Source organism: Diplodia corticola (genome assembly GCF_001883845.1).
Source record: "Diplodia corticola strain CBS 112549 chromosome Unknown scaffold64, whole genome shotgun sequence".
NCBI lineage: Eukaryota > Fungi > Ascomycota > Dothideomycetes > Botryosphaeriales > Botryosphaeriaceae > Diplodia > Diplodia corticola.
The window spans coordinates 52813-188369 of record NW_017971543.1 but is presented as its reverse complement, the minus strand read 5'-3'; the positions used below and the strand labels follow the sequence as shown (position 1 = coordinate 188369).

The window sequence follows — 135557 nt, the reverse complement described above, 5'->3', positions numbered from 1 at the left end:
CCCTTGTCCTCGGCATCGCCAAACCACAGCTCGAAGTCGCCAGTGCGGCATGTCCATTCGTCTCCCGTCTCATCAATAACATCAGACCCATCAGAGAAGTCACCTGGATCTGCATGGCGCACGAATACGCGATCAGCAAACTTCGGCATGGGGCAGGGAAGCGCGTCGAGGCCTTCAACTTTGCTATAAGTGAACTGGAGGAAGAAGGTCTCAAGGCGCATAGTGGCCATCATCATCATCGGGTCGATGAATTCCCTAATGGGTACGGGGCTTTCGTCGGTGTCGGTGCAGAACTGTAGGGCGAGGTGACGGAGAGTGCGGGCGAAGTGGCAGACCAGCGACGAGATGTTGGGGTCGATCCAAAGGTCATACATGCACACTGAGAGCTGGAGGCGCGTAAGGGTATGGATGAACGGATTGATGCCGGGCTGTTGCCGCATTGCGTGCTCCAAGACGACGTGGGGCTGGGCATCGCTATCAGCGTAGATCGTGTCGATGCAGAGGTTGTCGACATTGGGGAAGATGGCGAAGACGGAGTGGATGGCCTTGCTGCTGTTGTGGAATATGTCCTTGCCCTCTTGGGCGGAGAGACTGATTTCCAAGGTTCTGACGCTGGGAAGATGGCCGTCAAGGTGGCAGAAGCTATCAAGGTTGTTGGCGGTAAGCGGCAGGTCCGCCAGATCGACGCGCTGCACCTTGCTCTCTGCGGACAAGAGAGCTCGGAGGCCAGTGCAGGTGGCGTCAACGTCCAGAATTCCCTTGACATCCAGTGGGTGAGCCTCTAAGCTCTTGATCTCGGCTTGCCACATGTCGGATCCGAAGATGTGCGCTGGCTGGTTCAAATCCTGATGATATAAAGTCACCCGCTTGAGCCTGTGCAAGCGGCTGAAGATGACGGCAAGCCTATTAGTGGCCTCGGGGTAATAGCCCCACTGCATATCGGCGGCATGGCGGTATTTGCGGACGTCCTCTACGAGGTCCAGCCCAAACGAGTTATCGTTGTCAAAGAGGCCGCGAATAGGAGCTTCTATGTTAATTGCGAGGCTGTAGAAGCGACTGCAGATGGCTTGGTTGCGCGTCATGAGTTCCAGCATGTTGAGGTCAGTTTGCGCCAGCATCATCTCCCTCAACTCTAGAACCCCCGGAATGAATCCGCTCGAGCAGCGCGCAAACGTGCGATTCACGGCGCGTAAATTCAAGACCGTCTCCACACTGTCGGGAGTGAGCATCGGGGGCAAGTCCAAGTATAGATTTGTCTCATATTCCAGCGAGCTCTCAATGATCATGACGATCAGCTCCTCCGGGATGCGGTCCATGGTGCAAAGGTTTGCAGCTGAGGTGGTGTTGGGCGAGGAGTCGTTCGCAGCTGAGGTGGTGTTGGGTGAGGAGTCGGTCGCAGGATGTCGCACGGTCTATGCAGTAGATTAGAGCTGGTTGACGAGACTAATATACAGGGCATGGCTAGTTGTATGTATATAGACAATTATCAACAAGAGTGTTGTCCATGGAGCCAGACACTTGTCCTCGTACAATGTATGATGATACTCAATCCACGTCGCTGAACAACACGCCATCAACCGGTGTGGAGGGACTTGAGTCACAAAGACTTCATTCAGTACCAAGCTCATTCACTCCAGAGCCACGAGAAACTCGAGCCACGACGAACAAAGAATGACATGATTGCATTGTCCCCAATTCTTCAATACCCAAAGTCATAGGTTCTGGAAACCCGTCACAGCCTCTCTCGTATATCTCCATCTCCATCCTTCGTGCAGGTCCAGCGGGTTTAGTTTACGTCCCCATCCTCAATAGCACTGGCCCAACAAAAGCCAAAGCAAAACACCCGATGACCTCTGTCATCATCTAAGAAGCTAAGGCCAAAGCCCTCACTGCTTCTTCCAGTACTCTTACTCAAGCGGGATCAGAATTGTTTCAAGTGTAGATTTAGATGTTTTGTCCATGGGAGCCGACTGCCGAGCCGAAGCCAGACAGCGCAGCATCCTTGACATGTTCTTGCCAATTCATCATTTCCCGCGATGAGTAATAAGAGAGATAGAGGGGGGGAAACTTACCTAGTGTCGCCATCTTAAAATCATCTCTTGCCTGCCTTCGTTTGTTTAGCTGCTCGGAGGGAGGACCGACCCGGGTTGCTAGTTGGCGTACGCCACCGAGAGCCTATGCCGGTTAGTAGAACTCTAAAATCTCTTGATTTTGTTCGCTCGCGCTTTGTTTTTTTTTCTTTGTGCTTCATTCTCCTCTCAGCCATTGTTTTTTCTTCTGTCATGCGCGGCCTTTGTTTTTCTTTTGCAACACACAGAGGCTCCGGCGAGTGCCATCACCGCCTCAACTTCTCCTCTTGGGATCAGATTTCTTCAACGATCATCATCAGAAGCGACGACGAGCGCAGCGAAATGCCACAAACGCCTGGTCTGCCAAACCCAAACGAATCCTCAGACCGTTCTTAGTATAAATCATCACGCCCCTCTTGATGTCTTGTCCACTTGTTTTCTCCTCTTCAAGAGGAACACGATGGGCTTCAGCCCCTTGCGGCCATGGCTGTCTCGAGTCTGCCCGCAGGCCTTAACCGACAGTCTATTTCACTGGAGGGATCAGAACTTAAGTGTAGCTTGGAGGATCGCATCGAGTTACTAAAGCCGAAGCTTCTTCGCTCTAGGAATGTTCTTTCCATAAGTCATCATTTCCCCCCAAAATTAGTAAAAACCCCTCCATTCGGAGGGTCGAGTAAACCTTAGGGGGGGAGGACTTACATCGAGGACCCGCCCACCCACCCGCTGTGTAGGTGTGTGTATGTGTTTGCATGTTGTGTGTGTGTGTGTGTGTGTGTGTGTGTGTGTGTGTGTGTGTAGGAGAGCGCCGTCATGTTTCCTGGCATAGTATTAGCTAGTGCGCTTGATGCGATTGGGAAAGTAGTCATGAAGCTTACATGCCATCAGCCTGCCCATCATCCATGGTCATTCTGCTTGGGAGTTGCGTTTGTGCCTGATATGTTTTTTCGTCAGCGGCTGCTGTAGTGCAAATTGTGTTTTGAGAAGAAGATGTAGCGCCATGCTCAGAGTTAGCTCGGTTGTCTAATCACTCGAACCGCTCAAGACCCTCGTAAGCAGTCACTTGCGTAACGCCGACGTGAGCCTCGATGGTTCTATTAGATGTAGCCTACTGTTAGTCATCCTGATCGCGTGTGTTCGTAGAGGTAATAGAAATCGAACTTACGTAAAGAGGGTTACTGGATCAGTGGCGGGTGCGCGCTTCGAGACATTCCTGACGTAAGAAAGGAGTTAGCTTGTGTGGAAGAAACAAGTCGGAGTCAAATGTTGAACAACATGGCTTCTTCAGACTAGCTCTAATCATCAGCTGCCCCCGGTCCTGGGAACTCTGAACCCCGTCGGTTGCAATTCCAGCTGTAGTACCTCTCATCATATGGAAGTGACGCGACAAACAACAGGCCATATACTCACCAGGGACCATCACCATCGGCGGTGAGTGGTACCGTACAGACTGGAGACAGCTCAACGCTGAAGGTGCTGGTGTCTGAAACTGGTTGGTCTCTGACGAGCTTGCAGATGTTCCTGGCAAAACGCGAGTTAGCTTCGGTTCAAGGCATGGATGCAACCCGGACGGGAAAAAGAGCAGATCTCCTCAGAAGCTCTCTTGGTGTATTTTCATCGCTAGCCCCCAGCCTTGAAGGCGGTTGCGTGCAGATGTAGTAACAAGCGTCATCATTGGAGAAGAATTCTACCGCCCGCAAGGGGCCCACTCACCGGAAGAATATGGCCACGAGGGGCGGGAGGCATCAAGATTCGCAAGTTGTGCCGGCTGTGTAGTGGAAGATCCCAGGCAGTAGTCGGATAGTCAGACTTCGGATGAAGAGTCCGGAGACCCTCCACATCGGCGGAGATCGATGCAAGATCGCGGCTCACTTGCGAGCGATCTAGAGCCCGATTAGCGGGTGTTGTGGCAGGGCGAGGGACGTACTTGTGACGGAAGACTGCTTGCCAAACGCGGCAATGGTTCGATAGTGAGTCTGCGATGATGATTAGCTTAAGGTCTTTACGACACGAAACACAAGCGAGAAGCAATAAGGTAAATTGATGGTTCAGAAGCTCTCTTTTTTCGGTCACAGGCCTCGGCAAACGGCTACCAAGGTAACCAGAAGGCGTCATCGACCTGCCGATGTAGTAATTGTTACTTTGGTTAATCATGGACAAGCGGAGGGTCGCGGATCGCAAAGAAAGAGAAGGCAGTCGTACTTACAAAAGAAACGGTCTGCCAGTAAAGCATATCACGCAGCCGATGAAGCAGTCTAGGATGATGATTAGCCAAAGGTCTGTAAGACACGAAACGCAAGCAAGTGAATGATGAAATGTCTCAGACTTAGCTCTGCAAAGCTCATCACCGGTCCCGCCACACAGCAGACACAAGGCCAACTAGTGTATGTTACCATTAAATGTAGCAACTTGTCATCATCGACAAGGGAATGGTGATGTGAATCACAAAGGAAGAAGAGGAGAACTTACTTGCAGTAAAAGGCAGCCTGTGACCAAACGTGTGCGATCGGGTCGTGGAAGACGCAGCGGACTGCGCGCAATGTTATGGCGACGCGTTCTCACGCGCGCCCGAGGAAGATCTGATCAGTGTCAGTGGGGTGTTCCGCTATTTTGGAGTGAGAGCGTGATAGGGCGGGCGAAGTTAAGGCGGAGAATCTCGATCGCGCAGCTGGTACCATGCAAGGCCGGCGACCATTGCAAGGATCAGATGCGCGACGAGAATCATGCGGTGCGGTGGAGTGTGAAGCGGAGGAGTGGTGAAGCGGAGGAGTGGAGGTAGTTTGCAAAGCGGACGCAGCCCGTCGCGCGTCAGATCTTATGGGACCTGACGAGCGACGCGACCATGGAGCGCTTGCAAAGGCTGCGGAAGGGGCTTGAAAGGAAGAAGAGCTGATAAATGGAGAGTTACTCACTGAGCGAAGACGTCAAGCGCGTTGCGCAAGCCCTTGAAGGAGCTGTGTTGTATGGAGGATACGGAGGTGTTGAGGTCGTGGAGGCGGGCGCCGGTTTTATGCACCGTTCGCGCGTCTGAAAAAACGTGTCAGCTGCCGGCCGCAGCTTAGGCAGCAGTTAAGGTTGTGTAGGTGAAAATAGTGAGGGTGGGCACAGCTGCTGTCGCTGCGGAGAGGTGCCTCCAGCCTCTCTGGGGCTACCAGTCATTACTATGGAACCGCTGCACCCGGTGCAGGTTTATCATCACCTATGCCTATCTTCTTCAAGATCAAGTGAAGCGTGTGCGGGCGCTGATGGGCTGCTGGAGGCTTTGGCAGGGTGAGTGGGTGGAAGTGTCCTCCGTTGCCCCCCACAACACACGGGCCTCCTGGAGGGACAGCGCGGCGCGACTGGACGCCATAACGCACTGCCAGCCGCGAGTTGGCGCGCGAAAGCTCTCAGACGATGGCTATGGAAGCAATATATCTATCAAGTGAAGACGTATGAAAGTCCTACAGCCTTCAATCACCATATCTGGCGGTGAGTGCAGTCGCGCATGGCGTCAAATGTGATGAGCCTCCCCGGCAACAGATTCAGCTTTCTCTCACCTCTGCGCCATAGTAGGCTATCCTTACTACACTGTGAGGCTTGCAAACTCTCACTTTTGGATACAATGGATTTTTACACAACGGGTGAACGAAAAATCTTTCATGGGGAGTCTTTGAAAGCGCACAGCCGCAAGACGAAAGACACGAGTGGGCTGTAGAATGATTTCACATCTGGCAGTGCTTCAGTTCCATACGAGGGGCAGCTGCAAGCATTTATGAGCGTTCTTTCGTAGTCACAATTGGCAGCGTGCAGGAGCGCCGCCCCTCAACCACAGAGAAGATGACCGGATATTTCTACCACAATGCTACCTACAGCACAGCAGTCACGAATCTTTTCTTCCAAAGCTAACTTGGCAACTCGGGTCCAACAACAACGGTCACTAGCTGGGTTTCATGATCACGCCAGTTGCTTGGAGGCCTACTCCACCTTCACGCATAAGCGGGCTTGGCCCAAACTTCGCGGCTCCATCTTGCAATCATAGTGCTCTGCATAGAGAATAGAACACGGCTCTCGAGGGCGTGCTGGATGTCAAAGACGAGTGTCTCTTGTATCTCTGTTTGCCCAGAATATCTATCTACCAAGGCCTTTCCTGCACCTGACGGCAATGGTCTTTCCATTCTCCATCAGAGCATGATAGGCAAGTAGGCCGCTGTTGCAGTCCACACGAGGGAAAAGGCGTAGATGCACAAGGCGGAGGGGCGGTGCCAGCTGTCAGGGCCGGTCGGCGGCCATGACGGTTGTGCTTTCGATTCAAAACATGGTCTGCGGGCCGGACGTAGGGGGGTCGGGGTGAGCGATCAGGCCTGGAGCGGGCGGCGTGCAAGCTTCGGGTGACTTCTGAGCGCATCGACAGTCGCTGCAGCAGCAGTGGTGGGCTTTGGAGCTGGATAACCTGTTAGCGATGTGACGGCAAGCAAGAGCGACTTCTTGCGATCGACGGGCGTCGTACCTACACGCGCTGAGATGCGTCCCAAGCCGCGGCACCGCGTCACTGGTTTTCTCCATCGCCACTCGCTCACCCTTGGCTTTTCCTCCCCCGCGCGGGTCTCGAGCATCGGTTTATCCACAAAGTTTCCCATTGCACGAGTACTCCGGGCATTTCGTTCTGCTCATCCAGCTTCTTCCGGCCCTGCAGCCCTGCAGCCCTTTCAATATCGACCGTCTCGGGAGACCAAAGCCACTGTCGCCGTCAACATCCCACTCGGGTCACCAACTGACCTTCCACAACAGACTCAGCGCCGAGTTGATCTCCCCATACCCCGGCAACTCCCAAAGACCTCGACGATCTTGACAGGACAGTGGGCGCATCGCCATGCACAGTCATGGACTCCCCAGCAAAGCGGAAGAGGAACAGCACGGTGTCGAACGGACCCTGGGCGCGAGATCGGCTTGCGCCGGATGGCGTCTTGTGTCCGGTAGGATGGCAAGAGCACACCAAGGGCAATTGGCCGAAGTCCAGAAGGAAGCTCGATCAATTCAAGAGTAAGCAGCTGATATAGGCGGGCGCCGATGCTGCTGACGTTCCCTCCTCTACAGGTCCCAGTGATGGCCGTCACAGCGTACGACCGAGTGGCATCCACCAGATAGACTACAAAATGACGGCAAGACGCGGAATCGACGTGTGCCATACCCCATGAGGTGCTCCCAGGCCTTTTCCTGGTGAAGATTAGGGCGTTCCCTCTCTGGTTCCCTCCTCTGCTGCCTCCCACAACTGACTCGTCCCTCATCTTCACAATCCAGCATCGACGATCATCCAGTGAGGAGGAATGCGTGGATTTCAATCACAGCATTCTAACACGAACAAGACACAAAGGCGCATCGTACAGATCACGTTGTTTTCGGACAAGTTGGAAAGCAGACAGCAAGAGACGATGCACGCGTACCACGTGTGAACGACCAACGCAATTACACGGGCGATCATCAGAAGATACAAGCCACACCGGGACGCTGAGAGTGCTGAGAGCATCGGTCGTCAGACTGTTGGAGGAATGGCGAGACATCGAGCTTACCAGTAGGGAGCCTTGAGCGCATGGGGCATTCAGCAATCGTGAAGATGGAAGCGGCTGCAATACCGTCGGCTCTCACAAAGGATTTGGATACTGTGAAAACTACGGCATAGAATGGCTGGTTAACGTGGAGTCCCTACCAATGCCGGGCGGGCGAGCTGCAGAGAAAGCCGCTCCTCCGCGTCAACGGTCCAGCGACCTCCAAACACTTGAATCTGGGCGATCATAGTTCACAGCCCATCTTTTCATGGTGGTTTGTATTAAAGCCGTGGGCGAGGCCACGGTGCTTGCTGGAACTACCGCACATCACTGACGCAATTCCGCTGGAGAATGGAGTGTCGTGGGGTAACGCGGATGCTGGTCGCGGCTGGCGCCGGCAAAGTGAGACAGCGCGATGTTTGGACATGGTCTGCGTTGCTAATTTGCCTGGTAAGGAGTTATGTGGCGGTTCACTTCTGCCAAACACCCAGCAGCATACGGTGAAGAGCGAACCTGGCTTGAGAGTCTGAGGCTTTGAGACAAACTTGAGCCCGCCGAATGATCTTGGAAACGTCATCCTTCCTGACCAAACTATATGCATCCACAGCAGGATGTTGTGACGGACCTGTGGACTGTACCAACTGTGACAGAAAGGCCGATGTCGAATGCAGCATACCCGTGGTAGTAGGCTGTTGCATCTTGGGAAAGGGAAGGCCGTGCTCTCTGAATCTCGTTGTTGCCGAACAGTGTCCAGGGTATTTTCTGCAGCATGGCAAGTTGTCACTTGCTGCCAGTATTTCTGCTGCTACTGCCACCGCGTTTACCGATGCCACTGAGGAGCTGGTGCTGCGTGCCCAATTGTTCTTTGAGTAGGATAACGTCAGCAATACTACCTTCTGCGGGAGCCATTTGAGGTTCCAGAATACCTACGCAATGCCCCAGAGCCACCAGTACTCCTTGAACGAGTACCGCCCTTGCCGGTGCCCGCGATGCAGTAGGGAGATTCGAGACCGCGGAGCATTTGTCCTATATGCAAAAGCTTGACTGCGAGTTCGTTAGAAGCTCAATGTTCTCAACCTTTCCGGAGTCTTCATCCAGCGAGTGTGGGTGGGCAGTGAGGAAGCTCGCGGCGGCAACGGAGACTTGCCACAGCAGACGTACCGGAGCCTAGTTGCCCTGCGGTCGATCGTCCAGTGTGACATTGCTCCTTCCCCGATCTGGTGTTTGCATTGCAGAAGCTCGTCACAAACACTCCCAGCCGCTCACATTGTCTCCCAGGTGTTCTCCCATATATGTGTCCTGCACGCCGGAACAGCAGCGCTGTCTCCATGAAGTATGAATTGTAGGGCGGGTACGGTGGTCGAGCGCTAGACCTTGATCTCCACAGCGATGGAGGGGTGAAACGGCAAAAGTGTCGCATGCGTGGGCGGGAGACAAGGTAAGGCGCGCCGCAGTGAAGGCCTGAGAGGTAGCCATCGTAGGCGGCGGTGGCGGCGGCGGCGAGGAGCCAGGGTGCTTGTTGCTGCTATCATTTGTGGTCAGATAACGTCGAAGTGTGAGCGCATGCGCGGGCGCGCCAACAGGGAGAGAGCGGCAACGATGGTAGACAGCGTACCTGGCAGTGACGCACCGTGTCGCGCCATTTCTGCATAGGTGAAGCCGGTCTGATTGAAGATCGACGGACGTCTAGCATCGAGCGAGTTGGTAACTTGGTGTGGCGCGCTGCCGATGCTGAGAGGCTCTGGGCGCAAGCGTAAAGTGACCGCCATGGACTACGGTGCGGAGCCAGGGTAGGACAGCAAGAGGTGCTGCAAGCAAAGGCAGCAGCAGAGAGAAGTGACCGTTGGCGGTTGCGAAGGGCTGTGCAGGTGCGGCAAGCTGGCAACACTGCGGTTTTGGAGGCGCAAGCGGATCGCAACGGACGGCACCCATAGCCAGGTCGTGATGACAAGACAAACGCAGCGCGACGCAGGCAGAGGGAGCGGTACAACCATGCGTGATTCCACAGTTGCGCAATGCTAAACAGTCGGGACTCGGGACTACCAGGAAGCTATGGGCGCAAGCGGAAGGCGGAGGGCGATGAACAGCGCGCAGCACCAAGGCAGACGTAGCGCGGCGCAAACAACAGCAGCTTTGGGCGCAAGCTCTTACACCAGCCAAAGCCACCGCGATCAGATCTCACACAAGTCTCTTCCTCGCACCCCGGCGCAAGGCCGGAGCTACAACGAAAAGATAAAAAGTTCGCATCAGCCTCAGACAGTGCAATAGAGGCGACACTGTGACCAGTGGCAACGGGCGGTGCCCAAGAGGCCACCGGCCGGGATCCAAAAAGTAGATTAATCGAAAAAGCCCCCGTAGGGGCGTTCTAGAGATTAAACTAAAAAGAACTGCTACTGCACTTGATCCAAGCCAAAAGGCAAACAAGGAGCTGAAGAAGAAAAGAAGAGAGGATGGGGTGAAGAACGGGGGGTTTATATGTTGCTTCGGATCGGAGTAACACGCCGCTCCGGCGCCTGCTCAGGTGGCGGATCGGGGCCCGTCGTCGGCGGAGCAACGCCACATGATCCCGAGTCTGGCGCATCATCATCTGTCGCACACAAGGAACGAGACATCCGAATGAAGACGGCATAAGGTTGCGGTAATCGCACGGCTTCACTTTATCCGTCACACGAAAGCCACACGGGTGGTTTCGAGGCCGCGCGGCTCTTGGGCTGCTTTTCCAGTGGGTGGAATTAAGGTTGCGTGAGGCGTGCGGGGGGCGGCGCCGATCGAATTGCCCATGAAGGAAAAGACTCGCGCACTTCGTGGAGCCTGGCACGCCATCCCTGCTCGGTGCCACAGAACAAAAACAAAGACATGCACAAAACCATGATTGTATATACACTCTGCACAGCTACCGCACTCCTGCGCCTCCCACTTCCAGCAATCAATACCTATATACCACCGGAGCGGATCCTCCGCCGCCACAATCCTCGTCCACGGGACGCTCGCACAGCTCCTCAAGCCCCCAACTTTTCAACCGGTCGTTATGGCCAAACTTCTTTGCCCGCCGATCCACCAGGCTCGCCTTCCCACCATCCAGCACGCTCTTGTCAAACCGGACGATCTCGTGCAGCCACACCATCGACAGCGCGTCCTCGTCCTCGCCCCACGACCGCCCGGCCTCGCCCACGATGAAGTCCTCTGGCAGCACGTACGCGTCTGCTCGATCCGGGAGGTCGAGGTATACGCCCGTGGCTATCCGCAGCAGATGCAGCTGGTCGAACAGCCGGAAGACTTCGACCTTCGTGCTGGATGGCAAGTGACAAGCCTCTCGTGACACGAGGATCTCGATCGCCTTGAAGTCCTTGTCCGGCTCCCGCAGCGCCGCCGCCAGATCGGCGCTCACACCCTGCCGATGCTCTGGCCAGTCCTCGCGGCTGTCGTGCAGGGAGGCCGATAGAGTGTCGACGAGGACGCACAGGTCGGCTTGCCAGTCCATCCACGCCCGGTAGAGGCCGAAGAACCAGCAGTGGCGCGTCAGGCATCTGGCAATGTCGACCCGGGTGATGAGTGTTTCCTCGAAGGTGAGGTACAGGAAGCGGAAGAGAAGTTCCGTAATGAGTCGGACTTCTTCGGATGCCAGGTACGTGCCCTCGCTGTCCTCGAGGTGCTTTGCTATCAGGTCGAGGACTGCCTCCAGCGGCTCATTTGCTGCGGCGACAGACAGCTCGCTGATGATTTCCAGATCCTCGTGCTGTTCGGCGGCGTCGACGATCTTGCGGAGCGCAGGGCCGAGGTCGGCGCGACCGCAGTAGTGGTGGTAGTCGATTGGCATCTGGTACATTAGGATCTCGAGATCAACCGCCTCCTTGGCTCTGCCGACTAAGATGCGCTCGATGGTAGGCATGTAGAGCCGACGAAAATATTCGAGGTGTTGGTGCTCGAGCACCCTGATCCGCTTAGACACGGCCTCCATCTGGAGCTGCTGCGCCAAGAGCATATCGGCGCTGTCGACTATGGGCTTTGCAAGGTTCGCAGCTTTGGCGATGTCACGAGCCCGCTCCAGGTTCGCGCCGTATCCGCACTCGGGAATGCCCTCGAGGATCAGTGCCTTGGCACGAGCATTTTGGCAGCCCTCCACGAGCCCCCTGAACTGCCTGACGGCGTCGTGGTGGTAAAGGCTAAACCGCGAAAGGTTCTTCACAAGCCAGTTGCGCCTCCTCGCTCTAACCGATATCAAGTACGTCAGGCTCGACGGCCTTTCTAGCTCTGTCGGTTCGCTGTTGAGCATCCTCAGGGGATTCAGAATGACGGTAGTAGCCCCGCTCAGCATTTCGGTGCTTTCCCAAGCTTTCCACAGCATGGAAAGCGTGAAAATTCTGTTTCTGACCGTCGTGGGCCACGTGAGGATGTCGTCGCGCATCACACGGCAGAGTTCGTCGAAATTCCCAGCGCCATGGCTCACCGTGTCCATCTCGTCAAGCTCGTGCAGGAACCGCTCCCTCCTTGCACTGGCGGGGCTTGGTCCCAGGTCCTTAATATCCAGCAAAAGCACTTCCCTACTCTTCTTTACCGAAATACCCAGGCTCTTGGCCATCCTGAGGAGTGGCTTGATTGCTTTATGAGCGGCAAGCGCCGGCGACTTGATATGCCACTGTTCCCAGTTGGCAACATCCCACAGGACGTCCCAACTTGGTCGATCCCACGTCCCCAAGACACACTTGAAGAACGTACCGAGAAGCATGGCCGGTAAGTCGCGCGTCCCTACATCGTTCCAAGCAGGTGATCCCAAGCGGCGATTGATTACTTGTCGAGCCGCCTCTTCGGCTGAGTAACCAGGCTCGATCTGTCGCAGCTCTTTCATCACTGGATTATCGTCATCAAGGCTCGACGACGTCAGTATCTCGTCCACCAACTGGTCAACGATGTCTCTGTGTTTCTTCAGAGCCCTCCACATCCTCCTGCTGGCCTCGAACAGCTTCTTCTCGCCGGCCAGCAGGTGGTTCGGAGTGCAAATGTTCGCCGGCGGGTCCTCGACAGGCTCGGGGTCAGGCAGTGTCTGGCTCCTGTCGTAGCGGTGCAGACCGCGCAAGTCCTCGCTGTTACGGTTGGACGAGTGGGCACTGACTGCGATGGCGTGGAGGGAGCGGTCGATGAAGGGGTTGTTCAGGGCGACAGCCGCACTGGTCGCGGCGTAGACGTTCTTCAGGCCCCGAGGATCGGCGGACACCAGGCGCAGCACACGGCGACCTGTCTCTTGTTGCTCTGCGGGAAGGGCCTGGACCAGGATGTTCAACCGAAGCCAGTGGTTGAATAGGTTCTCGTCGACGCGCTCGAGCATTAGGCGGGCCGCCGCGGCGCGTGCCTCTCGAGCCTGGATCGGCTGCTCGTGCAGACGAAGGCGGTGCTCAGCGGCAACCTCGTCGATGGCCTGCATGATCGGGACGCCTTCCGCTTGATGAAGCACGACGACCCGGACTTGTGCCTCGCCGGGAAGCTGCTGGAACGTGCGAAGGCGATCTGCGCCGTCTGTCGTCTCCATCTCCCGCTCGGGATCTGGTGGCCGCCAGCCCGTCTCCGAGTTGTCGCTGCTGGGTTCCCATACGCGCCAGCTGGCAGCGTCATCCATGTCTTGCTCTTCATTTTCTTCGTCTGTGTCTTCATCGCTGGACTCCAGCTCGTCATCCGACACGAAGGGGTCGTCATATGCAGGCCCCGTGGTGTCCTCTCTCTCGTCAAGTTCTGAGTAGCTGAAGGTGGAGTCGCTCGCAGCGAACGATGAGCGGTTACGTGGCATGGTCGGAGTTAGACTGCGCACAATCAGCAACGTCTTTGCGGTGGTGTAGTGGCTTCGCTCGAGACTTACAGTGAATACGTGCGAGGTTTATATGTGTTGGTGGACGCCGAGTGTGCAAGCTGTCGCATTCGCGGGTGGAGTTGGTTTGTCGGGCGTCGAAGATTCTGCGGGTTGTTGCGCATATATAAAGTAGGTAGTCGGGAGTACCATGGATCGGCACTTGGTACTTGGTAGACGGTGACGCTAACAATGCAATTCTTCACCAACCTCCGGCTTTTGCACTGTTAACACGGTGTCCACAGGCAAAATCATTGAACGCGAGAAGACCGTAGGCACTCTGACTCTTACCTCGATTCTCTAATTACCTCTTTGTTTGCCATTCTCACCAGCCGTCGTTCATCTCATCCCAATGAGGACCAAATGTCTCGCCACTGAATAAGATGGCATACCGTCTGGCGTTGCTATAGCTGCCCTTCCACATTACAGTAATCCTCTGCTTCGTGGCCGCTGCTCTCTCTACCTTCAGATCCTTGGAGCATACCTCAAGACCCCTGTTCTGTCATCACCATGGAGATAGAATATACTTAAGGCAGGGGTTGGGAACGCTACTCATTGGGCCCGCCATGCCCCAGCAAGTGGATGTGCTTCCAAACTCAAAGCGCTTGTCATAAGGGACTATGACAACGTACCGCTTGTATTAAGAGATCGCGGTACCTTCTTCTTGTATTTAAGCAGTTGGCACCACGGCGAGGAAGAAAATGCGGAGGCTAGATACAAAGAGAGTGCCATATAATCTTACAGCCTGAAACCGTATACACATAGAAATATGCCCAGTGTTGAAAAGCGATCTATTTACGTCATATATATATGTGTACCAACAATCATTTGCCACGTGTACTCATTTGTCAATCCAAAATATATGTTGGACACCACACTCGATTGTTGATCATCCCGATTTGCAAAAGCATGACTTCGTCAGAGAGAAAGACAAACGGAGTTGATATCCAGAGTTGGACGTCTTTATTGGATTTTGTCACATGCAGATCCCATACCAACAACGGTCCCACATTCGGCTATCAAGTCCGAGCAGCCCATAACAGAACCCAACCCTACAATCAAACAATGTCGGGTCAAGCCCTAAGGCCTTCATCGCGGACCACAAGCTTGCCCCCATCCAACACACATCCTTAATACACCACCAGCGTATGGGACTCCTCATACCAATCGAACGCCAACGCTTCCACACTGCGATCCCCAACCTCAATCCCACAAAGACCCTCGGCCAACAACATTCCATCTCCTTCATCCCCACCAAGCAACCAGCGGCACGAAACACTCCTCAGCCTATCCAACTCCCCAAGATGGCTCAGCACCTCCCTCCTCTTCTCAACGCCGCCCTCCAACACGCCCCAGCGCAGCCGTCAAGCCATTCACAATTTCAGCCCTCCCTCTCCTCCACATTACCATCCCCCAAGCACTCCACAACATCCACACTCCCGCTTCCATCCTCCCCTTCTCTCTCAAGTCTCAACCACTTAATCGCCTCCTCCCCAGCAGTATCCGCATCCCATCGTACCTCTCCACCTAACATTCATCGGCGCATGCAACCCATGTCCCGGCATACACGCCACCAGCCGCCGCCGCGGCCACGCTACATCAGGCCATGGGACCGCGCGCGAGAGAGAGCAGTGTGGGCGCGCGACGCGAGCTGCAGGCGGCGGTCGTCATCGTCGAGGGCTTTGTAGGTAGATGATCTACGTAAGGGTTGAGTCGGCGGCCGGCGAGGCGGGGCGGGCGCGTGGAGGGAGGAATCCCGGGCGGCGATGCGGGAGGCGCAGACGGCGGCGGCGGCGGCGGCGTCGTGCTTGTGGAGCAGGGAGACGGCGGCGAGATCGAAGCTGCGGCGAGGGCGCGGATGCGGCGGGCTTGGAGGACGGTGGGGGAGGAGGTGGCGAGGATGGAGAGCATGTCTCGGCGGGCGCGCGGGTGCGGCGGGCAGTGGCAGTGGGGACGAGGGCCGCGAGGGTCTGAGCCGGTTAGGGTCTGGAGGGCGGTTAGCGTGGCGGTGACTGCGGTGAGGATGCGCGTGTCCATGTTGGTGTGGGGCGGTCGGGGCGCGGTGGCCCGGTGGGTGGGGAGGGGAGAATTTTGTGCTGGGCGCGGAAGGCGGCGCTGAGGGCAGAGAAGTCGCTACGGATGCGCTCCAGGGGCTTGCCTGCCTCGAGATCCTGCGCTTAGCAGTCCATTATGGCTTGCGTGGTTACTGGAAGCCCTACACCGCTATACTGCGACATGATTTAATTTTTATATCGCTCCCGGCGCCTCAGATGGTCTGTCCCGCAAACGGGGATGTTACCAGTTCCTCAGCAAGCGTTCTCAGTTCGTGCAAACATACACTTCACTGCTTCGCTAGATCACAACATAGATCGTACTGCACTGAAATGAAAATTTGCGGTTGGGTGCGGAGTCAAGGCGACTCCGCGGTTTTTTTTTTTTTTTTTGAGTTTATCCTATCCTGCTCATACGCTGCTCACATCCTCTCACATCCTACTGAAATTTCTAAACTAGACGCACCAGACCTCCGGTTTCGCACTGGAGATGACCATCTTCCCACCTTGCAATACACCACGGTCCTCAGGTAAAGTAACCCACCTCCGCATCTCTGCATATGCCCAACGGACACTGGCATCTTCCTCGAATCCCGTGCGGTCTTGAAATGCGGGCTCATGTAGAGCCCCATCCAGAGACGGAGGCAAGCCAGCAAGGGTTTCGGAGAGGTGTCCCAGGTTGTTCAGCCTGTTGTCCAGGTTCCTGAGCCGAGTGACTTCGGGCCAAATCTCTCCCGTGGTGACCAGCTGCGCGGCCTGGAAAGCTGGGTCGTCGACGAGACCGCTTTCATCGTACTCCTTGTACGTGTCCTTCCTGTCCTGGAAGTTCGTGAACCAAGCGTCGATGAGCCCGGTCATCCAGGAAAGCGCAGTCGTGATCTCGCCGACAGAATGGTCGTGAATCCAATCGCTGCGGACGTAGTGGGAGCCCCAGCAGAAGAGGCGCGCGAGCATGATGCTCTCGTGTCGTGTCATGTGGAGGATTCTGTAATTGACAGTCCGGTCGAAGTGCTGCTCCAGGGTGGTGGCCTTTGAGGAGAGGTAGTAGATGGCAAAGAGATGGTACACCCTGCCGCGCATAACCGGGCCGTCGAGACTCAAATCGTCGCCCTCCCAGTGGTCTCTCAGGATCGTCAGCACGCCGTCGAGATCATGGTTCTCGGCCTTCCTGCGAATCAGCCTGCGCTGCGTCGCCGGCAGGATCTGGAACAGCTCATCGACCTTGGGCAACTGTGCCCTAACAGCCGCCATGCTGCTGAAGAAGTTGCTGGTAAGATCCATACCATGCAAGTCCTCGCCGATGTCGCGCAGCTTGTGGGTGATTTGCACCGCCATGGAGTTGTCCTGATCGGCCTTGATGGAGTTGAAATGCCCACACAGCGCATTCAGAAACGGCGACATCAGCTCGCCCCAGCCATGCGCGATGGCGGCCTGCATCGCGTTCCTCAGCCTCGACAGCGTATTCGTCCTCTCCCCACCGCACAGTTCCGGGTGCAGCGCGTCCGCAATCGCCTTCCGCGCAGCCTCGTCCTCGATCTCCGGCAGAATCAGGTCGACGACCCTCCTCTCCGCCACCCGCCACTTCTCCCGCTCCCTCCACTGCCGGAACGCCCTCATGACCCTGATCCGCATCCTCATCACCATCATCCCGCCCGGATGCTCCACATTCATCCAGTCGTGCTCGAAATACACATCCCCCGCAACACACACCTCGGGCCGCACCGCCATCGGCAACTCCCTCACACACCACGTCAGCCCCTCCAACAGCTCCAACGCCTCCCTCCCCCTGCGCAGCATCTCTTTTCCCCACTCATCCTGCTGTTGCTGCTGCGCCGCCGCCGCCCCCCGCGCCGCCACCCCGTCGAAGAACCGCCTCGTCCGATCGGCGACGTGCAGCAGCTCCTCGCCCAGCTGCGCCGCCAGCAGCATGCTGCCGTAGTCCATGAAGCGGACGTCGCGCCCCACGCGGTCGAGGTTCTGCTTGACGCTGCACGCGTCGCCGTCGCGCTGGCGCTCGAGGTTGAAGGCCGCGAGGTGCGCGAGCGCCGTGTGGGCTCGCGTCGCGGCGAGGCGGGTGGGGCCGTCCGCGTGCGTGCGGTCGGGCGCGATGGTCAGGGCGAGGGAGGTGGCGATGGCGCTGGGGGAGGGGGACGGGTGGGTGAGGGTCGGTGGGGCGTTTGAGGAGGAGGAGGAGGAGGAGGTGGAGGAGGAGGTGGAGGAGGAGAAGGAGGAGGTGGCGGAGGCGGAGGCGGAGGCGGAGGGGTCGTGGGGCGGGGCGGGGGTGTTGGCGTCTTGATCGGCTTGGTGGGTGGCTTGGTTGGTGCGGTTGGCGGGGATGAGTTGCGGTGCGGGGCGGCGCTGGGCGAGTTGTTGGGCCGGGAAGGAGTCGGCACCATGGGTGGTGGCGATGGAGGCTTGGATGTCGTCGTACCAGGACAAGAGGTAGTCGTACAGCTGGTCGCGGAGGGAGATGACTTCGTTGACGGCATCAACTATGTTGTCCTTGTGGCGAGCCAGGTCGGTTTCGTCAAGCGTGGTTTGCGACATCTTGCTTGGGGTGGGAGTCAAGGTGGGTCTTGCTCCCGTGTTGGGCTGGTTCTGTGGTTGTCGACGCTATCCAACGGTCAGGTTTCGTGTGCTTTGGTTTTGTTTCCGAGAGCTTACCAACTTCTTGGTAAGAGTAGAACTTGGAGGGTGGAGGGTGGAGGGTGGAGGAGCTGGTGGGCGGGCAGAAATAAGAAGCATGGCTTCGGCAGTGATGGCGAACAGTGAGCTTAACACCGGCATGGAGGTGAATAGCAGATGGGCAGTGGATGTCAGCCGCGACCCAGGCTCCACTCGCTGATTGGTTCTCGGGAGGACGTTGTTTAGTAGAGATTGTATTGTGCACTGACTACGGGAGAGTCACCTGGACTCCAGCACATGCGCCAGGATGTGAAGGACTACCTGTCAATACAGAACCCGCACCTGTTACCAGTCTCCGATACCGCCGTGCTCTTCGCAGCTCGCATACTCCCTCACGTCGACAAGGTACCTCATCCTGTCGTACAGGTTTCGAATATCTTCCTCCTCCTTCCCATCACCGTCCAGTTCCATGCCCAAGAATGTCGGGTCTGCTGAGTGAGGTAAGCTGCGCAGGATATCCGCCGCAAGGCCAGCCTCTCTCAGTTGCTCATGAAGATCGCGCAAGCAGATTATGAACTCGGGAGAAACATCGAGCGTTTCGCTCGTCTCCAACAAGTCCTTGAAAAAGTCCGTGCTGCTGTCTGCCCTCTCTTCCAGGGCTTCAGTCTCGGTATAATCTTTGAAATCCTGAATAGCTCCCATCCTGTTATCGTATACTTCATCGCCAGGCTCGTAGGAGTGATCATCTTTCAAGGTTCGCAAGCCCTCTCGGAACTTGCGACAGGCATGGTCAAGCTTCCAGAGGATGCCCGTCGTCCAGCCGTACAGTGTGCGATCCTTAAGGTGGTTTTCGGGGTCGAACGTGCGGCTATGGTATAGAAAGCGCAGGATGACGGTGTACATAAGCCAAGCGTAATCGAGGAACATATGCGGGATGGTGGCTTGCCGAGGCGATGTTCGATCTCTATAATGCCTTATGAGTTGATGGATGTGTGAGTATGCGAATCGGAGAGCATGATAGCGACGCAAATGGTAGTCGAACTGGTCCTCCGGGATCGGAAACGCATTCGTGATGGCGACAAGAAAGAGCTGATAGTTTCCTTTCATGACTGCAACGTCTATGCTGATACGCGATGCAAGGGGAAGGCTGGAGACTGCAGTGTCGAGGGCGAGGTCCTGCTCGGACCAGGATGTCTTCTCTCGGACACAGTTTTCCAAAAGTTCGAGGACCTGCTCCGGAGGGGTTGAATCCCTGAACCTTTTGATCCTCTCTCGGAAATGAAGGAGGGAGACGCTAAAAGTGTCGGGGTCGCCTCCAATTCCATACATGATCAACTGCCTGATTTCGTCAGGGAACGCCGAAGGATTTTTGTACCAGAAGTTTTTGATGGCGCAATAATTCCACCGACTCCACGGGAGCGCAAGGCGCCGTATGACCTCGGCGGCACCCTTTCCGGTCTCTGCGATGCTCGCGTAGCGCTCGGCTAGACCCGAGGTATGTTCCTCATACTTCGATGCGGCTGTATTCCAGTCTTTATACAGCGGAAGCTGAATCACCTCTCCATGGATGACTGTTTCGTATCCAGGATGCGCGCTGTCTGGATCAGGATCAAGAACCATTGCGGCGGCTGTGTGGTTGAGGTGGCGGCGGGTGGAGGGCAGCTATGGTGGGCGGGCGAAGATGCGAGGGTGTAGAGGAGAGGGAGGACGGAGCGCGCGTAGAAGGCGACAACACGGACGCCATGCGCTCACCATGGCGCACTGGCCACCTATCATGTGCTCCGGATACGCCTCTTCCGTGCGGAGCTCTTCCCTCAGCGCGTCAATCTGCTTCCATTTCTCCAGACCCGCAAGGCTCGGGGTCGGTGATGAGATCCAGCCGCCCAAGAATATGGTGATATATAGTACTGCTTTGTTTCAGCACTTAGGAACACTGCTAGGTTTTATACAATTTTAATCTTGCATGGCAAGAGCAACCAGCGCAAATAATTATTACTTGCTACGGACCGCAAAGCTTATAACTGCTGCAAACGAGTGCTATCCACCAAGAAAGGGCAGTGGCTCACTGAGGAGCGCAGTCGCTTAGCTAGAAACATCCTGCAGGCGTGACGGCATCCAGATTGAGTAATGAGCAATCGGGCAATGTGAAAGCGCTGCCACGCGTCTTACAAATAGAGTCAGCTGGGAGCAATAGCGACAGCGCATCCCGAAGCGGACTAGCGCCTGAAAATGGTCACATAAAATCTCAACCCCATCCAGCCTTCGACTCCACACCACCGCGAAAATGGCCTCGCCCGACGGCTCCCACTCCTGCCCCCCCGCCGCCACCCGCGCCCGCGCCCCCATCCGCCGTTGGTTCGCCACGGCGATGGAGAGGCTGCGCTTTGGCCGCCGCCGCCGCACTTCGCCGTAAGTTGATCCAGCTCACTCACCTCCCACGAAAATGCTATCTGATGGTCAAGCCCACAGTGCTTCGCCCGCTCCTCCTCCTCCACCAGCACCACCTCCTCCTCCTCACTCGGCTTCCGCGCCGCCGCCGCCGCCGCCAACCCGCCGCGCCCCGCCCCCGCCGCCCGACCCCATCCGGCGCCCGCGCCCGCGCACCGTGCCGCTCTCCGAGATCGCGGCCAGCCGAGCGCTGGTGTCATGGCTGCCGCCGAGCCAGCGGCAATGCACGCTCTGCCGCAAGCCGTACGACGGCGCCGTAAGTCCCATCTCCAGTACATCCTCACCATTTTCAACAACACGCTACACTTACCCTTTACCTTCTCTGCAACAGAACTCCGACCTCGAGCGCCGCACGCCGTGGGAGGAGAGGGAGCTGGCCGTCCGGGTGCCCGGCTGCGCGAAGAAGCCCGAGAGCCGGGCGCACGTCGTGGGACGGCGCTGTCTGGAGCGCTGGGTCGCCGTGTCGGGCAGCCCGCATGCGTGTCCGCTGTGCGCCTTCAGCGGACGCTGAGCAGCCGCGGCTCCTGGATTGGCTACGCTCGCCGTCTCCTCCCCGGCCGGCATGCCTTCAAGGAGAACACAGGCACAAGCGGGAGCTTTGGGAATACATCAAGTCGCAATATGCAGCCCGTGGCGATCTCGTCTTTACAGGTTCGAACGCGCTGGTTGCATCACCCCACAGGATTCCGCCGCCTACAGTGGAGTACCGAAGGAGCTGCAGTACGTTGACCGCAGGACCCTCAAGTGGGTTGCTTGCTTTGGATGATGAACCGATCACGGGTTTTCGTTATTTCTTCATTTTCTTTTTTTGGCGGGCTTTTTCTTCTTCTACTAGCCCTCATCATCGCGTACGGAATGAATCTCACCACCACTCGCGACAGTCTTGCCTTTGACCACTACTGGTACTGATCGGTGCTTACATACATATTCACATTACCACTTTCCCGCATTTACAGCGTCGTCGCGACTTCTCGGTAAGTGAACAAAGAAAGTAAAAATCCGGAAAGCCGTTCGCGAATCGTTCTTTTACAACATCGACATGAGAGCAAGACAAAGAATTACGGTGGTATTAGCACGTTTCGCATTTTAACCAGACGTTCGAGGTTGGACTTTCTCTTTAGCTGATTTCTCTATGAGGTCCAATGGCCGTTTCATCGGGCTTACAAGTAATGACTAACGCTTGGCTGTTGTTTCAATCTTCCTGGAGGTTTGACTTGACGAATAGGCTAGTGCATATATGGGTAAGTGTTCCACTCTTTCCGTTCAATGAAAAGGTTGACTGGAACCCTGCACTAGCACAGCTGTTCAAAGTGAAGTATCGTGGCACGGTTTCTACCTCGGTTTCTCTAAAAACTCGCCCACAGGCTCGGCTTCTTGTGCAGGAGGCAAGTCTAAATAATGCAGATTCGACATTGACGCCCGTCATCAGGCTTAGATAATCATACTATCAGGATCCACCATTCCAAAACCCTACACTCCCCCTTTTCTATCGCTAAGAAGATACCAACAACCATTTACTCTTTGCAGCAAAAGACCTTGCGGTCATCACCCTCACACCTCTCATTCGGGTTATCACCGTACTTACTCTCGGTGATCTTCTTGGTTCCATCCGGGCACTTTGCGTGTTCGCACTTGGGAGCCTCGCCATGCCATGCGCACTGCTTGCCCTTATAATCCCTCAGATCCACCGGCATGATCTGAATCGGCTCTTCAAGATCGAAGTACCAGCTTCCTGTCCCAGGCGGGACCTTATCGGCATCCTTCCAGTAAAACCACGCCGTGCCGCGCGCCAGCTTAGTGTACTGCTTAACCCATAGGGTTCGCGCCGCGATTTCGTCGAACCAGGGAGTAGTGTCGTCTGCGAGTTGCCTGTCCGTGTCCCAAAGGGTGATGGTAGGGATGTCGAGTCGTTCGTTAGCCCAGTCTTGCGCTGCGTCCTTATAGTCTCCGATGTAGAAGACGAATTCGTTTTCGTCGTTATCCTATTTCTCCATCCTCTTTTCTATTTCCTCTTCCGTAGGTGTGATTATGTCGCCGCCGCTGGCTGGGACCGGCCCTGCGAGAATAAAGCTTGCGCCCCGGAGAGCAAGAAGCGCGACTGGTAGGATAGATGGGAGCATCGTTTCGGGCTTTTTTGTTCGGACCGGGTGTTGAATCTAGTGCAAAATCAAGCTTGTTTAAGCCGAGTCGTAAAGGAGGGAGATGTGAGGTAACGTAGATAATATGAGCTGGAGTAGACGATTAGCTGTGAAGGCTGGGGTTGCTGATATCCCCTCTGACCTTACTTCCTGGACCTTTTTATCATCGAGAGAGGCCGTAAGCTTGGGCACAGTCTACGCCGCAGTCGCGTTCCGTCCGAGACCATACGATGCTGTTGGTGTTGCTGTTAGTTCGGAGTTTTCATGTCTCTCCTCCTGTTACCGGTCGGATGGGACGGTTTCATTAATAGATCAACGCGGTGCAATTGGGCCATTGCGAAGGACATGAGTAAGGGCCATGTAGTTAGGTAGCCGATCACACGGTGCTCCGTCGGCCGATCGGGGTCCGTGGTGTGTGGGCGGCACAGCACCTCCAGGCATCAACGTCGGGCGGCTACACGGCAAAAATAGAAGGCGACTACGCCGCACATGTTGGAGGTTGAAAGACGCCGCATTTCGCTTTCTTCTCTCACGGCATCAACCTGTCCGCATCACTTCTCTGACCTCGATCCTCCAACCCGCGTCCACTCCGTGCACTGCCCCCCTCCATCAAGCATCCATGGCGACTCACGACGAGGTTTTCAAGGCTTGCATTGATCAGCCTCTCGACACCATCCTCTCGCTTGCTTCAACATGCTCCAATGGCGATGAGGAGTTCGAAAAAGAGATGTGCAGGAGAGCCGTGAAACATAACCGACCCGATCTACTCGACCACCTTCTGCGCAACGCCACCGCGTCGTCCGTAGAGCGCCGCAGTCTGCTCCTATTAGACAGCGCCACCTACCGGTCGCCGCTCTGCGTCGACATCATGCTAACTTACGGCTTCGACATCAACATGTACGACGACATGATCGGCGGGGTCCTCAACCGCGCGCTAACCCACCGCGGCTGCCCCGAAAGCTTCCTCGCCTGGCTGATCGACGAGCGCGGCGCCCTCGTCAACCACCCCAAAGACTGGACCTCAAAGCCGCCCTGCCTCGTCCACGCCGTCTCGCACGGTACCATCCCCCAAATGAAGCTCCTCGTCGCCCGCGGCGCGGACGTCGACTTCTCCAACGCGCTGCACTGCGCCGTCGGGTGTGGCTACGTCGATAAGGCGCAGTACCTTGTCGAAGAAGCCGGCACCAGCGTGAATAAGCCAACCGGGGTGGCCAGGCCCAGCTTCTGGTACGGCGACGCGGGCAGCACGCCCTTGCATGTTGCGGCTGCGGGGAACGAGGTCGCGACTGCCGAGTACCTTTTGCAGAGGGGAGCGCATCTCGAGGCTAAGAACGCGAACGGGAGGACGCCGCTTCAGGAGGTCGAATACATTGAGGAGGTCGCGGCAGCTAAACCCAACCCCAGAAGCTTGCCGCATAGGCTGCGGTGGCTGGTTGGCGACCAGTATAGAAGCTATGAGGGGATGTCGACTTTGTTGAGGGAGTGGGAAACTCGGAAGGAGTAGCTGTCTTCCTGATTCGGTCGCGTGAGTTCGCTGGCTCGAGTGCGGTTTCTCTCTCTGTTTCTCTCCCTGTCTCTCTCTCTCTCTGTCTCTCTCTCTCTCTAACAGGAGTCACCGATGATCGGCGGATTGGTGATAACACAAATAGGAACTACAAGGTAGCTTAAAAAATGGGAATTACTGCTACAGCGCACTTAATTCTCAATTGATTAACAAAACGAGATTCTTGGTAACCAAGTGCAGTAGGTCTACGTGCTCACGGGCTCAGTCGAGAGGTGGAGGTTGCGACTAGACATTTCCCAGGCTAATAAAACAGATTGAAAATCATGCAAAGGTAATGACAAGGCAACTCGTTCCGCACTAAATCGAAGGGATGTCGGCCACCAATTTCGCCTAGACGAGAAAGACACAAGTACTTTTCAACACCACACAAAACAATCCGCTACCCGATCATTTTCATGCATTTAAAACAGCTAGCAATAAGTTCAGCATGGAGCGTATTATAGTGTGCACACCGTATCACAAATTATTTCCCATTCCTCAAGGTCCTCTTAGCCATGTAGTAAGAATCGGAATGACAGCAGGGCAAAGTTAGAAGACCACATCAACGACGCGCCAAAACTGCTGACCCGCATTCGTAAACCAGGCAGGCGCCAGATGCCGAGCCTTGTGCTACCACCGGTCAAAAACACTGGAATTCCATTCCAAGACAGAGTAACCAATCGAATGATTGTGAATCTCGCATGTCATCTGCACCGGGGGAGATCTCTGGATATTTTGACGAGGCTTTCGCAGAGCGACGCCTTGTCTCGGAGCTTCGGGACTTTGCAGGCTACGCTTGTCCGGAAGTGCAGGGCAATTTTGCTGCAGCACCAGTGTGCTCCAATCAAAATCGTGGCCTGGAATGCAAATCTGGTACAAACAAATCCGAACCGCAGTAACTCAAACGAAATCCTCAGCGTTGGCAATCTTGAATTTTATGCAGTTGTGTGCATTGATTGCTACAAACCTACACGGAGAACACACAATTCTGGACTCTAGGTTCATTTGACGCAAAGGGCAGGTCATGCGTACATTGAGCAGCCTGGTTTTCCAAGACATCATCACAGTTCATGGGTTCAACAATACGACAGCAATTCACCAAATGCAAAGAACGCGATGCCGGCGCGTGACTTACCTGTGGAGAGCTCTCTGTGGAGGCAACAACACAGGGGACTTGGGCAATGCTCAAAGGTTTGTTCGGTAAGATCGTGTTCAAATTTTTCGATCTTTACCCAGCCACCACGCTGAGAAAGAGGTCTGTTCGGTAAAGACTAATTTCTAATCTCTACCCAGCCACCACGCTGAAAAGGTCTGTTCGGTATGAGAAGACACACGAGGGTGCTCTCAACCCAGCCACCACGCTGAAGTCCCGCAGCCCTCCGCGATTGTGCGTTTATGCGACGAGTTGGATGACACCGCCGGCCTCCTTGATCTTGCGCTCGGCCTCGGCGCTGACGTAGCGGGCCTTGACGACGATGGGGACCTCGGGGAGACGGCCCTTGCCGAGGAGCTTGGCGTAGCCGAAGTCGAGGAGGTTGATGACGGGGGCCTTGTCCGTGGACTTGGCCTGGATGTACTCGTCGCGCTTCTCGGCGGGAACAAGGGTCCAGAGCTTGTCGAGGTTGATGACGGGCTTGAAGCTGTGGAGGGACAAGAGTCAGCGCGCGATTTTGAACGAAGTCGGGGAGCGGGAGTGCTTACAAGTGACCCTGGACCTTGTGGAAGTAGCGCATACCGACCTTACCGAAGTAACCGGGATGGTACTTGTCCATGTTGGTGCGGTGGTGGTGCTGGAAGCCATTGTCAGCGGGAGAAACGGGTGAAGCTGGCGCGGATTGAGCGTACCTGACCACCGGCAAGACCACGACCACCGGGATGCTTCCTGTGCTTGCCGACACGTCCCTTACCGGCCGAGACGTGGCCGCGGTGCTTGCGGGTGCTGGAGAGGCGGGTAGGCATTGTTGCGGTTGCGGGGTGGTTGTCGCCGTTGTCGAAGGAAGCGCAAGCCAGAGTGCGGAATCGAAAATTTACATGTTTGTGGGCGCGCCGCTTAGTCAGGTGAGCAAGCGCGGTTTAGCCGAGCTTCGTCCGCCTCGCCGCCTCGCCGCCTTTGAAGCGCGCGCCGCTGCCTCCAAAGTCCGTGCGCCCGCCCGACAGCTCTCGTTTCTGACTCGCGTGTCGCTCACCTCAAACACAAGATTTTCTCCGCCTCCGATACAGATGGTCGGGTCTCTTCTCACTCACTGCCAATTTACTCGACCCTTTCAGCTTGAACGTCATCGTCTTTTCACACCGGGCGACAGCCAAGGGTAGCAGCAACACGTGCAAGTTATTTTGGGCATTGTCGCCCTCTGCGCAGCTCTGTGGATTGCACTCGCGCCACCGGTGCGCATCTTGTCCCTCAACCTGGGGACCGTTGCGCCGAAGACAATTCCTACAAATCATGCCGACGTAGCTGTGGGATCAACGGAAAGCCTGTCTACCGACCCAATTCACTATCCACACTATCCTTATCCACGAAGAAAACATAGCCCATGCACATTTCACATTTCGACTCTTGTGAGCTTTCGCCCTTGCAATAATGCCAACTGCATAAAAAAAAACCTACAGTCCGCCACGCCATACCCAAACACCAACCCACCCACCACACGATATCTACCTCGCCACACCGTGCTGGCACGCCCATCCGACCCTCGACAGCGCCAAACGATGCTCCAGCGACCGCGTCCAACCTGATCAAAAATATACAGCCCCTTCCCAACACCACCTCCTCCTCCGCCCCACCCCACGACCGCAAAAGCACCAAAGGAAAAGACCTTGCCAACAGGTGGCCACGTCTTTCAAATAGGTGGCCGCGCCGTCCACCCGCAAACCCGTCACATGATGCCCTCTTCAAGGGCAAAAAAAATAATTCTCTCCGACGGGGAATCTGTTGATTATTAGTAATTGTTTAGGGATCAGAATCGAACATGGAATCTCACCGAACCCCGGTCTCCCGCGCTTGCTAGAACATACTGTTTTGACAAGCGGAAATCATCACCACTAGACCATCGAAGATGACTAACCCCTTGGAGGAGCTGATGGAGGTGTTGTTGGGAAAAGGGTGGCGAACAGGCGTTATGGCATCCAGACCCAAGCCGGGGCGGTAGAGGGGAACGAGAAGGCAGGGTGGAAGAGGGCTTTGGTGTGGTATCTTGGGATAAGAGGGTGATTGGTTAGTGGCGCGACGCGGTCGTGTTGCAGCGTCGAGCGCCTATGCGAGCCGCCGGAAGCTCTTACAGTTGCATATTGCTCGTCCACAGCACATGCACCATGCACTCCGGCTACCCAATTACTCTCCAATTTCTTTCCCGCCCCTCTTCAACAAAGAATAATAAAAAAAAGGTGAACGTCCAGCCCTTGGGCGCATCGACTCGTGTTCTGGGCCACTGGCGAGATTTCGGTTCAGAGCTGGTGGCGTTGCGCCCGACCCACACACAAAATCAATCCTCAACATCAACCCCCACTGGCAAAAATGAACAACCTCCCAGGGCATGTACACCACGAGCAAAAGAGATGTGCCGGCCGGGAACTGAACCACCAACGCTGTATTGCATCTACAAATCTGCCGTGGCAAATACATCTTATATCAAATCATCCGAAGCGGGGAACGGTGCATGCGAAGAGGAGCAGGGGATCGGATATAGATAGTAAGATGACTCTTTAGAGAAAACGCCGAAACTCCGTGGGGAAGTATCACGATCAACGAGGTCAAGGCTTAGGTGCTTATCGGTCATGGTCAGCCACGGGGGGCTAGCTAAGTGCTTCGGACGCTCAGGGCGAATCAAAAAGTCCAAGACTGCCCGGAAAGGTGCCGTATAATGGACAATGGGATGAAGCAAATGGAAGGACTACACGAGGTGCTTGTTGCAAAGATTCAAAGGAAAAGAGCTAATGCAGCTGAGCTTCCCTTAGTACTTAAATACTGGTACCTTGTCTATTCCGTCTCTCCGCTCCGGGCATGTTCCGCTCCTCAGCGTCGGCAGTTTGAGCCATTACCAACACCTTTTCAAGGAGCTACAAAAAGTCGGGTTTGATGGAAACAATGGTTGGACTCGATGCAATCTACTGTCTTATTATGCGCGGTGTTGCATTCATCGAAGAGGCCAAGGTACTGAGTTTCCCGGCCGCCAAGAAATGATGGACTGATGGGAATTTACTCAGGGAACACCATAAATCTTGTCGAATGGCCCGCGGATAGCTTAAAAACACTTTATTTGGGACAGTTGAGCTATTGATGCCCCACAAGTAAGACAACGGGCGGCGAATCCGAAAATTTTGCGGTGGACGCTTTTTGTCGTGAGTGTTGTTGAAAAACTGTAACAAAAGTGACACCAAAAAATATAGCAGCACCATCTCGCTGCCAATTCTTCTATAGCTTCCTCGATTTTATTATTTACTCCTTTGAAGCCAGCTTTCATGCTTAAAAAAGCAAATCCTTATGTTTCGCGTTCACTGAAGCGCCACAATGGCCAAGTTTTTTTTTTTTTTTGAAACTGTTCGAGCACGCGGATGGGTATCCGGACGGGAGCTTCGCCTCCTTCTACGTGGCAGCCTATGAGAATGACCCTTGCAGTATTGCAGGTTTCGTGAGAAAGAATCAGGGGTCGCACACCACCATGAACTGATGCATCGCCCAGGCGCCAGGCTCTGGGAATCTTGGTTGTTCTCCAAATAAGAGGTAGCACGATATCGTAACTATGAAGAAACGAGATCATACCATTCTGAGATTACGTAGTATCAATTGAAAGAGGTGCACATAAAGGACCGTTGCGACGAAAGGAAGCGAAATCTGTGCTGGTTTTCCAAGCATTGACCGAAGCAGTACCTGGTGACATCTTACTACCGGACACCGCAGCATCAAGTCGCCCCCCCGCCCGGCCGCCATGCGCCGCGTCGAACCTGCTCCACGAATTGCAGATACACTTTGTCACTCACTGTATGCACCATGGCTAGCACGACTATTGCATCAAACCTGCCCGTCACTTTGATATCGGTCCCGCACGCCCGCTCCGTAGCCCCGCCCCGCTACCACTCTTTCGCAGTCGCTGAGGGGCTCTTGTCTCTGCTGTTGATATTCTGACTTTCTCGAGACCGGGTCATTGGTACAGGCGCCGCTGTAGTGTTGCTCTCTGGAGGTGCGGGTGTCAGTTCGAGGAGGCAAGGTGTCGGGCGCTGGTGTAGAAAACAATGGGTCTCCTACTTGATGTAGTCTCAGATATGATGGTCACGTATTGCAGTCACTAGCGTTCACTCTACATGTCCTCAAGATTGAAAGTGAATGCCAACGCTGCTACGAACTGGCGGTTGCTGGCCGATCTGAGTCCATAGTGAACACCTGCGCAATGCCCAGAGGTCGCCCCTTCCACATCGGTCCGCTGCCCTGTTGCCTGGCACCCGGTTGCCCCACCAGCCCAGGCGGACTCCACGTGCCACCGGATCAACCGCACCCGTCGAAAAAATTATATAAACCCCCGCACCCCCCTCAAGCTCCTCTTCTTTTCTTCTTCGCTCTCTTTGCCATTTGGCTTAGATCCGAGACAGTGGAGTCTCTGTTCTGGGTAACACCGGAGCAACCGCCTACGGGCGGAATCTTGTGTTATCTTATTTTTGGAAATGGGGGAGTGGCCGGCTGGGGCGTCGCAGCACCCATGTCACTTCCCACTGTGTCGCCTGTATTGCACTGTCTCGGGCTGATGCGAACTCTTTTCGTCTTTTGTACTGGCCTTGAGCCGGTCTTTGAGGAAGAGGATTCAATTAAGAGGATGCGGACGAGCTCCGCCAGTTCCTTCTGCGCCGGTGACGCTGCTATCTGCGACTCACATGCCGCTCGTATGCCAGCTCGCCTTGCGCCGGCGCCTTGCTTGCCTTGCTTCTGGTTGGCTGAGAAATGAAACGTGCCTGTTACGGCCGTCGCGCGCTTCGCTTTGTGTTGATGGCGCGCTGCCTGTCTTCCGTGGTTTCGGTCTGCTCTCGCTCCATCATGCGGGTGGCGGCGGCGCACTGGGATGGATGGATGCCATGCGACTACCAGCAGCCAGGGACCTCATGCTGGTCCAATTTCTTAAGGGTGAGCTCTGAGTGCGGAAGCTGCATTTCCATCACCGGATGGGCTGAGGCGCAAATTGATGCCAGACGGCGCGACCGTGTCAGCCCACGACGCTTGAACGGCAATACTGGCTGTCTACATGTAGATGTCATCGGCTTGTTCTTTACCGGCTAAGAGGGGGATTTGAGGAGACGCAAGCCATGTGGGCGGGCTTATATCCTTATCTCTATGGTGGGATGCACGCCAGTATGAACTGCACAAAGCCCATCCGAAGCTATGTAGGTAGCTTTACTTCACGATATGTCACGTATGCGCACAGCAAAACAGCAGCAAGACAGGCAATGGAACTGCGCGTGGAGTGGAGGGAATTTCAGGCTTTCAGCGCGGTCTGCGCTTGAGTGAGGGTGCCGCCCTCCAGCACCAGCCCGCGCAAGCGTATCCTGTAGCTCGCTGCCACCTTCCTGAAGCAGCCGCCCCGCCGTTCCTCTACCCTGCCGGCTCAACCACCTACCTACGGCTCATTCAGCTGCGGAGAGACTCTATGCGCGCAAGCATCTCAAATCCCGCTGCCATCACTGTCACATCACACAACCGCTCCCGTCACCGTTTCAGCTCCTCGTCGAAGCTGGTCACCGCCGCGCCAACCTGAGTGATGCCACCACCAAACAGAGCCTCGGACTCGACAGCCAGGACGCCACGCTCTGGGAAACATCCCACTTCCCAAGTCCCAGAGCCTCTCGTCACGCTCAAGACAGATCCGTTGTGCGTCCAACCTCCAGGCTGCCAGCGCTTCACACATCATGCGAGCAAGTTCAGCCCGTTCGTCTCGCCCAACGCTCCGAGTGGCAACTGATGAGTGCGCCGCGCTACATCCAGTCCAAGCACTGATGAAACAGGCCCTAGGGATTTGTGTCCGCATACGGCTCCTCCCTTCACAGCTGTCACTTGCACACAGACAGCTCCATCAGCCAGTCTATCCCGCCGCCGACCTCATCGCTCCAGCACTCTCCACATAGCTACCATTCCGAACACGCTCTTCAGTGAAATGCCAGCAACAGACTATCCGAAATGCAACTCTCTCGGACACAAAAAAGATATGAGAAGCGCGCGCCGTGTCCTGGTCCGCTGAGGAACAAGGGCGCCTGGCTCATCGTCAGCCAGGACGGACCCAACGCATGGGATGACCGCACCTGGAGAACCGGACAGCTCGGAATGCGCTGTGAGTCTGGCAAGCGTAGTTGCCCCACCCAGTGGCGCTACAGCATGCCCCTTCCACAGCGGGCGCGATATTCATGCTGTGAATTCAGGACGGATAACCAGGCCTCCGCTAGTGCCGCTGAGAGAGCTATATGTTTCAAGAGGACTGGTTCAAACGAATAGTCCCTGGTCGTTGAGGCAGATGATTCTTTGCTTCAAGCTCGACCCGCGGCAGCTCGGCGGAGGAAAGAGAGACAAGACTGCCTGTTTGTGAGTAGGTCGAAGCGGACGGAGTAGGCGTGATGATTGACAGCGGTTGGTCATGGATGGTAGAGGGAAGCGGCGGCCATTAACTCGTCATTATGGTGCCCAAATTTCTCGCTGAAAGAGCAGTTTTACGATACCAGCTACGCAGCGGCGGCCTGTACAAATCATCACTGAGATTCGTACCCCACCTGCGCCAAACCCTCGCCGCACTCAGAGTCCTTACATACATACACGCACAAGGGTGGTAGGGTTCTATCACTTCGCAATACATGATGCCCACACAATTCTGTCCTTCGGCCGTCCATTTGTCCGCGCAGACACGCGTCGCTGCAGCCTGACACGAGAAAAGCGGCGTCAAAGGCGCTATAAGGAACGTCCGATACCCTCCCATCATCGATTCGGGCTTGATCCGCAGCTACCCACGGAAGATGTCTCGCTAGCGCCTAGAAGCTGTCTGTTCTCGATCTAAGCCCAAAGGTTGATGTTCTGACAAAGGAGGATCGAGATGGCCGGTATAAAAGCATATGAGTCGATAGAAGGTTCCTCTCTGAAGTGTGCTGCGGTGATGTGCTGAAACTGCGATGGGGTTCAGAGTGTGATTGGAACAGACACGAAGGTGTCTCCATTCATGCGTATAGTGCTGTCTGGCACTTACATAGGGAGCGAATGCTTGGTCCGCAACCGTTCCAGCCATCTAGAATATGCGATGATCCATGCGATAGCGGTAGCTTGTCAGCGGAAACGTTGCGACAGTGCGGTACTTAGGATGGCGCATATACGCTGAGGAGCGGAAAAGCCGCTATCCCCAGCATACTTCGAGACTGTTTCAACATCTCGATAACATGCGAAGATGGGCACCATCAGGTAGGGAGTGTACGGGGTAGCTTTCGTTTCTACACGACGCCGGTATCAGCCTTCCTGGGAAAAGTATGATAGAAAACGAGTCCTGTAAGGCGGTTCGACTATCATATACAGCACCTTCATCTCATAGCTCGAACGTCAGCAGAGGGATACGAACACCAGGTATGCTTCGCATCTCAGGAACAGACCGGTCGTTAAAACATCCACCGCTCTTAAGCGCGGCAACACAAGCCTACATTCCAAGTATATACAGACCAAAAAAACGCAGCTTCTCCCCAACCCCAAAACAAAAACCAGGCCCCAAAACACCGCAGACACGGAACCCGAACAAACAACCTCGACAAGAATGCGCCCCTCACTGCTGCGAAGGCACACACTTGAACGAGCTCCCCTGATCATTCAGCCCCGAACCCCTCCCCAGATCCAAGATGCCCGGCGCGCGGAACTGCGCATACCGCCCGTTGCAATTCTTGTCGGCGTGCAGCCAGCACAGCCAGCCGGGGTTGACGTAGATGCTGCTGACGCGGTCGTTCCAGTAGGACTCGAAGTTGTAGCACGACCACTGCTGGATGTCTTGGTTCTTGCACGCGCCGCCGCCGTTGGCGTGCTGGCAGTAGCGGATCTTCGGCGGGAGCGGGGCCCAGCCGCGGGCGGAGATGTCGGCGGCGGCGGCGGCGGCCGAGGGCGCGACGGGCGAGTCCGTGCCGAGGTCGGGGACCGGGTAGGCGGGGCCGAACTCGGATGGGGTGTCCGGGGAGGTGGGGGTGTCGCCGAGGGACTGGGGAGCCGCGAGGGTGAGGGCGGCGGCGTTGAGGGTGAGGAAGATGGCGGTGGTGAGCTTCATGGTTGGGTGTGGTGCGTAAGGAATGTATGTAGGTGAGTTGGGTTTTGACTACTGATTTGGTGAGTACCGATGAAACGAGCGGGGAGAGAGTGGTCCATATACGCGTCTCAGACAAAGAAAGGCAATGCCGCCCCTTCGAAGATGGCTCATGAAGGGGACGGTCTCGGCAATCGGTGTTGATATTGTTCTTGGCTTACTATTGTTCGCCACTGATATTGTTCTTTCCCCCTCAAGACGTTGCTTTTAAATTGCATGATTGGAAGCAGGGGTAGAGCGGCCTAGCCTTTCGAGGTTTGATTCGATCGTTGAAGCTGCCAAACTCCTATCGTCCATTGATTGGTGGAACCTACATGGTGAAATTTGCTGTTGTACATACGTTCATTAGCCGCATAAGTTTTGGGTTCAGTTTACAATCACAGAAGAGGAGATCGTCTCCCTTTGGATCCCTGTAGTTTCACAAAGAGCTGCGAGAAGTTCCTCCGATGTTCCTTTGAACAGAGCAGTGATGAATCACCCTGGTGGCGTCCGAAACCCCACCACGCGTGCATGGAGACGACCTCAATGAACGCGAAGTTGGACGCGTTGACCGCGAGATTCTCGTGGAAGGAGGACATGTGGAAGGTAGGGAGGGCGCAAGCTACTAGCGGTCCAGCGCTATGCATTTTGTAATGAAAACAATGTCGGCTTCGGTGAGACTTGCAGATTGAGTGCCTTAAGCCGTAGTAGACTCAATAGTCAGTTGTGAGGAGACAATGTGGTGCTGAGAGATGAACGTCCAGTAAGGGTTCGTGAGTCAGCCTTGGGCAAGGCATCTTCCTGGACTGTGAACCTTGTGTCAGTGGCGGCAATCATCTAAGTTTGACAGGGGCAGAAACACATAGATCATGAGGGCCACCTGATGCCATCTTTCTTAGCGGTCTTGAACATCTTCCAGTATTGCGGGACGCAATGTGCAGCGTGCTCAAAGGCAGTGCAAAGACTGGCTGAAAGATGGGTCCTCATGACCGAAGGAGGATGAGAATCTTGGTGCTGATGTGCAATGGTGCGCCGATGATGATGAAGGCTGCAAAGACGACACTGGCGTGGCTCAAGAAGTAGCAGTAGGGTCCGAAGAGCATGATGACGCGAAGCAGGGGCTTGAGCTAAATCAATACCTTACGCGGAGCCGGTAAGCCTGATTCTCCACTTACCATACATCCTCCAAACCAGATTATTCCACATGCGACTTCCAGTGTCCATCTATGCAAGGCATTGAGCCCTCCAGAGCACTGAGTACCGTGAGGCATGACATCCAACAGAGACGCGAACTGCCAGGTCTCACGTACCTCGTCGAGCTCCAACGTGGCTCATTTTTATCTTCCCCCCGCCTAAATCCGGCTCTGCACATTCTCATCCACCGCCATCCGCCGGTGCTGACAAGCGCCTTTGTGGTGTATAGCCGCGACGCTGACTTTTCTGGTCTTGAGGGAACTTGATGGGAGCCTCGTCCCACATGGAGAGAGCGATTCGGTCATAGAACTGAACGAAACTGGTCGGGCCTTCAGACAGTGGTATTGTTATATTGTATGATAGCGGCGGAGGTGTTGTAACTGCGAGTACTTCGAGAGGGCTAATGACGGGACGTTGGAGGCTTCGTTTGCGAGAGAAATACAGTAGATACACTAAAGGCTTCGTGGTCAGTGACATCTGCGCTGGAAGAAAGGGACGAGCCTATTGCGCAACTTGGAATCTTTTCGACTAGGTGAACACCCTGTCTTGGCCGGTATTGAGGCTGTTCAAGTTGCTGGCGATGCGAACGAGGGCGGTAAAGCTGCTACCGAGTCTTCTCAAGCTTTGAAGATGATGTAGAACTTAATTTATGAGCTCGTTGAAGGCCGGTCGGCCTAGGCATCGTGATAATCATACTGCTATCCAGAGTTAACAGAGTCAAGAAAGAAGCGCATGGTTCGACTGTAACAACTACCTCGTACGGCGAGAAATCTTTGCACACGGTACCAGATGTCGAGGTGCCTCTAGAGGCGTCTTGATACCTCCACTGGTCGTCAGCTGGTCCGCCTACTGAGATAGAGCTGCCTTGAGATGGCTGACACAGCTGAAGGTACCGCGAATAAAGTTATATGCCGGGTGTGGTGCGCACGACACAGTCCCAGTCGCTGACGGTGGTGCCTATAGTGTTTGTCTGACCGCGAGGTATGCTAAAATTAGTAGTGCCCAGGCGTTGAAGGCCAGCGGCGGGAGGGTCGTCAAGACCGGGTGGTGGAGAGGAAGGTTGAATGGCCAGCACGGCGCGTGGCGTGTCTCGGTCTCAGAGTTCTTGGGCGTGCGGCTGGAACTTCTAGCGATCATCCTCGCGGGCAACTGGCGGTCATTGTTCAAGCTGAGAGGAGGGGTTCCACGTCGCTGTGCCACTGGTAGTACCGTAGCGGACCACCACTCGTCGCTATATTGACCAGATCCGCTGCTGCCAAGCTGATCTCGTCCATTCGGCAGTTTGCGCGCACATTTTGGGAGGCGACAGCGGCTCTGCACAGCAGCAGTTCCACCTCGTGCCACTTGATTGGATTCTGCCGTCGGAAGACGCCCTCGTCTGCTCCCTCCTCTACTTGCTCTCCTTATTCCTTGCCTCGCCCTTCTTTCTCATCGCATCCAGTCTATCCTCAATCTATCCTCCTCCATCCACCGTCGCGGTGTGGGTGAGGAGCTCAGAGAGGGCCAGTGAACGGGCTTGCGTGCGGGTGAGGTGTTGCGCTGGGGTAGCTGGGGAGGAGGCACCGCACTTTACTGGAGTTTCTTTGCAATTGTCAGCCCTCGTCTATGCCTGCAGTAGCGGGTGGAGATGTTGCGTATCAAGACCGGGTCCTGCTCAGAAGAGGCAACAGCGCGCGCGGTTGTCGCTGAAAGGGTTCCTGCCTCGCCATCCAAGGCCTCGCCTCCAGCACCAGACCAATTTCCCGTCACCGGGCGCGTCCCCGTGACTAATACCGCTCCGAAAACGCGCCTGCCATCTTTAGCTGCCTGCGGTGCTTCCCTCCCAGCCTGATCTATTTCAACCAGCTCCTTGCCTCCTCACTTCTTCTCATCCAGACCTACACAACACCCCGAGCTCTTACTTCCGCCGCCTCAACAACATCTGCTGCTCACTGCATAGTTTCACAAAGCCACTTCCGGTATGTGTCTTCCCCTTTCATACTCTCTGTTTGCGTGACAGCGCTGCGCAGAGTCACGGCGTGGAGATGATTAGGCTGACGCATCTGACAGCAGTGACGGCGGCAGCAAGCCCTGCACAACCACACACTCTGGCGCGCCCACAAAGCTTGCGTGCCGGATCCTTGAATCACCTCACTTCGACACAGCTGGTAAGCAGCTTGAACAGCAGACAACCTTCGTGAACATCGCTGACTTTTGGTAGACGCTTCTGCGAGCGGTCGCACACTCGGCTTATACCAGCGCAAACCGTCCCTTGCCGGGCCGGCCGGCGAGTCCGCTTCAGCCTCCATTTCGAAATCCACCTCCATCATGAGCCAATCCCTCGTTTACACCTGTCAGAGAGGAGAAGCTCGACGCGGTTGGCGAAGAAGCGCAAACACGAGTGGTCCGCTGGAGCCTCGGCCTTGGACAAGAACAAGAAGAAAAAGAAGGAGAAGAATTTGCTTCGAGTCCATCTTGATCATTGTCATTGTCGTTAAGCCTCGACTTCTTCAGTCGAGTGCGAGAATGGCGCGGTCCGCCTTCAAGGAAACCACATGGATGACCGTGGCTTTCTGGAGTCGTCTCACGAACCTCCACATTGACCTCCACAACCCTCTACCGTACTACAACAAGTCGAACCAAAAGGACTTCATCAAGGCGCTTCATGATCGCCTCGGAAGCTTCTTTGCAGCAATGCCAGAGCGAGCGTCGCAAGGCTCGTACCAACTGGGCCTCCCCGACTCGCTACGATACAAGGAATGGCGCCCTGCAGATGGTGCTACTATTATGGAGAGGCAGGATCGTCCTCCCGAGCCTACTGTTGAGCTCACTGCCGAGTACAGTGCCAAGATGGGCCCTCGGGAGTTTCTCTCCAGCCACAATCGTCGTTCATGGTGGATGAGGGCAGTTCCGTCCCTTCGGACTGCCCTTGGGAGAAATCTCTCCAGCCATGGACGTCGATTGTGGTGGATGAGGGCCCGTCTTGCACTTTCGCTGGCGTGATGCCGCGTTCTGCGTTCTTCGGACTTTTGGGGGAAACCTCAAGGCCGCCGTTCCTGTTCTCTCGGATCATACTCGCCTGTACTGCCGCTGCGACCCGGCCCAGGCCCAGGCCCGCACCGTGGCTTGCGCGGTCCTCCGCAATGGAGGACGACAACAGGTCTTTCTTTCCTCGCTTGCTACATGCCACTGCGGTGGCGTACCCAGCTGGATGAGACGGTGGGAGAGAACCGGACCACCGGGAGGATGGAACCCGGTGGTGAGGCCGTCAAATCCCGAATTCTACTGCTCCAATCCCGGGCATCATGGCCGTTCCGCCAGACCGGTGCTGGTGCCCAGTGGGCCAAGTTGACGACAAGCATCATCATCATGAATAGATGCGGAGGGCTCTCCCTGCCCAGCAATCCCGCGGGCAACAACGGAAAGGGCCGGGAACCCCGAAGGCCTACACTTCCCAAGGGGGAGGTTAGGGCCTCCCGGCACAGCCGCGCGCCTTCGTCGCCGTCGACCTCAATCGGGTGGCAACGAAGAAGAGGTTAGGTCTTGCGCCCAAGGAGAAGGAGACGGGTCCCAGCGCCATCCAGCCCCCCGCCTCACGTCAGGGGCGGGACACAGGTCGGGGGCCGCAGCATCATCAGCTTGCCCCCCGGTGTCCTGCCTCGTGCAGTGGGCTCTTGAGATGGAAGAGTCCATGGCTGGCCGGATTACCATCTCTTTCCAAACACCTGGGGTTGCTCCCTCCCGCCTCTAGCTGGGTCCCACCTACCGGCTTGTTGTGCCGGAAAAAAGAGCGCTCTGGGGGAACTGGGGCTACTCTATGCGGCATGGCCAGCCTGAGAAAGGGAGTTCTGGAGACGGACTCCCGCCTCGGGTTGGTCGTGCCGACGCATCTGTTGTGGCATAGAACGGACGAGAAAGGAGACATGGCTGGAGGTTCAACACAATCGGAATCGGGAGTGGGGGCTTGGTGGGGTTTTTCGTGTGGGAAAGAAGACGCCTTGTTTGCTTGATGGAATAAATCAGAGAGATGGGTACTGTCGGACGGTGATCACCGGCGGGGACAGGTAGAAACTGGTCGACTGGATGTCTCATTACACGCTGCTACTACGTGGGGTTTATATAGATGGACGAATGAAGGGGCAGCGCTTGCAAGGCTTAACAAGGGTGTTGATCAAGATGAAGCGTTGCTGAAGATGATCCTGTTGGGTTGATGATGATGAGCCTCAACGTTATTGAATATACGTGATGTCCAACAGGTATATTAATCGAAGACAGACTTGATTAATTGATGAGGTTGCGGGAAATACTCGTGCAAGGACCAAACGTGAGTGATGACTATTGTAGCTCAGCGTACTTCCGCGTTCTTGATCTGCCAACTGTGCCATCGCAAAACACGCCGGGAAGCTCTGATTAGGGAAGTCGACAAGCATGGACGGACCTCTCAATGGGCAAGTCCGCCGAAGAGAGTAAAATGGAAACCTCATGAACGGCCTAGGAGGTGTGTGTGAGTATTCATTTTCTTTCAACTCCCGTGCGATACTGCCCAGAGTCTCAAACATAGGTAACCGGCCGGTATTCCACAACACACGCAGGCGCGCTTCAACCGATGACCCTTACGGCCCCTCTACTTTAATGGAAATCCAAATGTTTCCCTTCCCTCATATCGTCCTTCCAAGAGCTATCCGGGAACAAGCAGTGCTGTTTGGCGTGCGGCGCGAAAGAGGGAGCACGAGACGGGAGCCGACGTGTTGAGCAAAAGTGTGGACAGCGGAAGGGGCCAGCGTGGGGCGAGACAAGAACTGAACTTTGCAACGCGCGTTGGCATCAGCAAGACGCCCCGGCCAACAGCTGGTAGTGGAGCGTGCAGTCGCGGCGAGGCGCTCCAAACGGCTTTGCGGCCATGCTTCTGGCTCGGGCAGAGCGGGCCCAAGGGGTCACGATACGGACGTGGTGATCTCCGCGGCGGCCAGGCGCTCGGGATTTCGAAATGATCGAGAGTATGCTGGCGCTGGGGGGTTCTTGACAAGGAAGAACCGGCCGGGTGAAAAGTCCGAAGGGCATCATGGATGCCCGCTGGCGAAGTTCGTGTTGATCGAGTCTTCGTTCCTGTCCAAGAAACGCGTGGATTGTCAAGGATTGTGGAGGTGTTCCCAAGAAGGGGGGGCCTTATTGATCAATTCACTTGGTCTGCTACTCTCGAAGGCCGTCGAACAGTGCAGTCCTTCTCGGTCGTATCAGAGCACAAACATTCAGCGAGCTGTGGTGGTATACAGATCAGTGTGAGGGGTGGTGATGCGGAGTGAGGGACGGCTTACCGCATGCTGTTCCAGATGTCGAAGGGGTCGGTGGTGTCGTTGCGACGGAGGTAGTTGTAGGGACGGGTGTATTCGTCGCAGGCGAGACTGAACTTCTACCAGTTTTGGCTTCGGTGAAGCCGGCACACCCTGTTGACGTTAATGGTGCGTAGGTCTTCGACAACGTCCACGCTGGCTATCAGGGGAAGGTCCATGACAGCAAGAAGACTGCCATACCTGATGTTAAAGCAGGTAGAAGCTCTGGGAAATGTCAAAGCCGCAAGTTAGCGCAGATCTTCCCGTCGACGCGGTTCTGCTGGCAAGTCCCCGGCGGCAAGCCAGATGGCAGGATATAGCTCAGAAGTGACACTTCACAGCCTATCCGCCAGACCATCGCAATTGGCCTTCAAGCAAGTGTAGTATCTCCGCAAAGCGCTCGAGCTTCTTTGAGCGAGCAGTTCGAGTAGGGATCGCATGGCGAAGCAGGGTCTCGAAATCGAGGCAAAGCCGCGGAAGGGGTTGCGGCGGCGGAAAGCCAGCACAATGGGCAGACTCGCTTTCGGTCTGGTACTTTGAGAGGTGTGCCAGCTAAACATCCAAGCAGCACAGTCAATGTTGACGCCGAGTAGGATGGATAGAGCAGGCAACTTACGCGTGTGGTGCCACACCCGCTTGGACACGGCTCGCGGGCTAGACCACTAAGCGCCATAGATGTGCCCCACTTCCACTCCGCTTCTGTTGTTCCCACTATCCACACTTCTCCTGAAGTACTGCTCGATAGGCAGACCCAATACCCCCCTGAAATTCCGCCCTTGAACGATTATCACCCGGATTATGTAGTGGAGCCTCGGGCGATGTGCAAATGGTTGAGCGGCATGCGAGAGGTTTGGGGGGCGATGACGAGAGCACGAGCGGCTGGAGGGTATTGGCTGTCAAGGTAGGATCGTCCGGGTCTGAAGGACCGAGCTATGGCGGTTGTCAGCGGCAGCAAAGCCAGAAAGGTGTGAGCAGGTGGAACTTGCCCTTCCACGAGGAAAAGGCGCCCAGGTACTACGACGTTATAGACCGGAGCCATTTTAGCCTGCGATAAGGGGCGGTCTTCGGGGTCCTGTCTGCTGTGGACTTCTTGGAGGGCGAGATTGACGGTGGCGGTGGCGGAGACACGCAATGGCTATGGTGGTAGCGGCGGCAGTGATGATGGCGGCGTCGTTACGGTGGTGGTGAAAGGCTAGACGAGCGGGAGGTAGAGGAAAATGGAAGGACGAATGGCGAAGATGTGTCAGTGGCTGGTGGAGAAGCATGCGCTCGGACTCGCCGTGGTAGTGACGCCCCAGGTCTGGGTCGGCAACTGGCGAGCGTGTTTCAGAAGGATCCTTACAGAAGCTGACAACGATGGGTGCGGAAATAGCTCACCGAAGAGCATGCGCTCGGCTAGGCGGTCTTGATCAGCCTGTGGGAGTGTTGTCAAGTTAGGGCATTGAGGGTGGCATTGCCGCTACGAACTTACCGCTGGGGTGAGGCTGTCGCAGGACTGTCTGACCACTTGATCCGGGTGGCGGCCTGACAAATTCGAAGCTACGGAAGACTTCATGGGCCGCGGTGATGTGCCGAAGCTCGTGAGCGCAAACAAAGACGAGAAGCGTAGTAGCCAGCGGGTACAGCCTGTCCGCCGCGAGAGTCGCCACCACGCGTCACCGTAGCTAAGGCGCGCGTTGCGAGTGCCCAAAACACCACGTCTGCGGGCGCGCAAGTGGCAAATAGCATGGTAAAGGCCACGAGCGGCGACAGGCGGGCTCCAACGTAGCTCAACACCAAAGACGCAAGCAGCCAGCACGTCACGATCACAAGGCAATGCAGAGAAGGCTCTTCTTCCTCAGCGACCCGAGCAAGTCGAGTCGACCAACGAAAAAGAAAACTGGAATTCGCATCAGCCCCAGACAGTGCAATAGAGGCGACACTGTGACCAGTGACAAGATAGGCGGCGCCCAGAGGCCACCGGCCAGTTTCCAAAAACTAGATTAATCAAGAAAAATGCCCCCGTAGGGGCGTTTTAGAGATTAAACTAAAAAGAACTGCTACTGCAATTTATCTTAGCCAAAATGGCAAGAGAGCTTAAGAAGAAAAGAAGAGACGGAGCTGGGCGGAAGGGAGGGGTTTATAAAGGTCTGGCCGCGGCATGCGCACGGGGCCATCACACCGGGCAACGCCTAGCTAAGCGAGTGATGGGGTGCATGCTACCCTCTATTTCGGCAGGTACGCCACTGGGCCATGGTTGCCTAGGGCGCTCACTCTTGTGGCGGTCCAATGGAATGCCCTGGAAGCTGCCATGACGTAGGAAGTGGCACTCCAGCGAGAGCAACAATCATTTTTACCGTGAGTGCGAGCGCAGAAGCTACAGCCCATGTCCGGCAAAAGCTGCTGTAGAGATCCTCATGCTCTTTACTTGGAGACTCAAGGACTTGCTGTCCAGCTCGTTGACGCCCGTAGCCACCAACGTCCATCTCTTGCGCCCTCGAACCGCATGCCCGGTCTCAAGCAACATTCATTGCGTCTTCGACCGTGAGAGCTCCCTTTGCTGGAGCATCGAAGAGTTTGCACCAGGCGCTGAAAGTTCTGCCGCCAACATCGCTGCAACCGACCACTAATATCTCGCTCCACGGAGCTCTCTGTTCGGTCTACATCACTGCACAGTCTCCTCGCGTCCATGGTGAGCCAATAACTCCTCTCCTCCGCCCACCAGCCAATGCGCCACACCGAAGTCCTGCATCGAACAACTCGCTCTCGCTCCTTAGCACCGCGATCGCCGTCTCACGACCTATGCCCCAACCCAATCCCACCCAACCGCGCAACCGCATGCCGACACTCCGATAAACGTCCTCACGAGCACGGCATCCGCAGTGCTACTTCATATAACAGGGGGACCGGAAGCACCGACTTCGCCCGAGAGTGTGCCCGGCTGCCACGACCAGGGTGAGCTGAGCAGAATGGAGACTGGCGATGGTGGCGCCAGCCGGTCAGCTGAAGATACCGCATGCGCACCGAAGCGCATGGCGCAGGCATAGAAACAACGCGCCTTGTACGGCTTGTCGCTCACGTCTACGATCAGCCCAAAGCCCCGAATAAAGCAACGAAACTCCGTTGGTTCTGTGGACTACGCGGCGGACTTCATATGGTAGATGGAATCACGGACGCCGGAAGAGTTCGCTAACCATTCCAGGATGCCATCCGTCGTCGAGAGTGTCATGCCTCTGCGAGGTCTTGAGCACTGGGGGTGGTGGTCTCCGGAAGAAGGCGGGTGAGTGGTGCGTAAGCAACCCGCTGCAACGGGCTTTGTCCAGACACTTACAAGAGAGCACACAGTCTATAGGTCTCCCACGAGCCGTTGGAAATGAGCGGACAGAAGCTCCCACTTACGAAAGTGATCCTGCAAAAGAGCGCGACCTACCAGATCTATCACTACGCACTCAACGCCCATACGCCTTCCCATCCATCAGCCTCGCCAGTCCTGGAAAGTCAACTACACAGGAATGGAAACATGGCAGAGAATCTGGAGTCGCACGGATGGCACAGCGAGTCATCAAAGCGGAGAATATACAGGCTGTTTGTACTAAGAACAGGGACCCCCTATTGAGGAAAGCTATGGGGCGGGCCAGATGGCGAACGGGACTCAAGACAGGTTAGCGATGATGAACAGCTTGGACGCTGGTTCAGCAAAGACGACAGTGCAAAAGGACTGACCATTTCGAGGCCGCTAAAGCCGGAAGATCCCTGCCGATCGCCTATCCAGCGGCACCGAGGACGGAAGACAGAACGCGGGCGGTCGACGGACAGCCTTCAGCCGGGCGAAATTCCATCTCTCCTTTATTCCTTTGTCTTCTTCTCACTCTGTACGTTGTTCTGTCTCTCCTCTAAGTCTCTCCATTGCCTTTATCCCTCGAGTGTGCTATCCGAACTCTCCATTAATGGCGATATGCAGTACGACGTTCCTCTACATCGAAAACGGGCACCGCTTCCTCGGGCATGCCGAGCATGTTCAATTCAATGGCAGAATTGTAATTATTTGGTTCCCGCCGCGGTATAAGTGCGAAGATACTAGTAAACGGCTGCGTGAGATGATTCGGGCCCGGACGTCAGACTACATACATCAGCATAGGGTTCGCGACACGGTGGAGAATCAGCCGTGGAAAGATACGAGGCTTAGATCAAGGCTATTGCTTGTACAACGGAGAGAAGAAGATGATTTACAGGTCGAGCGGTGAGACGGTAATGGTGGAACAACGCCGCTCTTTGTAGGCCCGCGCGGTGGTGGAATAGAGGTGGTAAGGTAGAGCGAGCATCTAGAGTGCTCGTTGTCGGAAGAGCGGTCATTATTGTCAACATACATTTTGGCAGCTACGCAGGGTGGAGGAGGTAATAAAGCAGTCCCTCCGTGTGTATCTTTTAGACCCCGTCAGTGGACCAACTACCCCGAAGTAAGTCATCTAACAGAAAGAAGGTTAAGGTATTACGTTCGTTCATCCCTTCGGTAGCCCCTCTATCTCCAGAAATACCGAAACTCTTGCCCTCTCTCCTGCATTCAAAGTTCAAACCACCCCCTCCATCCTTTCACAGCGGCGGAAGACCTCCTTCAACGTCAAGGCTGGTCTCACTATCACAGTTAGTTGCAGGGCATCTCTCCTCTATATGCTTCGCGGGACAGGTCACGTCCTATTTCCAAGATCATTCATACCAATATCCAGTCGTCGTCTCATGCTTTAAAACCTTCTTCTAAGACATCAAGCCGTGAGATTTAACCACCCGCGCTAGTAGTGTCCCATGTCTCTTCGGAAGAAATGGTAGAGTACCCCGCCTTCCTAACTACATTTCCATACTAACAACACAACAGTTATCTATCATCGACTCGAACGCTGCTACTCACACCCCTTTCGCCCTTTAACTTGTCGCAGGCACCGGCTGGCAACACCGCATCTTCAACGGTACTCACTTCGTCACAGATAACATACGGAGCGATGTGCGTAATATTTAGGGAGATTCGTGGAAGCGGGCGTGTTGAAAGAACAGCCGTGCTCTGAATTGGGATTGACAGCCTTCGTCGTCAAGTTTCGAGTCAGAGAATCACCTCAAAGAAGCGGAGCTTGCAAGATGGAACGAAAGTATGCTAACGCTCTTAGTAGGCAATGCTTACGATGTGCGCCAAGGTACGTACAACAAAATCGGGATTAAAACCGGAAAAAGACAGCAAGGAAATCTTCGACATAATTTGAATCAAATTAAAAGCCTTCCAGCTGCGGGGAGGGCCAGTGGCGTTCAGTATACCATAATTGCCCCGCAGCGGCTGCCTCCAACCACATAAATCAACAAGACACATTGCCAGCCGCGATCAAGAGGGAACTAAAGAGGTACCAGGAGGAATGCCTTCAGTACAACTCTTCGGCGCCATCTCCCACACAGCCGGATCAACAATGTAATCTAGGCGTAGCCTGGAATTAGAGAAAATGCGAGAAAGAACCATGTAAAGTATGCCCTAAAGACCATGAACACGTTGACGCCAGTGACCAGGAATACCATCTCAAACCCGCTTGATGGGAGAAGGCGCTTTCAAATCAAAGACTTGAGAAGTGGAACAGTGGTATATTTCCAAATAGGCCATCGATATCTATTAGCGAATAAGAGGTTGTGGCAATGCCGGTTACAATCATGTCGACCCTATACTTAGTTTGATGAACAATCAAATGATTCTCCAGGCTGTAAAAATGATCTTCAAGAGGATATCATATGCTTAACATGGCCCAGGCCCGCAGCAAGCGCAAGACGCTTCGTAAAATCATAGCCAAGCCCCTTACAAGCCAAGATTTCGAGCTCACTTACCCAAATTAAGGCAAACAGGCGCATTACTAAATAGACACATCCTTTACCCGCTCATTCACAGCCGCTTGTTAAACCGAGTTGAGCATCCGTAGCTTGCTCTTCATGACATACGTGTTCTCCTATCGAAGACAGAACTTTTCGAATCGCCTACCCTAAACAAATTTGTTGGCTTCTTCCATTTAACAACTTTCTAAGATATGTTGAAGTCCTTTCTCGCAGTTCACGTATATTTTCAATAGGATAATGAAAAAGGATGAGCTTCTATCTCTCGTATGTACTGTATCTCCAAAGTTTGCAACAAAGGTTCGACGATATCTTTGCACCTCCGTTGTCTTCAAAGTCCAGTAACACCAAAGAACACACTGAAGCCACACCCAGGTACATCATGGAACCCATAGTACCTGTTTGTCCCAAAGTCTTCCACTGAAGGGTTCCCAAATCTCGTCATAGTCTGGCCAACCCTCTTCTATCCTCGCGTTAGAAAGTCGCCTCGTCAAACGCCCGAAAGCGGACGCAACAAGGCTGGGTGCCCTTCCTGCCCTTCGCCGTAACATCATGGAGCCAGTTGACGACACAGCCCTTACACATAACATGGCCACACTCCTTAATGCCCATGGGGTCCTTCGCAAAAGCTCCAGGGCTGATCCTGCCGCCATCGCCAGCCGCCTACCAGTCGTTAGCCACACCTCGACACCGATTGATCGGGAAAAACAACGGCGACTTGCCACAATGTAGAACAGCCGCGCGCAGTTACCACACCACTGCTGGTTCATCCCCAAGTTCCCCGTCTCCAAGCCGACCGCCACACGCGCCATCTCGTGGCTCTCAATCCACGCCATGGTGGCGAGGAGGTTGTCGGGGGTGAGGTAGTTGATGACGGCCTTGAGCCGCAGCAGCTGCGCCGGAGCGATCCTGCGCACAAGTGGTCAGCAACATCCCTTCTCTCGCTCCCTGTCTCTCCCATGCAGGGCATAACACAAGCGGCGCACTCACAGAATCTCGCCGCCCAACCTCCCCACAACGATATCCCCGACTCCATCCACAAACGTCCTCGCCTTCTCCTTCATGCCGCGATCAATGCCATCCTCGTCGTTGTCGTCATCGCCCCTCAGAAGCCCCATGTGGAACTCGATCGCGCGCCGCACCAGCGCCAGCGCCCGCCAGTGGAAGGTGCCCTTCATGGCGGACAGCTCGAGCGCCGGGCGGGCCGCGATGTCGACGATGTAGCCCGTGTGCGTGGTGTACTTCGTCTCGTGGATTGTGATGGCGAGGGGGCTGGCACGGCCGTGGGTGGGCAGGTTGGTGCTGAGCTGGCTGTTGGAGCTCATGTCGCTGTTGGTGTTGGTGGTGTCGACGTTGTTGACGCTGTCGGTGCCGCTGTTGGTGGTGGCGGCTTCGGGGCCGAGCGGCGTCGCGGATGAGGTTGAGGAGTCGGAGGGGGTGGAGACGCACGATTGCGGCGGGGTGGTAGTGGAGAGGGATAGGTATGATTGTCTCGGGTCCATGGTGAGCTCGACTGCGCGGTTGCGAGTGAGAGTGCAGAAGTTCGTGGTGTAGGATAGCGAGAGCGGTGGCGGCATGGTTGCCGGTGGAGGCGTGTTGGGTCTGATTGGATGTTTGGAGGCGATGCTGGGAGGGTTTTGAGCACCAGGTCGGGCGGGTGACGGGGTCCGCGAAGTTGTGTTGGGTTGGATCCGAGGCACGCTGGAGAGGCAGAAGAGGGTTGCGGGCGACAGTTACTGTAGGCCGGCGGCGGCGGAGACCCCGACCGGGTGAACAGGATGGAGGGTGGTGAAGTGTTACCACACAGTGGCTGTCACCATCGTGAGACTTCATGGCGGGCTGTTTGCTTTGAGCGAGACACGGTCACGCAGGAGGGAAGCTCGTCGAGGATTCATGAATTTTCCGATTGTACTCGAGCTTGTGGGCCTGAACAGGCCGGAGCAATCACTGCCATGGCCATGGGCAACGGCGCCATGAGATTCCCCATCTGGTGTGAGTACAGAGAAGTGGGCTGGTATCACCAGTCCTCCCCGCTAGGACTGGCAATTTGAAAAAGGTAGGCGTAGTAGCGTCTGAGCGGGATCTGACGTTGTTGCAACGCAGGCGTGGACGCCGCCCAAGCCATCACGTGCCATGAGGGCCCTCCCGGCTGCCGTACTGGGCCATGCTGGATCAACTGCGCCCTCCATACTGGGTTTAGCGTCTCGCTTGTGTGATGCGGCCATGTGATGCGCCCAGCCGGCGTCCCTTAAAACCGTGCCTACCTTCTCTCTCACTCCTTTCCTTTTCTCTCCTCCACTTTAGCTCATGAGTCAATGTGCAGTGGCATGGACTTGAAACTGAAGCGCTTGGCTGTTTTCATCGCCTTTCGCTGCCATCAAGCATCCAAAAACAATTGTATTACCAGCGTTCCCTTATGGCGAACCGGGCAACTCCTACCTAAAAGGGCCGCGAGTTTGAAGACATCGACTCAGCGGACTGCTCAGTACGGAGACATTAGTCGACTTGAAATCAATCTTTCCATGAATGAGATCTTCTTGATGTTGTGACTCACTCTGTCTTTGCCTGGCCCACTGGCCCCCAGTCTTCCTGACTTCTGCGCTTCTTGACTGCTCATCCTGCTTGGCCTGCTGTCCACTCCACCTCGAGCCTTGTGTTGTGTCGCAAATCGCGGCGTGGTTGACTCGGTTGCAAAGTTCGCGGTCAGCCTGCTCGAGCTTAAACCTCCGCGTCTTACTTGGACTATGTCCGCCCTGCGTCTACGGCACCGCGTCTTTGTCTTCGACCTGTCTTGGTTTCACCGTGAGACTGGAGGCAAGCTGCGGTCATGGACCCTACATCCATCAGCGGCTGGAGTACGCTCACCACTGACGCCAATATAACCTCACTTAAGAAGATCTCGTCCAGTTCGGGTGCCGTGCTTCACATGTTGATTCCAAAGGAACTGAGACGACATGCATCTATTTGGAAGTGACATCCTGTCCCAGCCATATAGGCCGCCGATACAACATTCAGACACAGATATACCAATCCAAACCTCACCTGTATATTCAAACGTCTACCTCACCCTCCTTACGCGTCCGATCTCAGAAACATCTAGCAAAATATGTCCTCGTGCCCTCCCACATCCATACCCTTCATCTCCATTTAAATACCTTCCCCTCCCCAGAACCCCTCCGTCCCGCTCCACCATCACCACGAACCACCACCGCCACCACAACACCAACACCAACACCAACAACAAAAACAACACCAACAACAAAAACAACACCAACAACGTCTCCCCTCTTCCTCCTCCCACCACCAACCATGTCTCCTCCTCCTCCTCCTCCCACCTTCTCCTCCTCCTCCAACAACAACAACAACAACAACAGCGGCAGCGGCAACGGCAGCGGCAGCGGCAACGGCAACGGCAGCAACAACAACAACAGCAACAACAACAGCAGCAGCGGCCCCCCGCCCGCCCGCATCTTCGTCTGCCGCCTCGGCTGCGGCTGGCGCGGCACCAGCGGCTACAAGCACCAGGGGCACGAGCGCAAGTGCCGGCTGGGCCGGGGCGGTCCCCACCCGCTGCGGCGGGAGATCGACCGCAAGCTGGCGGAGAGGAGCGAGGCGGAGAACTTGGAGGAGTGGCGGGGGCTGTTGGGTTTGCAGCAGGGGCAGGGGCAGGGGGGTGGTGCTGGTGGGAGCGGCGGCGGAAGTGGCGGCGGAGGCGGCGAGGGGGTGGAGATGGCGGCGGAGGGGGAGGGAGAGGTGGTGATGGAGATGGCGGAGGAGATGGAGGTGGAGGAGGAGATGGGGCAGCAGCAGCAGCAGCAGACGGAAGGGGAGGAGATGGATGTGGATGAGAAGGAGACGGTGGAGGAGGGGGAGAAGGAGGAGGAGAAGATGGAGGAGGAGAAGAGGGACGAGGAGGAGGAGGAGAGGGAGCAGCAGGACCCCCACGCTGCGCAGCTGGCGCAGGTGGTGATTGAGGGTGGCCCGGCGGATGCTGCGCAGACCGTCTTCATCAAGGTCTGGGATCCGAATAGTGGATCAGTGGTGGAATTCACGTTGGACGACGCCTGGCTCATCATGGAATGAGCGAATGAATCCCGGGAACTTGCGGTGGGCAGGCGTTGTGGGTGTTTTACAGGTCTTAGCACCTTCGTCGACCAGCGATACCCTTTCTTTTGCACTTGGGTATGCCATTTGCCATGCGAGTTTCGCATGAAAAGTACTTCTTTCACGCCTCAGTATCCCTACAGCCGGTGATGACATAGTGAGTCGTAGATGCAGGTCAGGCCCATGTGACCTCTGCCATTAATGGTTGTGCGCGCGCAGTGCCAGATATCGACACAAGCCTTGCGCTGTGACCTTTACTACCTCTGACACCATGGACCACAACAACATCTGCCCTTTCCTCTACATCCCGCTCCCGACCTCACCGTTTTCCAGCCAGCCCTCCACCGCCAGTACCGAAGCACTGTCAAAGACGGACACACGTTGGCAAAATCTCCAGGCCATGTCTTCCTCGAACACAGGAAGCGCTGCTTCTTCTTCTTCCGTCGACGCATCCCGGCCAAGGGGTATAGCAACACTCGTTCCGCCCTCAATGGCGAACAGGGTGCCTCGACAGCCGCCCTTCCCCTATCCGAGTGACGACTCACAGCCGCGCCGTTACTTCACAGCCGGTGTAGGCGTTGGACCTTTTGACAACCCGGCAGGTGGCTTTCGCAGCACGGCCTCCGCCTACGGTACGTGACAGCGCGCGCCCGCCATGGTCAGAGCCCGCCGACAACCAACCCTCCTCTTTGTCCTTTGCCATGCTTCCGCGAAGCCCCCCGACCGTATCCACGTCCACGCCCGCGCCATTGTCAGACGCGCGCTCCGCTAACACGCCCATAGAACACGCCGCTCTGCTCTTCCCGGACGTCCGCAACCATCATATCCGCATCACCGCGCTCCAGCTGGTCAACCGCACCGTGTACCGCGCCGCGCTGTACCTGATGGAGCAGCCGACAAACCTGCATCTCGATATGCACACGCTTGTCTCCGCCCCCACCGCCACACCCGCCGAAGGCAACAATGACGAGGGCGTCAAGACTGAGGGAGACACGGCCGAGATGGATAAGGCCAAGATAGACATGGCTGAGGAGCACAAGACCGAGGAGGACAAGGTTGAGGAGGACAAGATCGAGGAGGGTATGACTCAGAATGGCAAAGACGATAGCAAGGACAAGGCTGATGCCAATGTCGTGAACAAGGACAAGGACAAGAACGATAACATCAGGACTGGTAGCATCAGCAAACACCCCGGCGACGACGCCAAATACAGAGCCGGCGTGCCTGAATTCGTGCAGCGGCTAGTGGTGGTGGCTCCGCCGTATGATTCGGTGGATGGGGCGGTCGAGTGGCTGAACACAGTTTTGGCGGACAAGGTGAAGGTGATGATGATGGAGAAGATGGCGATTGAGAAGGGCGTGGGATCGCGTGCCGATGGCGGAGTGATGTGAAGGGATGATAATGACAAGAAAACCGGTGCGAGAGAGACGTGAACCACGGCTCCACAGCCTGGATCACCCTTGGCGGATTTGGAATCAAGTTTTCGTGCGGCGAGGTGGTTTAACCGGGCAATAGTGAGGCGTCCGGCTTGGCACAATATAGCTTATAGGGTATGAAGGGCCTGGTCACTCCATCTTTTGCGGCCTTGGCAGAATGAAAGGAGAGAAATTCATGAAGATGATGCTAATCCCAGCCCCAACTCGGTCGCACATGCAGACGTGCGGACAATAGCGTACAACCAGCACACGCAGAATAGCTCAGTAAGCCATGCGCAGAAGACACATGACGAATCAGAAAAGCCAGGAACAACGGGAGTCGGAGCTGTTGTGTCTGCACGAAGACCAAGGAGGAGAGACAGTGGAGACAAGATGAGGTGGAAATAGACACGACGCTAGCGAAGAGGATGCATGCAAGTGTGACGATTGGGCGGGAATAAGTGCGGCGCGGGGGGCACAGGGCGGCATCGGCAACGAGCCGAGAAACAGCATCGGGGCCTGCGGCGTGGCAAAGAGGCAGTGGCAGGCCGTTGCAATACTCGGCTTGCGTGGGATCGCCGAGGCCCAGAACGGGCGATGGCGACGTTTCCAGCGGCGGGTGCTTCAGTTGCATGAACGCGGATCGGCGGCAGGGGTGCAAGGCTATGTGGTTGGTTTCCTCTGGGCTGGCTCGGTGGGCTCCTGCTTCTGCCTCGCGGCAGCCTCATCACTGTTACACAAGACGGTAAGCGAATCCAATTTCTCCAGCCATGCCGACCGGCCACGAAGCCATGTTCCTGCCGCCTGCCGCCTGCCGCCTGCTGCCTGCCTGCCGCGCCCAGCAGTACTTCAGCCGCGCCATCCCCATCCCCATCCCCCGCCGCCGCCGCCGATACTGACTTCCCTCAGCCCGTCTGCCGTGCCAGCAGCATGTGAAGCACCCAGAATCCCACCCGCGCTGCACGAGCGCCCCGATGCGGACTTCTCAGCCACGGTAGCCCCGGCCTGCCTGATGATCTTCACTTCTTCCAGCCGGGCTGCTGACTCCTCTGCCCGCGCAAGAGCTGAGCCGCAGGGCCTCGCAACGCCGCACCGCCAAGAGAACGCCGCGGGCTGCCTCAGCAGCGTCCTCGGCGGCGCCGTCGTGGGTTGGTCGGCCAGACGGCCGGGCTGATTGCTGCGGGACGGGCCCGGCGACCGGCAGGCAGCGGCGCATGCCGTCGGAAAGCGTCGCAAGCGATAAGGTGTCTCTGCCCTCTGGTTGCTTCTCGCAAGGCAGCTGCACTAACAATAGCCACAGCGGGCGCGAGATCGTCGACGGCGGCCATTTCCTCCAGTGAGGGCTGGTGACTTCGACACCGCAAGTCCACGGCTGACCGCAACTGCCGCGCCTGGCCGCGGCCGGCCTCTCTCACGAGCTGCTGGGTGCGGCAGGTAGCGTCGACGGGCTTTCACCGCAACATGAGAACGTGTCGTGGTGGGGTCCTAATGGGTGTTGCAAAGAGCCGTCTCCGCAGCAATCTCGCGGCCGCCGGCGCTTAACGGGGGCGGGCTCCGCGTGACCGCTGTGGCAGCTTCCGGACGGGCCGCACTCGACTTCATAAAGAGCCTGGGGCCCGGCCTTGGGCGGTCGGGGCTTTGGCGAGCACGGCGGCATGTTTCCTGTTGACGAGGGGCTGCCGGCCACAGGCGAGCGGGCACGCACAACACCGACGGCAATCTCACGTAACAAATTCGCCGCCCCAGGCCCGCGGCCACGGCCTCTCCGCGACGGACCAGACCTCCCCCCAACCCGGCCTTCGGGCACGCCAGACGGTCATGGGGATCGCCTGCTTTTGCGGCCCGACCCTTGGCCGCCACACCCCGCGACGTTCTCGAACTTCCATCGCCCTGCTGTCGCCGCCAGAGTTAGTCCTGATGCGAACAGTGGGAACCTGACTCGTCGCCACCACGAGGACAGAGGACCGCAGACTTAAAGGCAAGTGTTCCGCCAGCGCCCACACCCCCCTCCTTCCGACCCGCCTCTCGCCCGCCGCCGCCGACCGACCGCCCCGCCCGACCAGACTGCCGTCGCTTGCTTCCGGAGATGGCAGCGCCGAGCCTACCGCCCGGCTGTGGCTTGGGATTGCCCGGATTGCCTGTGGAGCGGGCCCGAACCACACCTCGGACGGCCTGAGATGACGCAGGCCGGAGAGCCGCAGCACGTGGACACGCGCGGCTGCCGACGCTGCCGACGCAGGCGCACTGCAGGCGCCCGCCGACGCGAACGCGCTGCCGGCGGCGGCATCGACGATGGGCGCGCTGGCCTGCTCCAGCATGCCGTGTCGCCGTGGTCGGCAGCGGCTGACGTTGGAGGCTCAAGTCGGCGGGCGGCGCCACATCACAGTGCAGCAGCGGGACGCCAGGGCGCGGGCGCAGGGGCACGGCAGGGGCCCTCGCCTTGCGGGTTCAAAAGGGCATTACGTCGTCGGCAATCGCGCGTAGGCTCAACTCCAACTCCATGGGCAGTCCGTGTCACGTCGTCTGACCGGGTGCATCCGCGATCCGTAAGTGCCCGGACGGTCGCCTTGGCAGGTGGGCTGCTACGTTGCTGACACGGGCCTACAGACGGCTGCCACTGCTAGCCCGAGGATGTGCGACGCGCGACGCCCGCTCCCATGGTGGGCGATGGGAGCAGTCGCCTTTGGCCTCGCAGCGGCACCGCAGGCAGGAGAGTCTGTCCGCCGCTCGCTGCAACCGTGGGCCGGCGGCCGCCCGGCAAGCGCGCGTGCCGCACCGCCCCGTAGGCCAGCGGCTCGGGCCGCCTGTGTTCGAGCTGAAGCTGGGCGGCGCAGCTCAGGTGGCCAACGCATCAAGCTGCCACGGTGCCACGGAAGCGAGCACCTGCCAGCACACGCCCTCGGCGCGCGAGTCCCAGGGCTGCCAACTTGGCTAAGCTAGCACTTGCAGAGGGCAGGGATCAGGGGGGCTGGTTGCAGAAGAGGCCGGCGGAGGTGTCAAACGGATGGCCCGCGCTTGCTTGGTGCTCCCCGCAACACCACAGCCTGCGACGGCTGCCCCCAAGGCCGCCGGTCAGACACCCCCCGTCGGTGTGTCGCAGCAGCCGCGGCGCGTGTCGACGCTGGCTCCTAGCCTTGCCGCCCGGCGCGCTGCTCTCCCGTCGTGCGTCCCTAGAGCGCGTGCCGCCCCGACCATGACTCGGCGGCCTATGGGGATCATGCGTCTATTGGATCTGCGCCGAACAACGCTCAGACGCGGCGGTACGGTGAAAATTATCAACAGCGGGCTCCACCATCGCCATACCGCTTTTTCCCGTGGCCCGTGGCCCTGCGCATCAGTCGGCCTTCTTTATTGTGGCCAATTCGCCTCCCACACCAAGCCAGACATCGACATTCGCCTCCGCCCTACACGACTACCGCTTTTGCTTTCCTACGGTCCTTTCTGCTGTTCTGCCGTTCCTTCGCCGCCCCCTTTGATATCTCCCAAATCGTATGTCGACCGCCGCCCGCCCCCACCCCCGCCCCGCCGTCGCCCGAGCCGCGGTGCTGACTGAAGACAGAAGATGAACTCCAGCCGCTCAAGAAATCCCTCCATCCCGACCATGGTCGACATGGGCCGCGGTGGCTACGACACCACGGGCACCCCGAAGCCTCCTCGCAACAACCACCCCAGATAGCAGGGTCCCCGCCCGTCCGGACCCTCGCGACTTCATTATTCCATCCGTCTCGAATCAGCCAAGACGCGCCGCAAGGAAAGCCGCCCACTCAGCAGACCAGCGTTCCTTCGGGCGCTTGCTACTGCACCACTCCCGAGAAGGCGCCGACTTTTGCCACCGAGTCCACCATCCGCCAACTCATTCTCCACGAGCAACGCACGCGACACACGACTCCTCACGACTGTCGATGGCCAGACCGGCCGCGCATCTCGCAATCTCCACCACTCACACACCTCTCCTCCTACCGAACTCGCTCCTCCGACCTCGGCTCCCCCGGGCCTTTTCCTTATCTGCTGCTCTGATTTTTTACGTAAGCCTTGTACTGTGGAGGAACGACATGTAATGAGCGCACGAGTTACGGCGATATGCGTTTGTGTTTCAACGAACTGGACGGAAAAGGGATTTTTTGGGAGGGCTTTCTCTCGCTTCAAAGAAAGGTCAGCCGGTGTTATTGCGTCTTTGATCATTGGGTTGGCATCGCATTGTTTTGCTGGGTTTTTTCTTTTTCTGTTTTGCATCTGCATCAGCTCAGCGTCTGGGTTCATCATCTCTGTCTTGTTTTTCTGTCTCCGTATTCCCCGCCGCATAGCCTGGATTGTGTTTCCACTTTTTTTTTGTCTTTTTGCATCGAGCGTTTTGTTTATTTTTTTTATCCCGCATGCAAGAGAAGGAGTCACCGGCGCAGAATATGACAACTTGCTTGGTTTCTTCTGCTTTCTGTGCTAGAGAAAGGAGTTGGGAAGGGGGAGAGACCGTCCGTTTCAAACCGGATGGGGGAGGATTGATACCCAATAGCGCATCAACGACATCAACGTCAAACTTTTTGTTCCTCATGGCAAAACATCCATCATCGCGTCGTGGTCACGAGTTTCTGTGTGTGCGTGTGCGTGTGTGTGCGTTGTACAATATAGACGAGTTTGCATGTCCAGCCTATCGATCCGCCTTCCCCTCTCTCGCTTTCTCGGACTTTGCGGTTTCCCGGCTACGGCTAACCGATCATCATCATCACACCACAGCCGTCCCACCACGCACTCTCAACCATGAGCGGGCATGAGAAATGACAACAGCAGTAACTACTAGCCCCATGCGACAGGTCCGCTTCGTTATGCGGCCTTTACAACCAACCCTGCAGGAGTTCGGCTACTCATACGCCGGCGTAGTAGCTGCTGGTACCCAAGGGCTACATGATACCACGGAACCCTATTCGCAGCAACTCAGCACTCCCCAAAAATCGACATCCGGAACAGAACTTTGATGCGTAACAACACCTAGGCGTGTGGGTTCCTTTCGCTTTTTTTTTTGGTGGTTGGTGCGTGGCCCCCCGCCGGCCCCCATATCTCCATTCCTCCTTTGGGTACCCAACAAGGTCGTTGGGTCAGCGGGAAAAAACTCAAGCAGCCCCACCGGCCGGTGTCACGAGAAGCCAGGCCAAGGCAGGGCGAGGCAAGGCAAGGCGTGGCACGGCGTTATGATCCGGCAATCTGGATGCGCTTTCTCGCGAGGTTGGTGTGTGCAGAGGCAATTGCTGCTGCTGCTGCTGCTGCTGCTGCTGCTGCTGAGCGTTGATATGTACATTGCGATACAACAGATGTCATTCGCATATTGATATATCTCTCTTTTGCGTTCATCATCTGTTTGCTTACCACTGTTGACGCCTTACTATAACGGGGGAAGGGTTTTCTTTCTTCCCCCGCTTACCTACTGCGACATACCTACACGTGGGTGAAGTGCATGCATGCATGCATGCACGCATGCACGCATGCATGGACAACCACTCATTCACTCATCACCCTCTCTCACTCACTCTCCTTTCGCGAATTAAAAATGGGGGGCAGCGCGTGGTGGAGAGCGCGACGACGATTATGACGACACACGGCATCGCTATAAGAGGCTCAGATATGGACACGTGCGGGGTGGAGGGGGGACGCCGAAGAGTGGAGGACGACGAAAGGTGTGTCGACAGAAGGTGGTCCGTGTGCGTGTGTGCATCGATGTGTGTGTGTGGCGGCGGAAGCATTGGCCGGGGCTTGTTTTGTTTTTCGTTTTGTTTTGGTTTTTCCCCACGAGACGTGTGAGACGAGAACAACGCAGCGGAGGGCAGAGCGGCTACGGCTGGTCCGAGGGCTGGGATTGGAGGGGATAAGGGCTTCTGGGTAAGGGAAATGAAGGAAATGTGATAGCTAGTATCGGGGAATTTTGGAGCCGATGGGGGGAATGAAGCAACGGCGTCTGCGGAGGGACGGACATTAGGAAGGAGGAGGCGACGACGACGGGGTCTGTTTGTTTGCTGCAGGAGCGAGTGCGTGCGTGCTTGCTTAGCGCCGGATGGCGTGCAGCAGGCAGAAGGACGACGATGTGAGAAAAAGAGGAGCTTAGGATCCGAGAGGCTTGAGTGCTGACAAGAATGGGCTTGGGTGGGTGCTGGGCATCCAGATGTGGGCTGGGGGGCTGATACTCGGCAGTCCAACGGTACTGCTGTAACATGGTGGTGCGCGACTCGTAGTCATCATGGCGCGCTGTCTGATTGATGAATGCGAATCCTTCTTGCGACGAAGGTGGAGAGGCCGGCGGAACGGTATCGGCAAGTTCCCAGCCCCAGCAACGCGGAGCGGAGACAGCGGCGGCGCCAGGCAGGCAGGCAGGCAGATGATCCTCCCTGTTCCCTTCCTTCGTGCTGCTGGTCTTCTCCCATCCTCGGCTTGCGTGTGGCTTGAACGCGCCATCAATGACCCGAGAGGTTCGTTGACGGTTATCGGCCTTATCTGCCCGCTATACGGACTTTCACGGCGATTCCTCCCCCCGCAATACTGTCTAAGGCCTCCCTCTCGGTTGGCCGCAGCCGGAGCTACACAGCCCTACCCTGAGCTCCCACCCAGGCGGCGCAGCTCCACGCGCACAACCCTCCTATCTCATCCTCTCGCCCTCTCGCTCTGCTCACGGCCAACGCGATGGCCAACGCGATGGCCAACGCGATTGCCAGCCAACCCCGCTCCACCAATCGGCCCTTTCTGCAACGAGACCCCTGCCGCCGTTCTTCTTCAAGCACGGGGCGGCGTGCATTGGGGCTAGCCGGCAACGGTAAGTTCGGGGGCCGGGGTGTTTAGCGAATGACGACGGCGGGACAGGGGGGTGCTGCGGGCGAGCGCGTGCGTGGATGGTTTGCTGTTGGCCAGGCTGGTTCGCAGGGTCCGCGCGCGCCCGCATGCACTACTTTAGTTTACGGACGTTTTTTTAGAGTGACCCCACCCTGCGTTGTCGGATACAGCTGTATCCGCTTTTGACGGACAGACACTGGCGGATTGACGGCGCCGTGTGCTGCTGCGCGAGTCCGCGAGCGTCTTCGACTGTCTGTGGGCGGCGGCTGATGTGACGGGCGATTGCTGGCGACACGGCCGGCGATGCTGATGATGATGACGACGACGACGATGATTTGATGGTGGTGGAGATGCTGGACCCCACGCACCATCACGCACCACTGGAAACACACGGATGCAAAGCGGCGCGCGGCTCCGGTTCGACTCGAAAGGAGTAGGGACCCCACGTGCGCCATACTGGATCCGGGAAGAAGGCAGGCTGGTTTACCCCATATGCGTGTTTCCGATCCGATCGCTCGGCAGCCGCATCGGAGAAACTCGTAGGCAGGTATACGTACGGCGACTGGCGTGTTTCCATTATCGCGGGAATCGCGGCCAGGGCGCGGCGGGCGGCGGCGCGTCGTCTCGTGTCGATTCGGCAGCGGGCGTGTGTAGCGCATGCGGTGGGTGCTTGCGGTTGGTTGGGTGGGGTTGGTAGCTCTGGGTACCGTGTACTCCTCCGTAAGCGCCTGCGCCATCACGGTACAAGTAAGTGCCCAGCGACTAGCCGCAAGGCCAGCGCTGCTTCCTTCGGTTTTCTAGAAGTGAACCACGTGTTCCGCCGGTGCCGGCTTGGGCCGAGGCGACCTGTGCGCTTCCGTTTCGAGGCCGGAGGGACCAAAAGAGGGGAAGGGAGCAAGCCTGACGCATGCTGCCGTGCGTGCATTAGCGCAGGCTGACCGGTCAAGCAGCATCTGTCACCTCCAGCAGAGGCAGGGCCACGAGGCTGAGTGCAACACCAGCGATCTGCCATGTGTGCCCAGTGCCCACGCCCAAGGCCTGCAGGATCTGGTGTTGCACGGCATGAAGGAAATCCTCTGCAGCCCCGTACTTTGCGGTGTGATGGCGGATGCATGTGAGATCTGAGGAGAATTTTTGCTGACCCTTCGCGCCGCAGACGGGAGATCCTCTGGCCCGCCGCATGACGTAGCCGCCCACCGCACGCGTGCAGGTGACTCACGATGATTTGCGTCATGGTGTTTCGGGTCACGGAGCTCGTCGTCCAGTCCATGTTGCGAGTTTCAGTCGTCGCTCCGCGCGTTTCAGAACGTCGCAACCTGCTTGACGTGGCAGCGGAGCATCTCGGAACAAACACCATCATGATTGTCGCTCTGTGACCAATTCCCCGGGACGATGCCCATGATGTCAGCGGGGAGCGTCTTGAAGAGTTTTCAGCCTTCGTCGTCTCCTCCGACCCAAGCTCCGCCGCTGCCCATTCTCCTCCCGCAAGCCCGTCTCATCATCATCCATCTTCCACCAGCTACACGGCACAATCTCGTCCCTCAATGCTACTAACTACGACGTCAAAACAAAGGTCCTTGGCCAAACAAGCATCTCCCTGCTCGGCATTCTCCATCCATCACCGCCTTCGCAACTCCACACCCAAACTCAGGGTCCTTCCATTCCTCCGCTCCCCTTTTTTCCAGAACACTACCAGAAAAAAACAATAAAGCACCGACTACCGCGCAACGCCCTCCCTGACTCAAGCCTGCCCACGCGCCTACCACCACCATCACCACCACCAGAAGAAGACAAGCCGCCAACGTGGCTACCTACCACTAACAATCGCGTCCCGCTCCCTCTCTCTCCCCCCTGCCCGCACGCCAATGCAACCGAAGCCCTCCAGAAGCACACTACCAGCGCCCGCACCACCAAACAAACCCAATCACTCGCCCTATCTCCCTCCCTCCGCGCGCGTCCTGCACCTCGTCCGCCCGCGCCCACCCCACCAATCGTCCGCCGGTGCGTCCGGCGGACGCATGCAACGCAACGCACGCAAGGCAGCGCGGCGTAGGTAGTCAGCGCCGCATGATTCGCCAGCTTCCCGCCGGCGGCCGGCATACATATGCACGTCTTCGCTCACCGCTACATACACCCACCACCCCGGCACCGACGGACATGGTACGTCGTACCCACCCCAGCCACTGCACCACCCTGCACCAGCACTGCACACACCCCTTCCCAGCATCATCCACCACCACCAACAAAATCCATCCCCAACGTAGGTAAGTACGCGGACCCGCCCCCCCGCCCGCATCCGGCATAGCCTCCGACGTACGGAACATTCGTTCGAAGCCGTCTGTGCGCCATGGAAGCCGCGTCGAACATTCGTTGCGGTCCCGAGCGCGCGTATATTGGGCGGGGACGGAGGGGAGGGGGGGCGCCTTTGCTCGGTTTAGCGGCTACCGCGGCTGGCATGCAGGCAGGCGGACAAGGGCTAGCTACCTAGCTACTCAGCTGGCTGCAGCCGGGTCTCGTGTAATAGGTAGGTAGGATGACTGTTATGCGTGCCGTGCGGGCTTGCATATGTATTGCAAGGCGGGCAAATAGACAGTCTGGCTGGCTGGCAAATAGCCAGGTAGGCGGGTAGGCAGGCAGGTAGGCAGCTGCTGCTGCGCCGCGCGCACTGACCGGTCGACGTCCCCCTACCTGCGTGCCTGGCTGGCTGCCTACCTGCCTGGCTGCGTCTTCTTTCCCGACAGCGGCGGCGGCGGCGGCGGGGACGGCGGCGCGGCGCGGCGCGGTTAGCGCGTGTGTGGGTGTGGGTGTGGGTTGTGTCATGTGGGTATTCTTTGCGGCGCAGGCCGTGGTGGTGAGGCTGTCGGACGAGAGACGGGTACGGGTCTTTCGATGGTGAGGCGTGGGTTGTGGGGCGAGGACGGTCGGTCGGTCCGTCGGTCGGCTGGCTGGCTGGTGATGTGTGCATTTGAGGCTGTCGCGGGTCCGTGTATATGGTGTTGAGAGCCGTATGGAGTAGTACCTATGTAGGTCGTGTCCTGTGGGTCGGGCGCGCGCGGTTGGCGGAGCGGGGCGGGGCGGGGCGGGTAGGGAGGTGAGTAGGTAAGGGGTTGCACATCGTGAGTCTTTCGCTCTCTCTCTCTCATACACATCCTCGAGGGCTACTGGTTGGTGTTGTTACGCTACGCTCGATATATGTGTGAATGACCGGCGGATTGGGAGGCTGGCGATGATGCAAATATAATTTTTCCCCCTTTCCAGTCCTCCCCTTTTTGGAGTTTTCGCTGCAAAAATTACAGTGATATACCTCTTCTTCGCCTCTCCACTATCATCGAATTCTTAATGCAAGCAAATGCAATCTCACGAATGTCGAAAGACAGTTACGGTACATTTCTTCTGTCACGATTATGGACCTTGGGCAGAATGAGTACAAGAAAGGTCCGGTGTAAAGTCATTCCAATCAAAACTCTGTTCAAGTCAACTCAATTTCTATTTCATTAGAAGTAGAGTATCTGAAACAACAAATCGACCTCTTTGGATGTAATTTACATCTCGTTCGCCAGCAAGGTGATATGATCCGTTTCCATGCCTCCACTATTTTTTGTCATCACCAGCCTTTGTGCCAGCCCTCAAATCCGTAAAGCCCTGTTTCCATCGCTCGAGTCTGCAGTAAATCTCTCGTCTTTTTTCTTGTTTTCCATCGTCTTGTAGATGCCCCGCCTTTTTTTTTGTCTTCCATCGTCCTGTAGATCCCTCGCCTTTTCTTTCTTGTTTTCCATCATCCCGTAAATCCCCCAGCAAATCCGTCCTCAGTGAAATCCCGCTCCCTAACCGCTGCTCCCCTCGCTCGAGGAGTCCTCATACTCCTCATCATCCCCAGCATCCCCCATCACAACATCCCCACCCTCGCTCCCATCCACACGTCCGCCCCGACCGCCCACCTCGAGCCCAACCTCCTCCTCGACCTCCCGAAACACATCGATCCTCACCTCCCCCTTCCCGTCCTCCGTCTGCCTCCTCAGCACCAGCTCCTCCCCCATCCGCCCAAACCCCACGTCGACGCCCTCCCTCCTGTCCTTCGCCCGCACCTCGACCCACCCCCCCGCCAGCGCCTCCTTGACCAACTTCTCGCGGTCCAGCGCGCCGTTGACGCCCGCGCGCTTGCGCCGCACCATCTCGACCTCGGCCTCCAGCACGCCGAATGTCGTCAGCTGCGGCGAGATGTCAACCGCGAGCGCATCCGCCGCGAGGACTTCGTCGTCGCGCTCGTCGTCCCAGCGCCCGTAGAGGGTGAGGGTGTGGAGGGCGGTAGTGGTGGGGAAGTGCACGACGAGGGTGGCGTAGCGGCGGAGGAGGGCCGTGAGCGGGATCTTGTTGCAGCGGAGGGAGTTCATGGCACTGGAGTGCGTGTTAGTAAGGAAGAGGGGAGTATGTGGGGAGGAAGGGAGGGGGAGTACGTACCGTCGGTCCTCTTTCGTGGGCGGCCCGCCGCTGTAGCTCACGGGGTGGCGCGTCACCTTGGGCTTCGTCTGCTCCGGGGGTGAGGTGGTGGCCGGCGCCGTGGAGTCGTCGGTGCTCATGTCCGATGATCCTGTCTTCTTGTTCCTGTGCTGAGGGCGCGGCGGCGGGTCGCGCTGCTTGTGCTGGGGACTGGAGGCTGTGGACGAGTCGGTGTCGCTCGAGGAGGTCTGGCTGGGAGAAGACTTGGATGCGGAGGAGACGGCGCCAGGCTCAGATGTCAAGAGGGCCGCGCTCTGCTTGGCTGAAGTCGGGTGCAGGAAAGGGTGATGAGATTGCTCGGGCGCTGGAGCGTTCGAAGAAGGAAGGCTCTGAGTCGCCAACTGTGAAGTGAGCTGAGGCGATGCGGCTGCAGGCTTTGACGAAGCCCGACTGGACGTGGAGAAGCGATGCAGGGAATTCTCACGAAGCCATGCGTAGTACCTATCTTGCTCCTCCGGGGTGCGCTGAGCGGCCGAAGTCGATGATGCGGACATGGTATCATTGACAGGCTTAGCTGCGATCAGAGTTGGTGAAGGTATGGCGACGACAATGTTCGAGAGCGTACTGGATGACCTGCGGCGACGGGAACCTGACAGGGACGAGGGTTCCGGGCTGACGTGACGAGCCTCAACAAGGTCGACAGGAGATCTTGGGTCAGGATTGGGTGCGGCAGTGGTGGGCGTCGGAGCACGTGTGACGTCAGGCTCTTGTGTGGCGCCTTCCCAGGTCGGCAGGTAAGTGTCTAGCTTGTCGAGCTCCAGCTCGGTCGATTGGCCGGCGAGAAGGCCCAGAGTCCTTGCTGCCTCTTCTGTGAAGAAAGGGTTGTCCGGATACGCCATGTCCACGTCCTCCACGCTGGAGGATCTCCAAGACGCCATAACAATAGGTAAGTGGCTTCAGTTTTCGAGATTGAAAAATGTGGATGGGTCGCTGAGGATTAGATTTGGGTTGGGTTGGGAGGATTTTGAAAGTGTCTGGGGGGTTTTAGCCTCTCTGTCCATCGTGACTGCTCTTCTGATTTCGCTACCGCAGCCAACCACCCGCGTCGCCACACGCACCGCATCAATTGTGTTAGTGAGTTCGAACAACTCTTTTGTTTATCTGAAACAATGAGCAGTGTTTGGTTGGGTCCGCCGGCCTACATGTGATGACAGTATTAGCAGACAATGCATGGTAAACAGGCGCGTAGAGCTCAGCTCAGAAAGCCATGTGTTAGCAATGGAGAATGCAGCTTTCAAGCGGTAGACCATAGATCTAGACAAGCTTGTGCTATTATCTCGTGCCTGTCCAGCGGGAAGGAGACCGAACGGAAGTCATTGTTGGGGCTGGCACCTTCGTATGTTTTGTACGCCAAAGACTGGCAAATTTCGTTGCATGGATTCACAGGCTGGCAATCATGTGGCGATTCCGAGACAAGAAACCGAAATCTTTCTACTATGGATCTTACAGGGTGCAGTCCGAACATGATTCCTGCTCCACGCCCCCTGGGCACGACGCGTCTGTGACGGCAATCCGCTTCTCAGTGTTCATGTCCTTGAGTTCAGGGCCAATCCTTGAAGGCGTATCAGGCTCACGACGCGGATGTCTTCTTCGACCCACAGCGAGGACAGAAGGATCTGAGAACCCATACGTGCGGGGAGTATAAGCATGGCGTCTCTCTGATATCAAAGCAGACTTGTTGCAGGACAACCAAGCTCTTGTTCTTCGTGAGCCTATGATACCCCGCGTAAGGGGACCAGAGCTTCCCTACGCTTCGGTATGCGTCTTACATTCGAGTGATGTCGCGGAGAAGTTGCCTTGCCAATCACAAATGAATGAGGCCGCGACCGTAGAAATGAACGTACCATGGAGGCTGACACTTTTAGAGGACATGAGCGGCTCTCGGACAGCGCAGAGCGCTTCTCCTGCCTTCGCCGCCTTTTGAATGGCACCACAAGATGTCCACCTTAAGTTATGCCAATCAAGCACTTTATTGACGCTAACAAGCTGAAGTGGGTGTGTCCACGGCTTAACCAGAGATAGAATCTGCACTCACTGGGCAAAGGTAGCTACAGCCTACGCCGCATCGCAGTTGTAGTGGCATGGAAACTGTCACACTGTCCATGCAGTACCTTTGCTCTTGGAGCTCAGGAATACTGGGTTTGTTGGCTGTGGTGACACTCAGTCCCTACTTAGCGCATCTTGCGAGGTTGATCGAGGGGCAGTGTGGATGCCGTGTTGGAAGTCTACCTACGGAGCTTGATGAAGTGAGAGCAGACCGCTTTAGCTAGTCCACATCAGCCAGCGCGGTTCCAGCCAGCGCGCGCTGAGCTGAGCGAAGTGTACGCACACTCCTCGTGCATCTTGCTGGAGAGTGGCCTGAGCGTCAGTGAGCTGCCGTATTTATACATCGCCCTTGGCTTCCAGACCATCCATCTTCACCTGCGCACCAACTTCCACTTGCGTCATCCGACAGAGACAACGGCAGACTCTTCAAGTTTCTTCCAAAACTCTCATCTTCAACCTCACTCCTCCTACCACAACACTCGAGCGCATCCGCATCCGCATCCGCTTTCGCAACCACAAGCTCCTTGTAGCGCGCAGAAGATGGCTCCGCCAACCACTCCGCCTGCCAGTAGCAAGGCCAAACTCACCTCATCCGCGCTTCATCAACAATCTGACCTTCTGTCGCCTAGCATGGGCATGACCAAGGCTAGCGACCAAGACGTCCATATGTTCGACGACTCGCCGGCGCACAAGCGCAAGTCTAGCTCGTCTCACCCCGACGAACACCTCCACCATCGCAAGCGTCCTTCTCGAGGTCACACCACGTACAACCAGAACAAGCCGGTCATCACTGAGAAAGACCCGAGTCCCAAGAACGTCGGCCCGCAGTACAGCAAGCTTGGTTTGCCCAACATCACGCCGCAAACCTCACAGGACATGACCTCCGCAAGCTCGCAACAAGACACATTCGACGGCTCGTTTGACAGCAAGCTCACCAGTAAGAAGAGGTCGAGCAAAGGGGCTCAGAAGAAGCAGAGGCAGAAGCTCAACAAGAAGGCAAAAGCCGCGCAGCAGCCTCCTCCTACTACTCCTCCTCCCGCACCGCCGGGTCCCGCAGACTCGGAGGTCCTATCGCTGCAAGAGTTCCTCGACTCTTTCCCAGCACCGCGCGCCGCCAACAAGAACCCGCCGCCGCCGCCCACAAAGCCCAAGAAGACCGTCACCTTCGCCCCCACCACCACCACCAAGCCCGCCAAGCCCGTGTTCGGCCCACCCCTGCTGCCGTCGTCCACGCCCGCCGACGACGATGCCCTCTCTGACGCCGACACCGCCGCCGAAACCCCACACACCCTCCCTTCAGCCCTCGCTCTCCTCTCCCTCCCCCACGGCACGCCCTCCTTCACCTGCGCCAAATGCCGCATCCAGCGGCCGACGCGTCTTCTCTCCCTCTCGCGCGAGCATCTCACAGCGCAGCTGGTCTCCGAGGGGTGCGCGCCGCTGTGCACGTACTGCGCGGAGCAGGCGGGGATGGGGACGAACGACGCCGGGGAGCAGGTGCGGTGGTGTGAGAAGGGGGGGCATGAGGGACTGAGGGAGTGGCATTGGGGCTGGGTTGGGGGCGAGGATGGAGGGGGGGAGTGGGTGGAGGGGGTGGATTGTTTGAGGGGAGGCGGGGAGGCGGGGATGGGCCATGCGGCGGAGGGAGGGCAGGAGGTGCAGGGGCCGCTGGGGGGGTGGGGGACGGGCGTGTGGGAGGGGTGGAGGGCGTGGAGGTGGAGTTCGGGGGTGTGGGTTGTGGAGGGGGATGGGGGGAGGGGCGTGAGGAGGGAGAGGGAGGAGAGGAGGGGAGGATAGAGGAAGAGAGGTGTGAGGGCGAGGGTATGGGGGACTGGAGAGTTGTTTTGGGGTGGAGATGACGACGCTGGGGAGGAGCGGTTACTTGGTGATAGACGGTGTAAAGGTGTAGGAAATAATGGAGTGTCTATGGGAAAGGCCGGCTGAATGAACCCGAGATATCTCGTCCCAATCGTTAAAAAACTGTCCATCATCTTGCTTAAAGTACTGCTGGTCAAACCATCTAAGGTCCGCTCATAAAACCTCTAGAGAATTCTTTGAAGGATCTACACGTCCAACCACCTGAATGACGCATATCTAAAGTCCAATCCATACCTAAAACAAACTTGGGAAGTCTCTTCAACGAACCAAGTTTGTCCAATGACTCATGATCCTAACTAAGAATACCGAAGTCCCAGAACCCAGCTCTGCAGAGCGAGACGAGTCAAGCAGATCTTACTGTTCATCCCCCCAAAATCGTAACGCAAAAGAAAGTGGCTTACGAAAAGCCAGCCCAAAGAAGAAAAGTGACCCACAGAACAGTGGCCCAAGAGAAAATGGCCCAAGAGAAAGTAGCCCCAAAGAAAGAAACCAACGAGCAATCCTCCTTTCCCTACCCCATGTTGTACTCAGCCAGCACACTCGAGCCAAAGCAGCGCACCAAGAAGCAGCGTCTCCCCTTGTTCAAGCAGCAGCCTCGCCCTCCCCATCACCCTCCTCTTGCTCCTCCAACGTATACAAGAAGCTCTTACCAACACCAATACACAACCCCTCCAGCCGGGCCTTAATCTCCACCGGATTCTCCTCTTCGACTCCCTCCCCCGCCCACGACCTGCCCTGCACCTGCACCTGCACTCCCTCACGGGCCTCAACCCCACCCTCACCACCCTTACCCTCCTCCTCACCACCACCGACATCCAACACAACCGCCTTCGCCTTTCCCTCCGCCTCTGCCTTCCTCTCCGCAACCGCAAACGGCGCAAACTCCTCCACCGCATCCCGCAAGATCGCCGCCGCGTCTTCCGGCAGCGCCAGACCCCCGCTACGCGCCGTGAAGGTATCCAGCACCTTCTGTCCGACGACGAGGAGGCGCGTGTTGACGGAGATGGTGGGGGCGCGGCGGTTCGTGTTGGTGCTGGTGCTTGTGATGGTGTTGGTGCCGGTGTCGGTGCCGGTGTCGGTGATGGTGTTGGCGGTGCTGCTGATGCCGGTACCCGTGCCCGTGCTGTTGCCTACGCTGCTGTTGTTGCTGTTGCTGGATCGTGGGGTTGGTGTCGCGCTGCTGAGGTGGCGGCGGCGTGGCGGGCCGGCGCGCTTGGTGGTGCTGCTGCGTGGGGAGCGGGGAGTGACGGTGGTGGATGGGGAGCGGTGCTGGCGTTGGGGTTGGGGCCGGCGCTGGGGCTGGCGCTGGGTGGGCGGGTTGGCGGCGTCGTTCGGCGTCTCGTTTGTGGTGGTGCTGGGGGCGGAGCTGGGGGCAGGCCGGCGGGCGAAGCTGTTACCATTAGGGGACCTGAGGTTGGAGCTGTTGCAGCCGCTGATGAAGGACGAGGGGAGGCGGAGTTGTGGGATCGGCGTGGTGACGGTGACGGGGATGGCGGTCGAGCGCCTGGGCTTCTTTGCGGCGGGGAATGTGTGCGGTGTCGCAGCACGAAGCTCGGTAGTGCTGTTGGCCGTAATGGGGGTGGAGGGACGGAAGGTGTCGTTGTTGTCGTCGTCCAGACTGTCGGAGACGCGCTTGCGCTTTTCACCGACGATGAGCGGCTCCTGCTCAGCATGCTGGCTTTTCTGCTTCTGAGACGACCTGGAATCCCGTTGCTGAGAGTGCTGGCCTTTTTCCTGCTCGGCCGTCTGGTGCTCATCCTGTTTGGACTGGGCGTATTTGGCCTTCAGGTCCTTCAGGGACTCGGGCATCTCGTTCCAGTACAAGTTGCGATTGAAGTCATCGGCGATATGGTTCTCCCAGCGCTGGCGGATGGCACTTGGCAGGCGAAGGACTTTGTAGTGCGTGGCCAGATGCTGCGAGATCTTGTCCCAGCGGTCGTTGAAGTCCAAATGTTCAAGGGCTATCTGGCCCCACAAGACAGCCTGAATGACGGCGGCCTTCTCACGCTCATCCCACACTCGGTACCGGGCGGAGCTCCTGATCTGCTGCTCAGTAGGCGCGGGGTACGGACCAGGGCTGTGGCCAGGGCCGATAGGGCTGCTGAGGTTGTCGAAATTGCGGTCTTTGGGTCCGTCGTTGGTCCTCTCGGGATCCCAATCAAGAGAGTCCGCCTTGTCAAACTGGTTGTGGCATCCGTCGTTTGTCATGTCGGAGCCCCAGTCGAGGGACTCGGTCTTGTCGGACTTGGCGTCCTCGTCGACGACTCTCTCGGCTTCGTTGGACTGAAGGCCATGAACGAGGCCGTGGGAGACACTGGAAGCACCGTAGACATCAACGTTGCTCGTATCGAATGAAGCGTTCAAGTGACGGCTCAAAGGCAAGTCGGAGGGCCTAGAGGAGATGCCCTGCTTGAGACGCGAGGAAGGGCTGGACTGAAAGCCATGCCTGAGGTTCTGGGAGAGAGCTGAAGCGTTGCCGACATTAAAGACACTGGTATCGAAAGAAGCGTTCAAGTCTCGGCTCAAAGTCCCGTTGGGGCCGGCGAAAGCGGCCTTGCTACGGAAAGAAGGTTGTCCCATGGCATAGTTCTGGATGAGTGCGTCTTGTGCGTCAGCGTCACTCATGTCATGGCTCTGTACATCTGCAACAGCATCCGGACTGCTCGCCGAGTAGCCGTGACCGACAAAGTGCGACTGGGGAGGGAACATGTTTCTGGGAGTGGACTCCCGGCCAAACACACTGGCCGGAGCGTGCTGATATGCGCCACTGGACAAAGTAGCGAAGGGGTTGTTGTTCAGGCTCGAGGCCTCCTCGATGTCAGAACTCGCGTTGTTCCATCCAGAATACTGCGTGGCGGCCTGGCTTTGGTACGTGTGCTGGTAGCCTTCCGGGGCGTGGGAGTATTGGAGCGGATAGTTGTGAACGAACGGGTTCGGGTTCGTTGCAAAGCCACTCGAGTGAACCGTGGAAGGCTGGGGAGTCGGAAACATGCCAATGCTGCCCAAATGGCTGGTGTTGGTGGCAAAGCCCGGCACCATCTGGTCTTGGGCTGGTGAGGTGAAAGTGGTGACTTCCCTCTGATGCGCCGGCTGACTCTGTGTAGTATTAGCATCGAGCACGTCCTGCAAGAACAGTCTTCACTGACCAGGTTCCAATCAATTATCGCCTGGGCCCTTCCTTGGTTGGTCATGACCTCCTGCCCTCCCAAGACGTGAGTAGCGTATGGCAACTCGGCCTCTGTGTGGTTGTACGGAGCCATTGTGTGGAAAAGAGAGTGTTTGAAGTGAGTGTGTGGATCCGGTGAAGCGAAAAGCTGCGTAACAACGCGCGAAGAATGAGTGGATGAGGTGGTGATGGTTGGAAGAAGAATCGAGGAGCGTTTAAAAGCATCGCCGACGAGAGTGGCCGCTGACAGCGCGTCGCGTCTGCAGGGTCCAAAACCACCTGGCGCTAAGCCAAACTGGTCGAGCGCAGAACAAGATGGAATCACCTGCATGTGTTAACCCAGAGGCGCTAGACTCACTCTGTTGGAGCACTCAGCAGGAGTTGCGCCAGTAGACCGGTCCATGATGGGATCAGATCCCAGTGGCTCCTACAAGTGAGAGGCGCATGCGGATGGGAATGTCTCCACTCTCGCGCGCTGAAGCTGCCCAAACTCCCCTCCACCTTCCTTCACCTTTCTCCACCTTCCTCCACCTCATCCTCCCCCCGAGCATCCAAGCTTCGCAACACGTCTCAGCAACCACCACAATTGCGCGCAGATGCGCATCACTGAACGACATGCTCAAAAGCATACTCAAGGAAAATGTCGAGGCCGTGGCCAGCATTGGCATCGCAAATCGAGGCTTTCTCCCATATCTAAAACAAAAAAAAATTTGATGCCTACAGATCAGCGTACTCGGCCGCCACCATCGTCTTGCTCCGGTAGACTGGTGGATGCCCCCGTGGCCTGTTACGTGCTATGCATGGCTAGAGCAAAGCGGATCGTGACTTCTGGCAACCAGACAAGATTTTCTGTGCTGCCGATTACGCGGTCCAACATAGTAATAGGATCAAATTATGTTTCTTAAGATGTTCCGGGCTTTGCTGCCGTTGTGCCTCTCATTAAACGTGCTTGAGTTCCGCAGCCGATACCCATATTGACCAGCGCACGCTTGCTTGGGGTGAACTCCGCCCGGATGACAGCGATGTGAAAATAATTCAAGTCTGCCTCGCTTACGAGCACACACGCGCCTGTTTTCAACTGCAAAATGCCTGAGGTGGTGGTGAGGTTTGACCTTCAGCGGCAACTTGCCGCACCGTGGAAATATATGCACCGGAACAAGCAGACAATGAAATACCCAAAGATTGCCATGGCCTCAACCTATTGAAAATGGAGCCCGGTTGGTAAGCGCGAGTACATAATACGCATCCCGGAGAGCGCGTACAGCGATGGCGGCGCTACGGTAGACGCTTCCACGCTCTGCATGATGTGGGCACCGAGAACCTCTCATCCCTATCCTAAGAGATTCTACTGTGGCCAAGGGCGCATGCTACCCTACGTTAGTAGAGATGTCGGCCGGTGCGCCTAGCTGGCGCTGCTCAATGTCCGCACTTGCGCAGGGCGACAGTGACGACAACGCGCTGCAGGCTGTCCCAACTCCCAACCACCGGAACCGGTGCGCTATATCTCTCAAGATCTTGGAAAGTGATTTCAGGTAGCGTATACTGATTTCAGGCTGCTGACGCACCTCTACAGACGCGTGCGCGACCGCCGCGCGACCGTAGCGCGCCCCGTAGGCCGGCTTGCAGCTACGGGCGACTCCCATCACATCAGCTGCACCAGCTTGCGCCTGGATCTTCCACGTGATTCCACCCGCGCGCTCATCAACACAGCAGCGCGCGTGATCAATCGCCTGCGCCGCGCCTCATAAAAGCAGATCTTCTGTGCGCCCCGAACCTCTCCCCCAACACCACCTTTCCTCCTCCCCACCCCACTGTCCTTGTTTCTACTCTCATGAGCTTCGGTAAGCCCACTCCATCGATTCTTCCGTTGTTTATGCATCGTCTCCTCTAACATACTCGCACTTCCGATGGGCGCTTCTGCCCTTCACTTGACCAGCTCGTGCCGCGCCAGCCAAGCTGGCACTGCACCATGCGACACGGCATTTGATTCAAGAGCATGTAAGTTCGTCAGCACAATCCCATCCCACGGCCGCGCAACAACCTTTTCCTTGTCTTCGCTTCCTTACCCATCACCCTGCTCTTGACTTAAGCAACTCAACAGATCTTTAGCTGACTCTTCCTTAGCCCCACCCCACTGCCCACATCCGACTTGCCTGGATTCCGCAAGCAACACCCACTTCAGCGTCACTTTCCTCACCCACGCCATCCCACTAGGCTTCATGCGTTAGTTTTCCATCTTGCATGAGGCCAAGAACAGGTGGCAAGAACAACTGCGCCCTTTTGACATGATCATGCTACACTTGATCTTTCACAAATGCATCCGGCAGCTTGATGCAGTGGCTGTACGGTGTTACCAAAGGGCATCTCGAAAATACAGAAGGAGAGAGCAACATCAGTCAGTCGTAAGAGCTTCATTATCATTGTAAGTACCTTTTGCCATCGTCCTTCTGCGCTACCCATCCTCCACGCCCCTCCTCACCGCGTTCTGGCAGTGCTGTCTCTTCGGAGCAGCATCGCCATGCCTGCACGCATGGTGAAAGTATCCATCGGGATCAGGGCCAAAGCGAGACTACTTTGGTGAAGCCGGTTTTAAACTCGGTCCGCTTTCAGACACAAGCGTGTTTCCGCAAAGATTCCAGCTGACAAAGACTTACAGATGGATATTATATCACTGCCTCAAGCACCACCGTCCTCAGATCACTCACAGCCGTGCCATCCGATCACCGTACCTCCAGGCCATCCTCCGACACTCTATCGACTTGCCTCCTTCCACATTCCCTTCAGTCACAATCACTCTTGACCGCCCGCCATTGGCAAACCACCAGCTTGCTAGCTTGGGAAGGGATGCTAGTAAGGGCAATATCCACATGCTGTGCTTGTCTTAAGCCAGCGTGAGTGCGTTCTTTACGGGTCTCGCTTCTACCCAAAGCGTTGGTCCCCCTTGAGGCGCATATATCAGACCCCGTCTCTCTTCTCCTTCTCATTTCTCTCTCTCCTTCGCCTTTTTCACTTTCCAACCCATGCTTTCCTTCACCCACAAGCCTCCCCCTCTTTCGCTACACACCCCGCCAGCTTGATGGTAGCTGCGTGGGCTCTAGAAGAGGGGAAAAATCATCATCTTTGCTCGACCAAAAGCTAGATGTGTGCACTATATGTAGCGGATCCCGCATCAAGACATGCGCGGTGGTCTCGCTCATAGCGCAGTAGTATCGCTCATAGCGCATATATTAGTCTGTGTCTCTCTTTTAACATCCTCCTCGACATTGTTCCTGTCTTCTCTTTCCCCCATTCTACTTCCTTTCCTTGCGCCCTTTTTCATGAACTCCCCTTGCCTGAGAATGTGGCTTGAGCGAGAGAACAGTATGGGCAAGATCCAGATCGCCGGCAACAGAGAGCTTAGCCTCAGCGCTTACGCGGAATGAGCACGAAGGCTTGAATTGTTCTGGCGGACATAGAATTTCTTTGTCTCTCACTCGCACGGCGCATTGTTCTCGTACATGTTCAGACGCCGATCGAGATCCATTCATCCCCTCTTTCAACTTTTCAACCGACGCCCATATTAGAACTGGCTTGTCTCTCGTGGCCTGCGCAGTATCAGAGTGGGCAAGATCGAAACACCACCGCCGGCTGGTACTGTGATGAGAAACCCAAGAAGATTTTTAGTACGGCCGGCGAACAAATAGAGGAAAAAGTGTTGTTACTATAATATGCATCTGCCTACCCAAGATTTGAGACCGTTCACGCATTCCAGTAACTGTGAATTTGATGAGGATCATAAATCCAAGCCAAATGTATTTTCCACCGTCCCCCCTCTCCAAGGTCTACATGCCATGCGCGAACAGCTACAAGCGGGTCTCGAGCATCACGCATCCAGAGCTACACATGTGTAGGTCTCTTTCATTCCTAAAAACCAGCTCAAGCGGTGAAGTGATGCCGCAGCGAAAGCAGAAACTACGGTGCACGCCTCACCTCGCCCTGCCAGCCAGCGGGGAAACAGCAATGTAGTCCAAAGACCTCCAACTACTAGGCGCTGCTGACATGTAAGAGCTTGTCATTCTCATGTCGCGCCTCCTCCAACATGGCCAGCTAGCTATGTCGCACTGAGGACATGCTATACCCGTGTAAGGAGTAACAGTGGCCGTTTCGCCCGGCCGGTGTCAGGATGAAGGAAGCCGGGCTGTGACGAGAGTGCGCGACGAGATGATTCCATTGAAAGAAGGTAGTCTGCTGCGGTGCCTGCTACTCAAGAAATCCGTATGCGGGAGGCCGTTCCCGTAACGGATGGGCCCAACTACGCAAATGCGGGCATGTAGTAGCGGCAGGCGGGCGACCTCACTCACTCGCTCGAGGTCAGCCTCACCCACAGACAGCACGGAAGACTGAGGTATTCGTAAGTACTGTCACCTTAGGTTCGCCATGGCGTCGGTGTCGAGCAGCGTGCGGTCTCACTGGGCCACTGATGCTGCCGCCGCTCTTGTCAGCGCGACAAGCCGACATTCAGCGATTGTGATTGGGCTTTTCTGCCCGTCACTCCGCCATGCGCGTCCCTCCATCCTCTATCTTGGATTGTATGCAGATTGTGTCAGAAGGGGTTGTATGTCTGGGCTGGGCAAGCGGCGGGTGTCGGCGTGGTCGGTCACTGGTTGATGAGCGGCGCATGGTGCCCGTCGGCCGCCGGCAATGAGACTCGTACACGGCAGTAAGTGGTGGAGTAGATGAGAGGGCTTCGTGATCTCTTCTGGTTCATTCTTAGCTGAGATCGAGCATAGCTTGGTGTGAGTCCTGGCGGGAATGACACCAGCGCTGATGATGGCTGTGAGACGCGTCGGATTGAGATGCGAACTTCCACTGGGGGAGTAGAGCTTGGCTGCTGGAGTCCTACAGCAGGTATGCGACGGGAAGGATGGAATAGTCACCCAAGTTCTCGTTCGCATGGATACAGATCGCAGCTGAAAGCCGTCACTGAAGCCGCTCGCGGTCTGCAAAGTGTTCAAGGCCTGGATATTGCCAGCCAGCGTCGGCATCATGGCAACTGAATGCGCATCTAGAAAGCCCTATGCTCGTTGAGCGCATACACTGTGAGGCAGTAATCAGTGCGACGCTGCTATTCGAGAACCTCTGATCCTACCGTTGGCTCAACCTCAGGGCATCGGCCACCGCATCGTGGAATCTTACGCTAGAAGATCTGGCAACCATGGAAGCGCCGCAATCATGACCACCTGCGAGGGTCGTTGGCGGGCCTCTGAGACTTGAAACCGCTGGCCGGGATCGTGAAAGAACCACAGGCCGTTAACACCAAGCCCGGTCATGAGCGCACCGTAGCTAGGCCTCCATGCCTCATACTGCCTTACCCAATCTGACCCCAGCCTCAGATTCACGAATCCGAAACCGAAGCCATGCCCTTAGTGCTTCCATCATCACAACCGCGTCGCGTTGGGTCGCGTCGGATCAACCTCATCACCCAGGCGCGCGCGCGCGCAGCGGCCTGCCTCCCAATCACCCCCCACCGGCGCATCACCCCCCAAACAGCCTAGCGCCGGCGCGCCGCGCCACCCCGTCACTTGACCAACAGCCTTCGAAAACTTATATAAACCCCTCCCCCCCGGCGCTTCTGCTCCTCTTCTCTTCTTCTTCTTCATCCCCCTTCCCCCACTTTAAGACAGTGTTAACTTCTGGTGTAGGTCTCCGTTTTTCTCATAAGGTTTTGCCAGAACCTGGGCAATGCCCGAACTGGTAAATTTTTGGCACTTTTTTGCGGCTCTGCCGCTTTTTTTTTTTTCTCTTTTCGTTGAATGGCTCGCCTGGTGCGGGCCTTCGAGGAAGAGGATTCAGTTAGCAGTATGGTGGCTGGCGGTTTGGCCTTGTTGTTTAGTTTCAATCTGCGCTACTCCGCTGGCCTTTGTTTAGATTCAATCTATCCAGCTCCGCTAGTCTCGCTGTTTAGTTTTAATCTGCTCCTGGTTGCCTGAACAACGTACTTTGTTACTGAGGCATTCGCTGCGACTGCGGTCGCGATACCAGCCGGGTGATTGGCGATGGCTGGGGCGGAATTAGGACCTAGCAGCAGACAGCCTTCACTTTGGTCTGGGCGCTCTTTGCGTACGCCGGCCTTGCTTGGTCCCGTACCTACGTCTAGATGGCGGCCGCGTCGTCGCAAGCGCTGCGCGTCGGCCGGCAGGTCACGGCCAATGCAAGACCAAGAACCCCACGAGCTTAGGGCGTGCAAGTGTTGGATACTCGTTATCCGAAGGATGTGCGCCGCTCTGCGCCAGCTAGCTGGCTCTCATGACATGCGGTCTTGGTGTTGATCAGCTCTCTCCTCCCCGATCCCGACCACGCACCATCCAGATCTTCCGCCCGGTAGGACAAAATGCCGGCTTGCGCCTTTCTGCCTGCACCCGCACATCCACTCTACGACAGAGTTCGTCCATACCCTCCCACCATGCTGCATGCCGGTGCTCCGCGCTCGGCGCTCGCAAACCACCGCCCAGGTATTTTGCTCCCGTCTCACCCCTTCACTTTACTAACAGCGGGTCCGCGATCAGGATTTCGAGGTCAACCACGGACGACCTTGCTTCATGAAGCAAGACCATTTGCTCGGATAGGATATCCATGCCCGCAACGAAGCGACGCGACAAAGGTTATTTATTCCACTGGTACTCTTGAGCCGCGGCGAGCACCACCAACACCGTCTCATCGTATGTCCGCTTCAAATCGCTGCTTGCTCTCAGCCGCTTTCGCGGATGAGTCATTGCGACATCACAGCTTTCAAGTTTTCCCTCCACAGTACGAACGTGGCATGCTGCTTGAAACTTCTTAGTCGTACTAGCAGCAATATCCGGTCCTCCACCTCCATCCGTTTCGCTGTCTCTCCCTCCGGCCGATGTTCCACGCGCCCCGGCCTCCCACACGCATTCTTCATTCAGCTCTTTGTCTTCGGCACTCTTTCACAAGCTTCGCTTCACACATTCTCACACACGGGCACACCAGCACACACTGGCAGCGGTTGGAGTAGAGAGCGTGGCTGCATTGCAGAAGGTAAGCTGCTTTTGCAGCCAGTCCATAACAGTAGTCACCATTCCGGGTGAGAGCGGATCAAAACTGCTCGAACGATCTTCTGCGATGTATGTGCCGTAACTCATGCTCCTCAGGTCCAAGCATGCCTTTGGAAGCATGGCCACCGGGAAGTCACACGGAAAATATCGTTACGAACGTACAGATAGTCCACTTCGCCTGAATCAGGGGCTTGGGTTTGGCTCAACACACTCGGAGTTCGTTGAAAGAGTAGGCGCAGATAGTCCCTCGGATTCTTTCAGAATCAGAGGTCTCTACAGCCCAGAATATCTACAAGACCAGTCAGGAGGTGCAGACCCAAGAACTTGCCCGGATGTAGTCCTTGTCTGATTCAATTCCGCAAGGCGGTACATGGCTTCACCGCGCATCCCGGTTGGCAGTGGTCGCTGCTTCACCTCAACCAGTGAAATACGCACACCGCAAGGACCAATGTCATGCCTTGAAACAGTGCCGTTGCTTGCCCGCTCGCTCGCTCGCCAGCTCCTCAAATCTTGCTGCCCGGCAAGGTTTCCCTTGATGGCAGCTCACCAGACTTTGCGTGCTCCCCTATACGTTTGGGAGACGAAACAGCTGGTCATACCATTGCACTCAGGCTTTTGGCCCGTCTCTCGCCGTTTCATTCCATGTAAGCTGGAGCTCAGGCAGCTCGTGTGACCGTTCCGCACGCTGAGATAGTTGGTATATGAATTGCTGTAGGAGACTAAGAATCTTGGTTCACTTCAAAATACCATAAGTGAGAGTGAGCTTGGTAGCGCACCCCTCTGTTCGCGACATGCGGCTGGTTTCGTTGTATTTGCCCCGCCAGCCGACGGCGATGCTCGCACTCATGGCGCCGACAGAAGCCAGTTTTGGTACCGCAAGGCGTGGTGGGAGATTAGATTGTGCAATATTGTAGCTAGCAAACTATAGTTTGCTCCATGGTCTATACGCTTGAATTTGCACAGTAAATTGATTCAAGATTTCGGTCCAGATGGGACAGCGAGGTAGACATGGCACTTCAGTATCGAGCGGGGACAAAGGGCCTTGAACGAGATAGGAGACTCACTCGTGCGAGCCATTCGGAAGCATAGTAAGAGGGAAATAGTTGAAGTCCTTAAACTGCAAGGGCCAGATGCTCTGCGGCAACGTGCCGCAAGGTTTACTGCTGGTCGATAGAGCCAGATTCCCTGGGCCTGTCTCTGGGTCTCTCTGCCATGTCCCGTAGCTATGGAAAGGTGGTTCATCGTGGCAGAGGGAGTGAGGTAGCAACAAGCGGCTGCATGCAATGGGCTGCGGAAATTGTCAACTGCTTGGAAAGAGATCCGGCTCGGCACTTTCACCACACCAATGCATGAGCAGAAGCCTTCCAACAACCTGACGTAATTCATTTGAGCATCCTCACTGTGAAGTCTGCATGGAGAGCTCAGATCCAGCGGGTCGTTGGTTTCACACAACTCTCCAGCCGTGTAGGCGGCACGGCCTGCCCGATCCACCCCCACGCCTCATCCCACACCCAGCCACTCTTTCAGCCCTCTGACTCACATCTTCTGCCTCGAAGATTCCAACTGGCTGGAAAAGCGGGGCAGACATTGATTTCACATTTTCAAAAGGGATTAGCGTGGCTGGGCTGCGCATTAAAGGCCTCCACCCCCCATCCTTCTTGCCTTCTTTCTTCCTCACACGACAAAGCTTGTATATCCAAGATATATCCAGACGAACCGATATATCCAGGTTATACGAGATATATATACAGAACATCGTCCAGTGAACAGGAGAGCTCCAGGCCTCGTTCACTTGCGGTATGCCCTCACCCTCACTCCTGACTCCTTGAACTGAAGTGAGATACTACTTATCGAATAGCAGTTGCGTTCGCTTCTACCCCAACTATATCTGCACCGGAGCAGCCTCTGGCACCATAGTCCATTGGATATGGCTATCAGTTCCGCATGGACCTGGGCTCCCGTGCCTTCACCGAATACCTACCATTAAAGCAGTGGTCCCCGCGGTCCAGCTTGGTGGCACTGTGTATCCAGACGTTCAGCGAGCGTGGCTACTCTGATGCAAGCCGGACTTCCATTGTATGGGAAGACCAGGTGAGGCCTGGATGTGCGCACCACTGCCATGTTGCGCAACATTCCGAACCAAATGACCACGGTAAGTCCCTTCCGTTTCGCATTCTCGTTCGAACTGTGCTGACCCGTCTCGATCAGTACGACCTGGAAGCTCTGACTCGCTGGGTCCACGGAAAGTTCGACTTCCTGCACCTTCGTATCGACTTCGCCAACACTGTCGGCTGCGCCTTTGTCAGCTTTGACATGCCCATGACCATCGTCGACGTCAAGAGCAAGCTTGACGCGTCTGGCTTACCTGAGGATCCGGACTCGCGTGAGTGAGAGATATCGTGTCACTCGCCGCTGACAGCAGTGTGGAATCCCTCATCAGTGGTGTGCGACTCTGCACTGAGCTGCCGTCCGAGGGTGAGTTTTCCGTTTCCTTGTCTGAGTATCAAGTGAGGGATGTGTAGCTGACGAAAGCACGTAGGTGTTCTACACGTTCCAAGACTTTCTGGACCTCTTCCGTGCCCGGTTGTTGTATGAGGCTAAGAGCGGTTCGGGTAGTGTAAGTTCAGATCCGGTCTTGACCCTCGTTGGATTCAGCTTGCCTACCGTCGTTGCAGTGAGTCTTCCTTGGATTTATTTGGTTGCTCATCGGGGTGGCTTTGAGGGAAAGATTCGCTGCGCGCCGGTTTGGATTGGGAAAGCCGGGGGGCAGAGAGTCGGACTTTGGAACCCTTGGAATATTATCAGGACCAAGGCACTGCGCATTGTTAGCTGAATAAATCGTTTCTGAACATCGCGGGTGTGCAGCTGCGAGATGAGTGATTCTGTCGGATGGCCAGTGATAGCCCAATTTTCGCCAGCGGTGAGTGTGCGCTTCGGCTGCCTTCCAAACTTGACCTCAGCCTGCGCCACTGCCTACTTGCCTAACCGGCTCACTACCTGGTCACTCGAGAGCATGGACGCTTGCATGTGCGCATGCTCGCGTCCGCCCCAGTCACTGCGCCTTGGACCTCTTAAAAACCTGCCCGCGTCGCAGCACCCTCCCTCTTCATCCTCCATTCCACTCTCAGATCCCCAACCTGAGCCACTGGATCCCATAATCTCCCTCACTCAGCGAACATCTTTTCATCAAATCCGACGACGGGCGTGCTGCCTTTTTGGCGGCGCGCCTTCGCTATCGAGCTTCTGCCAAAGCACAACCTGCCTGTACGTACATCCAAGCCCTGATGCACTCGTCCCACCAGACTGACATTACACCCTCAGCTTCTTTGCTCCGACCGTGTCCTGGAAGCCCGGCACCCAGACACTCCAGCCATGCACACCTTGCTTGCGACCCCGGGCCTTTTCCTCCTGCCTCCTGCCTGCGACGAAAGCCTTTTCAGGCGACAGACACCTTCAACCTCACTCCACCCGAGCGTCATCATGATGGTTCATCTGCCCGCCATCGACAGCCTTCCCTGGGCGCCGGAGGATCCAGGACAATTCTTCCGTCCTTTGATGTGGTGTCTCACCGTCTTGCAACATGGTCGCCCTTCCTGCCTTGCGGTTCGTCATCTCATACGGGCAAGCAGCAACTACTTGCACGATTCAGCATGCTGCTTCTATCCGCTCTGAAACCTTACGACGAACGTGTCAAACCCGGATCGTCGCCACAACCGTACCTCCGGCCCAGACCTCATTATATATACATTTGCACCACTACTCCTCACAGCAGCTTGGGCACCGCTCGCTCGGCAGCTATCTCGAAACCGCCTTCTACCTCACATTCTCACGGCCCTCGGGAGTTTCTCTCCAGCCACAATCGTCATTCATGGTGGATGAGGGCAGTTTTATCAGCCTGGACTGACCTTGGGAGACATTTCTCCAGCCATGGATGGCAGGTGTGGTGGATGAGGGCCCACCTTTGGAGTTTTACTGCAGCCGCTAACATCGCTTCGAATGGAAGAGGCATGAATGACCCTCGGGAGTTTCTCTCCAGCCACAATTGTGGTGGATGAGGGTCCACCTCGGGAGTTTTTCTCCAGCCGCGAGCGTCGCTCATAGTGGATGAGGGTCAATTGAACCTCGGGAGTTTCTCTCCAGCTATGGGCGGCGCTTGCGGTGGATGAGGTTTCATGTCCTCTTCCGTTCAACTGGCTCTTGGGAGTTTCTCTCCAGCCAGACACCTCGGGTCTGGTGGATGAGAGCCAGCGTCACCCCTTCGAACGGACCTCGGGAGTTTTTCTCCAGCCACGAACATTGCTTCTGGTGGATGAGGGCCACCTGGGACGTTCTCCGTTGTCCACAACGGCTCGTCCCGCATTTCCATGGACGACATCGGCGGGTCTTGCCGCCCGCGTCCAATATCTCGGAGATGATGGAAGAACCTGACTGGAAGACATCAACGAAACCACGTAATGTTTTCTTGCTCCGGCTCTCTTCCATCGCTGGTGTTGGACCCCTCTGCTCCAAGGAGGGGCCACATCAACGAAACCACGTACTCTCCTTTCGGCTCTGGAACGAATACAAAACGACATGGGATGTCGCGCCCTTTTAGACATCCCACCTAGCATGTCGCACCGGAGCCAGACCGAGCGTGAGGCGTGCAGGATGGCCGATCGTAAGTCCTACCCTTCTTCTGATCCCTCGACAAAGCGCGCAAGCTCACACAGTCCAGTCCAGCTTAACACCTTGAACGAAACCGACTACAATGCTGTTCCGCATGTTGAAGAGAGCGTCACTTTGCCGGGACATCAACGAAACCACGTATTCTTTCGCCGGCTCCTGGAACGACCACGGCACTGGGTTGTCCAGCTCAACACCCTGAACACCGCTGTTCCGCATCTTGAAGAGAGCGTCACTTTGCCGGAAATCGACGAAACCACGTATTCTTTCGCCGGCTCCTGGAGCAACAATGGCACTGTGTTGGGTGTGGTGTCGGCTCCATTGTTTCATTAATGGCGTGACATCAACGAAACCACGACTGGGGTTTCCTGCTGTTGCGGAGATGATGGAAGAACCTGACACGTGAGCTCGGAGGAGATTCAGCAGATGGACTTTCTGGTTCGGTGAGCGGAGGAATATATCTTTGGGGGCGTTTTCATTAGTTTAATTTCCTATTCGAATGGAGTCTTATCATTCGATCTAATTGTTTGCTTTTGAAACTTCCGCAATTCGATCTTCGACTCTATCGTGGTTTAATGCGAGAAACGAGCTCGACAGTAGAGCCCCGTTATGTGTACGAAATATGCCTCTCGAGAGTGAACCCCCATTTCAACTCGCGCATCAGAGATGCAGAGTAGCCAGCGCCAGCTCAGCTTCTTGATAAACGGGCGCGGTACGCCTCTGCCTCGCATCTGTCCGAGGGCTGTCATCGTCAATGTGGGACAAGGCGCACACATATGCCGGTCACAGAGCCGAGTCTCGAGGAGAAACATCTGCTGTTGCTTGTGCGCAGTCGCGGGCGGCGGCCGACGCGAACCCGCCACCACCACCAACACTCTGCTGACCCGACGCCCAAGTTCGAAGACCAGGCACCAGGCCACCACCGCTGCTCAGCGCGTGCGCACTCACTCCCACAGGACCGCGATATGCCGTACGGCATACGCGCGCATCTGCTTCTCAGCGCGCCGCCGCGATGCCGTGCCGAAAGTCATCAGCAAGCAAGTCCGCCACCCAGCTCGTTCCCTCCCACTCGAATAGTTAACAATCGTCCAGCAGCAGCGCGACCGCGCTACGCTGAGCCGTCGTCTCTCTTCATGGGCGCCCAAACCTCACCCCGTCTCCGACTACATTCTCGCAACACGCCCCCGCGCACCGGATGCCGGTCACAGGCCGAACAACCGTGTTCGGTACAATTGCCGCTCGACCCCCTCTTGCTGTACACACTACATACTGAGGAGACTATTGATGGCATTGGAGGGAACTCTCGGCTGGGCATGTTGCTGCTGCTGCTGCTGTTGTTGTTGCTATAACTCGAGGATCAAGCTCCATGCGCTGTGTACCTGCTGGGGGTAATATATTTGTATACAGGACGAGGCTCGGATGCCGTGCAAGTTGAGGGTGGTTATGTCGAGGCTTTGAAAGGGGCCGATGTCCGCACGCTCGTTCAAAAAGTTTTCAGATAATGGCAAGTATTCTCATTGTTCCATACGATGGAAGAGAGCTTAGTCTGCATACTCAGAGACTTTGACAGCACCCACGGGCTCGCCTACACCTGGACCCTCGTCTCGAACGAGTTCGATACAACTGGTTTTGTCATGGATTGCAACGGTTGTGAAAGCCCATGAAGGCTCCATACTGGCAGTATTGGCGCAAGCCTTGCGTGGCTGGCGCATTCACTGCAGTCTACCGGCTTTCACACTTAACAACAAGCCACCCACAATAGCAACTTCAGATCTTTCCAACTTCTTCCACATCCCACTAACACACCCGGAACCATTCACCAGCACCCCCACCATATTTCGGCCCGCGCAGACACTCCCATCCAGCACCAACTCCACACTCCCTCTCGAAACACACCATACCGCTATCCAAAGGCAACAAACACACCATCCCGCTATCCAAAAGCAACAAACGCACCATGGACCCCTCCAACATCGTCCTCTCAATCCTCTGGCTCCTTCTACTCCTCCTCGTCTTCTTCATCCTCATCAAGTTCGCCAACGGCTGGGCGCGCGCACGCAACAGGGCCAACCTCGCCGACCGTCGTGCCCGTCGTCGCATGCTCCGCAACATTTTCGGGGATATGTAAGGGCTGAGGTTCTCGTGAAAGAGTGTAAGCAATCCCGTAGCTTGGTTGGAATGTGCAAGGCTGACGCTGATACGGTGGTAGCAGGCGGATTGGGGGCGGTCGGGCGTCAGGCGTGGGTGAAGCGTTGGGCGATGGAGCGTTTGAGCGATCGGGGGGAGAACTTGGAGTAGTTGCTGATTCCTGGTCTCTGAAGTAGTGCTTGGCGGGTGGTGGGTTCAATGCTATGACTTGCCTGGCTACGAGGGGCTTTTGCACTACAGGCGCTGGAGCACTGCTCATTGGTGCATTTGGTGCACCACAACGCTACTCGGTGGCCTCTTGGCAAGTTCTTTCTTTGCATATTCTCGCAGATCTTTTGCTTCCAATTGAAGAAGATCTAACTACGTGTATCCAATGTGTCCAGCTGGCCTCTCCCCTTAACAACCCTTCCATTACAATGCCAACAAACGTCCCCAACGACAAAACATGTCTCGTTCCTCGGCCTGTAGCACAGACATTGAGTCGCGGGCTTGGAATATCATTGATAAGGTCTTATCTACAGGAGATCTCGATCATGGCTGTGCGTGGTATTCGAGCAGGATCGAATGACCGCGAGGACTCGGAGCGGTAAGAGTTTGTGGACCTTGGGCGAGATGTTGGAATGGAGATAGGGATGCTCATGCGGCGGGTCCGGTAGATCAGCTGGGAATGGTGCCGGCGTTCGGATGCTTGACGCCAGTCAATGTTCGGGTGAGCGGTACACTGGCGGAATACACGACGGGCGCTGCATCCTCACACATAATCTGTCGGCCCTATGCACGCAACCACTGCCAGCCTTGCCACATGGTGTCGTGTTTGTGTCATCGTGGGCATCACAAGTGTTTTACTGCCTATCGGGACGACAATAAGGGATGGTCATTTCCCTTTTTTCGAAAAGCTGGTGAAAACATTCAGGTAAAGGCATGAGACAGCATTATCGGGGCTTGGGAAGTTGGAGGAAGTTTTCAGTTTTGAATGATTCCTTGTACTCAAATGTGGCAACAGCGCTTATAGCAATATGTTTTTAACAGCTATACAAGCAGTGATATTTACGGGATCTCAGCTAGATCTAGGTCATGCTAACAGAGTTTTAGTTATTGCTGTTCTACGTACAAATAACAAATATCAAACTTCAAATTGGCACATAAGTCTGCGACATGATACAAATCAACACAGCATTGCCGTAACTACAGCATACCTCCACCAATAAGAAGCCATGTCCATGCTAATAAGGCATGGTTTGTTTTGCGTAGATGATGGTAACAAATAGTATATTGTGTAGGTAATAACGATTCTAATCACCACTTTGATGTGGCGCCCGAACAACATACTGGGTGCGCTGTAATAGATTGCAAACAACGCTGTCACGCACGCTTGAACATGCTGTTGGATAACGGCGCATCGGAGCTTATATATAGTATTGGGTATATGTACACGGTGAGAGACCGCTGAAGATCATGAATATGCAGCTTGTATGATCGATGTATACGATGAAAAGCGGTGAAAGCAACAGTTGAGCCATACTCCTTACACGGGAAAGTGACTGGAGTCAGGTTGGCTCGATAGTCTGGTTCCCAAGGCTTCGACAAGCATCTAGATCTTTCTGCGTTTGTTGGGTTCACCAATTCTGAGGTGAGTGTATACTTGGCTTACATGCCGTCCCGATTTAGTTAGCGTTATTTTGGCTTGCGTAGGCGCAACACCGTCACCGCCCTCGTCCGTGGATATCTATCCTCTGCGCAATCGTACCTGTCAAGCTCAAAGACAACACCCACCGCTACCCACCATGAATCCCGAACGTCGCACGCTGGAAACCATCCCTGCGGAGCTCGTCAGCCACATCGGAGAGTTCCTTGGACAGGAGGACCTCGGATGGCTCCGCATGACATCTCATGAAATGCAACGAAGAGCGGACTTCTCGTGGGCGCAATACCTTTGGAGCATTCGAATCACGTTTAACCCTCAGGAATTCGTTAATCTATATACATTAGTTCAGTCCGAGACCGTGGCTAAAGCTATAGACACCCTCGCCTTCGCGAAAGCCGACCCCGAGCAGATTGACCACGCGGTGACCTTGGGCTGGTGTTGTGCGGCTGGAAAATCACAGGACTACTTGACACAGGCAATGGAAAGGATGCCCAACCTTCGATTCATCACGATCAATGCCGATACCTTCGACTTTGGCCATATCACTTGCAACCCCGCAGCTTGCCCTCACATTCCCGGTCGTCATCGATTCTTTTCGGTGATCTTTCAAGCTCTGAAGGACAGCGGAACCGGAGTTCAGAGTCTCCATATAACCGAGTGCCGTGAGAGAAGATCAGACCATCATCCATTACCGGTCGCCGAAGACGGGCTCAGCCCTTGTAACGCAATCATCCGTCCACTCCCGACAGAGGTCCTTGCCGAGACAAACGATATTCTTCTTTCACTTCCTGTACAGGACCTAACACCTCTTCGTGAGTCAAAAAAACAAAAGCATCGCACATGGTATGAGACTTCGGGACTGACAGTTTGCAGACAACGTGCCTGCCGAGCCGTATACCGACGTGGCGAGGATGATACAGGCGGCAACTCAACTTAAGCAGCTCATAATTCTGAATAGCTGTCGCTGCGGCGGAAACCACGGCTTATTCACCAGGATCTTGCCCACTACAAACTATTCAGCCCTACGCCGCGTCAGCCTGTGCTTCTTTGTGGGCGTTGATGTGTCACGCTTGACGACCTTCCTGGACAACAACCATCAGATCAAGCAGCTCAGCATGACGGGCTTTGGAATTACGGGCGATACCTGGGTGCCTACTCTAGAACTTCTTCGTGACCAATTTTCTCTCGAGAAGTTTGTCTTCCGCCGGAACTCGTGTTCGGGCGGCCTGGTCTTGTCTACATGGGAGGGCAGTTTCAAGGCCGTCTGGGACCTGAACAATCGTATACAACCTCTGGGCTGGCCGTGGGATGGAGATGAGTGGGGGCTGATCTTGCTAGTGGACGACGACGGCTCATTATTCGAGACGGTCCCTGGGCAGTATGGCATGAAGGAAGCATTGTCCTTGTTCATTCAAGGTTACTACGTATCACCGCCACTTGAGTTCTACAGGAAAGCTATGCGGCAACTGGGCTATTAGGCGCTGGTTGGAGCGCTGTTTCTTGTATTGGCCGTTTGCGCTTCGGTACGTCGAAGGATTAGAGGTCTTGATGGGGTTTCTATGACTTTGCACAAATGGGAGCGTTTCTTTACAGACTCATCAATACACCTGCTATACTTGCAGATGTATCCATTATCTGGATAAATGTGTTCGTCTTGAAATCTCGCATACAGTTCGGGGCCTTGAATCAAATTGACCATGTTGATCTTTCGATGATTGAATCAGTGTTGATTGTTGGCCAACTCCTGAATTCTTCTTGACGACTTCCGCTTAGAAATATGGCTCGAAAAAATCGGACACCTTCTTCGGACATGCACTGTATTTCTTCCAGGACGTAGACCTATTCTTGGAGAAGGCCAGGTACGTGGGCACTTCCTAACAGATCACACGTAGTAACACAAACGAGAAATACGGTGTAGCAGGGGGGAAGGCTTGAGTCGACCGATACGATTCTATCAATTGAGGACGCGGCGGTATCGGTGGAGTCAACCTTGCGGCGGCGCGGTTTGGCAGGACGAAGCTCTCATAGGATGACTGCAACCACTCAGCGGGCGCAAAGTGATTCTTTATGTCTTACTTTGCAATGCATAAAGCACTAAAGCACAACACCACCTGAGCCTTCAAGAGACAAAATCCGAGAGCTCGTAGTCTATGGAATACCTCACTGCGAATTTCAACGGCCGTGGTTTATCGATTCAGTCCTCCTTAGTGGAGTTGGGCCGGCGCTGACTTCTGTTGTCCGTCAAAGATCGCGGCATGGACAGTCCCCTTACCAAGGCCATGCAGCGAACTAGGTATCTCGTCACTGGACAGAAAACTGAGGACTTGTAGGTTTACTCCCCACGTAACATGCATTTCATTAATGCGATCCGCCGGTATGTGGACACCATTGTGCGCCGGATCCTTCTCCATAATGTATGTCTTTGTAATCTTCTTCAGAAAATTATTTTACCCGACGAACTCAATGGCACTGCCAGCTTGTGAGACTCTTCGTGGTGTCCAACCTCCTCAAACTTGTCTCTCCAGTACTACACGGTACGATGCTTGCCACTTCTTGATCTTCCCGACTTGTTTGACTAGGAGCTTCGCTCCTCGCTGTACAGCCGCGCACGGTTGGCATGATGTTTTAGACAGCTTGGTACTCTCGGATGTCTTCGGTCCTGACGGCGCTGGCGGGGCCGCAATGCGATGTGCGCGGCGGGGAGGATCGAATTGGTTTCGGCTCCTGCTGTTTCTGCGGAAGAGCTTTGCCTTTAAGTGGCTGATGTAGTAGTGCACGTCTGCAAAGCAATTCAATATCAAGGAGACCTTCGAAATGAGCGTAGGGGGACGCACAGAGTGCATTGAGATGTCCCGCTGTGTTGCTGCAGCATGACGGACCGGGTAGACGAAGTGGCCGGCGCTGAATCCAAAGAGAAAAGCGAAAACACGCAGTTGGTAAAAGAACACAGAGAAAAGAAACGGGGGCCGAGCCAAGGACGGCAAAATTATTTGTCTGCTCGTACGGAGCAGGCAGCAGCTCTTGCGACACTTTTCCTTTTGGAGCTGAAGTGTCTCGCAGCATGTCTTTGGCCCTGGAAGCGTTAGCCAACCGTCTAATGATTTAGTGCATGTCGATGAGGTGTACACGGACTTTTGGAGAGCTGGTTGTAGTGACGGATGCCGTCGGAGCGGACGGCGTCCTGGAGACTGTCGGCGGGGTGGCGGTCGAGGGAAGCGTGGGCGATCGACTCGATGGCTGGCCACCGGGCAGCCGATGTTCCAATAGATCTAGAGACGGCAGAGGTAGGCAAAGACACTTGATTAGTGGGCGTTTAGGAGCATAGGAATAGGGCCACCCTCCAGCCTACTTACACCCCACAGTTACTTATCATTGAATGAACCTCTAAAGTGCGCCCGCTCCCACCTCTGCGCCCATGCTTGTGCCCCCGAGGGTTGTCTTTCTCAAGTCCACCCTAGAAAGAGCTTAGGCAATGTTGAACACAGTAAGCGCTCCTGGTAGCAGCTCGCGTTCTCGGAGTGCGGATCGGATGGCATGGTTACAGGGTCTTCCGTTGCCCTTGGCTAACCCCGAGGCTAACGCCCTACGACACTCGGTCTTAGAACCTGTGGTGTTGTTGTGGTCGTTGTGGTCACGGTGGTCGAGGTGGTCGTGGCGGTCGTGGCGGTCGTGGCAGAGGTCGTGGTGGGGTGTCCTGCGAACGGGCCAGGGAGGATGGGGTGGGTGGAGCGGTGGAAGTGTATGGCTTTGAGGAAGATGCAGCAAGAGAATTCCGCCCCCGCTATAGCGCATGGCCGTGCCAAAGACAGTGATGCGCTTCGGACGCGACTTTTGGTTGAAGTTTGGATACTTACTACTACTCTCTACTCAATGTCTCTGCCATACCGCCCCGCCGTCACCATCAAGGCGTGATCATGGCAGCCTCTGCTCTTGGCCGTCAGGAGACTTCACAGCGATGGTGCGGCGGTAGTATCTTAGCTGGCGACGGTTGCGTTAAGGGAAGTTGGCTCGCTGCTATCGTACTGCACGATGCCGGGGCTAATGGAGAAAAAGGATCCGGATGTAGGCATAAGTTGCGAGGCGACGGCACACGAAGGCGCAATGAGGAAAAGACGCCGTGTAGAATCTGGACCAGGCAGATGTGGTTCCTCTCGCCGTTGTAAGGGGGCAACGTTGGCAGAACGTGTTTCAGAATGGAGTAGACGGCGTCCAGGCCCGCCGCGCCCGCAGCCTGCTCGATATCGTCCCACCACACACTCACATAGGCAGGGACCACCTCCGACACAGGGTCAGCAAGGCTGGGTACTCAACGGCTCCTAATTTGGGATCTATAGTGCTTGTCTTGGTGGTATTGCGGGCGTAGACATGCCCAGCGAAAAGTGCTGCATGTGCTCAAGGTCCTCCAAACACTTCACGATTTTCCAACTGCCGAGTCATCCCTACATAGAGGCCCTTCACACGGCACAGAAGTCTAGGTATTACGGCATTGAAGACTACTGAGAAGCTCGTGTTCTGGCTACAGCGCGTCCGCCCTGCCAAACCTCGATCCCAGGCCGCTGGCCAGATGCGACGGTCAGCAGAAGCCAAGCATCATTACAGCATTCTCTGCTGCGCCAGACAATGACGTTATTCGGAGCCTGCCCATATGGTCCTTCCTTCCTGGTGTGACCGGTCGCCTGTTTGGCGGCGCACTGTGTCCGTTAAATGCCGCCGCTCCGCTCCACTTCGTCCTCCCTCCACTTCACCCTCCTCCACTTCATCCTTCCACCGCCTCCATCCTCACTCCACCCCAGCCCATTCTTCTATCTCAGTCACCATGCTTCCGAGCCCGATAGGTTCTATCGGTAGACAAGGGTTTCCCCGAATTGGTCTGCTGCGCGGTCGCCTCTCTTACTTGCTCCTCACTAACCTCACCCGAGCTGGCTAAGACGTCGCAGAAATGCGCTGCAGAGCCTGGCGTCACAACACCAACGTCATGACGCAGCATTTAATAGGCCTCACTCTGGGATGATGGCTGCGCAAAATCGAGCTGGATACCCGCGCAACGCTGGATGTGATCGGGCGTATCTGAGCTCACACCTTCATTTCAGCGCGCTCACCATATGCGATCGCGACTCCTTCAAGTCAGGTAAGCATCTACTACTTCATCGCGCATGGCGCGATGCTCACAGTAAATTTTCTTCAGCGAGCTTCTTCCGCCAGTGGTTCCGCCTTCTTGCAGACCGCCGCCTCCTTCCCTCGTCGACTTCATCTACAGCGACCGGCTCTAGATCTTCCGAGCACACGGTACTTCTACCTGCAACAGATCACCTCCGCCGCGCCGGCCACGCTCCGCCGGGCATGGCCGCCCCTTTCCACCAACCGCAAGCTCTCTGGCCCAAAGCCCAATCGCCATGAGATCGCACACCTCTTTTACAACTCCGCGAGCATGTGGAAGCAAATTGACGTTGGTGAATACCAGGAAGGCGATTTACGCCTTCAACCTCACTCGCGCGACGCAACCTCACGACCGGGTGTTGCGACCGCGCGCAGCAATCTCGCATCCTAACCGGACACCTGCACCGCAAGCATGTTCAGCCTTCGTTCGGGCTGGCGAAATCCCCTCACTGCGGCCGCGGCTGTTGTTACGCGAACCAGCCACCGTCATCGACACTGAGGATCACAAAACCCACCGTCCGTCGCGTCCTCCGCTGGATTCCCGTCTTGGAGTGCAAAAGGTCCTCCAGGCGACAGTCTGAAGAGACAATCCTCTCATTGCACTTATTCTGCTGGCTTTTATGCCAGCAAAGAGCGACGTTGGTCGCGGGACCCTCATGGAAGCAACCCCCCCCCCGGATGGCGAAGCAAGTGCACTCGCCGACGAACTGGTTGAATTGCATTATACAAGCGGCCTTCTTTTGCGCACACTTGGTGGAGGCTTAACGCAGTCATCCTGGTGCTGTCCGGCGGTCCTCCCGGGCCGTCTCACTGGCTCCCAGGTCGGCGCGCTGATGAGTGTTCGGCGGGGGCCAAGGGCCTCTAAAGGACGCGTTCATCTGGAGTGTCATAGACTCAAAGACATGCAGGGCCGGCCAGCACCCTCAATCTGGCCGGCGTCTTTACCCGGCCGATACCTGGACGACTTTGGCGAGCCAGAGTTCTGGAAAGCTTTGCCCTGTCTGGCAACACTCAAGGTGATGGTCATCGAGGGTGTTGGCGCCGTGGAGTGCGGTTCCGCCTCCATCCCGCAATACCGCCCTGTCCCGATGTCGAGGGAGGGCCGTCGCGCCGTTCAAGAGGTTCCTTGGGGCCAAATCGCGACGTTGGAGAATATCAAAACCCTTGAAATCGGCTGGACAAGCGGCGGTGAGCATGCGACTGGACTTTGTGGTAGGAACAACAGCCTCTTCCTTCCGGCTCCCTTCCTGACTAACGCATAGCCGCTACCAGCAGGCTCGGCGATGGATCATTTCCTGGATTTACCCCATGTTCAACATCTGACTATCAAAAACAGCGGAATGCCGCCGAGGGGATTCCGGTTGGAAAGCCTTGCCCATTCTCACCGGGAGTATAAGCTTCGAAAGCTAACTCTTGACTCCCGGTGCGGATGGGCGAGGGGCGCGACTACATCCCTCAATTACTTCACTCTTCTACTGATCTTGTGGCATGTGCCGTTTCGCGTTTCGCGTTTCGCGTCCCGCGTCCCGTCCACAGGCAGCGAGGGGCGGCGGACCACGCCCTCAAGCGCGAACAGCTCGCCGAGCTCTCCCGGTCATACAAAGGGGAAGGAGGGTATCTCGAGAGCCACCATCAGCCCCGGCACACCGCCCCCTCACGTGGGCGAGAATACCTACAACGCACGTACCAGATGCGGCGGGAGAGAGCACCGACGGGTAGTAGTAGCTCGGGGACGCACTGGCTTGTCATGACTTGGCGATTGCCCAGCGCGAGCAGTGCGTCACTGAGCTACTACTACCCGCCCCACTCTGCGCTGCGCTCGGCCTCTGGCTCATTTCTTCTGGTATACATGCAGCTATGACTGGATACGTCGGGTACGCCTATCTGCCGCGCGGGGTGGATGCGTTTCAGTCGTCGGGGTGGTGCGCTGCTGCGCTGTTGGATATACTTCGGGATATCAACGCTGCGTGGATGGTGTTGAGGGGCAGCAATACGAACGGATGATGGAGATGGAAAGCGGGTTGTTGATGCTGCTGCTGCTGCTGCTGCGTCGACTGTGTGGGACCTTATCGGGTAGATAGTGGAATAAATCATACATTCATCGATAATGCCCATGCAACTCTGCGGAGCTTCTTTCTTATGTCCGTCGCGCTGCATTGTAGGAACGCTGAAGAGCGGCTGCTGAAAGCCGACTGCTGAAGGGCGACTGCCGAGGAGACTGGCAAGCAAACGGTGAAGCGAGAAGTAGTGATGATGGGCTGCCTTGGCATGGCACTTTCGTTGCAGCCGTGGTGTTCTGGTCTACATTCTTATTAGGACTTTTCCAATCGCTTGCATCTTTTACTACTAGATTCATGTCTAAATTATATCAGGACTGTGGCATTTATCAACGCTGTCTTCTAATGCTGTACGCCTTAAAAGAGCAACCTGGGACTGCAGAAAAAAGAAACCGAACCGCCGGCACTTTTCGAGCTATCCATCCATCTAGTCTCTTTTGAAGCTGTCTCAATGGAAACAGCATCCTAAGTCTTAATCATGCTCATGTTTCTCGCTTGTTTCGCGAGGCCACAGTTTGACCCGCAGCAAAACGAAAGTGCAAAAGAAAGAGCTCGACGAGCTGTTCCAAGTCTATGCCCACACCCGGAATCGAACCAGGGATCTTCGCATTACCGTATTTTACGAGTGCGACGCTGTACCACTAAGCCATGCGGGCGATGCATTGTTGGTGACAGACAGTATGCATTGCAGCAATTATAATCCTGACAATAATTGTTGCGTCCTGTAACGAGGTGAAAGGAAGATGTGCTGGCCAATTTAGGCGTGGGAAAGCCGTTTCCCCCTCGAAATAAAGCCCCTTCTCAATCCCTGCGGTATCATACGGTGGTAAGCGAACAAATCAGAGTTCGAGGGTCGAAGAAGACGTGGGGAACGCGTAGCGGAGGAAGCCGAAACCATCCGGGTTCGGCCAAGCCGAGCGGAGGCCGGTCGTCTTCCCGGGCCGGCTGAGAATTTTCCACGCGAAAGCCATCGACAGAAAGGATCCATGTAGCATGAGGAGATTGTCTCCTAGAGGGAAGGAAGTCTTCGCGGGGTTTCGTTCATGTCCAGCTGCGATGCGGCCCGGAAGACGGTCGAGGTAGACTGGTGCAAGGGTGAGAGTGGAGCAGTGCGCGCAAAAGTACGGTGCTTGACAACCGGAAGCAACAGCGACGGCCAAGGCCTCGTGAAAATCCTGCTGAATTGTGAGTTCAATGCGACGCGACTTTTCAGGGCCCGTAAGCTCGCAGTGGATGTAGTGCAGAGTCGAGGATGTGGTGTTGTGGACGACGCGCCGTCATGAAAATGTTGTTGGGTAAGCGTTGTGCGGAAAGGCGGAAAGTGTCGAGATGCCGAAACCGGCTACGCCAGGCTTTGACAAAGCACGAAACCAACTACTTTTTCTTTGGCCAGAACATTAGGCATGGCCTGCAGCCCCATGGCATACATTTATGTCATTAGGGCCATGGTGTTTTTCACCTCCCTCTTGGCTCGCCCATCTCGCAGCTCACTGTTCTCCAGAAGAGAGAGGCAATGACTTTCTAGTTTTGACGCTACAGCCCTCTAAAGGTTGCCGTCTCAGTGGGCGACAGGTATTAAGACGACACATGTTAATCATTGCTATGTGTAGTTGAATTCAATTTCCGAATGTAGACTTGCATCTTGATTGCTAATAAATGCGCCCATCTACAGGGTTTATCTACCTGCGAAGGAGAAATGTAGTGTTATCGGTATTACACGGCGGCACGCGCGTAGCGTGGATAGGGTCACCTTATCCTCCCGTAATAGGCCGCTCTTGCATCAAATGGATGTATTTCCGTTGGCTCTCCGATATTTTACCACGGATCTCGTATGTTGCTTTTTGGATTAATGGTCATGCTGTTGACGGGCTCTAATTGTTGCCGGTCAAACAGCTACGTTGTTCTACCACCACTCAAATTCAGTGGAAGCAAGGAAAGTGTTCTGATATTAATTCTTCTATTTCTTTGTCTAGTTTCAGTGCCCCTTTACTTCTTGCTACTTTTTTTGAAATTACAACACCCTTGCCCTTACATCGCATAGAAAGCAAAGCCCGCTCTAGATAGCTAGTTTCCCACGTAGAAAATAGCCGTACGCCCCGGAAACTCAAGAGTTGACCCTAGCGCCTTTCCCATATGCACAGTGAGAAACAGTCGAGAACACGGTCATATCTACGTTTATATAAGACGTCATTGGTCCAGATGATCGAGAGAGTGCAAAAGAGTTGACGGAACCCTGTCAGATCATCCTCCGGAGTGGTGATATATAAAGCAATTCGGACGTTTCTGAATCATGAAGAGCACAAACTCTGACGAGGAGCGAGTTATGCAACTGAACCCTGATGCCTTCACAGGTATTTCCGCGGCGCGTCTGGGGTAGAGTCAACCGAGCGAACGATGTGGCGCACGAAGGCGTCATAGTCTCAAGAGCCTAGCTATGGGATCGTCCATTCCCCGGCAGTTTCAGCTGTTACGCTCCGCTGTCCATCTGCTCCTCTTCCTCCAGCTCCTAGTCGAAAATGACATGCTTACGGTTCTTATGGAAAAGGACATGTCGGCGATGTTCCGCGTTCGGCTGATAGGAAGACGGCGGGGGGTTCGGGGGCTTCCGGGGCTTCTCCTTCTCCCCGTCCGAGCCAGTCTTGCCCGCCGCCATCTTCGCAACCAGCTTGAAGTGTCTCTTTTCCTATAGCAAAAGAAAAAGCGTCAGCATCGCACCCTCATCCCTCCACCCAGTGTCAGGACGAAAGAAAAAACAAAGCGCAACACCTACCCCCTCCCTCTTTCTCTTCTCCAACCGCTTCCGCCACATCTTCTCCTCCTCGATCCTCTTCTTCCCCCTCAGCCACCTCTTCTTCTTCCTCCTAAAGACCCTCTCCTTCGCGATGTCCTTCTCCACCAACTCCTCCTCGCCCTCCAGCAGCAATCCCATCCTCTTCGAATCTCTCATTGACGTCCACGATCTCGTCTTCTTCCACGGCCTCTTGCTCACCTCCCGCTCCACCCACGGTTCCAGCAGCTCCTGCCGGCGCCGTTTCCACATTTCGAACACAAAGTCCATCTCGGCGTGGAACCTGCTGCACACGAGGCGGAGCCGGTGGTATGAGACGATGATGTCGAGGATGTTGGTGGGGTCGAACAACATGAGTTCGTCAGGCATGGTGGAGAAGAAGATGTACTGGGTGAGTTCGGTGGGGAGGGTAAAGATGCGTGGTATTCTGCGGGCGGGGGGCGGATTGCTCGTCGTGGAGGGGTTGTGGTTGTTGTGGTTGTCCGCGTCGGTCATTGTGGTGTCTTTGGCGGTGACAGGATTGGCGTCGGCGCCGGGATTTTTGTTGTCGTCTGTCTTCGCGACGTCTTTGGCGTCGTCGGCGCCGGTACTGGCGTTGGAGTTGGAGTTGACGCCGGCGTTGTGCGTGCCTGCTTCACGGGCGGTGGACTCGGCGTGTTCGTGCGCTCGGAGGCGGCGCTGGCGTCGCGATGCGGAGGCAACCATGGAGTGGGTGTGTGAGCTGAGTTGTCGCCAGGGGAGAGGAGCATGTAGGGTCTGAGTTTGTCGGTCGCCGCGTGTGAGGTTGGAAAATTTCTGTGCGGCAGAGAAAGAGCGGCGGAGAGAACGCGACAGCTCGGTGCTAGGCTGGGTTCGGGATGCTTGCGTCACTGGCTGCGGCTGGCAGGAAACCAATGGCGCAAACTACGAGATATTATGCGGCGGTGCGCGGCGGCCAGTCTTTTCGCTAACGGCAGGGCCACAACGGTGCCATTTCCCATCTAAGCCGCCAATTTTTATCCCGTTTGGCTGCGCGCATAGCCACCACCGCTGGAGTCATTTTGCAGTGTGGCTGCCCGGGTAGCCTTTTACCCCAGTCCGCATTTCAAGGCTTTATTGAACAACTACGGCTACCCAATGAAAAGCCCAGGCATTTTCACCATTGAGACACCGGACACTCCACTGCAAGATGCGAAATACTGCTTGATTTTACTCAGGTCGGTCCTCGCTGTCAGAAGACTTGGTAATCTGCTCATTTTCGAATCTCCGCCATGTTTTCGAAGGGTTTACTTCCTTCTGCTGAGTCCTGGAAATGTCCCTACCAGCATCATCAAAGCCTTCTTCCCGGACTGCCCTGCTCTGTCCTATTCAGCTTCTGCAGCAGCGCTGCTGTCGATGACCCATCACCCCACCGGAATCGCCGCCTTCACCAACGTCGCTGATACCAGCCGGTATGGCTACCGCCTGCAGGATTGACTCTGCCAGTGCGTACCCTGACTGCGTTTGTTCTTGGTGCGTTTTCTTTGTTTCGTTGGGTGTCGGCGCAGGACCCCTGCATGCTAGCTTACCTATCTTTGTTCCTAGTGAATAATGAAACTACCGTTACCCGCTCAGGACAATGGCGCTGCACACAACTGCAATGGGTACCGTCGGCAAATGAAACGAATTCCACAACTCAGCTGGTTTTTCAGAGTTTTCACCTCCAAGTTGCACATCGATCTCACGGTTCTGTAGGAAACATGGAGATCTATTATATCAAGCCGCATTCTAGAGCTCCTCACAAGCCACCCGCCAGAGCTCTTTCTGGCGGCCAGAACATCAACCAGGCATTCCGCTGGCCACTCGGACATAGTGCGAACTGTTGCACAAACAATTTGATCATCACTGTGGAGATGCAGGTATGTTGCCGACGCTTGTTTGCCGTTGGTGTTTGACAAACTGCACGTCGCATGACAATCCCGTTCCCTGTTGGTCCTTGAATAATCGTAATCCTCAATGGTACGCTACTGAACCATGGTATATAGAGACTTCAGCCTTCCAGTTTCCGCCCTACAGAAAATCTTTCTTCCTCCACGTTACTTAAAACCGAACTTGGGCGTCGATAGCAGCCATGCCGCCTATGGATAAATACATAACTGTATCTTGTACAGGTCGTAGTCACACACAGGTGGTATGGCTGCTCCCATCATGACTGGTTCTACAGGACATATACTCTAGGAGCTATCAATGTGGTTGGAGCCCTTCGGCCCTGAGTCAGCCTTCAACTTCTGCCCTTCACACCAATCTCCACATCGTTCAAGGATACTTGGTTTTGGGAGGCGACACCTGGAAGCCAATTCGATGACTATGCCGAAGCCGTTGAGCTGCATTCACCATCGTCGGACGTCCTGATATCCCCCTCATTTCAAAGAGCAAAGGGATACAGTATCGAGATCCGTCCGCATCAAGGTTGGTCCCATCAAATTACATTCGAGCTGAACAAGGTCAAATAACACAGTTGACAGGTTAGCAACCTAGGTGGTCATCCTTTCATAACACTTTATATATAAAGTCGGCTCGCAACAAGCTCATTGTATCCGTACATCACTCCGCCAATCCATATATAAAATCACAGACCATGGCCCTCCCTCATCACCACACAACCACTTTGGAGCTACTGTTTAGCATCTGTTCTCAGCATGGCCCCAAAGAACACTCGCCATACCATGACCTGGGCCCAGGTGGCCTCCTCTTCAACCACCTCGCGTGGTTCGGCACCCTCAGCCCCAGCTCAGACCCCTCCTACCCTGGCTCCGGCTCCCTCAGCAACAACCGCCCCTCGGATTGACGCAGATTCGGCGAACATCTACACAGATGAAGCCGGATGTGCCTCATGCCCAACCATGCCCGCAGCCAATAGCCAGTCGGCTAGCGCCGTCCCCGCCTCCGATCCCGACAAGCAATCGGCTCCACCGAGTATCTCGGAGGCTACTACTATAACTGATCCCAGGTCCCTTTCCTACTCGGAGCGCCTCCTCTGGGCACTCCAGAATGACGCTCGCCTCGTCGCCGTCGACGTGGAGAAGTATATGGGCCCGACCTCTAGGTGCCCGGAGAAGTACCGGGAGACGAAATCACCCTCAACACCAACGGAGGCCGGTATCAGCGTCTCCGACCCTCTCATTCTGCCCACCGCTAACAGGCTCAACCTCACTGAGCGCATCCTGCAGTCGGAAGCCAGGCACGTCCGGGTCAAGGAGTACTGCCACCTGACGAACCCCTGGCGCTCCTACTACCCAAAGGTCTGCAAGAAGGGGTGCGAAGAGCACTTCCAATTCGGACTGACGGAGTTTGCGAGCGAGACTGACACTGGAAGGATACTGAGGGAGATCATGAGCGTTCCCCTAAGGCCGCTGGACTCGGATAGTCCGATGAGGCCGGTCGCGTTGCTGCTTCACGCAGCAGGCAACGACTCACAAGACTTGATGAAGCTTGGAGTCGACCTGAGCGAGCCGGAGTGGAGCCACGTCTTCATCGTGGACACGCAGCGGGTTGCCCGTCGTCGGACAGATGGGAACTTGATCGGGCTCAAGACACTTTGCGAGGACTACAGCATCAGCTACGATCATGCTCACAACAGCGGGAATGACGCCTTCCGCACGCTAGTTGTCGGCATGGTTGACGGCATGAAGCTAGTGGAGGAGCAGTCCAGCTCCGCTTCTGAGTCCGATGTCCCGCCATCTTCCGACCCAGACCAGGGCAACACCGCTTCGGAATCTCCGCAGAGCGAAGATGAGCCGCATCCGCCAACGTGCTACGAGACTGTGGGCCAAACTGTGGAGGACGTTCGTGCCCGGTGCAAGGGCGTCCATCAGTCTGCAACTGCCCAGACTAAGGGGGACTTAATCTACTGCAGCAGATGCCACCGCACGAACCACGTTCGTGCTGACTGTCACGCGCGTGTGCAGTGCGGACGCTGTGGAGATAAGTGGCACCCGACGGACAGGTGCAGACGCCTCCATGTTCGATGGTGTAAGCTGGATGGGAATTGCCCTCCTGACTGCTACACGAAGGGTTGATTGATGGACTGATGGACGCAGAGGTGATAAAGCTCGTGATAAGGGGGAAAGGTTGCATGAAGGAAGCCATAGGCCTTCTTGGAGTTTTGCATTATCTTTGTACGGTGTTATTTGATTTTATAGAGTTTGAAATTGACATCTTATATCTCCACACACACATCGAGAAGACTGTGATTATACATAACGCAAGAGGAACAAAGACATAGATCTGTCTATAATGCATTCTAAGTGCAATGCAGCATTTAATGCTACCGTCGAAAATCCAGAAGAGCAAAAGTAATCATGCACTTATCAAGCAAATGCATGATACCGCCATTCTTATTATCACTGACTCCCGACAATGATCCTCTCTCCCAGCTGTCCATCTTATCTGACTCAGCAGCATCAAAATGGTCGTGGAAAGTGGTCGTATCCACGGAAACTTGGCTGGATGTGCTCTTCTCCGATGCAGCGTAATCCGGCGAACGCCCCAATCCTCAACAGTTCGAGCTCCGCCGCGTGATACTCCACATGAACCTGTGCAGCAATCCCCGCTCATCGGGAATTTCCGTGACGACCACACTCTGCATCCTTTCGCTTCCGGATTAGTACCTGTCCCAGCAACCCGGAAAAGTAACTGTGCGCCAAGATAGCTTTTCCGTCTTGGCCAACGCTTCCCCACGGGGGATTCCAAGAAAGCCAAGGCGGTCTACCCCATGGGGACGGCCCGGCCAAAGCGTTTCCTCGGACGTGGCATGCAACTAAGCGAAGGAGGCGTTTGAGATAAAGCAATGTAAACGAAGAGAGGCTGCACGCTGCAGCTGCATGTCCCCTCCATCCTCGCCTCCTCAGTCCTGCTTCCGAATCTCCATCTGGTTTTCCCAGAGCTCTCTGCATTGTTTTTATACTTCACTCAAAGTCGTCCTTGCTGGCGACTGATCGTCTCGAGTCATCATGGCTACGAAACAAAGCATCGACGACAAGGCCGCCAACATGGAGCGCATCGAGTATGTTGAGACCACAGATGGGGACTTGGTGAAACCCAAGATGGAGAAGGTCGACGAGTTTGGCGCACACTCGAAGACGGACCCGAAGGAGATTGCGGTGGTGAGGAAGATTGACTGGTACATGCTGGTAAGTGTTGTAGCCGACCCTCTTGTGAAGCGTCTGCTGACCGCCTCTCCAGCCCATCCTATGGCTCATGTACTTCATGAACTTTCTCGACCGGAATGCCATGATCAATGGGAAGCTCAACAGCTTGTCCAAAGACTTGGGCCTCAAGGGCACCCAATACAATACCTGCGTTTCGATTCTGTTTGTCGGGTAAGTGGCTTGCTGCTGAAATTCATTTGCACGAACTGATCAGAAGGTCAATAGATATCTGGCTGGACAGATTCCCTCAAACATGATCCTCAACAGAGTAAGACCATCGTGGTACATGGCTGGTAAGCACGCACCAACGTGAAGACTACTCCTCCAAAACGCAAGTCAGCTGATGTCTTCCTTTCCAGGATTCTCCATGGCATGGTCCATTGTCAGCCTGCTCACCTACCTGACCCATGACTACAAAACCATGTTGGCCTGCCGCTTCATCCTCGGCATCGTGGAAGCTCCAGTACGTACACAAGTCGAACCTTGGAACACAACCAGGAGCTGACTCCCCTCACAGTTCTACCCGGGCGCCCTCTACATGCTCAGCATGTTCTACACCCGCAAAGAGCTCGCCACCCGCATGTCCATCTTCTACACGGGCAACATGCTCGCCAGCGCCTTCTCCGGCCTCATCGCCGCCGGCATCTTCGCCGGGCTCGAAGGCAAACACGGCCTCGCAGGCTGGCAATGGTCCGTCCGAATCCTCCTCCCCGCCCCTCCCAACCCCCCACTTCTAACACCCTCCCCCCCTCCTCCAGGCTCTTCATAATCCAAGGCGCCATCTCCATCGCCGTCTCCCTCGCCGCCTTCTTCCTCCTCCCCGACGCGCCCCTCCAAACCCGCTGGCTCACCCCCACCGAACGCCACCTCGCCCACAACCGCATCGCGCTCGACACCACCGCCCGCAGCGGCGGCGCCGACGCCGACGCCCACACATCCGTCTGGGCCGGGCTGCGCGCCGCCTGCAGCGACTGGCGCACGTGGGTGTTCTGCCTGATGGACAACCTGCACCTGTCGGCGAACGGGTTCAAGAACTTCTTGCCGACGGTGGTCAAGACGCTCGGGTTCGACACGACGGTGACGCTGGTGCTGACGTGTCCGCCGTACGTGGTGGCGGGCTTGGTGTCGATCGCGGTGTCGCATTCGTCCGGGCGGTGCAACGAAAGGACGTGGCACACGACGGCGTCGAAGCTGGTGGCGATCGCGGGGTTCGCGATTGCCGTGGGGACGCTGAACACGGCGGCGAGGTATGTGGGCGTCATGTTGTTCGTGGGCGCGACGTATGGGGTCAATAATATCATTCTGTCGTGGACGGCGGCGACGCTGGGCCAGACGGACGAGAAGAAGGCGGTGGCGATTGCCATGTGCAACACGCTTGGCAATCTGGCCAGCGTGTATACGCCGTATCTGTGGCCGGATGCGGATGCGCCGAGGTTTTTGCCGGCCATGCTGGCGAGTATCGGGTTCTCGGCGGGGGTGATTGTGTGTGCGTGGGTGATGAGGGTGATGCTGATGAGGCAGAATCGGAAGATGAGGGAGGAGGATCCTGGGGTGCTGAATCTGTATGTGTACTGAGCGGGGGTTGTTGAGACTGGGGGATGTGGCTGGGATTGTCGGTGGTGGGGATACGGAGGACGAGGATCCTTTTGCATGGACGAAGGCTGTTTACGAAGTACTATGAATTCATGTTCGCGCATTTAGCTTAACACCACCACGAGAATTCGGAGATGCCTTCCAGCTTCATGTTTTCCTGGTCCAGAATGGGATTACAGGGCTCCAAGCCATGGCTTACTCTGCGTGGATGCAGAAGAGGCGGGCTTAGAATGTGTGATGAACAACATTGAAACTTGAGCAGTAAAGATCATCTTCACAGCCCGTAATGCTCCTGGGGATACAGCATGATGCAACGATAAGCAATCATGCTTTCGACGAGTCAAGCGCGGTACAGAAAAGCCGACGATATGCAATGTCTCTTTTCCGGACGCCATCCTCGCTTGCCGATACGCTTTCCGGTTGGCACACGACCAACGAAATCTATCTGGCGTGAGTACACCACACATCACACACACCGAAACTTCCGAAACTTCACAATACTTCGACACAAACGCATCTCCAGTTCGCTCTACCCATCAAACCACTATTTAACACTCTTCTCAATCACCTCCATGGCCCCCGTCTCCGTCGCCCACCTCTCCCACTCCCCCTCGGCCAACTTCCCCCTAAGCGGCAACCTCCCGCCCTCGAGATTGCCCAAACCCAGGACCCGATAGATGCCCTCCTTGATCCCGACGATGCCGGTCTTGCCGACAAACTCCTCGGCGGCGGAGACGCGGAACTGCAGGTCCCGCAGCTCCTTGAGCGTGTCGTCGTCGACGGGACGCTTGGCGGCGAGGGCGAAGAGGCGGACGACGGTCTTGGGGTAGATGGCGGCGAGACCGTCGATGACGCCGGCGGCGCCGAACAGCACGATGGGGCCGAGCTGTTGGCCGAAGCCGGAGAAGACGCGGAAGGTCGAGGCGTCGATTTGCGGGTGCAGCGACATCTGGACGTGGTGCGAGACGTTGCCGTGGGACCTGCGTGTATGTGTCAGCACGCGAGGACGGAGGGGAAGGGGTTGAAGAGCTTGGAGGGGGTGGGGGCACTCACATCTTGCAGCCGACGATGTTGGGGTGCGCGGCGAGCTTCACGTACGTCTCGGGTGCGACGATGAGGTTGTTGGTCACGCCGGGGTAGTTGTATCTGCCACGGATCGATCCAATCGTCAGCACGCGGGCTCTCCGCTCTGCCCTCTCCCGCGTCTCCTCCTCCATCTCACTCACATCAGTATCGGAAGCGGACTCCTATCCGCAACAAGCCTATACCACTCGACCAGATTCTCCTGGGTCGCGGCACCCCCGAAATAGCCCGGCGCCAGCACCAGTCCCCACTGGGCGCCGGCGTCCTTGCTGTCGTCCAGCCACTCCAGCACCTCGTCGACGCTGTTGGTCAGCACGCCGGCCATGATGGGGTAGTCGGGGAAGCCGGCGGCGTCGAGACCCTTGCGCACGCCCGAGAGGAAGTCGCGGCGCTCGCTGCGGGAGAGGTGGATGGCTTCGCCGGTGCTGCCGAGGAGGACGAGGCCGGTGATGCCGCTGCGGGCGAGGTGCACCGAGTGCGCGACTTGGGTCTCGACGTCGACGGCGGCCTGGAGCGACGTCGACGACGCGGCGGGCTTGAAGAAGGTGGGGACGGGCACGAAGACGCCGTCGGGGGGGATGCGTGCGGAGGCCATGGCGGCTGGCTGTTGCTGGTTGGAAGACGGTGAGTACGCGCGTGGTGGGAGAAGGGAGAGGTGTCGCGACGAAGGCGGTTTTGTTGCGCGCTATGTATGGCGTGAGGCAGCAGGGCGCGGGGCAGCCGATTGCGCATCGTCGTGCCTCATTCTCCCGGGGGATCCACAATTGGCGCGGGGCAAGCTGGGGGTTAGGTGGGATGCGAGGGCGGTGTCGTGCTTGGTGGCGGGTCGGAAAACAGCCCCGCCCCCGCCCACCTCTCCGACGTCGGAAAAGCGGGGCAAATCATGGCAACATTGTCCCGAGCTCAGCGATTCTGCTCTAGGGAAGTCGCAATTGGAGCTTAAAGCAGCTACGCCCGCTCGACTCGCTCGCACTGCGCAAGCGCCGTCCCCAGAAATGTCTTCCAACCGCACCTTCAAGCTCAACTCGGGCTACGACATGCCCGTTGTCGGCCTGGGCACCTGGCAGTCGGGCCCCAACGAGGTCGCCAACGCCGTCGCAACCGCCCTCAAGCTGGGCTACCGGCACATCGACGCCGCCCCCGTCTACGACAACGAGAACGAAGTGGGCGACGGCATCCGCGCCTCGGGCGTCGCCCGCAGCGACATCTTCATCACCAGCAAGCTATGGAACACGCACCACAAGCCCGAAGACGTCGAGGAAGCCCTGGACCACTCCCTGAAGGACCTCGGCACCGACTACGTCGACCTCTACCTCGTACGCGCCAGTTGCCTCTCCCGCTGACACGTGCACACACTCACACCCACCCCAGGTCCACTGGCCCATCTCCTTCGTCAAAGGCGCCGACTTCTACCAGCACTTCCCCATCAACCCGGCCACCGAGGCCGTGCACGTCATCGACGTGCCCATTGCCGACACGTGGCGCGCCATGGAGGCGCTGGTGGCCAAGGGCAAGGTCCGCAGCATCGGCGTGAGCAACTTCACGCGGGCCGCCATCGAGGAGCTGCTGCAGACGGCCAAGATCCCGCCCGCCGTCAACCAGATCGAGGCGCACCCGTACCTGCAGCAGCCCGCCCTGCTCGAGTGGCAGAAGAGCAAAGGCATCGTCACCGCCGCCTACTCGCCGCTCGGCAACAACATCTACAGCCTGCCGCGCGCCGTCGACGATCCCGTCGTCGTCGACGTGGCCCGCGGCCTGGGCAAGGAGCCCGCCCAGGTGCTGGTGCAGTGGGCCGTGCAGCGCGGCACCATCGTCGTGCCCAAGAGCGTCACGCCCGCCAGGATCGAGAGCAATTTCCAGGACTTTGAGCTGCCCAAGGAGGCGTTTGATAAGATCACGGCGCTGGATCGGAATCATAGGTACAACTTCCCCATCAGGCTGGGTGTCAATGTCTTTGGCGAGCATGATGAAGAGACGTTGAAAAAGGGCGTCTCTGATTGGGTGGCTGCACAAAGAAAGCTCAAGGCGCAGGCTGCAGCAGCGTAGAGCTGCATGAATGGACGAATAGAATAGAGCGGGATTTCTGTACACTACTGCATCTCGTGATATTACTTTGAGACATGTCTCAATGGCTTCATAAGTCATGAATCTTCACCTCAAAGCTCGGCACGGCGGCCCGGACACGCAACCACTTGCCCATGCACCGGCACACGCCGGCTCCTTCCTGTCTTGAAGCTAAGCTAAGGGTTCGCAGGGTAATAATAGCCGCTACGCCACGCCCCGGATAAGACCAAGTGCGGGGTAGGGCGCCGCTGACTAACTCCCGGAAAAGGCCTACTAAAGCCTCGCTTTCCCGGGCCATTTGCCTTGGACCTTTTCCGGCCTCTCACGCACACCCATCGGCCCACTTTTGGCGCTTCTCAGCACTGCGTCTGCCGTTGAGTCCGCTTTTCCAGCATCGACCATGGCCGTTCGTCGACCGTCTTCGCCGGGGATCGGCATGGTCCCATCCGACCCGTTGCAGAGCTCCACTGAACCGCAACAAGGAATCAGTCGCAATGGACGCCGCAGCCCGAGTGGGCAGTCTCCGGATGACAGACCAGCCAAGCGGCGCAAGGACATCAGCCACGTCCGGAGTCGAGTCAGCAGGGCATGCGATCGATGCAAGTCGTGAGTGGTCTCTTGTTGCTTGATCCCTCCCAATACAGCAACATGCTCTCTTCTGACCAGAGACATGGCGTGAATCCACGCTGGCTGCCACCGCCACAGACGCAAGACACGATGCTCGGGCAAGTACCCGTGTACGCTCTGCTCCCAGCTCGGCCTCGCCTGCCAATACGAGGCCGCCTACACGCGCGGCAGGCTACCCTCCATCGAGCTCGAGACCGACAACCGTGTGCTGCAGATGGCCACCGCCATCCCGCCTCACCAAGACTACCACATGCGGCGACACAGCTCCTCCGTCATCCAGGACACCGCAAACAACGGCAACCACCTCGCCTCCCCTCGTCCCGATGCCGAAGACGTCTCCGCCGCCGCCGCCGTCGCGGGGATAAACAACACCACCACCACCATCCCCAGCCCAGTCAGCATCGAGCATCCCGACCGCCTCGACGCCAGCGACCAGCCACGAGCCCCACACCAGCCCCAGCACTCCGCCCGCGCCACCTCGACCGCGCAATCCTCACGCAACTCGCCGGAACCCAGCCAATCCGACCAACAAGGCCACTACGTCGGCCCCGCCTCAGGCGCCTCCTTCCTGCTGCGGATCCAGCGCAAGCTGCTGCGGCAGCAGAGCGGGCTCATGCAGCAGTCGTGCAGCGGCGGTGCCGAGGCGTCCAGCATCTTCACCTTCGGCGACCTGCCGCTGCCCGACGCCGACGACGTCGAGCACGGCTTCTTCGTGCTGCCGCCGCAAAAGGACGCCGAGTGGCTGCTGGCCCGCTACTTTGACTTCGCGTCCGCCACGCACAGGTTCTTGCATCGCCCGACGGTCGAGGGCTGCTTGCGGGAGGTGTACGAGACGAATGGCGCGATGAGGGAGAAGGCGGCGGCGAGGAGTCGGCTGGCGTTGCTGTTTATGGTGTTTGCGCAGGCGGGGAATTATCAGTGTCCCGGCATGGCGGGGAGGGAGTATTCGAGGTGGGTGTCTTCTGTCTTGGGCTGTTGAGTGGGCTGTTGAGTCTAATGCGGTGACAGTGCGAGCTTCTTCTCTGCGGCCGAGCGCCAGCTTGTAGCGGAGAAGGGGGGGATTCGTCTGACCAGCGTGCAGGCCCGGCTTGCGCAGTGCTTGTGGCTGCTGGGACAGTCGCGGATCAATCATTGTTGGAGTCTGTTTGGGACGACGGCGCATCTTGTGCTTGCTTTGGGTATGCACAGGAAGCGGCGGATGGACTCTGCACACAGCGTCGATTACATCGACCTGGAATGCAGGAAGAGGACGTTCTGGTGCGCATATAACCTCGACACCTATCTGAGCGCTGCTCTGGGACGGCCGCGGACGTTTCATGATGAAGACATTGACCAGGTACGTACGTGCCTTAGCTAATGTCGCATCCCTACAGCCGATTAACCTGATCCAGGAATTTCCGACCTGTGTCAATGATTCAGATCTGCACCAGCGACACATGCACCCTTCGCCTGTCAAGTCACAGTCTTTGATGTCCGGGTGTATTGCGCACATGAGGTACGCTACTTCCCCATATCGCAGTAGCCCGTGTCCAACACGCCCCCAGGTTTTCACGAATACTCGCAAACATACTCCGCGACCTCTACGGCATCCGACCGCCCTCAACCGAAGACCGCTATCGCCTCGCCGCCAAGTACAACGACGAGCTCAACAGCTGGCGCGCCTCGGTCGCCTACCTCCTCGACACCGACGGCGTCGATCCATCCCTCTTCCTCCCCATCTTCCTGCGTCAACGCAACGTCCTCAACCTCGCCTTCTGGCACGCCCAGATCCTCGTCCACCGCCCCTTCCTCCTCAGCAACTTCGCCGGCCTCACAAGCTACAACCTGCACCGCACCAATAACAACAACAGCAAGCTCGCCTACCACGTCCAGCTCTGCCTCGACGCCGCCACAAACATCGTCCGCGTCGTCGACGAACTCACCCGGTCGAATCAGATCTACAGCACATTCTGGGTGCGTCCGCCCCGTCTTGACCTTCCCACCCTTCCTCCCTCCCTCCGTCCCGCAGCCCGCTGACCAACCACCACACGCAGTTCACGCACTACTTCGCCTTCTCCGCCGTCGTCGTCCTCTACGTCTACACCATCCAACAGCAACAACAGCAACAACAACACCCACGCCACCTCCTCGCCGCCACCGCCACCTCCGCCGACCAACCGCCACTATCGGCATCCGCCTGCTACCGCGCGGCGTCCCGCTGCCACGACCAGATCTCGCGCATCGCGACCAAAGGGTCGCTGGGCGAGCGGTACGGCGTCGTGCTGCAGGAGCTGCGGATGGAGCTGTTGAATGGCAGGCCGCCGGGTGGGGAGGAGGGGCTTTTGCTTCCTCTTCAAGGACAAGGAGGAGGTGGTGGTGGTGGATCAGGTGGATCGGGTGTGGGGTTGGGTGGGGCGGTTGGGGCGGTTGGTGGTGGTGATGCTGCGTCGCTGCCACAGCCGCCGGCGTCGGACAGGGTGTTGGGGGAGGAGATGGTGTTTGTGGGCGGGGAGCGGCAGGAGCAGCAGCAAGGGCAGCAGCAAGGGCTGGATGGTGGTGCGGCGTTTGCGGAGGCGAGCCCGAGTAGTTCGATTGCGCAGATGACGGGGTGGGGCCAGTTTGATTCGTTGGTAAGTATGCGTGGGTCTTGTCTTCTTTTCTTTTCTCGCTCTTTTTTTCTTGTCGTCGTCCGTTACCTGTTCTTGGGAGTCCGCAGCTAACAGTGTGGTAGGTTGTTGGAGGCATTGGGAGTTTGGAGAGCCTGCTGGCGGATAGTGCGGCTGGATGGGATCTGGATCTGGGAGGGGAGTTGAGCGGGATTGCTTGAGGATAAGGGTTGGGTTCTGGCTTTTGGAACCTGCCTTTACCATCACGCTTTGTGTATATCTATGATGGACGCTGACGAGGTCGCCTGAGTCCATAGTGTGGAAATGATAATGCGCTGAGCCACAGGGCTTCCGCTAGTAGTCTCTGCTTGGTTGGTATTTCGGCATCGGCTGGGCGGATGTTTTCCGCTCAGGCGGCAAGTTTTCCCTTATCCGTCTCATGTTCGCGGTATCCGATGGTCGGAAAAGCTCTCCGATTCCGCACATTTCCCCACCTCTCCACCACGAGTCCAGGGCTCAAAGCCTTCTTCAATGCCAAGTACCGAAGTAGAATCCTACACTGGTGGTTTGTGAGACCGTGTGCATCTGGTACTCTTATACTCCAAAACAACACACAGCACATCTCCTCCCCCATACCACCACTCTTTTGGCCTTTCGACGACCAACTCGGCACATCATGTTGGTCTCTACCACGTCCGCTCCCTCGGGCCTGGATGCACCAAATGCGTCCAAGGTCTTGAAGCCGGACCAGATCAACAGCATCAACGACCTGCTTCTCCACAAGGCCGAAACGATACCCAACACGCCACTCATTGCGTACCCATCCTCGGAACACAGCAGTAGCGATCTAGCAGAGTACACAGCAAAAGACCTCGATGCCTTCGTCGATGAAGCCGCAAAAGAGTACACCCGGCTGGGCCTGCTGCCAAAAGTGCATCCTCCCCCATCCCGATCCCGCACTCCAAACCAGCCCGCCACTAACCGCCCCCTCCCATCGCAGGAACGTCGCAGCACGCGCAGCGAGGTCGTCGCGCTCCTCGGCCCGTCCAACCTCGACTACGTCATCACGCTCCTCGCGCTCTCGCGCATGGGCTTCGCCGTGCTCTTCCTGTCGACGCGGCTCCCGACCGAAGCCTACGTCTCGCTGCTGCAAAAGACCAAATGCACCAAGATTGTCGCGTCAGCGCGGTTCGCCAGCACCACCGTCGCGGACATCCAGCGAGCGTCGGGCGAAAACCACGCCATCGAATCGTTCCCGCAGCTCGACAAGGCCGTGTACGCGCCGGGCGGCCGCCCGCCCACCACGGCCGGCACCGCGCGCTTCGTCCGGCGCACGGAGCTCGTCGACGAGGAAAAGTGCGTCGCCTTCATCGTGCACAGCTCGGGCAGCACGGGGCTGCCGAAGCCCATCTTCCAGACGCACCGCGCGTGCTTGTCCAACTACGCGCTGGGGTCGGGCATGCGCGCGTTCGTGACGCTGCCGCTGTTCCACAACCACGGGCTCGCGACCACGTTCCGCGGCATCGTCAGCGGGAAGCGCACGGTGCTGTTCAACGCGAGCTTGCCGCTGACGAATGCGAACCTGGTGGAGGCGATGGGGGCGGCGGATGCGGAGAGCTTTCACTGCGTGCCGTATGCGTTGAAGGTGCTGGCTGAGACGGACGAGGGCGTGGAGCAGTTGCGGAGGTGTCGGTTGGTGCTGTTTGGGGGGAGTAGCTGTCCGGATGAGCTGGGAGATGAGCTGGTGCGGAGGGGGGTGTATGTTGTGGGTCATTATGGGGCGTATGTTCTCCTGGAATTCTCTTTGTCCCTCTCTCTCTCTCCTTTCCTGTCTCTTGCTGACGTACCGTCGACTACAGCACCGAAATGGGCCAGCTCATGACGTCGTTCCGCGACCCGGAGTCGGACAAGGCGTGGAACTACGTGCGGCCGCTGCCCAAGGTGGCGCCGTACCTGCGCTTCGTCGACGTCGGCCCAGGCATCTTTGAATGTGTGGTGCTGGACGGGCTGCCGTCCAAGGTCATCTCCAACTCCGACGACCCGTGGCCCAACTGCTTCCGCACCCGCGATACCTTCGTGCCGCACCCGTCCATTCCCGACGCGTGGAAGTACCTGGGCCGCTTGGACGACCGCGTCACTTTGATGAACGGCGAGAAGGTACTGCCTATCCCGTACGAGCACCAGGTGCGCCAGCACGAGCTCGTCCAGGACGCCCTGGTGTTCGGCATCGGCCGCGCGTTCCCTGGCCTGCTGGTCATTCCGAGCGAGAAGGCGGCAGGTATGCCCAAGGAGCAACTGCTGGATACACTGGAGCCGACACTAAAGACTGCGAATGCGCGGGCGGAGAAGTTTGGCCAAGTGGCACGCGAGATGGTCGAGATCCTGCCATACGGCACCGACTACCCGCGTACCGACAAGGGCACCATGATCCGCGCCGCCTGCTACAAGGTCTTCGCCGACCTCATCGACGCCGTCTACACGCGCTTCGAGTCCGGCGAGGGCGTCACGAAGCGCAAACTCGACGCCGCCAGCCTACAATCCTACCTGGCCGACCTCTTCGCCAACCGCGTCGGCCTCGCCGCCACCCTCGCACCCGACACGGACTTCTTCGCCGCAGGCATGGACAGCCTGCAGTCCATCTCCGCCCGCGGCCACATGCAGCGCGAACTCGACCTCGCCGGCGCCGTGCTCGGCCAAAACGTCGTCTTCGAGCACCCCTCCATCGCCCAGCTCACCGCCCACCTCGACGCCCTCGCCAACGGCACCACCCACCACCAACAAAAACCCTCCGAAACCGACCTCATGCGCTCCCTCGTCGCCCAATACACCGCCACCCTCCCCGCCTTCGTCCCCGGCACCACCCCCCCACCCCCCACCGACACCGTCCTCCTCACCGGCGCCACCGGCTCCCTCGGCGCCCACATCCTCGCCCAGCTCCTCCCCCTCCCCCACATCACCACCATCTACTGCCTCGTCCGCGCCCCCACCCCCACCGCCGCCCACTCCCGCATCCTCTCCTCCCTCCGCACCCGGCACCTCTCCCCCCCACCCCCCCTCCTCACAACCAAACTCATCGCCCTCCCCTCCGACCTCAGCCTTCCCACCCTCGGCCTCCCGCCCTCCACCCTCTCCCGCCTCCGCGCCTCCTGCACCACAATCATCCACTCCGCCTGGGCCGTCAACTTCAACCTCGGCGTCTCCAGCTTCGCCGCCCACCACATCGCCGGCACCGCGCACCTGCTGCGTCTGGCGCTCTCCGCGCCCTTCGCGCATCCCGCCCGCTTCGCGTTCGTGTCGAGCGTCTCCGCGGGCGCGGGGACGCCGCCGCCGGCGGTGGTGCGGGAGGCGCTGGTGGAGAGGCCCGAGGACGCGCAGGGGATGGGGTATGCAAGGAGTAAGTGGGTGGCGGAGCATGTGGTTGGGGGGGCGAGGGAGAGGGCTGGATCCGCGGGGTTCCGCGTGCTGCGGACGGGGCAGATTGTGGGGGATAGCGTGGAGGGGGTGTGGAATGAGACGGAGGCGATTCCGTTGATGGTGAGGGCGGCGAGGGGGGTGGGTGCGTTGCCGATGTTGGATGAGACGCCCGCGTGGTTGCCGGTGGATAGGTGCGCGGAGGCGGTGGTGGAGCTGAGTGGGGCGGGGAGGTCGTTTGGGGAGTGGGTGGCGGAGGGGGAGGAGGCGCGGGCAGGGGACGAGGGGCTCGCGTATCATGTGCAGAATTCGAAGACGTTTAGGTGGACGGAGGACTTGTTGCCGGCGTTGAGGGAGGCGGGGCTGGAGTTCGAGGTGGTGGGGCAGAGGGAGTGGGTGAGGAGGCTGAGGGAGGGCGAGCAGGATCCGATGAAGAATCCGACGGTCAAGTTGGTGGATTTCTTTGCCGAGAAGTATGATAATGACAGGCCGGGGAGGAAGGGGCTGGTTTTTGCGACGGAGAAGACGGCGGAGAGGAGCAAGGTCATCAGGGAGGGGGTGGATGTTATTGGGACCGGGGTGGTGGCCAAGTGTGTTCAGCAGTGGTTGAAGACCTGGTAAAGGGCGGTGATACACAGGAAATTGTCACGTCAGGCGTTTGGACTTGGATACATATATACTCAATGACATGTTTATGGTTCCTAAAAGACTCCCAATCAAGATTACCATGAATGCCAGCAGCCCGACTGTTTCCGTGATGCTGTTGGCGCCTGTGGCTGAGGAGGCAGAATGCAACACTACAGCAAGAAAGGGATGAACACAACAGCTATATCCCATCCATGTCTCTCCGTTTGGTTCCCAGCTTGCAAGTAAAACACACAGACAACAATATTGCTCAAGCCATCCCGTCTTCAGTGTACTCGAGCTTGAACACTCGCTCGCCTTTCACCTCGAACTCAACCACAACAACAAGCCCGCGAACCAGAAAGATCTCACAGCTTCCAGGCCGATTTCGGCGCATGCTGGGTGCGGTGCTGCGCCAGCTCACGCTGAGCCGCGTCGTCATCTGGCAAACCCGCTGTCCACTAACAAGCAAACGTATTGCCCGAGATAGGACCGGCGTTGCCCTGAGGCATGTCAGGATCAGGGCGGTGAAAGTAGGGAGGCTTGATCTGTCCTTTGACGACGTCAGGGGAACAGCGGATGTTGTGTTCGCCTTGGCCTTCATCCTCCTCTACCGCCGCCTGGGCCTTTCCCCCGCCCCTTAACCAGATCGCGCGTCCAGTTGGCCTACCTACTGAGTCTCCGGCAGCGGCGCCAGCGTCCCGTCGTACGGCGGGAAGAAGAAGTTCGCGAAATTCCCGTTCGCCATAGTCTCGCGGTACCTTCTATCATCCTCGGTCCCTTCATCATCCGCCGCTGCCTGCTCTTCACCCTCTCTCACGCTTTGTTGCTGTAGCTAGAGTCGCTGTGCGGTTGCGTCGAAGGTTGATGACCACACTTCCTGCACTGGTCAATCGAGCTTGTAGTATGACTATCAGGCTTTTCTCCGTGTCAGTGTTGCTTGAAAGTGGTGCGGAGGTGCGGGGATTTCGAGGGCGCATCTATGTTTCGCGCGTGTTTGACTACACAACAATGTTGCACAATTGTTTTTGTTGGAGAACTTAGCATTTTTGATAGTTGCTTCTTCTTATATCAAACAATTCATTGTTTGAACAGTATCTGGTGCCAAACTACTGAAGGTGTCGTGGACCAATGGAGCAGCTCCCTAGGGTGGAAACTATATGGTGCCTGCTACACTCCGTATTGCAATTGCTCAAGCATACCAAATCCCAAAGCTTTACATCAAGAAGCGCTCGACCATACCGCTTCACGCTCAACGCGCCTCAATACCAGCCAAGCCCAGAACTCCAACAACACTTCGCATCATCAGCTCCCTAATCGAAGAACGTATACCGCGGGTCGTCAAAGAAGAGGCTCCTGCTCACAAACGGAGGTCGCATCTACCATCAACGTCAGCAAACCCCCACCCTTATCAGCACAAAAGCAAAAAAAAAAAAAAAGGAAACCGAATCTCACCTTCTCCCCAACCTCTTCCTCCTCCCCGACCACCGACGATCCCACCGTCTCGCACGTCTTCTTCTTCGCCGGCAGCGACCGAACCGGAACGGCGACCCCACTCCATCCACCATCGCCGCGCTTCTTCCCTTCCCTCGACATCGCCGGCTTCTCTGCGGAGGCGGAGGCGAACGCAGCAGCCTCCCTCTTCGCGCGCCGCTTCGGCGTGACGGGCGTCTTTCCCTGTTCGCGGTGCTTGTGCAGGGTCGTGGGCGCTGGGGCCTTGTTGGGCGGCTTCTTGGTGGGCGCGGGCGGCGCCGTCGACGACGGCGTCGGCGGGGGGAGGGTGGGGGTGGTCGTGGTGCTTGGCTGCGGGTTGGCTTCTACTACTCGGGGCCGGGTGGCGAGCGATGCGATGCGTGCGCTGCGGCGGCTGGGGGTGTCTAGGTCGGGGTCGGCGGGGGTGGACGCGGTGGTGGTGGTTAAGTTCGATTCGCTGTGTGGTGTGGGCGGGTTGTGGTTAGAGGCTGATGTTGAGGTTTTGCCGGGAGTGAGCCTGGCCATGGTGGTCGTGGTGCTGGTGGATTGTTTGGGGTTTTGGATGGGCTGGTCGGGTTAGTCGAGTTGGATGGTGGTAAGGAAGGAAAAGTTGCCAGTGGTTGGCTTTATATTTTGCCCGGGCGTTGTGTAGGTTGTCTCAGCTGCGCAGTGTGTTATGCGTAATATGGTGTGAGTGATTGACGCGAAGTCGCCATTCACTGTGGGCTCCCTTCATCAGTCTTCATTCATAGGCCCCGGATCGTGATGCGTGGCCAACAACTCAAGAGACATCATCAGGCAAAACACAGTTGTTCGGGTTCGACAGTCAACGTGTTCAAAACTCTTGATCTATGAGCCTCATCTGACTCTTCGCACTAAAGAGAAAATTAACGATGGAGGTGTGAGTTTATCTAGAGTATCGTTGTTCATACTTCATAGAGTTCCCAGTTTGCCATAATGGAAGCCTTGTCGTCATCTGCATCAATATGTCTCCCGCTAATGAAGAGAAATCCATTAGCTATATCATTGATGCAATGACTGCACGGAGAAATGGGGGATGTTCTTAGTCTGGGGCGCCATTTCATTAAAATTAAGTTAGTAGTCTTGAGGCGATAGCAATGTTTGGGAAAAGTTTAGTTTCGGTCTAGGAAACAATTAATAGCCTTGGAGTAGATATAGAACGAGCAGACTATACCCCCCCGCCCCGATTCTTTAAAGATGTTCTTCTAAAAGCAGCATCAACGTGGACAGGAGTATAATTTTTACATGGACAATACGAATTTTTGTGAAAGCTTTACGCAACGCAAAATCTCCAATATCGACGCTCTCTAATACTGGGGTACCTGTTGAAATGTCGCAGCACACGAATAAATGATCGACTATCCACAGTGTTGGTTCTTCTAAAGGCAATGAACGCTAAGCAGAGGTGTGTTTAACGTTGCACCAATTAGCATGGAGACCAGCTCGCTTGGTAGCGCTCACACACTGTCCCAAGGACATTCGTTTTACAAGCGCACCGTCCAGGCAAGGGCTTTGGACACCAAACTTGAGATACTAGCATTAACAGCTCTGCTTCTCTCCACGCACTGCTGGCCCGTTGTTCCTCTTTCCTGAAATGGCATTGATCTTAGTGGAGCTTCCCCATGTGGTAACTCATCAACAAGTACCGAAGGCGTTGTGGCGGAGTGGTTATCGCGACAGACTAGAAATCTGTTTCCTTCGGGAGCACAAGTTCGAATCTTGTCAACGTCGGTTTCTTTTGTTTCCACAGCAGAGGCATCTCGTTTTGCCTGTCCGACCATGTCGTGGTGCAAGAAAGGGGCGGACGTGAAGTTTCAGAAACGGACAAGCAGGGGTCCGCGATCCAGGGTCCCCAAGTCCAGGGTCCCGGCCGAGCCCCGCCAACAGGTGGAACCACGATTGTTATCGTACAAGTGCGGTAGAATACATTTCTACGATTATTACGATGGAGCGTTCAGTTTTCCTCATCATTCAAAATGCCCTTTCTTCCAAACCACTTGGGGTGAAAGCTCAAGTGGCCCGGCAGAAGCCGAAGTGTCGGGCCGGAAATTTTTTGCTCTCTCGCTTCACACATCCCGAGGCCCACATCCCGCACTCCGCAACCTTCGACGTCGCGTTTTGCAAGCTGCAGTTTTGACAGCGAAGATAAGGGGACTTGCCATGATTGTTTACTACCATCCAATCAGCAGCTTTAGCTCACTTGGGAGAGCGCCAGGTTAGTACCCCTCTACGACTCTTGCGCCCTCTCAACTCATCACTAACATCCCACCAGACTGAAGTCCACTTCAGCCAACAGCATCATCTGTGCGGTATCTGGAGGTACTGTGTTCGATCCACAGAAGCTGCAAGGAATATGAAGTCCTTACCAGTCCCAGACTGGTTGCAAGCCTTTCTTTTTTGTCTTTTTCCCTGAGGACCTTCTCCTGGTGCCAAGTGTGTTGTTCTTTTTTCGCCCGGAATGGATTCGCGGTGTCAAATATTGATAGTGTGCATCTGAATTTTTCTTTTTGCCTATCTTCACTACCTGGAGTCTGAGGTGAGCGGAATCATCGAGCCCCTGTGTCTCTTACCACGAGCTCAGTGACCACGGCCGGTCGCCCACGTCCCACTTCGCCGGCTCCGCACCCATTTCGAACACGAGCTTCCCACCTTTTGCTATCTCCGCGTGTGATAGCCACGCTCGGTCGAGAGCAACTCCGTTCAGTGTAACGCGTTGTGGGTAGAAGGATGTGACTGTCATGTTGACAGCCTGGATTTGCAACCGTGTCGCATGTGGAGTTCCACCGAAGAGCTTCAAAGTTAGCGAGGAGAAGCGTGGAGTGCCAAGGAGGTAGAGTGGCTGGCCGGCAATGGGGTACTGTGGAAGCTGTTAGTCCATGTTGTCATGCCTGACTGTGGAGAAGAAGTCGGGCAAGAACAAGCACTGGGCAATTGCTGAGCATCACTTACGAAGCCAATCAGGTTGAATATGAGCCAGGACGGGAGAGCGCCGCTATCAATATTGCCCGGATAGCCATTCCGCGCATCGCTGTAGAAGGTGTCCACAATAGCGCGAGACTGGTTGACTGTCTTCCAGTGGTTCCCCGGCACGTAGTTGTACAGGAAAGGAGTTGCGAACGAAGGTTCGTTCCCTGCAATATACGTCAGTCAGTTCCTCCCTCTCACCATCGCCCAACTTCCTCCTGCCGTACGCAAGGATGACTCACCAGGATTAAACAATGCACTCCCCGCATCATTATTCGCACCCACACTCGTCCCAAATCCCGGCAAAAAGCTCGCATCCAGCCGCCTCAAAAACCCCTCGTCCCCACCCATCAGCTCCACCACCTTCGCCATATCATGCGGCGCCGCCGCGAAACTCGTCTCCCAAACCTTCGCCTCGTATATATCACTCCCCCACCCACACTTCCCACAGCTCCGCGGATCATAATCCGTCAAATTCCACCGCCCATCCGCATCCCGCGCCCCCACAAACCCCCTAAACGTCCCCACCCCCTCCAGCTCCGCCTCCGCATCCGGATTCCACTGCCCAACCCACCAATCCGCCCTCCGCCGCCACGTCGCGACGTCGTCCGCATCCACGACGACGCCGCCATCCGTCGTGTTGTTGTTGTCCAGCAGGCCGGCGCCCACGCTCCACACGGCGAAGTCGTTCTGCGCGTACTCGACGCCGCGGCTGAGGCTGCGCGTGTGGTTGCGCGTGAGGAAGCCGAGGGCGCGCCACTCGTCCAGCGCGCCGCGGCCTTCCTTTGTCGCGCCGTCGAAGGCGACGGGGTCGGCGTTGCGGGCGGGCGGGACGGAGGCGTCGCTGACGAGGGCGGCGTAGGCGTCGGCCCAGTCGGTGGGGGAGAGGGCGAGCTCGTTGAGGGGGAGGGAGGAGGTGGTGGTGGTGGTGCTGTTGTTGTTGCTGGTGCCTGGCGGAGGGCCGCCGATGACGGATTTGGCGAAGGCGTCGGCGAAGACGGTGTCGGCGTGGGTGCCGCCTTGGACGCGGCCGTTCCAGTTGGCGGTGCGGCCGGCGGGGAGGTAGCCTTCGTGGCGGAAGATGTTGAGGAGGCCGTGGAGGATGCGGGTGTAGGTCGGGGTGTGGAGGAGGTGGTAGAGGGGGAGGGTCGTGCGGTAGGTGTCCCAGAGCGTCTGTGGGACGTGGCTGTCAGTCAGTGCTCGCGGCTCTGGGTGTCGCCCGATCGCGAAAGCTCATCCTCCCTCTCTATCTCTCTCCTCTCTTGCCATCCAGCAGCGCGGTCGAACGACTTACGTAGTGATCATCAAAATACGGCTCCTCTCCAGCCTCGGCCCCCCACCACGGATTCTCCCCCGTCTTATCCGTCGGCATCAGCCCCGTCTGATACAACGCCGAATACAGCATCCGTTTCAACGTCTCATTGGCTCTACCTTCCTCCTCCTCATCCACAACCACACTCCCCAACACCCTCTCCTCCCACTCCCCCTTCGCCCTCTCCACCACCTCCTCAAACCTCACCCCCGCCGGCAACTCCTCCTCCACATACCGACACGCCCTCTCCGGACTCGCATACGACACCCCCACCCGCGCCTCGACCACCACCCCCGCACCCGCACTCGCATTCCCCCCACCATCAGCCCCCCCATACTCCCAACTAAACACCGCACCAACCCCCATCCCCGACCCCGCCGACGCCCTCACATCCGCATACGGCCGCACGACCGGCGCGTCCGGCGGCGGCACCGTCGGGCTGTACGGCCAACTGATCGTACCTGCCTCCGCCGCCGTCGACGCCGCGCTGCTGAAGTTGCCGCAGAAGTGCAGGGTGTGCGTGTCGGGCTGCGACCAGCCGCCGGTGTAGGTGGCGGTGCCCGAGTACGATTGCGAGCGCAGCGACAGCGCGCCTGAGAGGAATTTTTGCGAGTAGGACTGCGCGTCGGCGTCCCAGGCGGGGAGGACGTGCGTGAGGTCGATGAGGATGTGGGCGGTATTGGCAAGCGTCGATGGCGTGGTGGGGGCGGAGCCGGTGGGGATGGTGGTGGTGGTGTTGGGGGATGAGGAGGCGGGCGGGAAGGTGTAGCGGATGAGGGCGGTGTGGTTGGATGATGTGATGTCGATTTTGATGCCGTTGAGGAGGGTTGTGGAGAAGTGGCCGACGGAGGCGGATTCGAGGTCGAGGGAGCGGTTTTGCCAGTATGTCGTGTTGTCGGCTAGGTTGATGCCTTCGAGGCTGCCGAGGAGGGGCATCTGAGATATGAGGCCATCTGTTGGTTGCAATGTCAGTGTGATTGGGATGTGACTGGGCTCTATCGATCAGGAGGGAATTACACGTTGGTACTCCTCCGGTGCCGCTGACGTGGGTCAAGCTCACGGCCGTTACGTTCCCGATCGGACTGTAGCCAGCATTGCAATCGTTTCCCAGGCCTTCTGGAAGGCCAAGGTAGCTGGTGTCAATGCCCGCTTTCACCATTCCCCATGGCAAAGCTGCGCCGGGAAACGAATTGCCTCCGGCAATGGTCGAGCCTGGCGTTGGTCCCACCGTTCCGATCAGAGGATCCACAAAGTCTGTAAGCCGTGCTTCGGCACCCGTCCACCATATGAGACCTGCTGCGGCCGTAGCCAGCTTTCTTCCCATGCTCTTTCTTGACATTGTCTTTGACGCTCGAGGTCAATCAATTACCGGTCACCATAAGCGGGGGACGACGGGTCGGCGCGACGTCTTGGAGAAAAGGCCCGTAGTCAAGTTTTCAGCAAGCGCCGCCAAAAGCAAGGCAGGCAGCTCGCGCAGCGGCTAATATATACTCTATGTCATTTTCGGTGCCTCGCATGAACAGAGTATAGTGCATCTTGCTGATCGCTGGACTTGACTCAGGACGAGCCGCAACCTGCCGCCGGCCGGGCGTGCGGGGTATTGCACACCGAAGGAACGCGGGGACGGCAATCAGTTTCGGATAAAAGTCCGCCGCTTTGGTATGACGATAGAACTTCTCTTCACTATATTGACGACCATATATCATCACCAGGGGTTACGATCATGAATCTGTGGCTTCAGTAATGTGAGAGGAAAGCCTGCTGCGAGCCAGCTCAATGATTCAGGAAGCTGAACGCAAGTTTGAATTTAGTGAAACGAGATCTTAAACGCAAGGAAACTGCATGAAGTATCACAAATTCGTTAAGACTTCAGAATTGTGGAAGAACAGTTCAGGCTTGGTTGAGGAAGAGTTCCGCGCGATGTTTTACAAGCACATTCATACAACCAGAGGCCGTTCTTGCGGCTGACGAAATGGAATCTGACTCGAAATAGCCCTTGGGCTGTCGCGTTGTCATGCAGCGGTGTTCATGCCAGCACTTAACAAGCGTCACTGCCGACAGCCTGAGCTTCCAACAGGAAGCCTCGTGGTGTAGGTATGTCAGTTGCGCCCGACGCAAGCCTTACGAAAAACAAAAGAAACCAACTATGCAGAGTTGTTCTCCTAGTCTACCAATGCAACATTGTGTCCTCATTGTGCGCATCCGGGGATAAGATTTCACTGCCGACGGTCAACGCCAATAACAAAACCCCTCACGCCCAGCAAGGGTCACGGACGCCTGATATGCTTGAGAGTAGTATCGCAACATGCGCGACCCGGCGCGGGGTCCCCTCCAGAAACTACTTGTAGACCTGACTGCGTACCCAATCCTCACGCCAACTCTGTGCGCTCCGGCGGAGAGAAACTGAGTAGCGCGTCATCACACATGTGTCGTGCCTCCAGCGCGTTTTTTTGACTTCGACCACATTCTCAAGTGGCAGCGCTCCCCGCTCCCGATGTTCGGGATCACCGCGCAGCGCGGTCATTCTATACGCACAGATCTTGCGGATCGGGTGGCGGCCGTAGACGCAGGCGCGCCAGGCGATTGCGGAAGAGTTGCGGGCGAAGGTCGTAGGGACGGAGACTTTGGCGAGGCAGGCGGCATAGGAGACGGCGTAGACGGTCCAAAGAGGCTTCTTTCGAGAGATTGGCTGCCCAAACGGCCCAGATCGTGTAGGGCGCTGTGAAGTGGTGGGATTTCTGCTCTTCAAGGAGACATGCCAACCCTCAGCAGCATAATAGATCGTTCAGCTAGACGTCTCAGCCGCCACTGTGTTGTAGCCAGAAAGTGAGCCCCACAAGTGTCCTGCGCCGTCCGCGTGACGCGTCCATCCATCCCGACCTTTTCACCCACACGTAATGCGAGACCGAGGCAGTGTGATCTCATCGGTGATGGAACCTGCTCAGAAGGGCAGTCTCACAGAGAAATCACCCACGCAGACGCGGGCCCCGTGGCCAGTGCAGGCCCGGCGGCTTCCCTTTTCTTCCACCGCTCTCTCCTTTAGGCTTAGTCGGGTCGTTGCCCTGGCAGAGCGATCACGCGCGCCGGATCAATGGCCTCCGTCCACCGTCCCTTATAAACCCCTCCGCCCCTCGACCTCCGACTCTTCTTTTCTTCTTCAGCTCTCTTTGCCTTTTGGCTTAGATCAAGTGAAGTGGCTGTTCTGTTTAGCTTAATCTCTAAACCGCCCCTACGGGGGCTTTTTTGATTAATCTTATTTTTCGAACCAGCTGGTGGGAGCTGAACTGAGCTTCGCTCATCTCCCATTGGCACAGTGTCGCTCTTATTGCACTGTCTGGAGCTGATGCGAACCTTCTTTTCGTTTTGCTACTGGCCTTGTGCCGGTACTTGAGGAAGAGAGCTATCTGCTTTTGGTGAGTGGCCGACGTCTCAGCGCAGCGCAGCGGTGCCTTGGAGATAGCGGTCGGCATTCAGCGATGAGATGCAACTAATATGGCGGGTAGTAAGCGCGACCAGCTCCTTGTTGCGTATGGTGGTGCATCGCGACGTTCGGCTGCGGCGATGAGCTTCCGCGACCGCGGTCCTTCACCTAACCACCACGCCCCTGCGCGCTGCTCTAAAACGCTCATATCCTCTGCGCATTTGTGCATCTATGACAAGGTATCCTGCCTGAACGCACTTTGCGACATGGAAGCGCGTCACGTCCTCTTGTGCTGCGCGCCCGCGCGGTGTACGCCTGTCCAGCAACGCGGTCGCCAGCTACGTCCCAACATCGCACACGATCGAAGTCCCACCATAGCAGCGCATCGGATGGCCTCGAGGGTCTGAAAACGCTGTAGAACTTCTACGAGCAGCCTTTCGCGTACCCGTGGTCCGCTACAACCGACAGCTCCCTTGCCGCTCATAGCCGCTACTACTCCTTCCACACTTCGACATTACAGCGCAAGTGCCGACTCACCTCACTCGAACGGCTGCTTTGTGAGCCCCTCATCCGCAGCTGATCCAAGGCGGCGCTTACTGCCTACGCCATCCTAGACGAAGGGCGCCGCTAAGAGTACAGCCCGTCTGCCATGCGCCTTTTGGATCCGAGCTCTGGCGCAGCAACCCCAATGTGCTGTCGCAGTTGCAAAGGATAAGCTTCAGATAGGTATGTGAAACATACCCGCGCATATGATGGGCGTCCTTGGCCGCTTGTTGTGATGACAGATTATAGATACGGCAGATACGACGGACACGGCAGACACGGCAGACACGGCAGACACGGCAGACACAGCAGACACAGCAGACACAGCAGACACAGCAGACAGCAGACACGACAGACACAGTAAACACAGTGGAAACAACGAGCATGCCGGCACAGCACACGAAGACGCCGTACCGTGGTAGCATCATCGGCTGGCGAACGGCGACGGCTCGACACTCAGACGGACGGCCAGGTTGTTTTCACAGCACACAGCGGAGTGATATGTGCGGATACCACAGCGTGCAGGAAACAATGCCTGGGCGGTAGGCTGGAGCTGTCACAAGGATGCTTCTTCGGTGCTGTAACATCGAATACGACTGTCCCCCGTCGACTTCCCATCCCTGCGTTGATGCTCCGCAACCCGTCCAACCGCCGTGCCTACAAAGGCTACTATGCATGGGATTACCCTTGCGCTATCCTTCAGTGCTCACGAAAAGCTGACGCATGCTCATTACTGCAGGAATTGTCCCCGGAAAGCATCATTACGATTTCCTTCCCGTTCTCGGTTTCTCTTCAGCGAACTTGCATGTGAAGCGGTGGATGGCTTCTCTTGACCGTTGACGGCTATATCAACGAAGATAACGGAACCAAGAGCGAGGAAGAAGAGAAGAATACTTGAGAATGAATCCGTCTTGATACTGGGAGATCCGAGCCGACGCTCAACAACTCGGCATTGATCCTTCCGCAGGTTCATCTTCAGGAAAAGGAGGAAGGGAGGGGGAGGGCAGCAAAATTTCCAAGCGTGCCGAAACAACTAGGTCTTGAGTAGTGGAGGATCTTGTGCCTCGACACTAGCATGATGGGAAACCAGTGAGCAGTGATTCCGCCCTTGGCTTGATCACTGAGGCGCAGCGTGGCACGAAATTGCAAGGCAGGCGTTTCAGATAGCGCTCGTAGACTGAACATGAGAGGCGACGGGAACTGCGTACAAACTCCAAGCATGGTAGAGGTGGCCGGTGGCAAATCCGTCAGCACGACACCATGGTTTCGATGTCCCAGGTAAGCGGAAGCCGCGTATCAGAAGACGCCGTAGTCGAGGAGGAGAATCAGGAAGCAAGAAACTTTGCCTTAAGGTGTAGACTACGTTGAAGGGTCAAGCTTTCTCTTCTGTCTTGAAGAATTCTGTATGAGTAAATTGAATAGTGAAAACCGAGGTTCATGTGCTTGATTATATCAGGAGCTCGGAAGAGGCTGTTGGTGAGTTTGTAGGGCAATCTTACAACAAGTATAATAGTATCAGTAGAAACAAGTCATGGTGACTTCAGGGGAATACTGTAAATAGGTGTTGAAAACCAAGCCGCAGATGAATATGCAACGCTCAGACAACAGTGGGTAGATGAAAATTGAGACCCATAAAAAAATACACTCCGCCTTAACCTCTAAAGGAGAACTTGACAAGGCATTACTCGTTGCTCCTTAGAGGCTGGCCAATAATCCCTTCGACCCCTACGGGTATGGACGATCGAAATCAACTATACAGCAGCACCGGCTCTCGATAAGGTCATTCTATCTGTATTCAACACGGTGTAGCCTAAGTCGATGACGCACTCACCCTCATTACGGGCACCCCCGAGCTTCGCTCGCGCAACGGCGTGTTCTCCGCTCCACAGCTCCTCATCCAGGTTTTAACTCCGGCGGAGCTTGTAAAAAACTAATCTCCGACGGGTCATATGGAGCTTCGTCGAGAGAAGGCCTCTCGGCGTGGAAGCTTGCTCAAGGGTTGTGGTGGAAATGGAGAGGACCGTGGCGAATGTTTCCCCTTTTGGTTGAGCTTGTCGGATATACACATAAAGCTTGTTTCGAGAGGGTCAAGTCTTATGCGAGAGCTGGGTGCGCGTTGGTGGCGAAAAGACTTGCATCGGTCGGGAAGGAAGGTTCATACTGGAAAGATTTCACCTGGCGCCGCCAGCCGAGAATGATATCATGTGTATCTTTTGTAGTAGTTTGGATCGCGACGCAGGGAGCTCGTTGCAACGTGATACATCTCAAGTAAAGTAGCGGAGCTGCCCTCGGAATGTACGAAAAGTTGCTTGTCCTCCTACCTTGCCGTCTGAAACTAATGAAAGGATTTCAAACAGCGATGATTTTGGCTGATGGTGCGGTGTATTTTTCTAAAACAAAATTGTATGCCGTTACGTTATCATGCTTAGACATCTGGTGGACCGGTAGAAGTATGACAGTACACTGAAGGTCGTTGCAGGCAAAAAGCCATATGTCTGACAACGTAGACATCAAGTACATATATGGAGTAGGAATCGGCCAGCTCTGAGCAAAATCTACGGTTGTTCTGATAGCTCCAACACAGCACGCATCACATACACACCGAGAATGTTCCTAAGCGGCCCTCACTCGACACGAAAATAAAATCCCAAACCCGTATTCCCCACAGCCACATCTCGGAGCATCTCCATTTCAAAAACGTAGCATTTGCACACACACACTCACAAACTACACATCCCACCAAGCAAACTACGAAGACCACCTACCACTCCACGACCCTCTCATCGCGCCAAAACTCGCCCCTCCCCACCCTCTCCCCGCCCTCCCTCCCCAACGCCAACCAAACCGGCGTCCGCGCCCCCTCATCCACCCCCTTCACCCCCTTCCCCTTCGTCATATCCGTCACCACCCACCCGGGACAACAAACCTGTACGCCCCTCGCACCTCCACCACCTTCCCCCTCCTCCTCCTTAGCCCTCTGCACCTCCCACCGCGCAATAGCCATAGACGCAGCAATCACACCCGCCTTACTAACAGCATACGCCGCGCTCGGGAAGCCGAGCGCTTCGTGCGAGTCCGACGCGACGGCGTCGGTGAAGGAGTGCATGAGAGCGGTGGCGGCGTCGGCGGTGGGGGAGGGGGAGGCGGCGGCGGAGAGGAACCGGGCGCGGAGCGGGGGCGGGTATTTGGAGAGGGCGCCGGCGGTGCTGGCGACGTTGATGAGGCGGGAGGTCGAGGCGGGCTTGAGGAGGGGGAGGAGGGCGAGGGTCGCGTGGAGGGTGCCGTGGTAGTTTGTGGCGATGGTGGTGGTGGCGACGTGGGAGTCTGGATGTGCGCGGGGTGGGGCTGGTTAGTTTTGATGGTTGTTGGTTGGCTTGGTTTGGCGGTGGGGGCTGTGGGGATGTGGGGGGTCGATGATGGTGGAGGCTGAGGGATGGATTGGTGGATGGCGTGGAGTACGAAGTGGGTGGGGAGAAGCGGGGAAGAAAAGAACGCACCGAAACCGTCCATGGCGATGCCAGCATTGTTGATCACGATGTCGATAGAGCCGTGCTCTTTCTGTAGGTAGGCGGCAAAGGCATCGATGCTTTCCTTCTTGCTGATGTCCAGCTCCTTGAAGGCGAGACTGACGGGGCCGTCCTGGGCCTTCAGGACCTTGGCGTTGAGTAGCTGGTCGTCGGACTCGAGGGTCTTTAGCGCGGCCTGGCCGCGGGAGGCATCGCGGGCGGTGAGGTAGATGAGGAGCGGGCCGGTGTTGAGGGCGGAGGCGGGGTATTGGAGGGCGAGGTTGCGGACTGGGTTCGTTCTGTCATGTCAGCGCTGGATTCCGTGGCGGGATATTGTTCCGGGAGGGAGCGATGATCAGATGAGAGAAGCACGTGCTTGGCGGTGGTGTTGTGGAGAGAGATGGGCTAATGCGGGGTAGCTCTGACCGATGGCAAGGCCGATCCCCTTGTTGGCGCCTGTAACGGCTGCAACGCGTGCGTATGTTGTCATGGTTGGAGATGGTCGCCTTCGATAGTGATAATGATGAAGTCGTGGTGCTCGGAGCTGCTTTTGGGAATTTGTAGAGTCGGGCTTCTCAGATGGATCAATTTGTCAGCGAGAGCACGGCGCGGTGGGTCTGTCTTGACGTCAGCATCGCGCGGACGCGGCATCACGGGAAGGCGCGAGTTGGAGCAAGCCAGAGGACAGCGCAGCAGAAGAACAGCAGAATAGTAAATTATACCACAAACATAAAGCCGAAACGATCAGCAACGGGTATCCAAATCCAAAGAAAAAAAAAACAATGCAGCATTCATCCCATAATTATCGCCCTCCGCGAATCGTCCGCATTCATACCCCCTCAGTCCTGGAGATGACCCAGCATGCGTCTGCGCGCAATGTTAGCAGCATACACCAGGAGTTCGATAATCATCAAAACTTACGCAGCACGCCGGGAATCCAGCCCAGAATGCTCAGACAGATGTTGATGAGGAAATCAGCGCCGCAGCCACGCTTGATGAAGACGGGGACGGGTGGCACAAAGATGGCCAGGAAATAGAGAAGGACGTCGGACTGGCGGGCGTTGTTGTCAGCAATCGGCGGTTCAGGCGTGGATTGTGATGGGTGACGGGAGTGCTGATCAAGCCCCTCCGGGCGATCCGAGGCCGCATGTGTGTGCTACTGTCCCACGCTTCCTCCACGCCCGCACACCAGAGATGCTCAACCCTCGGCCTCGCAGCTGCGCAGCCGCGAATTCGCAAGCACAGCATGTGGAGGCGCGAGACGCGACGGCAGCGACTCGCAGCCATCCAGCCAGCAGTGGGCGAGCCTCACGCCATCAATGTCCCAACAAGCATCCAGCATCCAGAAGAAAAGGCGCGACTCACCGTCGAAGAAGGCGGGCGGTTGGACATGGTGTCTCGAATTTATCGGTATTCGTATGTCGTTTCAAGCACAGCGAAGGCGTGTCGTAGATGCAGCTGCAAAATGTCAAGGGAGAAGAGAGGGAGCGAGAGAGGAATGCAGGCTGGTCCTTAAATAAAAGGAACAAGCTTCAGCCTACCGCACGCCGATGACGCCGAGCGATCCGGATGCCGTGGCCTGTGTGCATCAGCGAATCACGGCCCCGGGAGCGCACGGGCTTGCGTCACAGGCCGTGGCGCAGGGTGGAAGTCGGCACCCTGTGGCACCCCGTCCAGGGCGCGACTGAGGCTTGTTTCGTCGATCGACGGTGGCGGTGTGGCGGCGCGTGGCGCAGAGGCTGAGCTGCTTGCGTGTTGCGTGCGGCGCGCGACAGGACGGGTTGGTGGCGTGGCGGTTGGAGAGGTTGCGTTGATGCGGGCGGGGGACTGGAGTTGCGCGAATAATCCTTCGTCAGCTTGCTTGTTGCGCCAAAGGATCAGCGGTGGCAGGCAATAGTTCAAGTATTATTATTTGCCGTTGCGAAGAAGCAATCATCACCGCTCATCTTTGCATCAATTCTGCTACATTTCAAATCATACTGCATTGAGTGGGGCGCTGTCGGGATTCACGGAATCCATTCCCAGGGTCCATGGTCCGATCATGTGTGGAGATCGGCTGCACTAGGTACTGCGCCCCAGAGAAATCAACCACACCGCTGCGTCGTGCCTTGTCAGCCTCGCGAATACCTTGACGGATTTTTGCTCAAAGAATGATTCAGTCGTGACTGTCATGATGCGTATCCATAATGACAAATTTTTTTTTTTGAGGAAACAACTTCCCTCAATCCATTTTGTCAGTTGAAATTATGAATAATTCAGTTGCCATCCCCATCGCCAAGCAACCCGATGAGGCCTGGAGGAATCGTGATGAGCCCACCCCGACCCTGATACGCAGCGATGGCGTCGTCAAACTTGGTCTGGATCTCTTCATTGATGGGCGTAGCGACAGATGTGAGTGAAGGGTCGAGGATGGCAATCGTCTGATAGGGGTATAAGTACAGCGTTTGCGATATATGGCACGAAAACAGGAGATCCCGGAGAAGACAGGGGTGAGCTGCTTACTGCATCGCCCAGTTCCTTGGATTCCTGTTTCTGTTCTTCCAGATTCGATCGCAGAAGCGAAATGACGTCGATGAGCCCGAAACCCGCATTTTGGAACTCAGCACGCTTGGACATGATGTTGTCCAACAAGCTGTTGATCTGCGGTTGAAGCTGTAGGAACTGTTGGCCGACGGTGGCGCTATCCATGACCTTAGCAGTTCGCTTTACGTCAGTGGAAACAGTGGTAGCTTACGAGTCTGCGAGACTCAATTGGCCAGTTGCTTTGGCAACCGCCGTCGCATTGGATATGGCGTCGCCGAGATCGCTGGTTGCCGACTGGATCTTGAGAAGCTGACCGATGCCTTTGAGACCGCCCGAGTATTCGTTGAGTGTCTCGTTGGTGGTCTTGAGGTTGTCTCCAATCGTCCCGAGTGCTTCACCGAAGGCCGCAGCCCCGGTTGGGACTGGCGCATCTTCCCGGCTCTCGATTAGAGCTGCGTGTCTTTTCTCTGCAATCGGCACGGCAAAGACGACCGAGGAGAAAATGACAGCCGCCAAAATTCCGAAACGCATGATGGCGAAACTTGTGTTGCCTCGTTAAAAAACGTCTTGTTTCGAGGGGCTCAAGTTGGATTGTGGGATGACAAAAGAATCGTCGGAAGCGTTTGATCCCTCAAAGTGAGCGACGCGCATTATAAGCGAGGCGTGATAAAAGAATAATCCTGCAAGGCTACTGCAAGAGTCAGAGGGACTTTCAGAGTGCCCAAATTAAATTCTGCTGTATTCAACTAATTCTTGATGTAACCTTCTGGCGCCTCGGCACGGAATAGGAAGCTGTAAGTTTCCCCGCTCGGCCAGCTCACTCCATGAGTAGCAAGGATGAGCATCTCAATAATTGAAACCGCACATGATGCCGAGCAGTGCGAGGAGAACATGATTTGATCGACGCAACGTGGGGAAATCCGGGGTAGCGGCGGGAAAGTTGAGCTTAAAATGCACCGGATAGGCAGTTCGTAATCTGGTTGTGGTTAGCTAGCTACAGGGGTATGACAAATGACGCGGGCGGAGACGCAGGTCCGCACCACTGCCTCGGCTTGCTGGGGAGTGCTGCTGATGAGCGTGGCGGCCAAGGCTATAGGTATATAGTGTACGAACGAGGGTTGAGTTGATGACTTAGTTCTGTGCTGCCTGAGTTGGTCTCAGTTGTCGCGAGAGACAATGAAGCAACATTGACGGCTGACTTCTCAGATCCCATGGAGGTGGAGTTTTGCATTTTATAGAGACAGAAGAGCGAGCTCGCATGCGTCGGCGCAGCGCAGCATCCCGCGGGAGCGCCGGACCGGGTTTCCTCCCCTGGTCCGTCCGTTCCAACACATCCCTGGCCCTTCATCAAGAAACCCGGCATCATGACCCCGCTCTCGGCTCCGACTGCCACAAGGGTTTTATTAATGAAGATCTCCGAGGTACAATGCTTTCCACATGCCAGCTTTGCGTGCATGGCAGAAGCAAAACGCAAGATCGGTAGTAACGGTCTTTGGGTTTTTCTCTTTGCAATTTGCATACCAAACGAGAAAAACATAGGGAATACAATGCCAATAGGCTGGAATACCCCAACACCTTTTCTACTTTATCAGTTGCACGGTCGTCCATTACCATAGGGTCGCTTGGTAGATACCAGGAGTACTTCGACGGTTCCATGATGCAGCCGCACTGCTTGCCGGAAATAGACGTATCCAATTTAATAGAGTTTTCCGAAGCGGAGTTTAAACACAACACCCCATGGAGCATGAGTACATGTGCACAATGCTGGCGTAAGTAGCAGTAGGAAGATTCCAAAATCAATAGTCCAATTCTGCCCATTCGCAAGTATACTGGGCGGGTCGCATTCTTTGTTGTTTCAAATATTTAAGTAGTCACAACCCTCTTTCAAAATAAAGCTCGCCTCAACTTTCTCAGAGCAAAAGAGCATCATCTTCTATTTCCATTCTGTCCAATGTTTTTAAGAAGGTGGCACTACCGCCAAGCAGCGTCATGGGACCGAGGTGCCACGGGATTGCCACGGCTCGCTCAGCAATCACACCCAGCACCGCGTTCTCCGCACGACCATAAGCAGACAAAAGCAATTGAGCGGAGATGATAGAGACCTGGAAAGCTTATTTAGATCAACGAATGGTCGAGCCGCTGCCAGCCCTGAGAGCGCGATCCATAATCAGCTCTCAGGCCGCGGTCGCTGAAAAGTTCAAGCCACAGATCGTAGATTCGCAAATAGGCCTGTTCGAGGTCTAAGGTTTCGTGAGGGTTTTCAGCACTACCCGCGAGGACGAGACACTCGAGCAGACCCTGACATCCACTCCGGCAACGGCGAGTTCGCGAGATCCAGACACTGCCACCACGAGAGAAATCCCGTTCCATCGACAGACGACGAAGTCGAAGCTCTACCGTCCGAGTGCTTTTACTCAATTGGGAACATCGTAAACGAGATCGCCATAGTTCAGACATTTTCGCCGCATCCGACAGTCGGCGCAAGACTGCATTCGTACCGCTGGGGAAAAAAACCATGCCTTTCTCTCTGGACATTGTCCGTGGTGTGTATTAACGATAAGTGGTTCCTTTGTTCAGTCTCAATGCCGCGTACATGTCGTGCTTTGTGCTTCGACGCCACCACATGAACCCTCCAGAAAAAAAAGAAGACGCTCGTTCTCTTTGACATGGCATCAAACATCAAGATTCACACCAGTATGTTCAATTTGACCATCGGCCTCTTTCTTCCTCCGGCCACTCTGGCAGTATGTAAAACACCTGAGAGTAGGATTGCGGTTGGCGGGACTCGATGCGAGAGTTTGTGAGTTGGCATCGGGCGGAAGCTGTTCGAGCGGGTGGCTGTCGGAAGCGCAGGGAGGAGGGGAGGCTGGGAGCGGCGGAAGAGAGGCATACGAGTGGTACTGAGGTGATGCATATGAGCGGGTGAAGCCGATCGTGAATAGCGTGGGTGCAGAGAGACGGCTGGTGAAAGGCCGCGAGCCGGAGGAAGAGCGGGGGCGCAGGGCGCCGAGGGGCAGCGGCAGCGGCAGCGAGTGGCGCGCAGAAACAGAGGAGTGAAACACTCTGGGGCCTGCGCCCGCCGCGGCGGAAGGTCGAGAGCCTTGCCTGTCAGTGAAAGAATATGGACAGGCGACGGAGCAGCCGCCTTTGACTTTTGCGCCACGAGCGCGCCCGGCGCCCGCCAGGCCCTGCGACGGGGCGGAAAGATTTTTTCAGGCCACAGGACCGGCGAAGGGGCCTGGAGAAACCGTCGGCGGCAGCGGTGGCTCGTTGACTAACAGTCAACGCGTTCGCCAAAATCCACGAGCGGCGGCGGCGGCGGCAGGCGCGGACACCCACCGGAGCGCATATCAGGCCCCAAAGGCTTATACCACCACTACCTGCGCTCGAGAAGCGGTGAGTCATCGGCGGAACAGTCCATCACCGCGGCCGCTTGTCGACTGGCAATCAGCGCGTTCGCTAAATCTGCGCCCGCCGCCGCCGCTGCCTGTGGGCACCCACCGAAGCGCATACCTGGTGCGATGGGCTGATACTCTTACCTGAAAAATTTTCACCTAGTCATTGGCAGCGCAGCGCAATTGGCCGGCCGCCCGTGTTCGCCGCATGCCGCTGAGCTGCGCAATCAGGCTCGAGGCAGGCCCGCGGGATCCTTCTCACTGCAGGCCTGCAGGTAAAATCTGTGAGAATGAGCTCCAGATGCTCAGCTACTCTTCGTAATGGAAAACCCCAATCCCCGCCGCTTCTTTTCGTCGCGGCACTGAAGGGCGGCTGGGCGCGCGGGACAGTGACGCAGCAGACAGCCGGGGACGCCGACCTCACTCCAAGCCGCATCTCAGGGCAATGTACAGATTCTCTTCATTGGCGCTGCGCAGCCACAAGAGGGCAGCAGAAGATCTAAGAACACAAAGAGAGAACGTATCCAGTACCAGGCGGCCGTCTGCCCGACGAACAGAGCCAGGCGGAGCACGCATTTGCTTCGCTTCGTACACCTACGTGACTTCGCGACTGAGACTGTAGCCACGGGTAGATCGCAAAATTCGCTCTCCTTTGTGGGCGGCGGGGCTAAGCAACGCCCGCGCATCGTCGCGACCAACGTTGATGACGTCACTGGGAGAACTGCAGGTCGCTGTCACTCGCGACGCAAGTTGCGGCTACACGCTCTCGTCGGCCATGCGATCGGCTGACGGCGCATCAGGCTCAAGACCGGCAACGAAGTCGTCTCGAGCGGTTGCAAAATATGCGGCTCTGATCTGCGCCCGAATCAAGCTTTGCGGGGAGCGACCGGCGGCGTGGGGCGCCTGGGGATCGCCCGCCGCAACACCACGCGCACGGGCCACCTCAACGTCGCTCCGCCAGCAGTTTGCGCCTCGATCCATTGCGCCGCGACAACAGTTGCGGAGAATTCGAACTCCACACAAACACGTCTCTACAGTTTGGCTTTGCTTGTGAGTGTTATGGCGGATGCGCGGGGCTTTCATTGCGCCTCCGCGGCTGCATTGTTTGCTTGGGCTGGATATTCTGGTATAGAAGCGTTCCGCCTTCCTTGCGCCTCAATCCAACAAGGCCTCAGCTCTATCGAAAGCATAAGCGATGTATATAACTGCTACCATTCTCCAACATGCTCATATCGTGCCTCACACGCAATATCTGTGAAGTGTATACGATTCGCGGCTTGCAGACACAGCGGCTCGCGGCTGGCATCCTGACTTGCCTCACTTGGACAGCCGGATTGATCACTTCTCACTCACCAAGGTGAAAGTGGCGACCCCTCCTTCCGCATCGGTGTGTGGGTGACCGGCATGGCTGCCAGGCACACACTGTTGGGGCAGGCGCGACCCAGCCTGCCAGGTCAACTGATCAACCTACACCAGGTCTGCTGCCGCCGCGCGAAGCGAGATCGCGCCAGCATCAAAACTTCGCCCGCCCACCCTCGACCCTCCTCTCTTTTCCTCCAGCTTCTTCGTCGACACCGATTTTCCACGAGTACGCCAGCCGCCTCCCCGCGCGCCCGCTACGACATCGAATTTCACCGTCCGAACCAGCTTCACCGACCCCGCCCCCATCCGCTTCTTCTTCCGCCGCTCCCCCCTCCACCAATCCACCATGCAGTCCTCCCTGTTCACCGCCGAGGCCATGGAAGGTGTCGAGTACACCTCACTCCCGAAGATTGTCCTGCCGGTAAGTTTTGCCTCACCCATCTCACCTCACCTCGCCTCACTTGTCCGATCATCATCTGACTTTGTTCTTGCAGGCGGTCCCTCAGGCAGCCACAGTTGGCTCGGTCTGGCTCGGAGACCAGTCACTGTCCTCCCAGGACGCCCACATGGACAACTCGCCCTGGAACGGCCCGGGCGGACGCTATGTGAAGTGTCTCAAGCGAGACGCCAGCGGCAACTTGCCGTACGCTCCGTTTGCGTCGGAGATTCAGCGGATTTTTTCCGCTTGGGAGAGGCAGCCTGCTCAGGTGGGCCCTCAGCTGACTTCCGTTTCGAAACGGATGAAGCTAGTCCATCCCGGACTGCCCTGCTCCGATGGCGGTCTCGCTCCGCTTCCTTCGTCTGCTCCCGCCGCCGCTTCCTCCTCTGGTCCCTCCGGTCCCTCTGGTTCCTCGTCCGGCAACCCCTCCTCCTCCTCCTCCAGCTCCCAGGCCCAGACGATGGCCCAGGACGCGCCGGCTCGCGCCTCCGCTCCTGCCCCCATTCAGCCATCGTCGTGCGCGCCTTCCGGCCGCACCGGCCAGTCCGATGATGCCTCTGCCGCTCACCCCCCGGCGAGAGGAACAGGACTGGCGCCTGGCAGCTCGGCTCAGCCGTTTCCGGCTTTCTCGCCCGCCCCTGCCACCAAGGACGTCACCATGGCCGACGCCACCACCACCTCGGCCTCATTCGCGCCTGCTGCGCCCGCCCCAGTGCTCGCTTCGTCGGCTCCCGCATTGCCGGTCGCCAGCGCCCAGCCCGTCGTCCTGGCGTCTTCGGACGACCGCATGGACTTCGTGGCTACTGGCCCGGCGCGCGCCACGTCGCAGCCTGCCGCCGTCGTTCCCGCCGCGCCCGCCGTCCCTGCGTCCGCCAGTGGCAGCTCGTCTGCTGCTGGCCAGGTGATGGTGGCCGGCAACGTCGCCCCCGCCGTCCGCGCCGCGCCCGTCCAGCCTGCGTCCGCCAGTGGCAGCTCGTCTGTCGCTGGCCAGGTGAAGACGGCCGGTAAGGTCGCGCCCGCCGTCCGCGCCGCGCCCGTTTTCTCTGCGTCTGCTGGTGGCAGTTCTTCTGTCGCTGGCCAGGTGAAGGCGGCCGGCAAGGTCGCCACTTCTTCGGCTCGTCCTCCTGCGTCGAGCTCCAAGGCTGAGGTGTCCGTGCCTTCGGGCTGCCCTTCGGGCAAGGACGTGGAAGCCAAGGACTCGTCGACGGATGAGAAGAAGAAGTCGGGCAGCAGCAGCAGCGCCCCTGTCCCCGCTCCGACGACGGAGTCTTCCGGCTCCCGCCAGTCGAGCGCCAGGCCCACGGCCGCAGGTCCCTCGTCGACCGAGCCTGCAGTTTCCGCGGAGGAAAAGGCCGACAGCATGATGGACATGCTGGATACTCTCATCGTCGACTATGACGAGGATGTTGAGGATCCGGCTACTCCGGAATTGCTGCTGGCCCACCTCGCGAACATGCAAAAGGCCATGCAGGACATCGTTGGAAAGCGCCTTCTGAAGAAGGTCGCTGCGGATTACAAGAAGCACTTGCCGAACGTTGAGAAATACGCTCGGAGTGCTACCGTCAGCTCGTTCAACGAGTGGCTGCGCAAGTGGAAGGCCGTGGTCCACAAGACGCTCAAGTATGAAGGCATCTGAGTAATGCTGGAAGATTTGGGTCCTTGTGTTCCTGGTCCGAAGCTTGTTTTTACCCCGCAGCCGTGACTCGTTCTTGCCGACCGGCTCTTGAATCCATCCCGATAGTCCTTGCTTTTGTCGACAACACGGTTCTCTACTGGAAAGTTCTACCCGGTTTCAACTGCTCGTATCAGCCTCGCGGCTCACTTGCGGTTTTTTTCCTTGTTCAACTTTGGTTTTTTCCATGCGCATTTTGCTCGTTTCGATGCTTTTTTTCGATGCTTGAGCTTTTCCGAACGACTTTTCTCCCGTTCGTTGGACTGGTTTCGCCTTCGGCTCTCGCGAGCTGTTGCCCGGTCATCGAACCCCAAAAGTTTTTCATTGCGCATTCCAAAAGCGAGACTTGTGTTTTTTTTTTCTTGGCGGATTTCGACACGCTGGCTTTACGACTACTTTGGATCTTCGCCTTCCCTTCTCCAGATGCGATGAGCTTTTGGGCTCTACGATCACGTTTCGATCGAGCATCTGCGGCGACACCGAAGCTGACAGCTTTTCTGGATT

The 135557-nt window shown here is 56.6% G+C and overlaps 32 protein-coding genes across 32 annotated transcripts in view; 14 read left to right on the top strand and 18 right to left on the bottom strand.

The window, feature by feature from the left end:
• Nucleotides 1-1316, bottom strand: part of BKCO1_6400047 (uncharacterized protein) — a gene marked incomplete at both ends in the record, with an annotated part of 1350 nt that extends 34 nt beyond the window's left edge. Inside the window, one exon of the mRNA XM_020278201.1 lies at nucleotides 1-1316. This exon is cut by the window's left edge and continues 34 nt beyond it. Within this exon, the coding sequence (XP_020126472.1) occupies nucleotides 1-1316 (1316 nt within the window).
• A 1777-nt stretch (nucleotides 1317-3093) lies between these two features.
• Nucleotides 3094-4299, bottom strand: BKCO1_6400046 (uncharacterized protein; the record flags this gene model as incomplete). Its single annotated transcript, XM_020278200.1, has 6 exons — nucleotides 3094-3160; nucleotides 3232-3279; nucleotides 3477-3574; nucleotides 3780-3949; nucleotides 3994-4042; nucleotides 4273-4299. 6 exons carry the CDS (start codon nucleotides 4297-4299, stop codon nucleotides 3094-3096), a joined length of 459 nt encoding a protein of 152 aa, XP_020126485.1.
• A 6218-nt stretch (nucleotides 4300-10517) lies between these two features.
• BKCO1_6400045 (uncharacterized protein) lies at nucleotides 10518-13498 on the bottom strand (the record flags this gene model as incomplete). Its single annotated transcript, XM_020278199.1, has 2 exons — nucleotides 10518-13383; nucleotides 13440-13498. The coding sequence occupies 2 exons, from the start codon at nucleotides 13496-13498 to the stop codon at nucleotides 10518-10520; spliced, it is 2925 nt and encodes a 974-aa protein (XP_020126470.1).
• Nucleotides 13499-15934: 2436 nt separating this feature from the next.
• BKCO1_6400044 (uncharacterized protein) lies at nucleotides 15935-18265 on the bottom strand (the record flags this gene model as incomplete). The annotated part of the gene is made up of 2 exons (XM_020278198.1): nucleotides 15935-18091; nucleotides 18143-18265. The coding sequence occupies 2 exons, from the start codon at nucleotides 18263-18265 to the stop codon at nucleotides 15935-15937; spliced, it is 2280 nt and encodes a 759-aa protein (XP_020126471.1).
• Nucleotides 18266-18448: 183 nt separating this feature from the next.
• Nucleotides 18449-19723, bottom strand: BKCO1_6400043 (uncharacterized protein; the record flags this gene model as incomplete). The annotated part of the gene is made up of 1 exon (XM_020278197.1): nucleotides 18449-19723. The coding sequence occupies one exon, from the start codon at nucleotides 19721-19723 to the stop codon at nucleotides 18449-18451; it is 1275 nt and encodes a 424-aa protein (XP_020126474.1).
• Nucleotides 19724-20387: 664 nt separating this feature from the next.
• On the top strand, nucleotides 20388-21280 carry BKCO1_6400042 (uncharacterized protein; the record flags this gene model as incomplete). The annotated part of the gene is made up of 2 exons (XM_020278196.1): nucleotides 20388-20512; nucleotides 20566-21280. The coding sequence occupies 2 exons, from the start codon at nucleotides 20388-20390 to the stop codon at nucleotides 21278-21280; spliced, it is 840 nt and encodes a 279-aa protein (XP_020126475.1).
• A 785-nt stretch (nucleotides 21281-22065) lies between these two features.
• BKCO1_6400041 (uncharacterized protein) lies at nucleotides 22066-22671 on the bottom strand (the record flags this gene model as incomplete). Its single annotated transcript, XM_020278195.1, has 2 exons — nucleotides 22066-22533; nucleotides 22603-22671. 2 exons carry the CDS (start codon nucleotides 22669-22671, stop codon nucleotides 22066-22068), a joined length of 537 nt encoding a protein of 178 aa, XP_020126473.1.
• Nucleotides 22672-23308: 637 nt separating this feature from the next.
• On the top strand, nucleotides 23309-24193 carry BKCO1_6400040 (ankyrin repeat protein; the record flags this gene model as incomplete). Its single annotated transcript, XM_020278194.1, has 1 exon — nucleotides 23309-24193. The coding sequence occupies one exon, from the start codon at nucleotides 23309-23311 to the stop codon at nucleotides 24191-24193; it is 885 nt and encodes a 294-aa protein (XP_020126469.1).
• A 1432-nt stretch (nucleotides 24194-25625) lies between these two features.
• BKCO1_6400039 (60s ribosomal protein l28) lies at nucleotides 25626-26191 on the bottom strand (the record flags this gene model as incomplete). Its single annotated transcript, XM_020278192.1, has 3 exons — nucleotides 25626-25872; nucleotides 25934-26022; nucleotides 26078-26191. The coding sequence occupies 3 exons, from the start codon at nucleotides 26189-26191 to the stop codon at nucleotides 25626-25628; spliced, it is 450 nt and encodes a 149-aa protein (XP_020126484.1).
• A 6809-nt stretch (nucleotides 26192-33000) lies between these two features.
• BKCO1_6400038 (beta gamma crystallin protein) lies at nucleotides 33001-33489 on the bottom strand (the record flags this gene model as incomplete). Its single annotated transcript, XM_020278191.1, has 1 exon — nucleotides 33001-33489. One exon carries the CDS (start codon nucleotides 33487-33489, stop codon nucleotides 33001-33003), a length of 489 nt encoding a protein of 162 aa, XP_020126483.1.
• A 12827-nt stretch (nucleotides 33490-46316) lies between these two features.
• BKCO1_6400037 (uncharacterized protein) lies at nucleotides 46317-47419 on the bottom strand (the record flags this gene model as incomplete). The annotated part of the gene is made up of 3 exons (XM_020278190.1): nucleotides 46317-46505; nucleotides 46568-46751; nucleotides 46833-47419. The coding sequence occupies 3 exons, from the start codon at nucleotides 47417-47419 to the stop codon at nucleotides 46317-46319; spliced, it is 960 nt and encodes a 319-aa protein (XP_020126482.1).
• A 1732-nt stretch (nucleotides 47420-49151) lies between these two features.
• On the top strand, nucleotides 49152-49925 carry BKCO1_6400036 (uncharacterized protein; the record flags this gene model as incomplete). Its single annotated transcript, XM_020278189.1, has 1 exon — nucleotides 49152-49925. One exon carries the CDS (start codon nucleotides 49152-49154, stop codon nucleotides 49923-49925), a length of 774 nt encoding a protein of 257 aa, XP_020126481.1.
• A 292-nt stretch (nucleotides 49926-50217) lies between these two features.
• Nucleotides 50218-51337, top strand: BKCO1_6400035 (uncharacterized protein; the record flags this gene model as incomplete). Its single annotated transcript, XM_020278188.1, has 2 exons — nucleotides 50218-50578; nucleotides 50730-51337. 2 exons carry the CDS (start codon nucleotides 50218-50220, stop codon nucleotides 51335-51337), a joined length of 969 nt encoding a protein of 322 aa, XP_020126496.1.
• Nucleotides 51338-61995: 10658 nt separating this feature from the next.
• On the bottom strand, nucleotides 61996-63546 carry BKCO1_6400034 (uncharacterized protein; the record flags this gene model as incomplete). Its single annotated transcript, XM_020278187.1, has 2 exons — nucleotides 61996-62566; nucleotides 62630-63546. The coding sequence occupies 2 exons, from the start codon at nucleotides 63544-63546 to the stop codon at nucleotides 61996-61998; spliced, it is 1488 nt and encodes a 495-aa protein (XP_020126480.1).
• Nucleotides 63547-65254: 1708 nt separating this feature from the next.
• On the top strand, nucleotides 65255-66508 carry BKCO1_6400033 (uncharacterized protein; the record flags this gene model as incomplete). Its single annotated transcript, XM_020278186.1, has 1 exon — nucleotides 65255-66508. The coding sequence occupies one exon, from the start codon at nucleotides 65255-65257 to the stop codon at nucleotides 66506-66508; it is 1254 nt and encodes a 417-aa protein (XP_020126479.1).
• Nucleotides 66509-67171: 663 nt separating this feature from the next.
• BKCO1_6400032 (uncharacterized protein) lies at nucleotides 67172-69849 on the bottom strand (the record flags this gene model as incomplete). The annotated part of the gene is made up of 2 exons (XM_020278185.1): nucleotides 67172-69685; nucleotides 69736-69849. 2 exons carry the CDS (start codon nucleotides 69847-69849, stop codon nucleotides 67172-67174), a joined length of 2628 nt encoding a protein of 875 aa, XP_020126478.1.
• A 9080-nt stretch (nucleotides 69850-78929) lies between these two features.
• BKCO1_6400031 (meiosis protein mei2) lies at nucleotides 78930-79201 on the top strand (the record flags this gene model as incomplete). Its single annotated transcript, XM_020278184.1, has 2 exons — nucleotides 78930-78962; nucleotides 79019-79201. 2 exons carry the CDS (start codon nucleotides 78930-78932, stop codon nucleotides 79199-79201), a joined length of 216 nt encoding a protein of 71 aa, XP_020126477.1.
• A 4270-nt stretch (nucleotides 79202-83471) lies between these two features.
• On the bottom strand, nucleotides 83472-83879 carry BKCO1_6400030 (uncharacterized protein; the record flags this gene model as incomplete). The annotated part of the gene is made up of 1 exon (XM_020278183.1): nucleotides 83472-83879. One exon carries the CDS (start codon nucleotides 83877-83879, stop codon nucleotides 83472-83474), a length of 408 nt encoding a protein of 135 aa, XP_020126476.1.
• A 1525-nt stretch (nucleotides 83880-85404) lies between these two features.
• Nucleotides 85405-86743, top strand: BKCO1_6400029 (uncharacterized protein; the record flags this gene model as incomplete). The annotated part of the gene is made up of 2 exons (XM_020278181.1): nucleotides 85405-86077; nucleotides 86139-86743. The coding sequence occupies 2 exons, from the start codon at nucleotides 85405-85407 to the stop codon at nucleotides 86741-86743; spliced, it is 1278 nt and encodes a 425-aa protein (XP_020126467.1).
• A 4581-nt stretch (nucleotides 86744-91324) lies between these two features.
• Nucleotides 91325-91684, top strand: BKCO1_6400028 (f-box domain-containing protein; the record flags this gene model as incomplete). Its single annotated transcript, XM_020278180.1, has 1 exon — nucleotides 91325-91684. The coding sequence occupies one exon, from the start codon at nucleotides 91325-91327 to the stop codon at nucleotides 91682-91684; it is 360 nt and encodes a 119-aa protein (XP_020126468.1).
• Nucleotides 91685-94985: 3301 nt separating this feature from the next.
• Nucleotides 94986-95972, bottom strand: BKCO1_6400027 (uncharacterized protein; the record flags this gene model as incomplete). Its single annotated transcript, XM_020278179.1, has 2 exons — nucleotides 94986-95162; nucleotides 95250-95972. The coding sequence occupies 2 exons, from the start codon at nucleotides 95970-95972 to the stop codon at nucleotides 94986-94988; spliced, it is 900 nt and encodes a 299-aa protein (XP_020126463.1).
• A 1952-nt stretch (nucleotides 95973-97924) lies between these two features.
• On the top strand, nucleotides 97925-99308 carry BKCO1_6400026 (uncharacterized protein; the record flags this gene model as incomplete). The annotated part of the gene is made up of 2 exons (XM_020278178.1): nucleotides 97925-99081; nucleotides 99194-99308. 2 exons carry the CDS (start codon nucleotides 97925-97927, stop codon nucleotides 99306-99308), a joined length of 1272 nt encoding a protein of 423 aa, XP_020126464.1.
• A 929-nt stretch (nucleotides 99309-100237) lies between these two features.
• Nucleotides 100238-102010, top strand: BKCO1_6400025 (mfs transporter; the record flags this gene model as incomplete). Its single annotated transcript, XM_020278177.1, has 6 exons — nucleotides 100238-100417; nucleotides 100470-100606; nucleotides 100661-100728; nucleotides 100795-100898; nucleotides 100953-101125; nucleotides 101194-102010. 6 exons carry the CDS (start codon nucleotides 100238-100240, stop codon nucleotides 102008-102010), a joined length of 1479 nt encoding a protein of 492 aa, XP_020126465.1.
• Nucleotides 102011-102572: 562 nt separating this feature from the next.
• Nucleotides 102573-103706, bottom strand: BKCO1_6400024 (dihydrodipicolinate synthetase family protein; the record flags this gene model as incomplete). The annotated part of the gene is made up of 3 exons (XM_020278176.1): nucleotides 102573-103008; nucleotides 103082-103174; nucleotides 103255-103706. 3 exons carry the CDS (start codon nucleotides 103704-103706, stop codon nucleotides 102573-102575), a joined length of 981 nt encoding a protein of 326 aa, XP_020126466.1.
• A 400-nt stretch (nucleotides 103707-104106) lies between these two features.
• On the top strand, nucleotides 104107-105157 carry BKCO1_6400023 (aldehyde reductase 1; the record flags this gene model as incomplete). The annotated part of the gene is made up of 2 exons (XM_020278175.1): nucleotides 104107-104427; nucleotides 104483-105157. The coding sequence occupies 2 exons, from the start codon at nucleotides 104107-104109 to the stop codon at nucleotides 105155-105157; spliced, it is 996 nt and encodes a 331-aa protein (XP_020126459.1).
• A 418-nt stretch (nucleotides 105158-105575) lies between these two features.
• On the top strand, nucleotides 105576-108608 carry BKCO1_6400022 (zn 2cys6 transcription factor; the record flags this gene model as incomplete). The annotated part of the gene is made up of 7 exons (XM_020278174.1): nucleotides 105576-105781; nucleotides 105881-106753; nucleotides 106811-107138; nucleotides 107194-107297; nucleotides 107347-107755; nucleotides 107836-108411; nucleotides 108513-108608. The coding sequence occupies 7 exons, from the start codon at nucleotides 105576-105578 to the stop codon at nucleotides 108606-108608; spliced, it is 2592 nt and encodes an 863-aa protein (XP_020126460.1).
• A 455-nt stretch (nucleotides 108609-109063) lies between these two features.
• Nucleotides 109064-112419, top strand: BKCO1_6400021 (male sterility protein; the record flags this gene model as incomplete). The annotated part of the gene is made up of 3 exons (XM_020278173.1): nucleotides 109064-109318; nucleotides 109388-110169; nucleotides 110247-112419. The coding sequence occupies 3 exons, from the start codon at nucleotides 109064-109066 to the stop codon at nucleotides 112417-112419; spliced, it is 3210 nt and encodes a 1069-aa protein (XP_020126461.1).
• A 1316-nt stretch (nucleotides 112420-113735) lies between these two features.
• BKCO1_6400020 (uncharacterized protein) lies at nucleotides 113736-114420 on the bottom strand (the record flags this gene model as incomplete). Its single annotated transcript, XM_020278172.1, has 2 exons — nucleotides 113736-113801; nucleotides 113878-114420. 2 exons carry the CDS (start codon nucleotides 114418-114420, stop codon nucleotides 113736-113738), a joined length of 609 nt encoding a protein of 202 aa, XP_020126462.1.
• A 2062-nt stretch (nucleotides 114421-116482) lies between these two features.
• BKCO1_6400019 (glycoside hydrolase family 92 protein) lies at nucleotides 116483-119531 on the bottom strand (the record flags this gene model as incomplete). Its single annotated transcript, XM_020278170.1, has 5 exons — nucleotides 116483-116773; nucleotides 116866-117047; nucleotides 117123-118053; nucleotides 118175-119145; nucleotides 119210-119531. The coding sequence occupies 5 exons, from the start codon at nucleotides 119529-119531 to the stop codon at nucleotides 116483-116485; spliced, it is 2697 nt and encodes an 898-aa protein (XP_020126487.1).
• Nucleotides 119532-124917: 5386 nt separating this feature from the next.
• Nucleotides 124918-127054, bottom strand: BKCO1_6400018 (carbonyl reductase; the record flags this gene model as incomplete). Its single annotated transcript, XM_020278169.1, has 6 exons — nucleotides 124918-125480; nucleotides 125654-125950; nucleotides 126089-126233; nucleotides 126498-126529; nucleotides 126584-126713; nucleotides 127028-127054. 6 exons carry the CDS (start codon nucleotides 127052-127054, stop codon nucleotides 124918-124920), a joined length of 1194 nt encoding a protein of 397 aa, XP_020126486.1.
• An 863-nt stretch (nucleotides 127055-127917) lies between these two features.
• Nucleotides 127918-128716, bottom strand: BKCO1_6400017 (antigenic cell wall galactomannoprotein; the record flags this gene model as incomplete). Its single annotated transcript, XM_020278168.1, has 3 exons — nucleotides 127918-128082; nucleotides 128165-128342; nucleotides 128397-128716. The coding sequence occupies 3 exons, from the start codon at nucleotides 128714-128716 to the stop codon at nucleotides 127918-127920; spliced, it is 663 nt and encodes a 220-aa protein (XP_020126489.1).
• Nucleotides 128717-133288: 4572 nt separating this feature from the next.
• On the top strand, nucleotides 133289-135017 carry BKCO1_6400016 (uncharacterized protein; the record flags this gene model as incomplete). Its single annotated transcript, XM_020278167.1, has 2 exons — nucleotides 133289-133363; nucleotides 133437-135017. 2 exons carry the CDS (start codon nucleotides 133289-133291, stop codon nucleotides 135015-135017), a joined length of 1656 nt encoding a protein of 551 aa, XP_020126488.1.
• Nucleotides 135018-135557: the final 540 nt, after the last annotated feature.